Source organism: Mus caroli, unplaced genomic scaffold (genome assembly GCF_978045245.1).
Source record: "Mus caroli unplaced genomic scaffold, Mus_caroli_1 scaffold_11, whole genome shotgun sequence".
Lineage (NCBI taxonomy): Eukaryota > Metazoa > Chordata > Mammalia > Rodentia > Muridae > Mus > Mus caroli.
The window spans coordinates 87,901,409-88,010,336 of record NW_028227266.1 but is presented as its reverse complement, the minus strand read 5'-3'; the positions used below and the strand labels follow the sequence as shown (position 1 = coordinate 88,010,336).

General features: G+C 41.7%; 1 protein-coding gene across 7 annotated transcripts; it reads right to left on the bottom strand.

Moving 5' to 3' along the window:
- Window positions 1-12,302: 12,302 nt before the first annotated feature.
- LOC147002106 (5-formyltetrahydrofolate cyclo-ligase) lies at window positions 12,303-104,092 on the bottom strand. Of its 7 annotated transcripts, XM_085827872.1 has the most exons (5): window positions 103,932-104,092; window positions 99,866-100,127; window positions 23,469-23,525; window positions 21,901-22,024; window positions 12,470-12,551 (listed from the first exon to the last, which is right to left on the bottom strand). In XM_085827872.1, exons 1-4 carry the CDS (start codon window positions 104,046-104,048, stop codon window positions 21,942-21,944), a joined length of 519 nt encoding a protein of 172 aa, XP_085683998.1. In that variant the 5' UTR covers window positions 104,049-104,092; the 3' UTR covers window positions 12,470-12,551; window positions 21,901-21,941. The 7 variants fall into 7 exon arrangements, with proteins under 7 accessions (XP_085683997.1, XP_085683998.1, XP_085684001.1 ...); XM_085827871.1 differs by lacking the exon at window positions 21,901-22,024 and having other exon boundaries at window positions 12,303-12,551; XM_085827875.1 differs by lacking the exons at window positions 12,470-12,551; window positions 21,901-22,024; window positions 23,469-23,525 and adding exons at window positions 56,110-58,499; window positions 102,551-102,720 and having other exon boundaries at window positions 103,932-104,054.
- Between the last annotated feature and the right edge of the window lie 4,836 nt (window positions 104,093-108,928).

The following is a 108,928-nucleotide window of genomic DNA, read 5'->3' as shown; positions in this document are numbered from 1 at the left end:
TAATTTGGTTCTTTTTAAAATCTATGTGCTCAGGTACATACAGAGGATGAAGGGCAGCCTTAGGTGTTACCCTGAAGAGCTCCATTTATTCCTTTGAGATGGGGCCTCTTACTGATCTGGAGCTCAGGAATCAGGCTAGAGTGGCTGAGCCCAGTCTAGGAGATCCTTCTGTTTCTGCCTTCCAGCTCAGAAGTTATAAGCATGGGCCACAACTAACGTCATTTTTATGTGGTTCTGGGAATCAAACTCGAGTCCCTGGGCTTGCAAAGCCAATGCTTTGTTGAGCCATCTCCATAGCCACAGTATTAGCTTTTTAAGGTCATTAGATGAATGCTTTCTTTTCGTGTGTGTGTGTGTGTGTGTGTGTGTGTGTGTGTGTGTGTGTGTGTGTGTGTGTGTGAGGTGTGAGAAAAGGTCTTACCATGTAGCTCTAGTTGGCCTGTGTAGACCATGGAGTCTTTAACTCAGACAGGTCTGCCTGTCTCAGCCTCCAGAGTGCCCTTATCTTGTTTTCTTTGGCCCGAAGCTCAGGAATTAGGTACAGCTGGCTGGCCAGCAGGCCCTAGGGCTCATCACATCTCTGCCTCAGCAGTGCTGGGATTAAAAGCACATGCCACCACACCAGCTTTTGTGCACGGGTGTTTTTTTAAATTAAATTTATTTATTATATGTAAGTTCACTGTAGCTGTCTAAACAACACCCCAGAAGAGGGCATCAGATCTCATTACAGATGGTTGTGAGCCACTATGTGGTTGCTGGGATTTGAACTTAGGACCTTCAGAAGAGCAGTCTGTGCTCTTAATCGCTGAGCCATCTCTCCAGCCCAGAATGCTTTCTTCAAAATGATTTTTAGCATGTATTTTTGATCTTAAGTGTTAGCTTTCATCACAATAACAAGAGAATTCAGATCAGTGGTTCTCAACCTATGAGTTGAGACCCCATTAACAAACCTATAGCTACAAAATATTTATATTATGACGTATAACTAGCAAAATTATGAATTAGCAGTGAAGATAATTTTATGGTTGGAGGAGCCCTACAACCTGAGGAACTGTGTTAAAAAGCTGCAGAACTGGGAAGGGTGAGAACGACTGATTTAGATAATCAACTTTTGTCAGAGAAAAGAATCATTTTGGTTCATGGTTTGAAGGTTCTAGCCCATAACTGGACTCTCCGTTGCTTTGGGCCCATGGTAAGGCTGGAGGTTATTTTGGAAGTGCCTAGCAGAGCAAAAGCACTCACCTCATGGCCAGGAAATAAAACAAAGAGAAAGAAACCAGCACTCCAGAGTCTCCTTCAAGAGTGCACCTCCACTGACCTGATAGCTTGGTCAGCTGCTTCTTAAAGTTTCCACCACAGGGCTGGCAAATGTTCACTGTCAACTTGGTAGGATATGGAAGATATAGATAGAGGATATAGATATAGGTGTATGTGTGAGATACAGCGAGGGTGTTTCCAGAGAAGTTGAACAGGGAGAGATCACCCCAAATATGGATGGCATCATCCTCTGGGGCATGGGAGTCTTAGACAGAATAACACTGAAAACAAGGGAAAGTTAGCTGGGCATCAATGTTCACTCCTGACTGTGGAGGCGATGTGACCAATTGCTTCTCACTCCTGCTGCCACAAAGTGAGCTATGTTTTGCCATCACCCTTTCTCCTAATTGATAGATTATACCCTTAAAAACAGGAGCCAAAATAAATGCTTCCTTAAGTTGCTTTTCTTGGGTACTTTGTCATAGTAATTTCTTTTTCTTTCTTTCTTTTTTTTTTTAGAATTCATAAAGATTTTAATTAATTTATTATCTTTTAAAACTTCAAATTTCTCTGGATTTAGAATCAGTTTTTTTTTATTTTTCTTTTTTTTCCTTTTTCCAATTTTTTATTAGATATTTTCTTCATTTTCATTTCTTTCTTTTCTTTTTTGTTTTGTTTTCTGAAACAGGGTTTCTCTGTGTAGCCCTGGATGTCCTTGAACTCACTCTGTAGACCAGGCTGGCCTTGAAAGGCCCCTATGCCCTTCCCCACTCCCCGTCATAGTAATTTCATGGAGATCTGAGCTAATTAATGTCTCAAAATTACTGTGATTCCAGCCTCATAACCATGTCATCAAAGTGTGCTGTTGCTGACGTCATGGTAGGCAGTGATGATATACAGCAGGAACAGACAAGAGGACCCTGGCAGGAAAGAGAATGATGGCCCCAGTGACTCACAGAACTCTTGAGATCAAGAAAAAGAAGATGATGTAGTTTTGCTTGTGTTACACACACACACACACACACACATATATATATATATATTTGGAGGTGAACTGGTGTTTTGTTGACTGCTTGGTATGTCTGTGTGCCATGCACATGCAGTGTGACTGTGGAGGCCAGAAGAAGGTGTCAGAATCCCTTTGACTAGAGAGTGGTGGTTGTGAGCCACCATATGGGGGCTGGAAATTGAATCCAAGTCTTCTAGAAGAGCAATTAGTTGCTTTAAACTGCTGAGCAACCTTCCCTTTTGTTAAATTTTAGATACAACATTTGGCTACATTTGCCCAGTGGGCCATCAGAATTGTAAACTGAGGCAGCACAGGATTCCAGAATATTGTAGAGAGTGATTTTACTGTTGTGTGGTTTGTGCAGGAATCAGGTCAAAATGTGCATGCTGGTCTAGTTGTCTCAAGGTGTGACCTAGAAGTCTGCATTTCACACAAGATCCCAATTGCTGCTGTGTGTTTGGTTTGGAGCCAAGTAGTTAGATTCCAAGACATACTCTCCAATACAACCGTTCCAATCCCAAATGGTAGTTCAAATCTAAGGAAACTTAAATTTCAATTTAAAACCATCTTCCTTGGCCCCGTTAGCCACAGAATAGCTGTGACTATGGCCCACACTTGAATAGTCCAGGGATAGGACACTTACTCATGGAAGAAAGTTCTGCCCGGCAGCATGTTTTCCAAAACATGATTTTCAAGGAGCTCTCTGTAGACTGCACATTAAGGTAGAATGCAGAGGGATAAGATACTGGAAATACGCATTTTGACAACTCTCCCCTGGCATTCTTATACAAGTTAAAGTTAGAGGAACATTCTACAAACATCCAAGTTCTGCTCGCTAGATGTCAAACTAATACAGAGCTAATATGTGAGTTTCAGACAAGGATAGGAAGTGATCCAGCTAATCTACCATCAGGATATAAAGTGAATATAAGTAAAATAAATAAATAAATGAAAAATAAATAAAATTGACTTTGAACAAGGGGGAAAAAAAAGAAATCAAATAAACCCAGTCCCTAATTCTTCCAGCCATGAAAATCAAAGCAAGTTTTTTTGTTTGTTTGTTTGTTTGTTTGTTTGTTTTTTGGTTTTTCGAGACAGGGTTTCTCTGTGTAGCCCTGGCTGTCCTGGAACTCACTTTGTAGACCAGGCTGGCCTCGAACTCAGAAATCCGCCTGCCTCTGCCTCCCGAGTGCTGGGAATAAAGGCGTGCGCCACCACGCCTGGCAGCAAGTTATTTATATGTGTGGATATTTTGGTTAGTGGAGCTGGCCAATGACAAAACAGCTATGTAGGATGGAGGAGGGCTAAGCCATAAACCACCAGCATTCAGCAGGTGTGCAGTTGATCCCAGGTCTATTCTCTGATCCCGTCTACTTCTCTTCTCCAGGTGCCTCTGTGGCCTCACGTTAGGACTTTTGGCAATCCTGGAGGGTTCTCCAGGACTGAACTACAACATCCTGTTGTCTGCTTGCCTAGAGGACTGTTATGCAGCTGATAAATCATATTTGGTGTTTGCTACAGGAACAAACTGCTGCAAAGAAGATCAAGATCGTCCCCAAAGAACTATTGCTGACCTGGTCTGCTTCTCTTGTATCTTAATAACTTTTTTTTTCTACTACCTCTGCTGGGTGGAGGGCTAGAGGAGAGGTAGGATCTTATTAAAAGTAGGTTGCAAAAACATGTATACTCACAGCTTTGGTTTGTCACCAAAATCTTTGTGAGAAAGTAGACATGTGCTTGTTCTCAGGAAAAGTCTGTCACACAACAGTGTCTCACAGTGTCTGTCCTACCTAGCTGTTGTGATAGAAGACCCACATTGTATTGTGTAGTAGGCTAAAGGAAGTGGCACATTATGTAGCAACTGTTGAAATCCTTGTTGAAGTTTTCTCTGGAGCAGAACTGTTGAACCTTAGAACAAACAAATTGACAGGTTAAAACTTCAGGAACCAAATACAAGATGGCCGTGTGTACTTCTAGAAATGGAAGCAAGCAGGATGGTAACAACCAGACATTGGTTTTAAAGTCCCACCAACCCTCATTGTTATTCTTTGCTGGCTCACATCACTGGCATCTTTGTTTTTGATTTACTCATCTGGATTTGTTGATGTTAAAGTAACAGGTTCCTTCTTAGGTGCAAGTCAGCAGATGTAGGGCTTAATGGTGTTGAAATACAACTGCTCTAGGTACATTTCACTGTTTCTGTATTGTTGAACCTCTTGGCCTCCTAGAGTTATTGGGGATAGTCTTTTAGCAGTAAACATGGATTTCCTGTATCTATAGTGAGGGTGAGGGCAAGAACATGACAATAGATCCAGTGCAGTTCTTTTAGTTTGGGTCAGAGAGGAAATTATGGTAAGATTATAGAGTTCTGATGAAATGTGTTTGGAAGGGATAGGTGCTAATGTACCTGTTCCTGTCCAGATCTCAGCAAGGCACAGATAGACTCATGGTAATATGATAGTCTGGGTTAAAAAATGGAACTGTGTAAGGTTTCCAGAAGTGCCCATAATGCTGAAGACCATAGGTACTCAGGGAAGTATAATGGCATTAAGCTACCCTGTAGACAGGGAGTTACCTTAGGGTTTCTGTTGCTGTCATAGAACACCATGAGCAGAATGAAGTCGGGGAGGAAAGGATTAATTCAGGCTACATGCTGTAGCACATCATCCAGAGAAGTCAGGGAAGGAATTCAAGACAAGGACCTGGAGGCAGGAACTGGTGCACAGGCCAAGGAAGAATTCTGTCTACCTGCTTGCTTCTCATGACTTGATGAGCCTGCTTTCTTCTAATACCTAGGACCAGTAGCCCAGCACCACTGCCCAAATGGAGATGGGCCCTCCTTCATGAATCACTAATTGAGAAAATGAACCACAGACTTGCCCACTGGTTTGCCCACAGGCCAATCTGTTGGTGGAGGTCATTTTCCCAGTTGAGGTTCCCTCTTCCCAGTTTGATTCTAGGTTGTGTGAACTTGAAGAACAAAGCCTCATAGGAGTGTAGACGGGATATGAGATCAGGTAAGCATGTTTTCAGTGAGGGCCCTGCCTAGTTTTCCATTTAATAATGCAGTATACACAGTTTGAGCCCAAAAGTATATTAAAGACCATGAACTTTAGTGGACAAATTGAGCTCTCTGTGAGCCTTTGAGGAGTGATGGGCCTGTGTAGTTTCCAGGTTCAAGCAGCCTGGTTTGGTCATCTCTGATGCCTGCAGTGGAGGCTGGTTTAGAATAGGTTTAGGTGTAAGAGAGACGTGGAATGAAGAAGAGGATGTTATTTTAATTTTGGAGAGACCGTCTCTCTTTCTACAAGTTGTATACAGAAGGAAACTGGGCCTGAAAGTAGATTCCTTTAAAAACCTCTCCCAGGATGCACCAGAGGTAGTTGGGGAGGTTTTAGCGTTATTTATCTTTTTCACCTGTTGGCATGACTGAGTGTTCCTCAGACCTAGGGTGCCATTGTGAGAAGAAAGCAGGGGAGACTGGAAGCACCAAGGAGCCTCAATTAGTGTCACATGGGTGCAGATACAGCAGTTGGTGTGTAATGTGCTGGACAAGATAATGTCTGTCAGGGTCTAGTAAATGATCTGTCTGGGGCCTGGAGGAAGAAGTTAACTGTGGTTCTCCATTTTGCTTTGTTGGAGTTTGTCAAAAGACCCTCACTCACAAAAATCACAGAGACTGTTATTGCTGCAAACTTCAAGTGGATTTTTATTGATCCAACAAGTTGGGGACCCCCTCTAAGCACACAGACCAGAGGAGAGACTGAGAGCAAAGAAGCCCGAGGTAGGTCCCTCAAGCAGTTTCCCTGCTTTTTATACCTTGTAAGGGGCAGATTTAGGCAACAGGGTAGCTGGCCTATTCTCATTGGTGTAGCAAGTAACCCTTTCAGGCATTGGTTGGTTTGCATAGTGACTACCTTTGGCCTAGTGACTCACTTTGACTGCCCCCATGGTGGGTTATTATGATTTGGTCAACAAAGCAATAGTGCATTTTGAACTTATGGGTCTGCTATTAACGTCACAGCTATTAACATCACAGCTATCATCAAGGTCAGGGCGGTTTGTGATCTTTCTCAGAATTCAGTGTGGGGCAGGGTGGGGGAATTTCCCTAGGAACTGCTATCTTGTTATGGTTATTTTTCTGAGAACTGCTCATTTTGTTTTGGCAGCTGTAGATTTAGTCATTTTGACAGCTATGTTGCTGAGAGTCACTTCAGAGGGGAAGGTGCTAGGTGGTCTTCAACTTATTTTGGATATTACAGCTTCCCTTTGCTTTTGGGGGGATGTCAGAATGCCAGAATCTATTGGAACGTCAAAGAGTTGATAGTGGGAGGTGGGGACTGGGAGCAAGATCTTTAATGCTTAAGGTAGCCTGATTGAGGAGGAGCCACGGGTATATATTGTGGAGGCTGAAAAGTGGTCCTGGGCTGCCTGGGGTTGCACTCTGCAGCTGTTGGATAGTCCTCCATTGACAAATGGATTGGTTGACTGAGGCTGTAGGATTACTCTGTTTGAGGGGCCCGAGGTAGGTCCCTCAAGCAGTTTCCCTGGTTTGCTAATATTCCTGTATCACTAGAGATTACAGTAGCACCTGATGAGAGGTTAAGGTGCATTATATGCCTCACAAGGATGGATCCTGTTTTCACATCCATTCTATTAGCCTGTGTCTTTCTATTGGGGAATTGAGTCCATTGATAGGGAGAGATATTAATGACCAGTCATTGTTTTGTCCTGTTATTTTGATATTGATTGTGTTATTGTTTGTTTGTGTGTGTGTATGTGTGTGTGTGGGTGATTTTCTTGTTTTTGTTGATATGGAATTACATTTTGTGTTTTCTTGGATGTAGTTATACGTCATAGGTTGGAATTGTCCTTCTAGTTAGTATGTATGCTCTGTAGGCCTGGATTAGTGGATAGATATTGTCCAAATTTGGATTTGTCTTGAAATATTTAGTTCTCTCCATGTATGTTGATTGACTGTTTTGAGGGTATAGTCTAGGTTGACACCTGTGGTTTTATAAAGGTTGCAGGATTTCTGCCCAGACCTTTATAGTGTTTGGAGTCTCTTTTGAGAAGTCAGGTGCAGTTTTGATAGGTTTGCCTTCTATGCTATCTGGCCTTTTTCCCTTTCCACTTTTAATTTTTTTTTCATTTTTTATTAGATATTTTCTTTATTTACATTTCAAATGTTATCCCCTTTCCTGGCTTCCCCTCTGAAAAATCCCTATCCCACATCCCCTCCCCCTGCTCACCAACCCACCCACTCCCTCTTCCCTGTTCTGGCATTCTTTTACACTTGGGCATTGAGCCTTCACAGGACCAAGGGCCTCTTCTCCAATTTATGTCCGACAAGGCCATTCTCTGCTGCATATGCAGCTGGAGCCATGGGTTCCTCCATGTGTACTCTTTGTTTGGTGGTTTAGTCCCTGGGACCTCTGGAGGGTACTGGTTGGTTCATATTGTTGTTCTTCCTGTGGGGCTGCAAACCCTTTCAGGTCCTTTGGTCCTCCATTGGGGACCCTGTTCTCAATCCAATGGTTGGCTGAGAGTATCCACCTCTGTATCTGTCAGGCTCTGGCAGAGCTGCTCAGGAGACAGCTATATTAGGCTCCTGTCAGCAAGCACTTGATGGCATCCACAATAATATCTGGGTTTGGTGACTGTATATGGGGTGGATCCCCAGGTGGGGCAGACTCTGGATGGCCTTTCCTTCAGTCTCTGTTCCACACATTGTCTCTTTATCTCCTCCTGTGGGTATTTTGTCCCCCCTTCTAAGAAGGACTGAAGCATCCACACTTTGGTCTTCCTTCTTCGTGACCTTCATGTGCTCTGTGAATTGTATCTTGGGTATTCCAAGGTTCTGGGCTAATATCCACTTATCAGTGAGTGCATACCATGTGTGTTCTTTTGTGATTGGGTTACCTTACTCAGGATAATATTTTCTAGTTCCACCCATTTGTCGAAGAAGTTTATTGCCTAATGAATTCATTGTATTTAATAGCTTAGTAGTATTCCATTGTGTAAATATACCACATTTTCTGTATCCATTCCTCTGTTGAAGGACATCTGGGTTCTTTCCAGATTCTGGCTATTATAAATATAGCTGCTATGAACAGTGGAGCATTGTGGTATGGTGGGCCATCTTTTGGGTATATACCCAGGAGTGGTATAGCTGGATCTTCAGGTAGAACTATTTTCAATTTTCTGTTTAACGGCCAGATTGATTTCTAAAGTGATTTTATCAGCTAGAAATCCCACCAGTAATGGAAGAGTGTTCCTTTTTTTTTTTTTTTTTTTTTTGGTTTTTTGAGACAGGGTTTCTCTATATAGCCCTGGCTGTCCTGGAACTCACTTTGTAGACCAGGCTGGCCTCAAACTCAGAAATCAGCCTGCCTCTGTCTCCCAAGATCTGGTATTAAAGGCAAGAGCCACCACTGCCAGGCAGCCATTTTCTACTAGAAACCTGAGCACAAGGAGAAAAGATCCAAGAGGGGAAAATCAAATACTACACTGAAAACTAGGCCCCCCACTGAGATGCTATGAGAGTGGTACAGAAATAAATAAAAATCGAGAGAAATGGGGATGAAATTGATAAAATAAAATAATGGAGCTGAACTTTTAATTGTTATTTTTAAAGAAAATGAAACTCTTTTTTATTATTTATTTATTTTAGATCTGAAAGGGAAAGAATAATCAAAGAAGTAGTAGTGACTTAATTAGGGTTTCTATTGCTGTCCGAAGGCACCATGACGACAGTAACTCTCATAAAGGAAAAGATTTAACTAGGGGCTGACTTATAGTTCCATTATCATCATGGTGGGAAGCATGGTGATATTCACATAATATGGTGCTGGAGAAGATCTGAGAGTTCTACCTCTGGATCAGCAGGCAGCAGGAAGACAGAGAGATATGGATGTGGCTTGAGTAGCTGACACCTCAAAGCCCAACCCCAGTGACACACTTCCACCCAAAAGGATAGAACTACTCCAACAAGGCCATATCTTCTAATAGTGCCACTCCCTATAGGACTATGGGGGCATTTTTGTTTTGTTGTTGTTGTTGTTTTTAGATTTATATATTGTTATATGTAAGTACACAGTAGCTGTCTTCAGACACACCAGAAGTGGGCTTCAGATCTCATTACAGATGGTTGTGAGCCACCATGTGGTTGCTGGGATTTGAATTAAGGAAGTTTGGAAGAATAGTCAGTGCCCTTACCCACTCAGCCATCTCTCGAGCCCCAATGGGGGCATTTTCATTGAAGTTCATCCCAAAATAAGTCCCTGGGAAAGAAAAGAAGTGTCCAAAGTTTGTAGAAGAATGGACTTCTTAGTTGGTCCTTCCAGGAATGAAATTTATTCTCAAAACTGGATGTAAAATCTTATCCTCACACTGGCACCTAGAGGACCAGAGGTAGATGGGATCAGAGAATAGAAGGGGGACCAAATGCACACCTGCTGAATACTGGAGGCCGATGGCTTAGCTCTCCTCCATCCTACATAGTGCTCTTATCATAGGCTCCACCAACAGCTCCACCAACAATAGCATTTTCACCTCTAATCAACTTGCTTTGATTTTCATGGCTGGAAGAACTGGCGTCTGGGGTTTATTTGATTTCTTTCTTTTTCTTTTTTCATTTTTCCCCTTGTTCAAAGTCAATTTTATTTATTTTTCATTTATTTATTTATTTATTTTATATTTGCTTTATATCCTGATGGCAGATAAGCTGGATCACTTCCTATCCTTGTCTGAAACTCACCTAGCTCTGTATTAGTTTGACTTCTAGAGAGCAGATCTTGGATGTTTGTAGAATGTTCCTCTAACTTTAACTTGTATTAAAATGCCTGGGGAGAGTTGTCAAAATGCGTATTTCCAGTATCTTATCCCTCTGCACTCTACCTTAATGTGCAGTCTACAGAGAGCTGCTTGAAAACCATGTTTTGGAATACATGCTGCTGGGCAGAACTTTCTTCCATGAGTAAGTGTCCTATCCCTGGACTATTCAAGTGTGGGCCATAGTCACAGCTATTGTGTGGGCCAAGGAAGATGGTTTTAAATGTAAAATTTATGAAATTAATTTTTTTAAATTTAAACTACCATTTAGGATAGGAGCAACCATACTGGTGATTATGTCTTGGAATCTAGCTAGTCAACTGTAAACTAAATGTCTGAAGTGCAGACTTTGAGGTCATACCTTGAGACAACAATTAGACTAGCAATCACATTTTAACCTGATTCCCATACCAATAAAGTCACTATCTAGTTTCTGGAATGTTTTGCTGCCTCTTTGATATTTTTATTCTGTTATATTTCTATTCTATTGTAGTAACATGAGCTCTTACAGTTCTCTCTTTTTTTAAGATATATTTATTTTATGTGTATGAGTACACTGTTGCTGTCTTCAGACCCACCAGAAGAGGGCATCAGATCCCCATTACAGATGGTTGTGAGTCACCATGTGCTTGCTGGTAATTGAACTCAGGACCTCTGGAAGAGCAGGCTGAGGTAAGGCAGAGCTAGGGGGACAGCTCAATCTGTAAAGTGTGTGCTGCACAAGAGCAGCCTTCTTGCATTGGAGGATCTGGGAAGGTAGAGATAGGCAGAGGCCTGGCGCTTGAGGTTAATTAGCCTAGCCTTCTTGTGAGCTCCTGGCCAGTGAGAGACCCTATAAAAAATGTGGATGGGCCGGTCGTGGTGGAGGCACACGCCTTTAATCCCAGCACTTGGGAGGCAGAGGCAGGTGGATTTCTGAGTTTGAGGCCAGCCTGGTTTACAAAGTGAGTTCCAGTACAGCCAGGGCTATACAGAGAAACCCTTTCTTGAAAAAACAAAACAAACAAACAAAAAAAGAAAACCAAACCCAGTCTATCAAACAAACAAAAAAACCGTGGATGGTTCCTGAGGAACAACAAACATCTGAAGTTGACCTCTGATGTCTACACACATGTACACACACATGCAAGTGTCCCATATGATCAACACACACACACACACACACACACAGACACACACACACACACACAGATAAAATCGGTATATCTCAAAATACTGTAAAAGTTTCCAATCCCTGCTGGAGTGGCTTCTTTGACTGAACTCAGAGAGTGGCATTCATTCAATAAAGGACTAACATTTCCAGGGGAGAAATGCCGAATGAGGCAGGCTTCACTGATGTGCATTTTATAAAATCACATTTTAAAATAAGTAATATATTTACCTTTCTTTGTGATATGCTGAAAATTTTCTGACCTTTATGGACTATAATGGTAACTGGTCAATTGCTACTTAAGCAAACATTTTCCAAATATAAAGATATGCAATTTGACTCTTTCAGGAAAATATCCATGTTCCTTCAATGAAAACTACTTTCCAAAGAGGTTTTGTGACTGAGGTGTGGTTCTTGGAAGGAATGCTTGCCTTGCATGTACAAGGCCCTGAACCACAATGCTGTGGCAGGGCCATGGCCTTTATCACCTTTGTGTGAGGACTGCGCATCTGGAGTGCACTAGAGGGACCAAGCCAGCTTTTGAAGAAGCACCCCTGAAGTTGGCTGTCTTAGACTACTCAGGTACCCAGTGGACTTATGAAGAGGCTCCAGAGGAATGGGACCAAAGGTCAGCTTCCAGAATTCAGGCATACTACATGGGATGCACTACATAGGATTCTCAGGGATGATGTCCCCCTCTTGTAGACAGTTTTCCTCTTCTCTTTGGTGTTGGAGATAGTCTGTGAAAGTACATTTAAACCTGTCTGAATCTGTGGCCAGATCCTATCTAAATATCAAATGTGCCTCCAAGATGGAGATGTAGGTGCTGAAACAGTGGCTCAGTAGCTAAGTATGTTGGCTGCTCTGGCAGAGAACTGAGTTCAGTTCTAAGTCGTCACATTGGGGGGGGGGGGTCACAATTACCTATCAGAACAGCTATTTGATACTGTATTCTGGACTCCATAGGAATACTCAGACTTAAATAAAAAACAAAGGGACTCAATGTATAGACCTTTAATGAAGCTAAAAGCACATAGAAACACAAAGTTCTAAGCTATTAAAAGCACTTAGGAACTTTAAAAAGAATATATTATAAAGAGATGTTAATTTGCCTAAATAGGCAGGGCAAATGGGGACCTGAAGTTGATCGTGGAGATCTGCCTTGATCTATGCAGACAGCTGGTTGAAGTTACTCTGAGGCTGGTCCCATACATTGTTGTTCATAAACAGACCAGGTAGCAGCATGTGTCACAGGTGCCCAGAGCCGGGAAGTCTGGTGTCTTCTACACGATACTATTAATACTAGAAAGGAAGAGAGAAAGTAGAGCTCAGGAAGGGAAAGATGGTGTTAATTCTGCCTTGGAAGGTTCAGTAATTTGCATCTGTCCTGTGTCTCCCACTGTTTATTTCCTCACACCTTGTGTTCCTGTGTGCCTGTGTGCTATCATATGCATGTGTGTACATCACCAACCCTGTGCACTTGAGCGTAAGGTATTAAATTTCCCATAATTAAGTTTTCTTATTGAACAAGTGGATGTCAAAGCCCCAGATATACAGCATTCTTTGAGAACACAGGAGTTGGACTGTATTATTGAGTTCTTAGCCATGTAACCCTCCAAAGACACACACTTTGGAAATTATTCACAATCACCACAAACTTACCTGAAATGGGAATGTGGCCAGACTAGAAGGTACAGTCTCCCTGTATTATACTCATAGTCAAGACCAGAAGAGTGAACTTAGATCATCTGAGTACTTTGAGTTATCAGTTCCAAACTTGCCGAATTTACTATTTAACTAGCAGAGTTTTGTCTAGGAAGGTTAAATCTAATTTATTTTTATATGACATTTAACGACAATTATTAACAGGTTGTTGGACACTTACAACATCCAAAAATGCCAGGGCAATATGGTACCACTAGAGCCCAGATATCCTACTATAGCAAGCCCTGGATACCCTAACCTAGCTAAAGCACTAGAAGATGACCTTAATTACAATCATCTAAAGATAATAGAGCCTTTAAAGAGTAAATGAATGAACCCCTTAAAGAAATACAGGACAATATATTCAAAAGGTAAAGGAGATGAATAAAACTGTCTGAGAACAAAAATGGAAATAGAAGCAATAAAGAAAATAAAAACTGAGGCAATCGTGGAGATGGGAAACCTAGAAAATACAACAGGAACTGTAGACACAGCATCACCAACAGAATACAAGAGATAGAAGAGAGAATCTCAGGTGTAGAAAATAAAATGGAAGAAAATGATATTTCAAAGAAAATGCAAAATCTAAAACGTTCATGACACAACGCTCGCATCAAGGAATTTTGGAATGCTATGAAAAGACCAAGCCTAAGAATAATAGGAATAGAAGAAGGAGAAGATTCACAGCTCAAGGATTCAGAAAATATCTTCAACAAAATCTTAGAATAAAATTTCCCTAACCTAAAAGAGATTCATATAAATATAAAAGAAGGTTACAGAACACCAAATAGACTTGACCAGAAAAGAAATTCCTCCTGCCACATAATAATCAAAACACCAAATGTACAGAACAAAGAAAGAATATTAAAAGTTGCAAGGAAAAAGACCAAGTAACATATAAAAGCAGACATATAAGAAGCACACCTGATTTCTCAACAGAGACTCTAAAACCAGAAGCACCTGGGCAGATGTCTTGCAGACCCTAAGAGACTACAGATGTCAGTACAGACTAATATATCCAGCTAAACATTCAACCACCATAGATGGAGAAACCAAGAGATTGCATGTCAAAAGCATATTTAAACAATATTTTCCCATTAATAAAGCCCCACAGAAGACTTCCATCCTGATAAGGCTAACTACATCCAACAAAATACAAGAAATAATAATTTCATACCAGCAGAACCAAAAGTAAAGAATCCCACCACTCGTCTCTTTCTCTCTCTCTCTCTCTCTGTCCCTCGCCTGCCCTCCCTCTCTCCCCCTCTTCCCCCTTCTCTCTTTCACACACACACACAACCCACCACCAACATCAAAATAACAGGAATGAACAATTATTGGTTAGTAATATCTTCTAAAATCAATGCACTCAATTACCCAATAAAAAGAAATGGGCTAACAAAATGGATGTCAAGGGGCTGGTGAGATGGCTCAGTGGGTAAGAGCACCCGACTGCTCTTCCTAAGGTCCGGAGTTCAAATCCCAGCAACCACATGGTGGCTCACAACCATCCGTAACAAGATCTGGCGCCCTCTTCTGGAGTGTCTGAAGACAGCTACAGTGTACTTACATATAATCAATAAATAAATCTTTAAAAAAAAAAACAAAAAAACAAAAAAAACAAAATGGATGTCAAAAGAGGATCCATCATTCTGCTAACAGGAAACATACCTTAGTAAAAAATAGATATTACCTCAGAGTAAATGGCTAAAAAAGAATTTTTTCTAAGCAAACAGACCCAAGAAACAAGCTGTAGTAACCAAATATTATTTTAAAAAGACAGGGAAAGAGATCTTAAATTCATTAAAGGAAAAATCCACCAAAATGATGTCTCAAGTCTGAATATCTATGCCCCAAATGCAAGGGCACCCACAACTGTAAAAGTAACATTACTAAGGGTTAAATCATACTTTGAAATACACACATTAATAGTGAGAGACTTCAACACTCCATTCTCACCAGTGGACAGGTGACTGAGACTGAAACTAGACACAGAAATAATGGAACTACTAGACATTATGAATCAAATGAGTCTAACAGATATCTAAAGAACATTTCACACAAACACAAAAGAATATACCTTCTTCTCAGCAGCTCATGGAACCGTCCCCAAAACTGACCATACAACTAGCCAAAAGCAATCCTCAACAGATACAAGGGACTGGATAACTCAATCAGATCATGATGGATTTAGATGGATCAGATCAAACCTGGGACTTTAACAACAGAAACAGAAAGCATGCAAACTCATGGCAACTGAACAGCTCTCTATTCAATGACCACTGTGTCAAAACAGAAATAAAGAAATTAAAGACTTTTTAGAATTCAATGAAAATAAGGCACAATATACCAAACTTATGGAACATAATACAAGCCATGGTAAGAGGAAAGTTCATAGCACTAAGAGCCTTCATAAGGTGACCAGAGAGGTTTCATATTGGAACCTTAACAGCACATCTGACAGTTCTACAACCAAAAGAAGCCAACCCACTCAAGAGGAATAGACTGCAGGAAATAATCAAACTCAGGGATGAAAAAAATCTATAAATTAAAAACAAAGAGAATAATTTAAAAAATCAGTGACACAAAGAGCTGGTTCTTTGAAAAAAATGAGATAGACAATGCTACCTCCTCTCTAGTAGTGACTCATGTGACAGGCCTAGAAACCTGGAAGCAGTCCTAAAGCCAAGAGTTTCATGGAAACTTAGCCCCCTGGAACCTTGGCATTCCCATATCATGTATCCTCAGAACCTTTCCCCGCATTAGTCTGGTGTATGGATCTGTCTGCTCTCTTTCAGTATTGTTTTATTATAAGTGCCTTTTAGGATTGATTTTCACATATAGCTAAGTTAGATTAAACCTCCACAGTGTTCCAATGTCCTGGGACGCCCTTGAAGCCAACCCTGAGCTTGTAATTCAGTAAGAATGTTACCTATTGAGTAACATTCAAATTTACCTATAGTAGAGACAGTGAAAGTAATCAGGTATTACAATTTACTTGAATAAGAGCTAGAAAGCTCAGGGCTAGTCTACATAGTAATTACTTAGAACAATAGCCGAGTCAAACCCATACACAGGAATACACAATGGCCTAGGAAATAGGTGGGTTGTAGTAGTATTATTCCTGAAAGGCTTAGTAGAAAGAAAGTCCCCTGATGTGGGTTTTTTCACTAGGCCCAGAGGAATGGCATAATCAGGTATTTACTTTAGGACCCCTGGTGGTGGGTTTAACAATAGACTAGCATTGCATCAGAGCATTCACCTGGCTCCTGTGTTAGCTGATCTTAATTAAGGGTTGTTCCTATTCTCAGTGGTAAACACAGCCTGGCTCCCACCATCTTTTTATTTATGCATTTTCTTTGTTTTGTGTTGATGTACCTTGTCGATGTATCCATCTGTTTTTCTTGTTTTTCTTCTGTATTAAAAGTATGGTGTTTGCGTGGAAAAACTACATTCAAATAGACACACTCTTTGTGTCTGTGTCTGTTTGTCATCCACACCAACTCCTTGCTTGCCTGGAACTGGAACTCCTGATTTCTCCCACAGATTGAGGAAGGCCAACTGAGGCCAGTCCTAGGCAGACAAACCCTTAGCTAATCTAACTAAAAAGCTAAGAGACATTATTTAAATTAACAGAATCAGAAATGAAAAGAGGGACATAACAACAAAAAGTGAGGGAATCCAGAGAATCATTAGCTCTTACTTCAAAAGCCTGACTCTACAAAATTGGAATATATAAAGGAACTGGATTATTTTCTTAATAGATTCCACTTCTAAAAGTTAATAAATATTAGGTAAACAATCTAAACTACCATATAACTCCTAAGGACCTAAGGAAATAGAAGCAGCCATTAAAATTCTTCTGATAAAAAACAAAAAGAAAAAAAAAAAAAGGCCAGGACCCAATAATTTTAGAACAGAATTCCACCAGACTTTCAAAGAAGAGCTACTGCCAATACTCTTCAAACTATTCCACAAAAGGGAAATGGAAGGAACATTGCCAAACTCATTCTATGAGGCCATAGTCACACTGAAAGCTAAAACAAAAAGCCAACAAAGAGTATTTCCGACCAATTTCTCTTATGTAAATTGATGAAATGATAATCAATAAAATACTCTCAAACCAATGATAATCAATAAAATACTCTCAAACCAATGATAATCAATAAAATACTCTCAAACCAAATCCAAAAATACATCATGAACACCATCTACCCTGATCAAATAGGATTCATCACAGGGCTTAAGGGATAGTTTAATATATAAAAATCCAATCACATAATTCACCATATAAACAAACTGAAAGAAAACCCCTACATGATCATCTGATTAGATGTTGAAAATACCCTTGACAAAATCCAACACCCATTCATGTTAAAGCCTTGAAGAGATCCGGGATGCAACACACAGAGCTTAACACAATAAAGACAATAATATAGGAAGCCAATAGTCAACATCAGATTAAATGGAGAAAAACTTAAAATATTTACACTAAAATAAGGGACAAAGCAAGGCGGTTCATTCTTTCCATCTCTGTTCAATATAGCACTTGAAGTTCTAGCTACAGCAGTAAGACATCTGAATGAGATCAAGTGAATTCAAATTGGAAGAGAAGTAAAGTATTGTTAGTCACAGAGGATATGACAGTATATGTAAGTTACTCTAAGAATTCTACCAGAGAATGCCTACAAATGATAAATGTCTTCAAAAAAGAGGCAAGATACAAAGTTAACTAAAAAACAGTATCCCTCCTTTATACAAACAATAAATTGGCTGAGCAAGACAATGTAGAAACACACTTAACAATAGCCACAAATAATATAAAATACTTTGATGTAACTCTAACTAAACAATTGAAAGACATGTATGACAAGAACTTCAAGTCTCTGAAGAAAGAAACTGAAGACATCAGAAGATGGAAAGATCTCCCATGCTCATAGATCCATAGAATTAACAATAAAATGGTCATCTTTCCAAAAGCAGCCTACAAATTCAATGGAATTCCTATAAATATTCTAACAAAATTCTTTACAGACCTTGAAAAAAAATTAGCAACTTCATATGGAAAAAGGAAAAACCCAGTATACCTAAAACAATCCAGTATAATACAATATCATCCGGAGGTATCACCATCCCTGATTTCAAGCTGTACAACAAAGCAATAGAAATAAAAACTCCATGATATTTTGTATAGAAACTGACAGGCTAATCAAAAGAATCAACGTCCCTGAAATAAACCCTCACAATTACTGACATTTAATTTTTGAGAAAGAAGCCAAGACCATACAGTGGAGAAAAGGAAAGCATATTCAACAATTATTACTGGTCTACCTGGATGTCTGCATGTAGAAGAATGCAAATAGATCCATGTTTATTACTCTGAACAAAAATCAAGTCCAGGTGGATCAAAGACCTTAACATTAAATCAGATAAGATAAATCTAATAGAGGAAAGTGGACAATAGCTTTGGATACAGTGGTAGAAAAGACAGTTTCCTGAACAGAATACCAATGGCCCAGGCACTACAATCAACATTTCATAAATGGAACCTCATGAAATTGAAAAGTTTCACAATTGGAAAAATCTCACCAACTCTACATCTGAGAGTGGTAAAATATCCAAAATATCTATGGAACCTAGGAAGTTAGACACCAACCTAATAACCCAAATAAAAAAATGGAGTTCAGAGCTAAACAGAATTCTTAATAGAGGTATCTTGGGTGGCCAAGAAACACTTAAAGAAATGATTCATGACCTTCATCACCAGGGAAATGCAAATCAAAACAACTCTGAGATTCCATCTTATACCCATTAGAAAGGCTAAAATTCAAAACTCAAGAGACATCACATGCTAGCAATGATGTGGAGCAAGGGAAACACTCCTCCACTGCTAGTGGGAGTGCAAAAAGCTACTCTGGAAATCAATTTGGCAGTTCTCAGAGTAGTTCTAAATAAATATGCAGCTGTATCACTCCTGGGTAAATACTGAAAAGATGCTCCACCATCTGGCAAGGACACTTGCTGAACTGTATCCATAGCTGCTTTATTTGTTACAGTTAGAAACTAGAAACAACCCAGATGCGCTTCAACCAAAGAATGGAAAAAGAAAATGTGGTTTATGAACATAATGGAATACTACTCAGTTATTAAAAACAAGAACATCTTAAAATTTGCAAGCAGATGTGTGGAACTAGAAGATATCATGCTCTGTAAGGTAACCCAGACTCAAAGGGACATGCATGACATATACTCACTTATCAGTGGATACTAGCCATACAGTACAGGATACCCATACTATAATCCACAGACCCTAAGAAGCCAAGTAACAAGGTGGGCCTGAGAGAGGATGCTTCAATCTCACTCAGAAGGGGAGAAAATTTGTGATTGGGGATGGATGGATTGAGGAAGCAGGGTGGGAAAGAGGGCTGAGAGAGTGAACAGAAAACAGAGGTAGATGGGATAGCATGATGTGGGGCAGGGATCTCTAGGAGGTGCCAGAGACCAGGGGTGGAGGAGACTCCAGGAAGTACATGAGGGTGACTCTAGCTGAGACTCCTAGCATTGGGGCATATACAGCCTGAAGTGGCCATTTCATAGCTAGGCAGGACTCCTAGTGAAGAGATAAGAACACCAAACTACCCACAAATCATTTCACCTAAAATTTGTCTTGTGTACAAAAAGTTTAGGGATAAAGATGTCACAGAGACTGAGGGAATGACTGGCCCAAATTGAGAACCATCCCATGGGCAAGAGCTAATCCCTGACACTCTTAATGATACTCTGCTATACTTGGAGAGGCAGGAGCATAACATAAGTGTCCTCTGAGAAGCTCCACCCAAAGACTCACAGCCTAAGGATGCTGATAATGGAGATTCAAGACCAGCTCAGGATCTTGTGGAAGATTTGTGGGAAGGATTGAGGTACCTGTAGGGGATATGGACTTGAAATTAAGACCAGCAAAGTCAATTAACTTGGACCCTTGGTGGCTTCCAGAGACTGAACCACCAACCAAAGAGCATACAAGTACTGGGTCTAGCCTCCCTGCACAGATGTACTTAGTGGTCTTCATACAAATGCACCAACAACTGAAGTGGTGGCTTACCAGGACTCTGCTATCTACCTCTGGATCCTGCTCTCCTAACTAGGCTGTCCTGTCTGACCTCAGTGGAAGAATATATACCGAGTCCTGCAGTGACTTGAGGTGCCAGAATGGGTTGGTTCCTGTCGAGGGAACTCCCCCTTCTGAGAGGACAAGGGGAGTGGGGAGTGGGGAGTGGGGTAAGGGGCCATGTGAGCCAGCGAGGGAGGACTAGAAGGAGCTGAAGCTGAGATTGGGTTGTAAGGTGAATATATAAATTAGTGGAAAAAAAATAAAGGAAATGCTCTATGGGTGGATCTTATGCAATCATTTTCTCAATTGAGATTTCCACCTATCAGATAACTCTAGATTGTGATACAAGCTGACAAAATGAGCCAACACACCTCTGCATTTTTATAATTATGTTTGAAATGACAGAATAACCTCTGAAGCACAGTATCAGTAGGATTAGGGGTCTAAGGAGGCTGGCTAATAATGGAAATTCAAGAGTAAAGCAAGGACCTAGATCTTACCAGAGGTTTCACAGGTGACAAAGCCATTGTCCCTGGATTCAGAGACCTGGAAGAAGCTTTGTACTAAGGTTGTTCTGGCCATTGCTAGCACCTCTCTGATAACAGCTACCAACCCCCCCCCACCCATTCATAACTAGGCCTGGAGCTTATGAACAGAGAAATAAAGGGTTATATCAAAAGACACGAAACTCTGCAGTGGCTGGACAGTCCTTTCCTAGGCCTCCCATCTGTCATAGTTGAGAATATCCACTTTCCTATGTTCAAGATCTCTTTCCTGTCTGTTCCAACTCTCCATGCCTCCAGTAACTCATACCTAGAGAAAACCCTGGCAAGGTAGAGTTGTGGTTTCTAGCTGAATGGCACCACAGATCTTTGAGACATTGCTACCTTGAAGTGGAAAGAGCTCCTGAAAAATCTACTTTCTCATTCCATCAAATCTCTTCACCCCTGTACTGGGTGTTATTGAGTCTGGCCTGGCGAGGTTTGTCCACTCTCACCTCTCAGCCTTACTTCCCAACTCTGACACTTGATGCTATTTATACATTCTTTGACATGATTAGTACCACCAACCTTATGGTACTTCATGGCTTATGTATTTGCCTTTCATTCTTATGACCTTAGTCTTCGCTATTTTAACATCAACATGACACAAGCTAAAGTCATCTGAGAGGAGGGCACCTCAGTGGAGAAATTGCTTCTACAAGACCAGGCTGGAGGCAAGCTTACAGATCATTTTCTTAATTAGTGATTGATGTGATAGGCCTCAGCCTATTGTGTGTGGGACCATCTGTAGAGTCATGATCCTGTATTCTATAAGAAAGTGGGCTGTAAAGCCATTAAGGAGTAGTAAGCAGGAGTCCTCTATGGCCTCTGCATCGATGGTGCTCCCAGGTTCCATTACTGTTTGAGTTCCTTAATGAGCTTCTCTCAACGGTCTGTGATTAAGGATATGTAAGCCAAATAAACCCTATCCTTCCCAAGTTTTGTATGGTGTTTCATCACAGCAATAGTAACCCTAAGTAAGAAACCCTCCATGGGGACTTGATGGTTTCCTTCGATGTCAGATTCCTTCCCACCTTGGGATTTGTACCTCAGAGTACTGTTCTATCTTGTTAACATTGTCCTTCCAAACCCCAAACCCCTCACCATCAGCCCCCCTGCATCCATCATTCTTAATATCTCCTGAGAAATCTACAAGGTTTTGATATAAAATTTCTTTATCCTGGTAAACTGGAGGCTCAGAATGTCTGTCTCTGTTTCTGTTTCTCTGTGCCCTGCCCCTCAACCCCTTCAATGTTTTTTAAGTTCCTGAAGCCTTTGGGTGTGCTGTACTCACTGGAGCAATATGGAGGCTTTTAATTAGTAATTGCACCTCCTCTATTTCCTTCTCTTCTCCCTCTTTATCGGGACATAATCTTCATCTTCTGATGTATTTTCTGGTGGTAATAAAATGTTGACCACTGGAAATAGAGTAGAAATAGGTTCAAAATAATAAATGACTTGTGGCACAAAGCTCTGGGACCCGGTTGGGGATTTCTTGCAAGGATCAAGTTGACCTTACGAGGTGAGTGACTTCAAACACATACCCTACCTTTCTTATATCAACATTGTCTGGGAAAAAATTCTTTTGGTTGTTATTTTTTTGTTTGCAACTTTTGGACATTCCCTTTGGGTCTCCTCTTACATCAGAAACAAAGCTTTGCTTTCTGACTGTGCTGTGCTCAGCAACCCTGTCCCCCCTCTGTTCAGCTCCCCTGCTTTCCCCAGTGGGGCAAATACAACCCTTCCCCACTGTTCCACAAGGGAAGGCATGAACCAGATGATCCGGTAAGATTCAACTATGTCTTACTGAGCATGTTCCTAAGCAATGTCCAATTGTATACACTTCCCTTTTGTTTTTTTGGCTGTCCTATGAACTTTTTATGGGATTCAAGTGAGCCCAGATTTCAAGGGAAGAGTACAACTGAATAAACTTAGGCACAAAATATAAGGGAATGCAGGGAACCACATATTAGATGGTTAGGTCACATCCAGTGGCCAGTACAATCCAGTTAGCAGAATCAGTAACAGGGTAGAAGGGTTTTTATGGATTACTAGGCAAAAAGTATAGAGTCACCATTTTACTACAGGAAATAGGGAAGAAGCTGGGAAAGGCTGTGGATAAGAGACAGAATCATGGTCAGACAATGTGGCCTATGAGGTGGGCTCCTGCATCTCTGTGGACACATTGATCAGAAAGATGAGTCCTTGAGTTTACACAAGGCTGAATCAGTGCATCCAAAGTAGAATACAGGACAGTCAGATAGACAAACATATATACATACATACATACATACATATATACATACATACTTCCCAATAAAGTAAAACCTGACCCCACTGCATGGTATTCACAGAAGACTTTGGGGAATATACTCTCCATTGATTCATACTCTAGACGAGAGAAGACTGGTGAGAAATGTACTAAGCATGAAGTACACAAAAGCCCCAGAGAGCTCAGAGGAAAGTTGTGACACACAGGAAGACAAAGCAAGGAGATCTGATGAGACAAGGCAGGAAAATGAGGTTCAGACTCAGGCAGGAGGACAAAGCCAGAAAGGACACTGGAAATATAATACAAGTGGCCATGCCTTTTAAATCCTGGAAACGTATGTGCCCACTCTGAACTAGGAATGTCTGAAAAGGAGGTCATAGCTGGACCAGAGTTCTAGATTCACTGTCAATTACTAGGCCACAGTTTCCAATACAGGTGTCAACATGTTCTTTGACCCATTCACCCTACAGGTCAGTTCAGTGTGAAGAGAACAGGCTGGTAATGAGCTCACATATAGCCTTCCCTCTATGCTTTTCCCCTTCTGACACCTTCCCCATATGACAGTATAGATTGAGAATGCAGTTACCTACCAGGAGCAACAGTTTTTGATGTCTTTCTTATCTCCCACTGCTGTACTTCAATGGCATCTGCAAGAAAATAAACAGAGTGGCTCACTCATTTCTGGCTGCAGAAGATATAGCCACATTGGTTCACACCAGATTAGCTTCAGCTTTCCACTGGCTCATTGACTCCTCATGTTACAGAGGGTGCTGCAGTGAGGCCAGACCACTCACTCTGCCATCCACCCACAAAGTGCCCTTTATAGAGAGACTTAACAGGCAAGAGAGGACCATAGAGGTGCTGTGATAAATCCTGCAGGACCAGCTGGAAGAGGATATCCTTCTTTGGCATTATTGGGCCTGCACTTCATGACTTTTGTATTCAGGTTCATATCAGTGACTATAGAGAGTTGTACTCCACTGATAATTCTATCATAAATCAGCAATCAGAAGTGAATGCCAGATGTCAAACAAGCAGTGCACAAGGAGATCTCTGACTTACAATCAAAGGCATGGAGCTTTGGCATCGTCAGAGGCAGGGGGAATGCTTTTATTTCTGAGTTTATTTCAGCTGTATTGCCTGCACATGAGTACCTGTGTACCATATGCATGCAGTGCAAATCAACATCAGAGGAGGACATCAGATATGCTGGAACTGGCCTTTCAGATGGATGTAAGAAGCAATGTGGGGTGCTGAGATTAGAATCTCATTCCTGTGGTAGAGCAGTCAGTGCTCTTGCTTAAAAAGCCATTCCCCAACTCCCCTGCCTCATCTTTAATTGCCAGTGGGGTTTGCTGTGCTTCTATACATTATCATTACGGCTGGAAGGAGAATCAAACAAACCTATATCTCACTGATGCCCTTCCCACTGCCATGGCCTGGCAAGCAGAACCAACCCGACTGCTTCACGAGCCCTTTCCTGTTGATCTCCACACGAAAATTACTTACCAGGAAAATTCTCTTTACTATCTAGAGCTTTTTGTTGTCATTCAATATCTATGTCTTTCACCTCAGCTATATCTGTAAGAAAATCAGAACAGTGGGTGCTACATGAAGTCACACTGGCTTGCATGAAATTAACCCCAGTTCTTCTTGGGATTTTCTATGGAGCTTCTGTAAGCTGTAGGCCGGCCTCTGTGTCCTAAACCAGGGATCTGGAAACGGCGGGAAAACACTGAGGGATCGCTGTCTTATGTGTGGGGCCTCACAAGAAGGAAAGAAAAAGATGATTGCTTCGGGCACAGTGAGCAACAGGTATTTATGCCAGTGCTGGTTTTAAACTTCATTTTTTAAAGTGTTGCTGGAGGTGCAGTAGGATATGGACTTAGTTGGAACAATGCTGACCCGGCACTGATTCCACTTAGGGTTTGACAGAGGACTAGAAACTTCAAAACAGGTGGTTGTCTGCAGCTTTTAAGAGCTGCTTCAGGCGAGAGGAATAGGGTTTAAAATAATAAAACAGAAGGTTGTCCACAGTCAAGAACTGCATCAGGCTAGAGGAATAGGGTTTAAAATAATAAAATAAAATAAAATAAAATAAAATAAAGGAAAATGGATTTTGAAATTCTCCCAGAGATAGAGAGAAATAGGTGGATGCCCTGTGTTATTCTCTCTGGCCCCTACAGCAGAAGTTCTCTGCCCTCTTTGGGTTGTCTAATATCTGGTGCATCAATCCGTTTGTGTGTCAATTCAGGTGTGTTTTGTCTCATTGTCTGAATGACTGAATCTTCTGTGTTTCATGTTGGAAAATAAAAATGGCTAAAACTTTATCTGCTGGTTCAGCAAAGCCTGAGAGTGGCCCACACTTTAGCCAAGAATCAAGCACAGCAGGAGAGCGCCTGCTGAAAAAAACTGCTTTTAAAGAAAAGGAGTCTGCACCTTCTTAGTTTTAAGGTTAAACAAACAAACAAACCCCAAAACCAAACAAACAACAAAAAAACCCTGATAGTTGGGGTTTTTTCTAGAAAATTCTCTGCGATCATAATTTTGTGTTTAGCAAGTGGCAAAGTGCTTTTTATCTTATAGCTAGAAAAATTAAAATTCTTTGATTGGTCCAAATTTATAGGATTCCTGTAGCCACTTAATTTGTGTTTTTTACTGGTCTTAAAGGTATAATATGCTCTGTGTTGTCTTCATCACAGAATATTAGCTTATAAGTTATTGGGTATGATTTAAAAGGTGTAACATTGGTAGTAAGACAGCTTTAAATTGGTAACTCAGGTTTGGAGTCTTTCAAACATGTGGCATAAAGCAGGCCAAAAAACTAGGCCTCTAAGGATTCTTCTAGTTGAGATAATATTTAATGAGATTCTTATCCTAAAAGGTAGACTTAAAGATAAGATTTTAAACAATGTCTCTTTAATGAAGCATTAAAATTTGCACTGTTATGCATTCATAGGTATAAGTTGGCAGCTAAACTTCATAACACGATAGTGATGTTTCTAATATTGATTTTAAAGATGATAAATTGTTTTGAAATTGGGTTGTGCTTTCCCAAGGTTGTAGATATTATCCTGATGTTGCAAAAGAAACTTAAAAATTATGAGTAAAATTGCCAATGTTCCATTGACTGCAGCTTGCAGTTTGATCGCAAATTTAAGATTTTCTACTCACCCATATATTGTTAATTAAGATGAGTAGAAGAGTAATCATCTTATGAGAGCACTAATACAGCTCTCTGAGGCCATACAGCCATACAAAGCTCAGAGCAGCCTCAGTGAAGCTTGTGTGGCTTTCTTTTGTTTTGCAAACAGTGCCTAGGGGAAGTTCTTGCCTGCCTTCAGGGAAATTTCTTTTTAGCTAAAAGAACATTGTTGCAGATCTATCCAGATGTTGTTCTAAATAAAGTTCAAACTCAAAGTTTATAAAAGGTCAATCAGACTGTAGAACTTATAAAGACATTACAATCTGGCTTGCCTTCTTCATGTAAAAGTTATTATAGATTTAAAGGTTTGGTTTTTCCTTTGCATCCTGATAATTGTAAAGGGTTTGCTTCCAGTTATCTGGTGATCACTGGAAAAATTTTGCCTCTAGGTATGGCTAATATAGCTTTACATTATGTAAGCGAAATTTTTATTGTCTCTGCTTCAATACAAGAAGGTGAGATTTTGAATCTTTCAGAGTTTGAAATTTTCAGTGTATATTGTTTCCTAAGTGGAAAATATTTTATTAGCTAATGCCTCTAAAGGGAAGCTTACTTCAAATCTTTGCTCTCACACAATGAGCTTTAAAGTTCTGGGGGGTAGCTATTGCACCAGAAAAGATTCAGAGGCAATATCTTTACAATATTTAGGGTTTTAGTTATACTAGAAAATTATGGTACAGAAAATCTAAGAACAAAAAATTGATTTGCTTCAAAATTTTATTTTCAAAAGCTTCCAGGAAATGTTAATAGGCTAAGACCTCACCTTAAGGTCTTAAAGTATCTTAAACCTTTGTTGGATGTTATCAAGAGAGATACAAATTAATTGGTAAAGAACAAAAGGCTTTTCAGAAAATAAAGGAATCTTTTATAATTGTTATCAATTATAATCAATGGTAATTAAATATTAGCTGCTTATCTTATTTATGGATATTAAATGTGCCCACAGCAATTCTTTGGAAGGAGAAAACATTAATGTAAAATCATCTTTCTTCACCTCAAAGTAAAGTCTTAACATCCTATTAAGGGTGCTGTGGTGCTAATTAAGAATTGTAATGAAAGATCCAGACAGAATATAAAGGTCATAGAAGTCCTGAAATTGGCAAAATAGATTTCATTGTTAGCAGAACTAGCTTCACTGATTTAGAAAAATAGAGGTGCACAATGCTCTGGTCACTCCTTGAACCCTTGTGTCTCCCAATGTTTTGACCGTTTCTTGAACCCATGTGTGTGCCCACTGATGAAGCCCATTGCCAGGTGTTTGTGATATTGGTTGCTGGGGAAGAGTTGGAAAATCTCCCCAGCAACCACAGCTGGGCCAATTCTGTGTTGTTACACCTGCACCAGACTCTTTCCTTGTACCCCTCCCATACCCATTTCTTGAGAATAGACATTGTTTAGATCTGGAAATCCCCTACTCCCCCCCCTTCCCCTTTCCCCCATGAGGGCCTATAAAAACTGGGACCTCTTTCCCCTCGAGGTCGACTCCTCTATCCCTGCGTGGGATATGAGTCATCCCCAGAGCTCTGGCTTTCCCTAAAGAAGCCTCATGTGGTTTGCATTAAGCTTGGTCTCTCGTGAGTTCTTGGGTGTCTGCTATTGTCCTGAGGCCTGAGCAAGGGGTTCCTCCAAGAGTCTTTCATTTGGGGGCTCGTCCCGGGATTGGTGAGACCACCCACATCTCTGAAGACCCACCTGGATGTGAAATTTTTTTTGTCTAAAAATATTTCTGTGAGCCAGGGAGGTTCAGTGTTGAAATTTGCAGCCACTCCTTTCGTGAGAAATAGAGACCTCTGCCTCGGGATGAGGCACTGAGTGTGAACAGCAGACATGTTGGAATTACCAGCTGCTGCTCGCTCTGGGGGATGCCCTGAGCCAGGGGAAGGACTCCAGGAGTCCGTCTGGGGCAGGAAGTGAAGAGTTGGTAGTCTTCCTAGATTGGAAGACTTATGTACTTCCCCGACTTTTTTGCATTTCTGAATTGGTTTTGGTTGTCCATTAGAAGATGGGCATTGGTCAGTGTGTGTTTGTTTTTTGTGTCTGTTTCCAGGCATTCATCAGTGTGTGTGTGTTGTGTCTGTTTTGTGTTTTCCGTGATATTGGATGATAGTACAGACTGTAACGACCCCCCCCCCAAGTTTGACTTTAGACCACTGGACTGAAATTAGATCAAGGGCCTCCCGAGTGGCCAGAGTCCCCTCCCCCTCCGCCCTATCTTCTGCCTCTGCAGGTCCCTGTCCTCGGCTCTGGGATTGCTGGTGCTGGTGGTGCAATCAGATGACTGAGCGAAGCCAATGAGCCCAGACTCCCCCAGCAGATGGAGCTCCTGACACCACTTCTGCCTTTTCCTTTGCGAGCTGTGCGCAGCCAGCTCACAGACCCGCAGTCTCTGCAGACCCTCCAATATTGGCCTTTCTCATTGCCTGATCTATATAATTGGAATGCTGGGTTCCCTCTAGACCGGCCAAATTACAACTACAACATGGCTCAAGGTAAGGAGAGGTTGGCAGTTTACGCCGGGCTCTAGTCCAAGGGAGCAACAAGACATCCCACCTATTTGGCTAAGATAAGAGAGGGAGAATAAGAGAGAGACAGAAGGAAAAGGGATAGAAGACAGGAGAGGAACTTAAGCAAGATTTTGGCCGCAGTAGTAGGAGAGTGTAAAGGAAGGAACAGGCCAGAAAATAGACAGACAGGGTACCTGGGCAACAGGGAACCTAGACCTGAAAGAAGAAGACCAGTCCAGAAGACTTTAGAGAAGGACCAATGTGCCTATTGCAAAGAAAAAGGACTGTGACTCAAATACTGGCACCGGCTACTCCAAGACAGGTGAAAGAATTCTTGGGCACCACTGGGTTCTGCAGACTTTGGATACCTGGGTTTACAACACTGGCTGCCCCCTTGTACCCTCTGACCAAAGAAAGTGGAGAATTCAGATGGATATCAGAACATCAGAGAGCCTTTAAAGAGGCCCTGTTGACTGTGCCAGCCTTGGCATTGACAGATCTAACCAAACCATTCATCCTCTATGTTAATGAGTGGGCGGGGGTGGCCAGAGGAGTTCTTACTCAGGCTCTAGGGCCATAGAAGAGGCCTGTGACATATATGGTTAAGAAGCTAGAACCAGTGGCCAGCGGATAGCCCACATGTTTAAAGGCCATTGCTGCAGTAGCCTTACTTTTTAAGATGCCAACAAATTAACTTTGGGACAGCAAATAACTGTGGTAGCCCCCTCCCTCCCACTCTCTTGAAAATATTATCCACCAGTCCCTAGACCGATGGATGACAAATGCCCAGATGACTCACTACAAGAGTCTGTTGCTGACTGAATGGTCGTGTTTGCTCCTCCTGCTATCCTCAATCCTGCTATCTTCCTGCCTGAAACGGATGACTCCTTGCCTGTTTACTGCTGTGCAGACATCCTTGCGGAAGAAACTGGGATCCATAGTGATTTACACAACCAGCCATGGCCAGGCATCCCAAAATGGTACACAGAAGCAGCTTCCTAGAAGGCCGTTCAGATGGCTGAGGGGCGGCCCATCAACGTCTACACTGATAGCAGTTTTTATAGATACCTTTTCAAAGTGGGTAGAGGCCTACCAAATGAAAAAAGAAACTGTCAATGTTGTGGTTAAGAAGATCCTAGAAATTTTTCCATGGAATATCTAAGGTAATAGGGTCTCACAGCCTTTGTTGCCCAGGTAAGTCAGGGAATGGCCATCCAACTGGAGATTAATTAAATTTTACATTGTGTTTATAGACCCCAGAGTTCAGGATAGGTAGAAAGTATAAATAGAACTCTAAAAGAGACCTTGACTAAATTGACCTTAGAGACCGGCGAGAATGACTGTACAGCCCTCCTTCCCTTTGCCTTGTTCCGAGTCAGGAACACACTGAGATAATTTAATAAGCTCATTCCATATGAAATCCTGTATGGTGTGGGGGCTCCCCAGCTCACTGAAATGGGGAAAATGTTAGATCCTCTAGAATTTAACCCTGGTCCTTCATTGTTTACACACATGAAAGCCCTAGAAGTGGTCAGAAACACTGCCTGAGAGCAGCTCAAAGAGGCCTATGAACCAAGAGATTTAATGGTACCACACCAGTTCCAGGTGGGAGATGCAGTTCTCGTCCGATGATATTGAGCTGGGAATCTAAAACCTTCTTAAAAAGGCCCTTACATCATGCTGCTGACCACCCCCACTGCTGTCAAAGTAGAAGGCATCTCTGCTTAGATTCATGCCTCTCACGTAAAGTGAGCTCCTGAAGAATAAATCCCCTTAGTTGACCACCCTCATTTCTACTCTGATGGGCCCTCTAATAATTTTGCTCTTACTGCTGACATGTGGCCCGCTAATTCTTAATAAATTGATTAAGAATTTTAGACCTCATTGTTAGAAAAAAGATTGGTGCCATCCAGCTGTTGGTACAAAGACAAAACCAGTCTCTGCAGAACCTTGAAAAAGAAATTGCAGTTTAGTTCTAAGATTAGAACTAGTAACTAGAAGTAGGGAATGAAAGATCCTGACAGAATATAAAAGGTCACAGAAGCCCTGATATTGGCAAAATAGATTTCATTGTTAGCAGAACTAGCTTCACTAATTTAGAAAAATAGAGGTGCACAATGCTCTGGTCACTCCTTGAACCCGTGTGTCTGTCAATGTTTTGATCGTTCCTTGAACCCATGTGTGTGCCCACTGATAAAGCCCATTGCCAGGTGTTTGTGATATTGGTTGCTGGGCAAGAGTAGGAAAATCTCCCAGCAACCACATCCGGGCCAATCCTGTGTTGTTACACCTGCACCAGACTCTTTCCTTGTACCCCTCCCATACCCATTTCTTGAGAATAGACATTGTTTAGATCTGGAAATCCCCTACTCCCCCCTTACCCTTTCCCCCATGAGGGCCTATAAAAACTGGGACCTCTTTCCCCTCGAGGTCGACTCCTCTACCCCTGCGTGGGATATGAGTCGTCCCCAGAGCTCAGGCTTTCCCTGAATAAAGAAGCCTCATGTGGTTTGCATTAAGCTTGGTCTCTCGTGAGTTCTTGGGTGTCTGCTATTGTCCCGAGGCCTGAGCAAGGGGCTCCTCTCGGAGTCTTTCAGTAAGATAAATTCATATATTTTAGAAAAACTATAACAAAAACATTTGTCTTAAAAACCTGATAAAGTGTCTGTTCCTTGTTCCAAACAGCAATTAAATTGGTTATTGCAGAATATTGATATTATTTGGCCTATTGCATACCATCATTTTAAATAAAATTAATAATCACTAAAGATAAGTTAAAGATTGTTTTTATGCATGCTTTTCTATCTTCTATAAATTCATGCATGCATGCATCCCATTTACTGTGTTTAAAAACAATCCTTCTATGGGAGAAAAGTATATGTGAATTGGATCACATGCTTATTCTTTTGAGTTTCCTCCTGCTTCAGCACAGATAATTAAATTGTGTGCTGTAGATGGTGTTTTAAAATATTGAATAATCAAGCTTTGTTTTGTTATTTATCAATATATATCTCAGAGCCTACAATTACTTAAAATTGTTCATCCCTCAGATACTATACATTCTCTAATTTGCAATGGTTTATGCATATAAAACTCATAAGAAAAAATGCTGTCCTTTTTAGAAGACTGTTTTTGGACATTTAAAAATTTGTTCTAGATTGCCTGGAGAAGACCCCTTAAGGAAATGCCATGCTAGATTTATATCTCAGGCAGATTACAGGCCTTACATAAGAATAATCTCCTTCTTTATTTCTTTTTCTTTTTGGTTTTTTTGAGACATGGTTTCTCTGTATAGCTCTGGCTGTCCTGGAACTCACTGTGTAGATCAGGCTGGCCTCGAACTCAGAAATCTGCCTGCCTCTGCCTCCTGAGTGCTGGGATTGAAGGTGTGCACCACCATGCCTGGCTGAAAAAAATTGTTCTTAATGTCCTCAGTTCCTACCTGTTTCCACATAATGGTTTTAACCCTTGAGGACTTATACTTAATCAATTGCTGGCCTTACAAGTGGAAAGAGCTATTGAAGAATGATTTGTCACTTAAATAGATTACTCTTTGCCTTTACATCTGTTAATTTTTAATACTATTCATATGCCTACAGGATTGTTTTGGCAAAAGGCTCCTCTAATGTGGATACATTTGAGGATTTCTCCTAAATGTAATATCCTGCCATATTATGAAGCAGTATCTCAGATGATCATACTTGGAAGGAAACAGGCACTATCTTATTTTGGCAAAGAGCCAGATATCATTGTTCAGCCTTACAGCGCAGAACAAGATACTTGGCTGAAGCAGAACAGTATGGATTGTTTGATTGCTCAAATAGGATTTATAGGAACTATAGATAATTATTATCCTCAAGATAGGTTGATAAAAATGTTAAGTGTACATGAGGTGATATTTCCTAAAATGACTTCCTTACAGCCTTTATATAATGCTCTATTGATTTTTACTGACGGCTCCTCTAAAGGGTGAGCTGGATATCTTATGAATAATCAACAAATAGTCATAGAGACTCCTGGCCTCTCAGCTCAGTTATCAGAACTGACAGCAGTACTGAATGTCTTTGAGTTTGTAAGTGATGCTTTTAATATTTTTTTGATAGTTTATATGTTGCACAATCAATTCCCTTATTGGAGACGTGGTACGTTTAATATGCCAGTGGGATCTCTGTTTGCAAAATTGCAAAACATCATTCTAGCCTGAAAAAATCTGTTTTATATTGGTCATATACGAGCTCATTCTGGTCTTCCTGGACCTTTAGCTGCAGGCAATGATTACATCGACAGGCACTCACAAGGTGCATACACATAAACATAGGTAGGCAAATGATTAATACACATAAGAAAAATAAAGCTAAAATATGTTTAAGGTCCAGTGTCTGTGAGTCCATGTGTACATGAGCACGCAAGTATCCTCAGCTTGTGGTATATGCCTTTGAGTGAGTACATGTCTGTGCCCATATTCTTGGAGGCCACAAGAGAGTATCCACTAGTCTGCTCTGTTGTTCACTTCTCTGATTTCTTCCCTTCAGCAGGGTCTCTCACTGAAGCTCAAGTTAGGCTGGCAGAGATGTGCTCTTGTCCCTACCACAGGCAGTGCTATGGTATAAGCACAGACATAGTCTGGATTTTTCTATATGTGTCTTATTGAGTTAGACTCAGGTCCGATTGATTTCATATCAAAAGTTCTTTCAAGACATTATATGGCCATGCAGTGGTGATGCACTCCTTTAATCCTTGAACTTGAGAGGCAGAGACAGGTGGATTTCTGAGTCTGAGGCCAGCCTGTTCTACAAAGTGAGTTCCAGGACAGCCAGGATTATACAGAGAAACCCTGCCTCAAAAAAAAAAAAAAAAAAAAAAAGAAAGAAAGAAAAGAAAAAAGAAAGAAAGAAAGAAAGAAAGAAAGAAAGAAAGAAAGAAAGAAAAGATATTTCTGCATACAGAATGATGGTGTCATATATTTCTAATGTTAAACACCACATATCCAGGGTGTTTGTAAATAGAAAAATATTTTGATTTTTAATATTCTACATACTTATCCATTTTATTTATTTATAATAAACATGTTTCTGGTTGCTATAGTATTTCTAGGATATCCAGTATACTTTTGAGTTCTTTGGATTAGTTTTTGTTTTCCTTCTCTTTTTTTATTGTCCTTTTAAGGCAGGATTTCTCTGTGTAGCTGTCCTGGAATTCGGTCTGCAGTCCAGGCTGGCCTTGAACTCAGAGAAACACCTGCCTCTGCCTCCCAAGTGCTGGGATGAAAAGTTGAAAAGTGTGTGCCACTACACCAGGCCATTCTATTCTTTCTCTCTTCTGTCTTCTCTCTCTCTCTCTCTCTCTCTCTCTCTCTCTCTCTCTCTCTCTCTCTCTCTCTCTCTCTCTTTCTCTCTCTCTCTCTTCTGTCTCTGTTTCTGCCTCTCTTTCTCTCTGTCTCTCTCCAGATGCTAAGGAAGCCCAAGATCCCATGTATTGCCAGGCATAGTAGAGCTCAGAGTCAAGGTGGTATTGATCAGGAGGAAGATGTTGTAGAAGGACAAGAGAAAGAGCTTATAAGGTGTCAGGAGAGTGAAGAGCGTTGGCTGGAGGAGAGGCCTGGGTCTTTATGGAGCACACTGCTTAGAAGCAGGAGCCCCCGAGATTACAGTGAAGACAGAATCTATTCAAATTACACAGATGGCAAAAGCTAGCAGTACACAATGAGAATGCAGGAGAACCAGATATACCTCATTACACCTACTGAAGTCATTTGAAGAAAATGGACTTCTTATTTGAAGAGTGAAATATACAAGTACACTAAAGCATAGAGGATAGACAGGCAATGTCCAGATAGGTCCTAGGAGGGTTGAAATAATGTTGCTAAGCCCTAGCACATGGATACTAGTTCATGGGAACTATCAAGTCCACACTCTGCATCTTATAGATTGATCTCAGAATGCATGAAAAAAAATGCCCAAAGCTGGGCCAAAGTCAAGGTTCTTCCTCACTTACTAGATCAGTGGTTGTAAGACAGGGCCAGCTCTCTAATCTCCATTGACTTTGTCATGTCACATGCCAGTCAGTGCATGGTGAGAAAAGAGACTGCAAATGAGTTAAAAATCACACAATTGACATTTATTTCCCAGGCCAAACTCAAAAGTCTTTATGCCGGTTAAGCTGTGCCATTCTCTGGGTGCCCTTGAAACAGGTCTAAACATTGACCCGTGATTATAACATGACACCACTTTGGACTTCTCTCTCTTTATAGATACTCAGCATTCTCAAGCTAAGGGGCAAATTAATCCTTTCATCCCTAGGTTGTTTTTCTTAAAGTATTTTGTTAAAGGGGGTGGAAAATAATTTAGGTATCATTTTCATAGACAGCTACTGCTTATCCTTATGCCTCTGAAAGAGGAAAATCAAAGAAACTTTCTGTTTTCCTTGTCCTTATGATTTCTTTCCCACTCTCTCATTCTCCCAAACACAGAGTGTAACATGACCACTGCTGGGACCCTCTCCCACTCAATCTGACCAAGAAGGATTTTTATATAATTCACCTCTACTCTGGAGATTCTTCAGATCTAATCCACATGGATCACCCACATGTGGGGGCAATCAGTACCAAGAGTGGCTCACCTTGTCCTGCCTACATTAGGTGAAGCACACTGGCTTATCCAACATGTGATCCATCCAATAGCTGACTGTGAGCATCCACTTCTGTGTTTGCTAGGCCCCGGCATCGTCTCACAAGAGACAGGAATATCTGGGTCCTTTCAGCAAAATCTTGCTAGTGTATGCAATGGTGTCAGCGTTTGGAAGCTGATTATGGGATGGGTCCCTGGATATGGCAGTCTCTAGATGGTCCATCCTTTAATCACAGCTCCAAACTTTGTCTCTGTAACTCCTTCCATGGGTGTTTTGTTCCCAATTCTAAGAAGGGGCATAGTGTCCACACTTTGGTCTTCATTCTTCTTGAGTTTCATGCGTTTAGCAAATTGTATCTTATATCTTGGGTATCCTAAGTTTCTAGGCTAATATCCACTTATCAGTGAATACATATTGTGTGAGTTCCTTTGTGATTGGGTTACCTCACTCAGGATGATGCCCTCCAGGTCCATCCATTTGCCTAGGAATTTCATAAATTCATTCTTTTTAATAGCTGAGTAGTACTCCATTGTGTAAATGTACCACATTTTCTGTATCCATTCCTCTGTTGAGGGGCATCTGGGTTCTTTCCAGCTTCTGGCTATTATAAATAAGGCTGCTATGAACATAGTGGAACATGTGTCCTTCTTACCGGTTTGGACATCTTCTGGATATATGCACAGGAGAGGTATTGCTGGATCCTCCGGTAGTACTATGTCCAATTTTCTGAGGAACCGCCAGACTGATTTCCAGAGTGGTTGTACAAGCTTGCAATCCCACCAACAATGGAGGAGTGTTCCTCTTTCTCCACATCCTCGCCAGCATCTGCTGTCACCTGAATTTTTGATCTTAGCCATTCTGACTGGTGTGAGGTGGAATCTCAGGGTTGTTTTGATTTGCATTTCCCTGATGATTAAGGATGTTGAACATTTTTTCAGGTGCTTCTCTGCCATTCGGTATTCCTCAGATGAGAATTCTTTGTTCAGTTCTGAGCCCCATTTTTTAATGGGGTTATTTGATTTTCTGGAGTCCACCTTCTTGAGTTCTTTATATATATTGGATATTAGTCCCCTATCTGATTTAGGATAGGTAAAGATCCTTTCCCAATCTGTTGATGGTCTTTTTGTCTTATTGACGGTGTCTTTTGCCTTGCAGAAGCTTTGCAATTTTATGAGGTCCCATTTATCGATTCTCAATCTTACAGCACAAACCATTGCTGTTCTATTCAGGAATGTTTCCCCTGTATCCATATCTTCGAGTCTTTTCCCTACTTTCTCCTCTATAAGTTTCAGTGTCTCTGGTTTTATGTGAAGTTCCTTGATCCACTTAGACTTGACCTTAGTACAAGGAGATAGGAATGGATTGATTCACATTCTTCTACATGATAACAACCAGTTGTGCCAGCACCATTTGTTGAAAATGCTGTCTTTCTTCCACTGGATGGTTTTAGCTCCCTTGTCGAAGATCAAGTGACCATAGGTGTGTGGGTTCATTTCTGGGTCTTCAATTCTATTCCATTGGTCTACTTGTCTGTCACTATACCAGTACCACGCAGTTTTTATCACAATTGCTCTGTAGTAAAGCTTTAGGTCTGGCATGGTGATTCCACCAGAGGTTCTTTTATCCTTGAGAAGAGTTTTTGCTATCCTAGGTTTTTTGTTATTCCAGATGAATTTGCAGATTGCACTTTCTAATTCGTTGAAGAATTGATTTGGAATTTTGATGGGGATTGCATTGAATCTGTAGATTGCTTTTGGCAAGATAGCCATTTTTACAATGTTGATCCTGCCAATCCATGAGCATGGAGATCTTTCCATCTTCTGAGATCTTCTATAATTTCTTTCTTCAGAGACTTGAAGTTTTTATTATACAGATCTTTCACTTCCTTAGTTAGAGTCACGCCAAGATATTTTATATTATTTGTGACTATTGAGAAGGGTGTTGTTTCCCTAATTTCTTTCTCAGCCTGTTTATTCTTTGTGTAGAGAAAGGCCATTGATTTGTTTGAGTTAATTTTATATCCAGCTACTTCACCGAAGCTGTTTATCAGGTTTAGGAGTTCTCTGGTGAAATTTTTAGGGTCACTTATATATACTATCATATCATCTGCAAAAAGTGATATTTTGACTTCATCTTTTCCAATTTGTATCCCTTTGATCTCCTTTTGTTGTCGAATTGCTCTGGCTAGGACTTCATGTACAATGTTGAATAGGTATGGAGAATGTGGACAGCCTTGTCTAGTCCCTGATTTTAGAGGGATTGCTTTAAGCTTCTCACCATTTACTTTGATGATGGCTACTGGTTTGCTGTAGATTGCTTTTATCATGTTTACGTATGGGCCTCGAGTTCCTGATCTTTCCAAGACTTTTATCATGAATGGGTGTTGGATCTATATGAGACAAAATAATTATCAACCACTATACCCAATTAGAAATCCCACAGTACCTTTATCATTCTTTACTGCTGTTTTAGCTGAAGGAATGCTACTTGTGGTCCCTTGACCTCCGAAGGGCCCATACCCTACTTCTTTTTAATTCTTTTTAATAGCGCAGAAGCTAGGAATACATTTAAAGGAGGAAGTTGCATCAGCCTTTTGGTAGAAAACTCAAGCAAACTAACAACTACTGAGTATTTGTGCATTTGATCTGACAGCTTTTTCCAGGTGCAGTCATTAGAGTGAGACTGGTGCTTCAGGAGGATCACTGTATATTGTCTACAATGAGTCAGGCATTGAAAGGACTTCACAGGAATCTCAGATAAAGCCTAAACATAGATGGATATGAAAACACAGAGGGAAGAGTCAGATGACTGAGCATGCTGTGTGAGTGTGCTGCCCAATGGGCTTCACTCTAACCCTTCTTAGAGCCACAAGCACACAGCCACACCCATGCAATGCCTTCAGCCACCAACTCTTCACTATAACACAAAGACTTCCTTCTTAGTTGGTGGAGAAGGACTTCCCATGAGACTCACTAGACTAGAACAGATCAATCTCTTTAGTATATACTGTAGGAAAAGCACAGGCATTGCTGGAGTGCCCTGTGATGTCTGTGACATGCCAGAGGACCTCAGCTACATAGGAGTAACTGTACCTGGACTCAGGGATGCATTTATTTCAGAACATTGTAGAACACTTGTTTACTCTTCATTCTTACCAACTACATCTCAAGGGCAATGTATGGCATTGCCATAGTGGGATGTAGGGGAGGTAAGAAGCTGTGAGACCCTGTGACTTTTTACCCAAGGTTACAATGATAGCTGCATTCATGCATCAGTGGCCATCTTCCCTGACAGATCCAACTGAAGGTACACATACCTTTCTACCTTTCAGCCCAAAAGAAGTTGTGGGATTCCTGGATCAGTAAACAGGTCCTTCCTTCACCATCCTCACACTGTCAACTGGCTCTCAGTGACTGAATCTGGTCACTGAGGAACAGAATCGGGAGGTACCAAAGCCTGCAGATGTCCCACTGATGACTCAGACTCCAAGTTAGGGCAACCCCGTTCTCACATGAAGGTGTGCAAAAGGGAGTTTCTTGTTATCTGGTCACACCTAGATAAACCCTCAACTGGAGGAGACTGGAAAGGCAGCTTGGTGTCATTGTAGATTACAAACGTCACCACATGCAGTGTTGGGCTCCCATCGTCAGAATCTGTGGTCAGACTAGAAGTGTGTGGGATTTCTATCTCTCATGCTTGTGGATGTATGTCTGCAGGCAGATGGAGAGCAATGCCCTGGCTGTGCCCACTGTGGTAATCATGGCAGAGTCTGCACTCTCTGTGATTCTGACCTACTGAAGGAAGATGCTGGGAATATGGAATATAGGCATCACTAAGTCCTTGCTCCACAAAGTGTCTGTTGGTCTGCATGGAGAGCCTCCTCACTCACCTCTGTGCTCTGGTTTATTCCTCACTAGACTACCACCATAAAGAGAGAAATGTGATGAACTTTCAACTCATATTTTTTTGATAAAATGTGTATCCTATTATGGTAATTCAATAGCTTCTCACTAGAGATTGGAGTGGATAATCTGGATGACTATCTTGGAAAAAACAGGTTTAGATGCAACCTGGTAAAAAACCATTCCAAACTAATTACAGGGAGCATAGATGGATCCAGTGAGACTACACAAATGCCTTTAGCCTAATTTTTTTTTAACTTAGGAAACTACTATTTTTCAAAACAAAATCCAAATTCTTCTCAAGAGGTAACTTAGATTATAGTGTTGCATTCACATATAAGTTTACCCAATATTTTTTTTTTAAGATTTATTTATTATATGTAAGTACACTGTAGCTGTCTTCAGACACTCCAGAAGAGGGCGCCAGACCTCGTTACAGATGGTTGTGAGCCACCATGTGGTTGCTGGGATTTGAACTCTGGACCTTCGGAAGAACAGTCGGGTGCTCTTACCCACTGAGCCATCTCACCAGCCCAAGTTTACCCAATATTAATACAATTTGTTTCTAAAACGTGTCTTAAGAGACTTGGCAATACATACTGCATCTGCATTTTCTATCTTCCACCTGAAATTTAAAGGAGAGAAAAGGGTATGCAGTGCAGGTCACACTAGTTTTTGTTTGCATGGGTCTTTGAAAAATATATCAACATGTTCATAATGCCAATCAGCATAGGTAAGTATCTTTAAGTGACAGATTATGTATTAGTATATTCTGTGATGGTACCACAGAAGACTGGAACTTCTTAGTTGTGCCATTTCCCACTTTTCCTATTTCAAAGGCCACATTAACTACCACTATCTGTTTGTCCTCTGCTCAGTGTTCTGTAAGTCACACTGCAACATGCTTGAGCAGCTTTAGAAGTCAGCTGTGGAATTAATCCCTTCTGCAATATGGTCTCAATTACTTATAGTAATGCTTATGTGTTAAGTCTTACCACTTAGCATCCCCACCTGGACATATGAAGCTTCCTCCACACTGACCTTTGTGGGACATACTGCATGTACGTCAAGGGAACTTGACATGATTGTCAACTTGTAAATGAAATTTATACATTTTTCCAAAATAGGAACATTTTTCTCCTATAGGAATAAAAGGTCCTATCACACAGACTGTGACACTTGACACTGGGTGCTTTGGTGCTCTGTTCAGTCAGGACCAGGCTACTACAATCCCACTTTTCCCTTGCTTAAGCTAAGTCTCCCAAGACCTAAGATAACTCTGCTCAACATTGTTGTTAAAATGGGATTTTGACTGAAGAATAAGATCATTAAGTAACATTTCTATCTTAAAGAAAGGCCTTCTTACCGACTCCATACTCTCTCATGTGCTTTCTGGGGCATCTTGTGCAAGTGTGTTGTCAGTATTCTCCGGTATGTCTAAGAGGACAGAAAGTGACCGTCAGCTCATGGAACTGCTTACAACTTATGCAGCATTCTTGCTTGGTGTGGGGAAAAGTGTAGGCAAATGCATGTGATTAGACCTAATGAGCAAGTTGATTGGTTTGCTGCTAGCTTGTCTTCCCTTGAAGGCAAATTAAAGAAAGACCTAGAGAGATATGAGTAACAGAAATACTACATTTCAAGACAGGGGGAACCCAAAGTAACATAATAATCCATCTTTGATTGTGTATTATTCAATTACGTTTTCACACATATTTTGTTTGGTGGGACACTTTTGCATTTCAGAGAACAACTTGTAGATCTCATTCCCCTCTTTTTTCATATATGTTCTAGAGATTTCAATTTCAGGTCATTGTGCGTAGTGGCGTCATCCATTTTCCTGGAGAGGACAACTCTTCTTCATAAGTGTAACCTAGGATACTCACATTGCCCTGGGCAACTCTGCCCATCCATTCAGACCATGTAGATTCAGAGACAGGAGGAGTCTACAGTCTTGGGCTGTCCTGTTTGCTCTCATCTAGAACCCTTACCCCATCTCACTTCTCAGTTTCAGATCCACGTAGTAGCCAGATCCATTTGCTTTTAGGACTTGTCTGAAACAGGATTGTTACCACATATCTCTGTATCCACAAATTCCTCAAGAGCCAGGTAGAAGTTGGATCTGCTATTTCGCTTGGTAAATCTGACTCCATTTCCTCTGTCCCTGTTCCCTACTCCCAAACGCAGGTCAGGGATAGCAATGATATATGCATTCTGACTTACTGAAGTTAAACCAGAACCTTCACCCAAGTGTATAAAAATAGAAAAACTAAAATTATCCCTATTGTAAGTTGATGTTTTGTAAGTATAGATCTCAAAAACCCCAACAGATATAAGCAACATTTTCAGTAAAGTGTTAGAATACAAATTCAACTTTAAAAAATCAGAAACCTTTCTATATACCAATACAAAGAAGGTGAAAAAGAGATCAAGGAAACATTCGTATTCATGGTAGCCTCCAAAATTAAATATTTAGAAGTAAATTTAAAAAGGGAAGAGGAAAATATCTACAGTGAAAATTTTATATCCCTCAAGGAGACACAATAAAGAGGAAACACCATTATGCTCTTGGATTGGTAGAATTAACAATGATCATCCGACAAAAGAAATTCCAATAGTCAATGCAATGAAATTCAAACTCCATGTGACATTCTTCACAAAAATACAAAAGTCCTAAAAACTCGTGTGGAAGCACAAAATGATCAAGAATAGCCAAACGATCAAGGTTTGCCTGTGCAAGTGACCATGTTGGAGGAATTAACATCCCAGATATTCTGCTATATTGCAGTTTTAGTAAGAAAGATAGCATAGTCATGGCACAAAATAGATATGTATATCAATAACACACAAAACTCATGCACACAATTAAAACTTTTCATAGTTGGTCATTATTCCAAATAATCACAAGCCTACATCTTCAACGAATAGTGAGGGGAAAGCAGGGAAAGTGGGGAAAGCACATGTACAGTCATGAAATTAGAGCTTTGACTATCACCCCGCCCCAAATCAATTCTAAATGGATCAAAGGTATGTACTCACTGATAAGTGGATATTAGCCCAGAAACTTACAATACCCAAGATACAAGATACAAAGCACATGAAACTCAAGAAGAACGAAGACCGAAGTGTGGACACTTTGCCTCTTCTTAGAATTGGGAACGAAACACCCATGGAAGGAGTTACAGAGACAAAGTTTGGAGCTGAGACAAAAGGATGGACCATCTAGAGACTGCCATATCCGGGCATCCATCCCATAATCAGCCACCAAACGCAGACACCATTGCATACACTAGCAAGATTTTGCTGAAAGGACCCAGATATAGCTGTTTCTTGTGAGACTATGCCAGGGCCTAACAAACACAGAAGTGGATGCTCACAGTCAGCTATTGGATAGATCACAGGGTCCCCAATGGAGGAGCTAGAGAAACTATCCAAGGAGCTAAAGCGATCTGCAACCCTATAGGTGGAACAATAATATGAACTAACCAGTACCCCATGGAGCTCGTGTCTCTAGCTGCATATGTATCATAAGATGGCCTAGCTGGCCATCAGTGAAAAGAGAGGCCCATTGGTCGTGCAAACTTTATATGCCTCAGTTCAGGGGAATGCCAGAGCCAAGAAGTGAGAGTGGGTGGGTAGGGGAGTGCGGGGGAGGGTATGGGGGACTTTTGGGATAGCACTGGAAATGTAAATGAGGAAAGTACCCAATAAAAATATTAAAAAAAAAAAAAAGCTAAAACAGTAAAACAAACACAGAGGCAGCCCCCAAAGTCTTTCTGAATAGGACTTCATTTACTCAGTAATTAAGGCTGAAATGGACAATTTAACCCATAAAACAACAAAAAGGGCTGTATAACAACAACAAAAATCAACCCTGAAGATGAAAATAGAAGAGAAAGGGTATTTGCCAGCTGCATCTCGGATACAACATTCATAGCCAGAATATACAAAAAAAAACTATAAAAATAAAGTGATTAGTATACAAATGATCTAAGCAAAAGACATGACAAAGATGATAAGGCCATAAAATCTCAACCGTATAGTTGCTTAAACAGGACCAGTATCAAGACAACCTCTATTGATATGCCACTATATAACAAGAGCTACAGGTAATCAATGTGTAGAGAGAATTAGTTTTCTCCAGGAGTGGGCCCCCTCACAGATGATCTAATTCCAAACTAACAGCACTAAACACGCATATATACATAAGAGCAACATTAAATGGAGTAATCTTAATGTAACAATAGTTATAACAGAAGAGATAATATATTTGAAGGGAGAATATGGGATGAGTTGGATTGGGGAGAAGAAGGAATAGAGTGATGTAAAGTGGACCCAGCAAACTCAGCAGCAGCAAGTTCCACTGTGTCCCTTTTGAACTTTATTACCTGGACTATAGTTAGGACAAGGACTTAAGGAGCTGAAGGGGTTTGCAACTCCATAGGCAGAACAACAATATTAGCCAACCAGACCCCCCAAATCTCCCAGGGATTAAATCACCAACCAAAGAGTATATATGGAGAGACCCACGTCTCCAGCTGCACATGTAGCAGAGGACTGCCTTATCTGGCATCAATGTCAGAGGAGGCCTTTGGTCCTGTGGAAGTTTGATGCCCCAGCATACGGAAATGCTAGGCTGCTAGAATGAGGCAGGAGTGGGTGGATGGATGGGGGAGCAACCTCACAGAAGCATGGGGTAGGGCTAAATAAATTAAATAACCGAAAAATAAATAAAATTTTAAATTGATTTTATTCCTTTGTATTCACAACATGAATATTCACCTGAAATGGTTGTGTAAAGTTAGCTACAAGGTACACAGAGGCTCAGCATGTGGAAACACTTGCTGTACACACATTAGTAATTTGTTTTGGAACCCTAGGACACATCAAAATAAAAGGAATTGCCATGTGAGTGCATACCCCAGCATAGGCAGTTGCAGAGAAAGGAGAATGCGGGGACTGGTTGCCTCAAACCTTGGTCCAGCTTCAGTGAGCAGACCTTGATTAAAGGCTAAGAGCAAGAGAATCTAAAGAGCAAGAGTTGTTTTAATTTACTTTTTTAATACTTTGAGAATTGATTATGATTACCTTTTTCCCATTAATTTATTTATTCACTTCGCATCCTGATCACAGAAACCTTGATACCAGTCCTCCCTTCATACAGCTCCTCTCTTCAAAGGCCCCTTCTACTCTGAGAAAGGGGAGCTCCTGCACCCTTTGCTGTACCAACCCACCCTGGCACATCAAGTCACTGCAGGACTGGGTATATCCTCTCCCACTGTGGCCAAACAATGTAGGCCAGTTAGGAGAACAGGATCCACATCAGGCAACAGTGAGGGACAACCCTCAATCCAAATCTTGGGGTACTCACATGAAGACTAAGTTGCACATATGCTATATATGTGCAGGGTCCCTGAGCTTGCTCTTTGGTTGGTGGTTCAGTAGTGGGGAGCCCCCAAGTGTCCAGGTTAGTTGACTCTGTTGGTTTTCTTGTTGAGTCTGTATCCCCTCTGTTTCTCTCAATTCTTTCCCCAACTTTCCAAGATCGTTTCAACAAGATTCCTGAGCTCTGTCTAATATTTGGCTATGGGTCTCTACTTCAGTCAGCTGGTGAGTAGAGTCTCTCAGAGGACAGTTATGCTAGAGTCCTGTCTAAAAATATTGCAAAGTATCATTAATAGTATCAGGGATTGGTGTTTGCCTATGGGGAGAGTCTTAAGTTGATCCCGTTATTGGTTGGATATTAGTCCAGTCTCTGCTCCAACTTTGTCCCTGTATTTCTTGTTGGTAGGACAAATCTTGGGTTGAATATTTTGTTAATAGATTGGTGTCTTTATCCCATCACTGGGAATCCAACCTGGCTACAGGGGGTAGCCACTTCAGTCTCCCTATGCCCCACTGCTAGGAGTCTCAATTAGAGTCACCTTCATAGACTTCCTGTAGCCTCTCCCAAACCACATCCCAGGTCTCTGACACCTCCTAGAGATGTACTGTTGCACCTAATTTTAAAAATACACGCTTAATCCAGCAAGGGACTAGCAGACACTCCCCTGATACATAGTGAGCTCCCACAGTATCTAACACTTCTAGAGATCCTGGCTATCCTCTGAGAACAGTCACCTGTATTGGTGAAAGTGCTGCCCATTCCTCCTTGACTGGTGCCAGAAATGGCCATCTCACCCAGCTCCCACAGATACCTTCACCAAGCTGCTCCAGTCTTTCTTTGTTTCCTGCCTGGTGCCAGCAATGGCCATCTCACCCAGCTTCGTGGAAGGAAAACTGTAGGAAGCCAACTCTAAGATGGCGCCAGTTTCCGGTGTGCCATTGTAGTAAACAACACCACTGCGCAGGCAAAACCCCAAGTCTGGCACCAACCCCTCAGGAGCAGGTACATGCTAATTAGGTGACAGCGGTTCAACCTATCACAGGAGGACACAAAGCCTTTCCCTGTGCTGGGGTGCATATAAGCAAACCTCCCTGGGTGCCCAGGGGTCCCCATAGCAGCATTGAGGCGTTCCTGCAATAAAGGCTGTTGAGAAGAATCCGACCATGTTGTGTCTTCCTTGCTGGCCGAGGTGGGCACAACATCTGGTGGCCCATATGGGGACCCGAGGACGATCTCACAGATTCAGAACTCTTCAGCTACTGAACTTCAGCGCTGGTAAGTTCCCAGGATATTGGGACGATAAGGTTCCCTGAGTAAGAGAAGGGACTATGATAACCTCAGTGTAGCGATCAATAGATCCTCGCTGTGTAGTTATGTTTTTTTCTCCCATTCACCCTTTGTGGGTAGGTCTGATAGTTTTGGTCTTGTTTGTTCTGATATATGGACTCTGTTACTGTTTGAATTGTCAGACAGTCAAGACAGGTCAGAAAATCCTTACAGAGCAACAAGAGAGTATGTTGGAAGAGGAGAAGGGCTTAAAAGAAAAAAAAAGAAAAAGAAAGGAGACATAGTGTTATCAGGTAGACAGAAAGGACAAAACAAAAGAGCCAAGGAGGAGGGAGGAGGAAGGCAAATTAGCTACCGTCCTCCTCCCTATGCCTCCTCAGCAGCCGCCTATAGGCGGACCTTCTGTCCGAAGGTTTGGAGAGAGGTTAGATTCTCCTTGCTGGGATGTCCTATTTTCACCGACCAAGCAGGGCAGAGATATCATGAGTCTCTAGATTTCAAAGTAATCAGGAATTTGGCCGAGTCCGTGTGGACATACGGCCTAACTGCCTCTTATACTGTGGCTCAAGTAGAGGCCTTGAATAAACACTGCATGACGCTGTCTGATTAGGTAGTCTTGGTGAAGGCATGCCTTTCACCTGGGCAGTATTTAGATAGGAAAGCCTTCCTTATTGAATTTGCAAATGAACAGGCAGCAGCTAATGCTGCTGCAGGAAATCCAGCATGGGATAGGGATATGCTGCTTGGTCAAGGTCGCTTTGCACAACAACAGACAGGATATCCAGTGCAGGTGTTTGAGCAGGTGAGTCAGATTGCCATAAGGGCGTGGAAATCATTGCCCACTGGTGTTGACGTGGGCAAGAGGGTCTGTTTGTGTTTTTCCCCAGGAACAAGAAAATCCAATCTGCGAAAGCTGCCTACAACTTCTGTCCCCCCCTGAAGATGAAACTATGGATCCTGATGATGCTGGGAATGGTAACCCAGGTTGATTCGCTCAATTTATGGGCTATTGCCAGATCCTGAAAAGTATCTATGCCAGTTCATAGTAAATCCACTGTTTTGCCAACCTTCTTTTCTACTTCCTGTTTGCGAGATGTTCCCTGCCTAGTACCCAATGGGGAAGGGCCCCAACGTTATGCTGCCACTATTTTTTCCTTGTTGCATACTTTGTATTTCTCTGTTGTGAATTCCTCCCTGCCCTGTTTTTGGCTACACAGAGCCACAGTAGCTAATTGGCTTGATCCTATTTGGGATAAGCATTTGGCGTCTGGCATTCTGTTAGCCAATCAAAGGATAGACTTGGTTCAGGGACAGGTTGAGGATTTATATCATATGATCCAGCTATTTGTGTTTCCTCCCTTAGAGATTTGTGTATTACCCCTCTGCAAGCTAACTTTTCACAGTCTTCTTGACAGAGCTGAGAAATTTCAAATTACCTGAAGGGAAGCTGGTCCCTGGAAGCTGAACAACTATCACACCGACTGCTGTTGCAAATAGCTGCTCTTAATAGCACTAGAATGGACCCTGTCACCCTCGGAGACGTCACTGCTTGGATCACCAATGCCTTTTTCCTTTTTTAAGGAGTGGGCTGGCATGTTAGCCTGGGGATTGGTGGTCCTCCTGGGATGTGGTTTCTGCCTTTGACTCATATGTCGCCTTAAGAGAGATCATGCCAGATACAAGGCTGTGGTATATCAGGCCATGATTGTCATTGAAGATGGCACATCTCCCAATATTTGGCTGGCCTCTTTGAAAAATTAAGAGTTCACCCTAGGTCAATTGGCAGTAGTCACACAGATCCACGGTATCCAGAGACAGGCAACTTTCCTTGTGCACAGACCAACCTAAGACACGGGGCCTGGAGGCGATAGGGTAACCCTATGACGGGTAAGGCTGTGACACTAGAGGATTGACCTAAGACAGGAGCCGTGGCCTATGGACAGATTTGCCCAGACCTAGTCCAGCATCATATTATTAAACAAAAAAGGGGCAGATGTAGGAAGCCAACTCTAAGATGGCACCAGTTTCCCGTGTGCCATTGTCGTACACAACACCACTGCACAGGCATAACCCCGAGTCTGGCGCCAACCCCTCCCAATCAGGTACATGCTAATTAGGTGACAGCAGTTCGACCTATCCCAGGAGGACAGGAAGCCTTTCCCTGTGCTGGGGTGCATATAAGCTGACCTCCCTGGGTGCCCGGGGTCTCCATAGTAGCATCAAGACGTTCCTGCAATAAAGGCTGTTGAGAAGAATCTGACCGTGTTGTGTCTTCCTTGCCGGCCAAGGTGGGCACGACAGAAAACACTAGAGACTTTTATATTTTAAAACCACCAGATAACTCAAAGGCTGGGAAAAGAATATCCTGCCCCATCCCCTGGTGGCTGTAGAGGCTACAATCCATCAGTGCCTCCAGAGAACTACATGTCTGAAGCTTCCTATTCATCCAACTGCCTGGTGTCACTCCCAATCCTTTCACCCCCCTTCTCTTCCTGTCCAGCTCAGAAATTGCCTTATCCTTCACCCAGCAATTAGCTTCTGCCATCTTTAATGACCCAAGCAACAATTAGGCAACCCTCCTGTCTACTACCTATTTCTAGTCACTCTCTCAGCCCTCACTTCTTTGGCTCTGCCTATACTTTATCCTATACCCTGTTCCCCTCCTTATCCCCTCTCACACAGTTCCCACCCTCCCTCCACCTCCAGTGATTACTTTATCTACCTTCTGAATGAAATTCAAAGATTCCCCCCCATGCCCTTCTTGTTATTTAGCTTCTTAGGGTCTGCGTATTAGAACATCGCTATCCTGCAGTTTATGGCTAATATCTACTTCTAGCTGAGTACATACCATGTATGTCCTTTTGAGTCTGGGTTACCTCACTGAGCATGATAGTAATTCTATCCATTTGCATGAGAAGTTCAAGATACCTTTGTTTTTAATGGCTGAGTAGTATTCCATTGTGTAGATACACCCCATTTTCTGTATCCATTTTCAGGTGAGAAACATCTAGATTGTTTCCAGTTTCTGGTTATTACAAATAAAGCTGCGATGAACGTAGTTCAGCAAGTGCCCTTGTGGGATAGGGGAGTACCTTTTGAATATATTTCCAGGAGTTATGGTATAGCTGGGTCTTGAGGTAGAACTAATCCCAGTCTTCTGAGAAACTGCCAAATTGATTTCCAGAATGGTTGTATAAGTTTACACTCTACTAGCAATGGAAGAATATTTCCCTTGCAATGGAAGAATGTTTCCCTTGTTTCACATGCTCAACAGCATCTGCTATCAGTTGAGATTTTGATCTTAACCATTCTGATGGGTATAATGTGTAATCTCAGAGCTATTTTAATTTTCATTTCCCTGATGAATAGAAACATTGAACATTTCTTTAAATGTTTCATGGCCAGGAGAGGTTCCTCTGTTAAGTGTTCTCTGTTTAACTTTATACCTCATTTTTAATTGGGTTATTTGGTTTATTCATATATAACTTCTTGAGTTCTTTACATATTTTGGATATTAGCCCACTGTCAGATACAGAGTTAGTGAAACTCTTTTCCCATTCTGTATGCTGCTGTTTTGTCCTACTGACAGTGTCTTTTGCCTTTACAGAAGCTTTTCAGTTTCATGAAGTCCCGTTTATTAATTGTTGATCTTAGTGTGTGAGCTGTCGGTGTTCTGTTGAGGAAATTCTCTCCTGTGCCAATGCATTCAAGACTGTTCTCCTCTTTCTCTTATAGTAGATTTGGTGTATATTATTTTATGTTGAGGTCTTTGATCCACTTCAACTTGAGTTTTGTGCAGGGAGATAAATATGGATCTATTTGCTTTGTTCTACATGGAGATATCCAGGTAGACCAGCACCATTTGTTGAAGATGTCCTCTCTTTTCCACTGCATGGTCTTGGTTTCTTTGTCAAAATTGTTAGTAGGTGTTATAGGTTTATTTCAGGGTCTTACATTCCATTCCATTGACTAATTTGTCTGTTTCTATACCAATACCATGAAGTTTTTATTTTTACTGATCTCTAGTACAGCTTGAAATCAGGGATGGTGATACCTTCAGAAGTTCTTTTATTGTACAGGAGGGTTTAGCTATCCTGGAGTTCTGTTGCTCCATATGAAGGTGAGAGTTGTTTTTTCAAGGTCTGTAAAGAGTTGTGTTGTGCTTGGCAGTGGTGGCACATGCCTGTAATCTCAGCACTTGGGAGGCAGTGGCAGTTGGATTTCTGAGTTTGAGGCTAGCCTCGTCTACACAGTGAGTTCCAGGATAGCCAAGACTGCACAGAGAAACCCTGTCTCGAAAAACAAAAAACAAAACAAAACAAAACAGAAACAGAAAACAAAAAACCAACCAACCAAACAAACAAAAGAGTTGTGTTGGAATTTTAATGGGAATTGCATTGAATCTGTAGATTGTTTTGGTAAGATGGCTATTTCCACTATGTTAACCCTACTAATCCATGAGTATGGGAGATCTTTCTGTCCCTTGATATCTTCAATTGCTTTCTTCAGTGACTTGAAGTTCTTGTCATAAAGGTCTTTTACTTGGTTGGTTAGAGCTACACCAAATTATTTTATACCATTTGTGGCTATTAAAAAGTGTTGTTTCTTTGATTTTTTTTTCTAAACTTGTTTTTTTTTTTTTTTTTTAAATTTGTACAAAGGAGAGCTACTGAATTTTTTAGTTACATCCTGCCACTTTGCTCAAGGGGTTTATCATCTATAGGAGATCTCTGGTAGAATTTTTGGAGTCATTTATGTATACTATCATATCATCTACTATGAGCAATTCTTTGACTTCTTTTCCAATTTGTATTCCCTTGGTCTGTTTTAGTTGTCTTATTGCTCTAGCTGGGGCTTCAAAGACTATATTAAAGACATATTGGGAGAGCAAACAGCCTTTTCTTGTGCCTAATTTTAGTGGAATTGCTTTAAGTTTCTCTCCATTTGTTTTGATGTTAGCTGTGGCTTCTTGAATATTGCTTACTTAAATTTAAACTACCATTTGGGATTGCATCCAGCTACTCAGACGCAAACCAACTGTGCAGCAGCATTTGGGATCTTGTACAAGATGCAGACTTTCAGGTCACACCTGAGACAATTCACATTTTATCCTGATTCCCATATGACCCTCATACCAATAAAGTCACTATTCACTTTCTGGAATATTGAGGTGCCTCTTTGAATGTCTCTGTTTTGTTCAATTCCTATTCTATTATAGAGAATTGAGCTCTTAGAGTTCTTATCAAGCATACTAAATGTGAATGTAACTGGTCTTACTGGTCTTGAGTGGATGGTGTGATAATTGCAACCTGGTTGGAAAACACCCTTTGGGCCTTATTTTGTAATCAACAGAACTGCAGTAAAGGCTCTTAAGCAGGCAGGGGATGTTTTATGGGTGTAGTGCTCACAAGCACAGAAGAGAGCTTGAGGAGATAAGTAATAAGAAACAATAAAAAGCACTGATAAGTAATGTCTACATTCGACTGGCTCTAATTAGTATATATATTCCAATGTATACACATAAATATGTATTGGAAGCGAGGTTCATCTCATCTCATGCCAGATTTGAAGGACAGCAAATATTTAGGCAATACAGCAGTGCATTTATTCTGCAGTGAGCTTCCATGGGCACATCAACCCAGATCTTCAGAAAAATTCAGTAGTCATAATCTCTAGGCTTGAGGGGGAAAGACCACATCCTTGAATTATAATTCTAAAGAGGATTATTCTGTGATCAAACAAGTACTCCCCATTTACAGTATGGTCCTTGCATTTCCACTCACAACTGAAAGCTCTGAAAGTGTGCTTTTAAGTATATCACATTTATTTAAAAAGCATATCGCCGGCAAGTGAGCATATTTTGTCCAATTGCATTAGGGTAGTCTGTTGTCACAACAGACCAGAATGTTAAAACAGGAAGTACTTGTGACTGATGGTAGGAAAAAAGTGGGGAATTTCAAAGAAATTCCCGTTTCTATTACCCTACTCCTGAGAGTCCTTTGATGGAGTTCACAATTTAATTCAATTAAGTTTTCCTAGAAGTTAAATTAAGACCGACATCAGCCACTCACCCTGCGTTTTTGAAGGTTCCCTGTCTGGTGTAATTTAGGATTTGTGCTTCAAGGATACAGACATTGAAGGATTGTTTAGCCACTTTCAGCCCATTGAGACATAATGGTTTCTACATGGATTCCCAAGAACAAGGACTTACCCACTGTACTGTGTAGTCTCTACTAGATCAACCTTCCTAAAATAGACAAATGCCTTTAAAAGATTCCGATGAGACAACAGCAGACCAAACATCAGTCATCAATCACAAAGTCACAGAGAGCAGCAATTGCTGATGCCTCTGTTTCTGGAGTTCACAAGCAGTTCACAAGCTTCACAAGAAATAAACTTACGTTTTGCCAAGAAGTCAGCTCAAAAATTTGAAAGGATCACAATGATTTTTCCCAAGTGAGGGTTTGTGTATCTATGGTTCACGGAGGCTTTCACATCTAACACCCACAGTGAAAACTGTGACATCTACAACGCTGGAGAAGCTACAAGGGAAGACAATGAAGGCGAACTCACCTACTCAGCAGTGTACGGCATCCTGAGATGCCAATTTTAAAGGCTATGAAACATTGTTCACTAAATACAGTGGCAACTACTTATACATTTTAAAAGTGTTCTCCCTTAGAAGAAAAAGACAAAAATAGCATGCTGTTTAAATACTATAGATTCTTCATTTCAAAGAAATGTGAATGAAATAGAGACAAGACAATGGGGGAGAGACAGATGCATTCTTTGGTCAGTGAGCATCGCAGGAGGACACACAGAAAACACCGTTGACAGGCTGAAAACCTCAATGAAAGTATAAAGTGTCTAGGGTGGAAGGTTGAATGAAGGACAAACACTTCCTCTGGTGGGGTGGCTAGCAGGAAGATGTTATAGCTGAGGTAAGGCAGAGCTCGGGAGGTAACTCAGTCTGTACAGTGTGTGCTGCACAAGAGCAGCCTTCTTGCAATGGAGGATCTGGGAAGGTAGAGACAGGCAGATGCCTGGTGCTTGAGGTTAACCAGCCTAGTCTTCTGTGAACTCCTGGCCAGTGAGAGACCCTGTCTGAATACAAAACATGGATGGTTCCTGAGGAACAACAAACATTTGAAGTTGACCTCTGATGTCTACATACATGTACACACACATGCAAGTGTACCCATATGATTAACACACACACACACACACACACACACACACACAGAGAGAGAGAGAGAGAGAGAGAGAGAGAGAGAGAGAGAGAGAGAGAGAGAGAATCGGTATTTCTCAAAATACCTTAAAAGTTTCCAATCCCTGCTGGAGTGGCGTCTTTGATGTGACTCAGAGAGTGGCATTCATTCAATGAAGAACTAACATTTACATGGGAGAAATGCCCAAGTAAGGCAGGCTTCACTGATGTGCATTTTATAAAATCACATTTTAAAACAAGTAAAATATTCACAACTCTTTGTGATATCTTGAAAACTTTCTGACTTTTATAGACTATTGTGGTAACTGGCCAATTGCTACCTAAGCAAATGTTTTCAATATATTAAGAGATGCAATTTGAATCTTTCAGGTAAATGGCCATGTGTCATCAAAGACAGAGATGAAACCTACTTTTCGAAGAGGTGTTGTGACTGAAGGTGTGGTTCCTAGATAGAATCCTGGCCTGCATTCATGGAGCCTTGAGCTTGATCCATGACAGGTAGAAGAAGGAAAGGAGAGGAGGGAAGGGAGAAGAGGAGTGAGGTAAAGAAGTAAGGAAGAGAAAGGAAGAGAAGGAGGGAAGAAGGAAGGGAGGAGCAACAGGGTGTACTGAAAATGCCTTTTTGCCATGACTTTATATTGTGTAATTGAATTCTAAAACCCATGTGACGCACATACACTTTCATATTTACACAAGTACAATGGAAGCATGTTTTTTCTAACTTAGTTTAATACTTTTTAAATATTTTCAGTAATCTGTGATCTTAGTTATTAACAATGTGGATGGTTCACATTTAATTCCAGCAGGTAGAAGCATGTGGTTCTGTGAAAGTTCAAGGCCAGCCTGCTCTACACAGTGAGTTCTAGGCCAGCCTGGGCTCCATAGTGAGACCCTGCCAAAAAGGAGAAGGAAGAGGCAGAGAAGATGGAGAAGGAAGAGGAGGAGGAGATAGAGGAGGAAGAGGAGGAGAAGTAGTCATAGGTGTCCTGTGATATACAACATGGGCAAGCCTTGCCAGAAAAGGCTTGGATCCAAAAATACATTTGATTTTGAATCAACTTTCAGTCCTTGTACATTCAAAACACTTTAAACTTTGCTAATTTGTGTGTGTGTGTGTGTGTGTGTGTGTGTGCGTTTGTATGTATGTGTTGTGATCCCTAAACTCAGTTAACCAACTCCTATAGTTTAAAAAGCTTGTTGTGGTGAACATCTGCATAGATAGGAAGACCATAAGAAATGAGTGGCCATCTGGTCTGTTATGGAAAGTTTCTACACAGTAGAATGTAGTGTCTTAAAAATTCAAAGCCAGAGAGATGGTTTAACAATTTAGCAGCCTGTCATGCTCTTCCAGAGGAGCCAAGTTCAATGTGGCTCACAACTTCAAAACCACATATAAAGCCAACTCCAGGGGATGTGATGCCCTCTTTTGGGGTCTGGGTCTGCAGGCATATGTGCTCATGCATGCACACATCACACACACATATATGGTAAACAACACAGGCATGCACATACACACACATATGGTAAACACACACACATATGTATGGTACACCCCTCCCCCCCCCCGCGACCTCATCAGAGAAGTTGATGCAGTAGATGATGATTAATACAGTCAGTCACAACTACTCAAAATAGGGAGAATGAATGCCAATGGGTTGCTCAGCAAATTTTTATATCTCACCTCCTCCCAAGGCCCAGACACCACTGCAAAAGAGAAGAAAGATGTAAGAGCCAGATGCCGGAGGGGCCCAGAGCAAACAGTGCCTTCTGGATGACAGGACAGCTGCACTCATGTACTCAAAGCAGCTGTGGGCAACTTCACCAGATGAAGCCAGTCAGCATTCTAGCATGGAGAAGTGACTGGTGAGCCTCTACCCATCCTTGCGGAGCTATGGGCAGTTGGGGGCTCATGTGGGAAGGAGAGTCAGTTTTCTTTCTGACATAGTAATTTAACTTCAACATGCCTCCTTTCCCTTTCCCCTCTGTACCCTCCCAATGGACACGGGGCAGCATTGAAGCAGGTCCATTCCCTCATCAGGAATTATTATTTTCTGGTGGGGTCTGTACTGGGTCTTGAAATGATTGTGAGCTTCTCAGAGAATGTACTTTCAAGAGCTATAGGCTGGAGGAAGACTTAAACATATACTTATTATTAAATACAATGTAAGCAACTGGAACTCAGAAGTCTCTACAAGAAACACATACATGCCCTCATCCCCCACTCTACCCCCATATACATACAAATTTTTAAAATCTGGGGCCAGGAACTGTTTCTGCATGAAGCTACCCATGTCTCAGTATATTTAGCCAGTTCTTTAGGCAGGGGAACACTGAGATTAAATGTGAGTTATTCTTAACCACTGACTACAACTTCATATGGTTCTAGTTCAATTAAGCATAGTTCTATAAAATATGTATCATGCACCTCTTTGTGGTTCTCATGGTTTCCAGCACTGGTTCCTCTCTGGTTAGTGGGTTCGGCTAGTATTTAATTACTAGTTCTCCTCTATATAGGTGGCTCCTTCTGAGACTCTCTTCATTCTGAAAGTGTAAACTTGTTACTTTTGCATTGCTGTGACAGAATATCTGCCAAAAACAAAAGAAGAGAGGAATGTCTTGGTTGGGCTCACAGTTTCAGAGGGTTCCAGCTCATGAAGGCAAGGAAGACATGCTATAGAGGTGTCACTCACAGCAGGAGGGGGCTTCATCACAGCAGATTAGGAAGCAGAAAGTCAGAAAGGAACCAGGGCAGATCTACCTCCAATGGCCTACTTCTGCCAGCTAGGCTCTGCCGCCATAGGCAAACAATGCCATCCCTGGGGGAAACTATTCAGAACAGGAACCTGTGGGAGCACTGCAGATTCAAATCCTAATCCATGATGTCCTACCCTGTGCTGCTCACTCCCCGGGTCATAGATGTCCTAACCTACACACCTAATCTACCTACAGTGTCATTGTACCCTGTATCACCGGGGAGGGTGTGTAGACCTTCCATACCTTCGCAGGAATTCCTCGGTGCAAGCTTGGTCACACAGAAATGGCTGTCTTTTTAGGGGTGTGTGTCAGGTGATATGCTCATTATTACCAAAATATTTGATAAGAAAAAACTTAAGGAAGTATTTATTTTGGCAATATACAATCCATCAGAGCATCCAGAGGCACCCACCGTCGGGAAGCAGAGAGCAATGATCATTAGTACACAACTCATTTTTCCCTTCTCATTTGGTCCAGGATCCCACCCCATGAGACAGAGTTACCACATACTGGGTACGTCTTCACTGTTTGATTAAACCTTTCAGGAAGCACCCTCATAAACACACCCAGGGACATGTTTCTGTGGAAGTTCTGAATCCTGTCAGGTTTACAAGATTAACCACTACAGGGAGAGATCACATGGGTTTTGATTGTTCTGAATCTTGAGTGCCCAGCAATTTCTGGCAAGTCATTTGTCTATTCTAACTACACCTGGCTCTTACATGCTCTCTTTCAATACAAGAATAACATAGGTTGAGAAAGCAAAGCTTTCTCGACTGTCAAGAGCCCTGTAATGTTAGGATTTAACTATTTCACGCCAACAGTCATGCCAGTTATAGTAACATTTACCTCATCCCTGCTGCTGAAGTAACACTGAATAAGATTAACCAGTGTACTAATGGCATCATAGGTTGTAGTAATTCCATTTCTTTTTCATTTCTCTTTGCATATTCTAAATGGTACAGATCAACTCTTAGCCTTAATTGACATTTTAAAAATATATATATTTTTACCTTTGTGCACAAAATATCACTGTATATTATTATGTAAAAAAGTACATCTGTGTTTAAAGTGAAATAATTGTACATATATTCTCTTTACACTTTAAAAAATGTTATCAAACACTCTCTATCAGTCATCTACCGAAGACAAGAAGCTCTTTCGAACTTATAGCCTTGTGAAGGGACAAACATGGACATTAGTAACTGCTCCATAGGACAATGTGATAAATAGGCAATGGCCACAGAAAGAGAAGAAAGAGGATCAAGAGTTGGCAGGAGGGGAGACAAGGAAGACCTCCTGGAGAAAAAAAGCTAGGGCAGAGCCCTGAAGATACCCAGCAGTTCCCAGGACAAAAGAAGCCAGCAGTGAGATGCAGGAAAACAGGCTTGCACTGGGCAGAAGGCCTGCGGTGCTTGCAGCACATACAGAAAGACATACAGGGGAGAGGGAAGAGATGATAGAGGAAGGGGGGGCTTACAAGGGATTTCTCCCACATTGGAAGGCATCTACTTGTTAAAATGTCTCCGAAAGACTTCTATGCGGATTGTCCACACTAGATTTATGCCTTATCAGATCATCCCTGAAATAAATTGGAGGCAAAAGACACTAAGCACAAAACCTGCCTACTTGAGCTGAGAAATGCTGAGAGTTGAAGAAATTAGGAGCAGGAAGACAGGAAGGAGAGAGCAGATGTAGACTGCATCCCAGAGGCAATGCCAGCAGGAGCTAGTGACAGGCTACAGGTTGAAGCAAGCAAGCAGTCATGTCAAGGAAGACCCCTGAGTGTCCTGTGATAACCAAATCTTTCCCCTCAACAAAAGTACCTCTCCCTGGCTGTGAGGCCATCTGGCAATGTCCGGTCCATGGCAGCTTCCATTTCCAAATGGAGCCCACGAATTCACAGAAATACTTCCTTATATAAGTCCTCAGGGCCAGAGACCAATCAACTGGATCAAAGTATATAAACCACAAAAGATTCCCATCCATTCACCACATGAAGCTACAAAATGTCACGCACAAAACTTCAAGGTGAGTAAATGAAGCCATGATTAGGTGGCATAATAATATTCTTGGGGAATATTTTATCCATACCAAGTACTGCCAAACCAATTAATAACAGCTGAGTCTCCATATGCCAGAGCAATCAGGCCTATGACTGCATATTAAGACACAGTGCCCCCATTCACACCCAATTTCTGTTTCTCGAATACTCATAAATATTTCATTTAAACTAGAAGACAGAAAGGTCAACTTACCATCTTGACACCAGAAAGCTAAGCTGAAAACCTTGCGGTTTCCACCTCCATTTGCATTAATATTCTAATAATTTCTATTGATTTCTAAAGAGGATTTTATATCATTTTATTTTTACACTTAAAATCACAATCCATATTCACTTTAATGTGCCGTTTTGATTCATTTTGACAAGAGAAAAATAGACATCTGTTCATTACACCGGTACAGAGCAGTGAGTGTAGCCGTCGTGGTGCAACTTAGGATGCTGGGGAATCTTCATAAAGGACTTCATCTACCTTCATGTCATGCTCATCCACTGGGATCTGGGGACAGATCTGCTCTTTAAAAGCCAAGGCCATGGTGTAGGGCTTCACTTCCTGATGCTGTACACAGCGCTTCAGGTAGGTGTCATAGTACCCCTTACCCCGCCCCAGCCGGTTGCCATCTTTGTCAAACCCGAGGCCAGGAAGGAAGATGAGGTCAAGTCCACCTGTGGAAAACAGAAATGTACTTGGAGCATCAATGGTTACTTCATGACGGCTTCAGGATAGCATGTTATTTCTATTAACATCAATCATTTTCCCATTTTTAAAAAGAGTACATAATCCTTGTGAAATCATGAAAGAAAAAAAAAAACAAGTTAGACAAAGGAAATAATTCTTCAGCAACGTTGTTAGTCCTGCATCCATCCTTCTGCAGTCCTTTGGTGTGCCTCTATAGAAATGGCAGGTTCCTAGCCTTGTCCACATCAGTGAGAGGACTCTCTGTGGGCAGACCTCAGACCTTCCTTTAACTCTAGCATGTAGCTGATTCTCCACACCTGTCTGGTTTGGGAGCCAGTACCCTGGGATCATGACAGATGGAGGGATGTGAGAAGGCCAGGGAAGACAGAAAGGATGGAGCTATTCCACAGCTGTTAAGAGTATCATGCAGTCCACAAGGCTCACTCCTCTTCCATTCCCTCCCACTAACAGGCTAGGGTAGGCTCAGACTTAAAGCTTAGGTGTGGGGTGAGCACACTGACAGCACTGCTAGCATGGAAGACCACGGCTGGAAGCCAAAGACTCTCAGCTCAGGATGCTAGAAGTAGGATGTTCTGATAGAATAGTGCTGGCATCAAGCAGCTGATGACTTCCTATGAGGTGAACCCCATTTCCTGTTCCTGCCATGTACATGTCCGCCTTGCCTGCTGACATCCCACACTGAAGAGTTCAAGTGCAGTCAAAACCAACCCGCTAAGCCTGCCTGTCTATTCCAAGGCCTGCTTGCTTAAAAAAAATTAAGAAGGTGATGTCATTGATCTATCCTTTCTATCCCTGTCCCATTAATTTATCTCTATAGGATTGGACAGTGTCCTGTGCATTGGACCTTGCTGCCAAGGGTCTTCTTAACCTTTCCAGAGCAACTAACTTAAAGTTCCTGTCTTCTAAACTGTAACACACATATGTACTATGATTTCTGCCTCTCCACATGTGAATAGGTGTTTTGTAAAATCTTCAGAGAGGACACAGAGTCCTTGCCTTCAGGAGATGACAGCTCATTTAAAATAACATGTAACATGAGGCTAAGACGACATCTCTATCATTTGTCCCAAAGCTACAGAAGCAAAGGCTCTAGAGACTCTAGTAGAAAATAAGCAAATTTATCTGGGTGAGAAGTCCTGGTCATGGGGTATTTTGACTTGACATGGGATTTTTAAGAATGTGTCAAGAGTCAAGTTACATCCTGGAAGCCAAAAGAAGGATAGCAGGATGGTGTACAGGGAGGGGGCAAGTGGCAGTCTCATAGGGGGCAGAACGACCGGGGCAAGGAATAAGAGATGACAGGTGTGCACTTTTCTCCAACAGTAGAAGAACAAATGCCAGGACAATGGTACACGGAGTTCTCAAAAAATTAAAAGTAGAACTACCATAAGATCTAGAAACCTTACTCCTAGGTGTTTATCCAAAAACACTGAAATCAGGATCTCAGCAGATCTTTACACTTCCATCTTTATGTTGAAGTGTACCCAATAGCCCAAAGGTAGAACAGCCGAAATGTCCACCAGAGTAACAACTGATCAAAACAAACAAATAACCAAAACCATGCACATGCATGTGGTAATATATTAATCTGCCACAAAATTGAAGACAATTTTGTAATAGTGGACATGGATGAACCAAGAAAACACTGTGCTAGATAGAAAAAAAAATCCTATAAACACACACTGTATAACTTCACTTATATTAGGTATCTAGAAGAGTAAAACTTTTATAAACAGGAAGTAGAATGCCATTTGTCAGGGACCAGGCGAAGATACTATTTGATAAGCAAAGCATCTCATCCAAGCAAGATGGACAAGTTCCAGCGGTCTGTTAGGACCCTGTGTTTATGGCCAAAATAAGTATACTCTAGACCTAAAATTTTAAGAGGTAACATCTCATATGGGTTACTAGTTAACATAATAAAAAACAAACTATACAAGCAAAGCAACAAAAAGGTATGGCAATAGCCGGGATATTCACCAGCACCAACTCATATAGAAAAAAGGCAGAATTCTGGAGCCATCACATTCCTGCTGGTGGAGGAAGAGACCAGAGGAGAAAAACAGTCAAGGAAAGCCATTCTCAGCCCTCACGCTGGGATCAAGTTTGCTGCTGCTCCTACTCCTCCCTGGGCTTGTTCTGCTTCTCCCTAGAGTCTGTCTTACAGAGCTGAGTATATATGTCTCTGTCGACTTGGCTGGACAGCAATTTTCCTTGCAGGCCATAATTTTTTCCAAGCCATCCTTCATGCTTAGATTTTAATAGACTGCTACAGCACAAAGACCCTGAAAGATGAGTACATTATCTTCAGACAGATCAATCCTGGCATGGCACCTCTGACTTCAATAAGTTTAAGGTAAATATATTTGGATTAAAGAAGTGACATTATGAGTAAGTCTATCCTCGCATGGACACTAGTTAAACGTGAAACTCTATAGCTATTAAGCAGAGGTGAGAATGGCCTTTGGACCATTGAGTAACTCAGGGACCTGAAACTGCCCTGCAGAGGTCCTGGCATTCTACCTGGAACTCTGGCCTTTGAGTCCCTGCCCATAGAACTGCTACCGCAATTGCTAAAGGAAGGAAGGAAGGAAGGAAGGAAGGAAGGAAGGAAGGAAGGAAGAAAGGAAGGAAGGAAGAAGGGAAGGAAGGAAGGAAGGAAGGAAGGAAGGAAGGAAGGAAGGAAAGAAGGAAGGAAGGAAACAAGCAAAAGAAAAGAAAAAATCCAAAAAGTGCATTTAGTAAGTATATCACCTTTAATGATAACATCCAAGATGTCTTTACTTGTCTATGCAAAACCTACCCTAGTCTTCAGGTCATTACCCTCCACATCATTTCATTTCCCTTGTATTTCTGTGACATCAGTTATATCAATGAATCCATGTCTCACAAACCCACTTGTGACTGTCTGCCTGGGTATCTGTGTTACAATCCCAAGGCCACCTCATCTGATATAGCAATGAGCCTTACTTAAGCTGCCATGCAGTTCTTTTGTCAAATCACTATGCAGTTAGCAACTCTTGCCTTTGAGTCCAATAAGCAATGGGAATCCTTCCTTCCTTTCTTTTAGGATTCCTTATTGCTCAGCACTCCCGAAAATGGAAGGATGAGAGTGAAGGACCTAATGACAACCTGTGGCTCCTGACCATATCCATGTAGTTATCTGCTTTAATCACTACAGGAGACACCTGACACTGAACTACAGAGCAGGGTCAAGAAGAGCAGAGTTCAGGAGCCAACATTGGAGCAGTGTCCACCAATGCCCAGCACTCTCCTCTCCCCTAGGAATAAAAGGGGTGAGGAAAATTGCTACATCTATAGGCAGGCAGGAGGAAGGTGCAGCCTGCTCTTCACACAGGAAAAGCAATTCAGAGAGCTCAAAGGATTCTTTAGAGTCACTCAGTTCAAAGAGGGAGGTCAAGATTCAAGATCTAAGGGGTCTCCACTGCTAATGGGTTCAAGTGTGTCTGTGCAAAGGGATAGGAGAAACAGCCACGGGACAACTATGTTAGGGCCATGACGAATGCGAAAACACAGCTCTCTCCTCAAAGGGAATAAGGGATAAATTACTCCAAAGCCAAGTATCAGTGATCCTGAGCCAGGAATGTGGAGTCAAGCTATGCCAAACGCCATGTTCAGGGGTATGGAGGTAAGAGTTTTGTGGAGAATTTATTAATTACAGAACAAAAGAAGGTCATAAATCAAGGCATTTTCCAAATACATGGTGGGAGCATCAGATCGGCCAGTGACAGAAAAACTGGGGAATTAGGAATAGGCTTCAGGTGGTATCTGGTGGCACTCGTAGCCTTTGGGTTGGTGCAAGCTAGTAGTTTGTTAATACATTGTTACAAAAGGATTTCACTGGGCAATTATAATTTAGTTATAAATCTGCAGCATACCAACTCCCCGCAATCCCATAAACTCTAAGCTTTGTAGAATTCCTGATACAAGTGAGGCTCTTTGTAGAAGAACTTCACTCAGTCCCCACATTTTACTGAGAGATGGGCTGTGCAGGCTTCTAGACAGGCTACCAGGTTGAAATCTTAGCACTATCACATATCAACTATGAAACGTCAATCAAAACCACCTTCACCTAAAAACAAACACATTATGATGGAAAGTGTCTGTAGTGGCTATTCTTGGTTGTCAACTTGACTATATTTGGAATGAACTACAATCCAGAATTGGAAGGCTCACCAGTGACCCTTATCTGGAGGCTTGGAGATCCTTATCTGGATCTTGGTATGGAGATCTTGAGACATAGTGGCTATGGATTCCAGAAGATTAAATCTCCGAGTTTAAGGAGATTTAATCTGGGCTACACCTTTCATCTGGGATTAAAGGTGTGGTGGAACACACCTTTAATCTGGGCTACACCTTCTGCTGGAGACAATATAAGGACACTGGAAGAAGGGAGTCTAGCTCTTGCTCCTTCGCCTGCTGGCCGTGTGAGACTGAGTAACTGCTAGATCCTTGAACTTCCATTCACAGCTGCGACTGAACCATTGTTGGGAATTGGGCTGCCGACTGTAAGTCATCAATAAATTCTTTTACTATATAGAGACTATCCATAAGTTCTGTGACTCTAGAGAACCCTGACTAATACAGAATTTGGTACCAGGAGTGGTTCTAGAGTAACAGAAGTACAAGGATGAATCTTTTAAAATATTGGAATTGGCTTGTTGAGCCACCAGCACTTTCAACTACTGAAACCTCTCCAGATTCTCTCCCTCCTGGGAGCTCAGAGAATTTTGAAGACCCATGGTTGAAACTATATTTCAAACTTAAAGAAGCTAATGCCCTTGATTTTCTTAATGAATTAGGTGATTCAGTGCACAAAGCTTTCTACAAGATGGGGAAAAAATCAGAAAATGATTTTACTGGCTGGCTGCTCTTAGTATCTGGGGAAAAAATGATGAATGAAAGGAAGGAGTTGTGTGATAAAATCGAAAGGCTCCAGACACAAGTAAACGATCTAAAAGTTGCTAAGTGTGTCCTTGAAGAGAATCTTCTCTCTTGCAGCAATAGAGCTCAAGTTGCAGAAAATCAAACTGAAACCCTCATTGTAAGGTTGGCTGAACTACAGCGAAAATTTAAGTCTCAGCCTCAGAATGTGTCGACAGTTAAAGTAAGGGCACTAATTGGCAAAGAATGGGATCCTATAACTTGGGACGGGGATGTGTGGGAAGACCATGTTGAAGCTGAGAATTTTGAATCTTCAGATTCTCAAGGGTTTGCCCCACCTGAGGAAGTAGTACCCTCAGCCCCACCCCTTGAAATAATGCCTTCCCCACATGAGGAAATTAATTTTGCAGAGTCTGATAAACCAGCAATGACTTTCACTACTGATGTTTCTCAAGGCCCACCAATAGTTTCTTCTAGACCTGTAACAAGACTCAAAGCAAAACAGGCTCCTAGAGGGGAGGTAGAAAGTGTAGTCCATGAGGAAATTCGCTACACTACTAAGGAGCTTAATGAGTTTGCTAATTCATTCAAGCAGAAACCTGGTGAATATGTATGGGAATGGATTTTAAGGGTGTGGGATAAGGGTGGAAGGAACATAAAACTAGAGCAGGCTGAGTTTATTGACATGGGCCCTCTGAGTGGAGATTCTAGGTTTAATACGGAAGCTCGCATGGTTAAAAAAGGTGTCAAAAGTTTGTTTGAATGGTTGGCTGAGGTGTTTATCAAAAGATGGCCTACAGGAAATGACTTGGAGATGCCTGATATTCCGTGGCTTAGTGTTGATGAAGGGAAATCTTCACAGTGGGCAGAACTTCGGGCAGTACACATGGTATTACAGTTTGTTTGCAAGAAGAAATGGCCAGATGTACGATTATTCACTGACTCATGGGCTGTAGCCAATGGATTGGCTGGATGGTCAGGGACTTGGAAAGATCACAATTGGAAAATTGGTGAAAAAGACATCTGGGGAAGAAGTATGTGGATAGATCTCTCCAAATGGGCAAAGGATGTGAAGATATTTGTGTCCCATGTAAATGCTCACCAAAAGGTGACTTCAGCCGAGGAGGAGTTCAATAATCAAGTGGATAAGATGACCCGTTCTGTGGACAGTCAGCCTCTCTCCCCAGCCACCCCTGTCATTGCTCAATGGGCACATGAACAAAGTGGCCATGGTGGTCGAGATGGAGGTTATGCTTGGGCTCAGCAACACGGGCTTCCACTCACCAAGGCTGACCTGGCTACAGCTGCTGCTGATTGCCAGATCTGCCAACAGCAGAAACCAACACTGAGCCCCAGATATGGCACCATTCCTCGAGGTGACCAGCCAGCAACCTGGTGGCAGGTTGACTACATTGGACCACTTCCTTCATGGAAAGGACAGCGTTTTGTTCTTACTGGAGTAGATACTTATTCTGGCTATGGATTTGCCTTTCCTGCACGTAAGGCCTCTGCTAAAACCACCATTCATGGACTGACAGAATGCCTTATCTATCGTCATGGTATTCCACACAGTATTGCTTCTGACCAAGGAACTCATTTCACAGCCAGAGAAGTACGACAGTGGGCCCACGATCATGGAATTCACTGGTCTTACCACGTTCCCCATCATCCTGAAGCAGCTGGCCTGATAGAAAGATGGAATGGCCTTTTGAAGACACAGTTACAGCGCCAATTAGGTGGTAACAGCTTGGAAGGCTGGGGTAGAGTTCTTCAGAAGGCAGTATATGCTTTGAATCAGCGCTCCATATATGGTACAGTTTCACCCATAGCCAGGATTCATGGGTCCAGGAATCAAGGGGTGGAAAAGGGAATAGTTCCACTTACTATCACTCCTAGTGACCCTCTAGGAAAATTTTTGCTTCCTGTCCCCATAACTCTAGGTTCTGCTGGCCTAGAAGTTTTGGCTCCAGAGAGGGGAGTGCTCCTACCAGGAGCTACAACAAACATTCCATTGAACTGGAAGCTCAGACTTCTCCCTGGTCATTTTGGGCTTCTAATGCCCTTAAACCAACAGGCTAAAAGAGGAATAACCGTGTTAGGAGGAGTGATAGATCCAGATTACCATGGGGAAATTGGATTACCTCTTCACAATGGAGGTAAGCAAGATTATGTCTGGAGTGTAGGAGATCCCTTAGGGCGTCTCCTAGTACTACCATGTCCTGTGATTAAAGTCAATGGGAAACTACAACAGCCTAATCCAAGCAGGATGACAAAGGACGCAGACCCATCAGGAATGAAGGTATGGGTCAATCCTCCAGGAAAAGAGCCAAGACCTGCTGAGGTGCTGGCCGAAGGTGAAGGAAATACAGAATGGGTAGTAGAGGAAGGTAGTTATAAATACCAATTAAGGCCACGTAACCAGTTGCAGAAACGAGGATTATAAAGTAATATGAATGCCCCATTGTAAATTTACAAATGCGTTTGCGATTGTACGAGGGATAGTTATATCATGTTAGGCGTATTCACAAACTTGTTATTGTTTCATGTGAACATGAGATATTATTTGTGTCAAGTTGACAAGGGGTGGATTGTAGTGGCTATTCTTGGTTGTCAACTTGACTATATTTGGAATGAACTACAATCCAGAATTGGAAGGCTCAGCAGTGACCCTTATCTGGAGGCTTGGAGATCCTTATCTGGATCTTGGTATGGAGATCTTGAGACATAGTGGCTATGGATTCCAGAAGATTAAATCTCCGAGTTTAAGGAGATTTAATCTGGGCTACACCTTTCATCTGGGATTAAAGGTGTGGTGGAACACACCTTTAATCTGGGCTACACCTTCTGCTGGAGACAATATAAGGACACTGGAAGAAGGGAGTCTAGCTCTTGCTCCTTCGCCTGCTGGCCGTGTGAGACTGAGTAACTGCTAGATCCTTGAACTTCCATTCACAGCTGCGACTGAACCATTGTTGGGAATTGGGCTGCCGACTGTAAGTCATCAATAAATTCTTTTACTATATAGAGACTATCCATAAGTTCTGTGACTCTAGAGAACCCTGACTAATACAGTATCCCTAACGTAGTAACATGAAATGTCACCTTAACGCCTGTATGCCTACTCTTGAAGTCATACAAGTGACTGCAGAGACTCAGACATGTCCATCAACCATGCTTTCAGGACACAAAGAGTTGGAAATCCCAAACAAGACACAGTGCCAGTACCTCATGACAGCTCTTGTGATGAACTCAGAAATCAATACTTTGAACTCATACTGGCTGTGCTAGAGCAGACTGACATAGGATGCTTGCTCCTCAAAGGGAAAACAATGAAACACACATGAGATAATAAACAAAACCAATTAAGGGTTGCAATAAGACACAGTCCACTTCTGATTTCAGGTATAAATGGTTTTGAAAAAAATTTTTCTGGTCTAGCAAGATGGTTTAGGTGCTTGCCATCAAGCCACATGGTAGAAAGGGAGAACTGACTCTCCCCAAAATTGTCCTCTGACTCCATACAACACACACACACAAATGTAATAAAAATTAAGAAAAAGGGAAACCCATAAACCCAGGAAGAACTAATCAACTAAATCACCTAATGAAAGCAGGTAATTAAAAATATGTACATCTCAAAGGCATTTTCTCTCTGTCTCAACATGTACCAGCCTTTGGAAATCTTAGTGTAGAATCATATACATCTGAAGACAGGATGGCCCCTGACTGCTCACTTTGACATTGTTAACTTAATATTCTTGCTTTGACACAGGCACCAAAGCTTGTATCAAAATACAGAATCCACATTCATCACCAGGGCACTAGGCCAACCATACAACACCAGGTACAATGTACTCCTGGGTATAAGAGGACATTCTGCTAATGTCATGTGGATCACAGCATGAGACAGTCTATCTATGCCTTCCATGAAAGCCTAAGTACATTATGAATGCAAGGCTTTATTTAATCCCATGAACATTGTGTTTAAACGAAGGAAGTAGTTACAGTCATGGACTGGGATCCAGAGGGAACCCACTGAGATTTTCAGGGTTTTGTATCCCTGAAGAAATAATTAGATCAGGGCCATATATGCATAGTGGTAGAAATGGAGACCATGACTTAAGGCCAGCGAGCACCTGTCTTCACCCACTTTTGTGCATTTGTCTGTTATATGTCCCTTACAAGGGAAGAATTTCTGTGTTTCTGCCAAATCACTTCTCTCATGTAAACCCTGATGTCTCTCTGTGCCCTAACCTTCTTCTACAGTCAATGGAGACAAGGATTTAGATTCTTCTGGGCAGAACTGAAACACAGAAGAAACTTGACGTGCATATGGTATAAGTGCTGAGTGTTTCTGCACAACAGCTTCTACCCTAGCATAGCAGCCTAAAAATTTCCAAGGGCAAAAGTCAAACTAAGATGGCCTGTGAAAACAGTCCCCTTCTCTCTGTAATGCCTGTGCCTTCCTGTGAGTCTGCCCCAGGAAGGATACATAGAAAAGTAACAGCCTCTGAGATGAAGAACTGGGGAAAAGAAGGGCCTGCGTGAAAAGGGGACCATACACCTTCACATCACTCCTTGTGAATTTTTATCGCATGGTACACAGAGCCAGAAATGTGAAATTCTCTTAAATATCAACCTTCTGTGTGAAGGCAAGAGCCTAGAAGACTAGCAACCAGTCAAGTGCCCTGGCCTCCACACAGATCACTGGGTGTAGACCCCACAACAACCAAGGGTTGTTAGAAACTTCTAAGTAACTGAAGCTCTCCTTGAAACCCAGCTTCTTCTTAAGATGGGACAAATACCAGCTTTACAGAGTGACTAAGTAAATACATAAGGAAAGAATGTCAAAACTTAATAATGTGTTCAAATAAATGAAGGCTTCTCTTATACTTATGGATATGAAAAAAATGCCTATTCTTTGTTGGCTCTTGAAATTTTTTTCTTAAAAGAATTATTTAGACTTTTGCACAAACCCAGCCAAGAGCAAACCTAGCTCTCTACCACCATCTGCTGTCCCCTAGAAATGTAGACAGGAGCCATCTACAAGAAATGCTCCAGCCAGGAGCAGAGCATGAGCCATGCAGGCTCTCTGAAATGGTGGCTCTAGAAAGATGTGATGGGAAAGCATTGTGGCTACAAAGCACCTTTCCTTATACAGAGGATCCTCTGAGAAGTGTCTATAAGAAAATCAGGACCAATGGCACTGATACTTGATGCTCACTGTTAAGTTATACTGCCCACTTCATAGACACATCCTTACATCACCTGCCCACACACCCCACAAGACACATTATCATCTGCTTTCTCCAAATGGGAAATTCAAGATTCAAAGACAGAATGTAAATTGACAAAGTCATATAGCCAGTGATGTGGAGACTCCAGGGATGGGAAGGATGAGAGCCTCTTGCTGGAGGATAAGGCAGACAAAGAATATATACTAAATCTTGCCATGGAAGCAAGCTCAGTCACATGGAATGCAGCATCTATACTAGTCAGGCTTGGGCCACAGTGTGCGCAGATGGCACACAAACTGAGAAAAGAAACTCAATGAAGGGGCCAGTAAAAGGACTGGCAACTTGTAAGTAGTAACTGGTAGGGAACACTGGCCATCTTAGGGTGTGGGAGTAGGGAGAGTATGTCTATGGTGCCAGGAGGATGGCAGCTGGAAGGGCTGCTGGGCAGGAGTGGGGGCACTGCACTAAAGTACAAAGGTTAACCCTCCAGCTCACCCTTTAGTCTATAATGTGTCACCCTTTATAAGCTTGTAGCAATTGTTAAGTGAAAAAGACTGAGTTCAGTAGTCGCTAACAAACACATCCAGCAATGTTTGAACATGGTGAGTATTAGTAGTTAGTTCTGGGCGTGGAGATGGGTTGTTTTTAGTTTTTTACTTTATGTCTCATCTTTATGATCAAAAAATACTGAGTTTTTGTTAGTTTTATCTGGACAAAAATGACTGTCCCAATGGTGTGATGGAATAGAGATGACTTTGGTCCATAGCCATGTTAGCAAAATAAGAACAAAAATATAATAAAAGCAAGTTTACAGTAATGGTAACAGAGCTATTCTCCCCCTTTCCTCATAGAAGGAGTAGAAGGAAGACTACAGGATCCTCATCTGGGATTCTGGCCATTACTCCTTCCCACAAATCGGTTGTGAGTGCTATTAGGAGATGCTGCAGTATATAACAAGAGAGGAGGTTAACTGAAAGTGGAACTCTGTGACAGAGTCTGCACACCATCATCTGTGATGGGGTAGGACTGCGCAGTGATGCAGCTGTTGCGTTTGGGGGCTACCCACTCTTCTGAAAGTAACCCCTTACCCACGTTCCTATAAACAAACTCATGGGTTTACCATGATGGTCGAGGGTAGATTTGTTGTTAGGGCTACATCTGGGTTAAGTTATTGCTGTTTCACACCTTCCCAAGGAAAGTTAACACAAAACAGAGCACAGCTATTTCCTTTTAGTAAATGTCTGTGTGTATGTATGTATGTATGTATGTATAGTGTGCATACATGTATTATATGTGTGTGTATGAATGCTCTAAAATTCTAGTCTTCAGGAGACAAACTTCAACGCATGTTATTTTCTTAAGCACTTAAAAATGTAATTATATCCTGGCTAACACGTTATCTGAAAATATGATATAGATATTAAGATAAAAAGTAACAATAATCCAACATTATTTTATTAGACAGTATGACCATCTCTGCTATGCCTATGAATAGCAATCGTAACTATGTATGAAAGATACAAAGCTGGTTGCCAAGAGACAAAGTGGGAAGAGGTGAACCAATTCTGTGTGAGTGTGGGGCAAAAACAGTGTACAGCTATTTTCTTTTAGTAAATGCATATATGTATGTATGTATGTATGTATGTATGTACATATGTGCATGCATTTTGTGAGCCTACTGGTATGCCCAAGAAGGACATCTAATGTTCTCTCACTCTCTGCTTGATTCTTCTGAGGTAGAGTCAAGCACGAGGGATCCTCTGGTCTCCACATTCCCACAGCACTCCAATGGCATGCCTGGCTTTTTGCTTGGGTGCTGGGAGGTTATACTTGGGACCTGAGGCTTGGGAAGCAAGCACTCTCTCCCACTGAGCCATCTCCCCAGCCATCTCCTCAGATTCTTCAACTACACCTGTTTGCAACCCACAGCCTCCCCACCAAATACGGCTATAAAGATTCACTGGAACCCAGCCACACTTTACTTTGGCCACTAAAATGGAACAGCCAGTCCCTGAACATGCATATCAGCCACTAAGGCCCAGATCCTTACTCCCTGCTCTTTCACAGTGAAGAGTGCCAGCCCTTGCCTGGGGCATCTCCCTTAGGGCTTAAGGACAGAGAAAAATCAATCCTTCAGTTCATCCTATCTTAGAAGATTTAAAAAGAATATTAAGGAAGGGGAGATCAAATTATTTTCACTACGAAAAAAAAGTTCAGAGATGGTATTATCTTAGTCCAAATGGCATTCCTTTGTGTTATTTTTGGCACTGAGTTTGGGGGAGACGCACAACAATTCAGAGTCAAATGAATGATATTCATGTATTTTATTGTCTAAACAGGAAAATATAAGTGGGAAGAGGTGAAAGATTTTCCTATGCTTTTTCTCTAACTTGAGTCTCCTCTGGTTATGTAACGTTCAAAAAAAAAAAAAAAAAAGGATAAAAAGAAGAAAGGGAGTTAGGGAAGCAGAAACTGGCCTGAGTAGGGCCACAGGCCTCATCCTGCCGGATCAGCACCGGGGTAGCTAGAGCGCAGGGTCGGATGACACCTGCCAGCTACCCACGACCCCCGCCACAGGATTTTGAGACTGCTGGTGAGTGGAACACAGCTTCTACTCCAGTCCAATCACGCGGGACCTGAGACTTCTTTGGTTGGGGAGGCAGAAATCCGGCCTACATAGGGCCACAAGCCTCTTCCGTTCAGAAAAGCACCGGGGTAGTTAGGGCGCAGGATCGGCTGACACTCGCCAGCTACCCACAACACCCGCCACAGGATCTTAAGACTTCTGGAGAGTGGAACACAGCTTCTGCTCCAATCCAATTGCTCGCGGGACCAGAGACTGCATTAGTCAGGGAAGCAGAAAACCGGCCTGAGTAGGACCACAGGCCTCTTCCGGCTGGACCAGCACCGGGGTACCTCAAGCTACCCACGACCCCCGCCACAAGATTTTGAGACTGCTGGTGAGTGGAACACAGCTTCTGCTCCAATCTTTAAACAGTGACAACAACAACAACTAACCCCAGAGATTACCAGATGGCGAAAGGTAAACGTAATAATCTTACTAACAGAAACCAAGACCACTCACCATCATCAGAACCCAGCACTCCCACTTCGCCCAGTCCAGGGCACCCCAACACAATGGAAAAGCTAGACACGGATCTAAAAGCATATCTCCTGATGATGGTAGAGGACTTCAAGAAGGACTTTAATAACACACTTAAAGAAATACAAAGGAACACTGGTAAACAGGTAGAAGACAGTAAAGAGGAAGCACAAAAATCCCTTAAAGAATTGCAGGAGAACACTGCTAAAGAGTTACAAATCCTTAAAGAAAAACAGGATAACCTAATCAAACAGGTAGAAGTCCTTAATGAAAAACATGAAAACACATCCAAACAGATGATGGAAATGAACAAAACCATACTAGACCTAAAAAGGGAAGTAGACACAATAAAGAAAACACAAAATGAGGCAACACTGGAGATAGAAACCCTAGGAAAGAAATCTGGAACCATAGATACCAGCATCAGCAACAGAATACAAGAGATGGAAGAGAGAATCTCAGGTGCAGAAGATTCCATAGAGAACATCGGCACAACAATCAAGGAAAATGTAAAATGCAAAAAGATCCTAACTCAAAACATCCAAGAAATACAGGACACAATGAGAAGACCAAACCTACGGATAATAGGAGTGGATGAGAATGAAGATTTTCAACTCAAAGGACCAGCAAACATCTTCAACAAAATTATAGAAGAAAACTTCCCAAATCTAAAGAAAGAGATGCCCATGAACATACAAGAAGCCTACAGAACTCCAAATAGACTGGACCAGAAAAGAAATACCTCCCGACACATAATAATCAGAACAACAAATGCTCTAAATAAAGATAGAATACTAAAAGCAGTCAGAGAAACAGGCCAAGTAACATATAAAGGCAAGACTATCAGAATTACACCAGATTTTTCACCAGAGACTATGAAAGCCAGAAGATCCTGGACGGATGTTATACAGAAACTAAGAGAACACAAACTCCAGCCCAAGCTACTATACCCAGCCAAACTCTCAATTAATATAGATGGAGAAACCAAAGTATTCCACGACAAAACCAAATTCACACATTATCTCTCCACGAATCCAGCCCTTCAAAGGATAATAACAGAAAAAAAAAAACAATACAAGGACAGGAACCACGCCCTAGAAACAACAAGAAGATAATCCCTCAACAAACCTAAAAGAAGACAGCCACAAGAACAGAATGCCAACTTTAACAACAAAAATAACAGGAAACAACAATTACTTTTCCTTAATATCTTTTAATATCAATGGACTCAACTCCCCGATAAAAAGACATAGACTAACAAACTGGCTACACAAACAAGACCCAACATTTTGCTGCTTACAGGAAACTCATCTCAGAAAAAAAGATAGACACTACCTCAGAATGAAAGGCTGGAAAACAATTTTCCAAGCAAATGGTATGAATAAACAAGCTGGAGTAGCCATTCTAATATCTGATAAGATTGACTTCCAACCCAAAGTCATTAAAAAAGACAGGGAGAGCTCTTCCGGTCAGAAAAGCACCGGGGTAGCAAGGGCGCAGGGTCGGCTGACACTCGTCAGCTACCCACAACACCCGCCACAGGATCTTTTTTTTTTTTTTTTTTTTTTTTTTTTAAATATTTTTATTACATAATTTCCTCAATTACATTTCCAATACTATCCCAAAAGTCCCCCATAGCGCCCCCCACTTCCCTACCCACCCATTCCCATTCTTTTGGCCCTGGCATTCCCCTATATTGGGGCATATAAAGTTTGCAAGTCCAATGGGCCTCTCTTTCCATTGATGGCCGACTCGGCCATCTTTCGATACATATGCAGCTAGAGACAAGAGCTCCAGGGTTCCGGTTAGTACATCATGTTGTTCCAACAATAGGGTTGCAGATCCCTTTAGCTCCTTGGGTACTTTCTCTAGCTTCTCCATTGGGAGCCCTGTGATACATCCAATAGCTGACTGTGAACATCCACTCCTGTGTTTGCTAGGCCCCGGCATCGTCTCACAAGAGACAGCTATATTTGGGTCCTTTCAGCAAGATCTTGCTAGTGTATGCAATGGTGTCAGCATTTAGAAGCTGATTATGGGACGGATCCCTGGATACAGCAGTCTCTAAATGGACCATCCTTTCATCACAGCTACGAACTTTGTCTCTGTAGCTCCTTCCCTGGGTGTTTTGTTCCCAATTCTAAGAAGGTGCACAGTGTCCACACTTTGGTCTTCATTCTTCTTGAGTTTCATGCGTTTAGCAAATTGTATCTTATATCTTGGGTATCCTAAGTTTTGGGCTAATATCCACTTATCAATGAATACATATTGTGTGAGTTCTTTTGTGATTGTGTTACTTCACTCAAGATGATGCCCTCCAGGTCCATCCATTTGGCTAGGAATTTCATAAATTCATTCTTTTTAATAGCTGAGTAGTACTCCATTGTGTAAATGTACCATAATTTCTGTATCCATTCCTCTGTTGAGGGACATCTGGGTTCTTTCCAGCTTCTGGCTATTATAAATAGGGCTGCTATGAACATAGTGGAGCATGTGTCCTTCTTACCGGTTGGGACATCTTCTGGATATATGCCCAGGAGAGGTATTGCTGGATCCTCCGGTAGTACTATGTCCAATTTTCTGAGGAACCGCCAGACTGATTTCCAGAGTGGTTGTACAAGCTTGCAATCCCACCAACAATGGAGGAGTGTTCCTCTTTCTCCACATCCTCGCCAGCATCTGCTGTCACCTGAATTTTTGATCTTAGCCATTCTGACTGGTGTGAGGTGGAATCTCAGGGTTGTTTTGATTTGCATTTCCCTGATGATTAAGGATGTTGAACATTTTTTCAGGTGCTTCTCTGCCATTCGGTATTCCTCAGGTGAGAATTCTTTGTTCAGTTCTGAGCCCCATTTTTTAATGGGGTTATTTGACTTTCTGGAGTCCACCTTCTTGAGTTCTTTATATATATTGGATATTAGTCCCTTATCTGATTTAGGATAGGTGAAGATCCTTTCCCAATCTGTTGGTGGTTTTTTTGTCTTATTGATGGTGTCTTTAGCCTTGCAGAAGCTTTGTAGTTTCATGAGGTCCCACTTGTCAATTCTCGATCTTACAGCGCAAGCCATTACTGTTCTATTCAGGAATTTTTCCCCTGTGCCCATATCTTCAAGGCTTTTCCCCACTTTCTCCTCTATAAGTTTCAGTGTCTCTGGTTTTATGTGAAGTTCCTTGATCCACTTAGACTTGACCTTAGTACAAGGAGATAGGAATGGATCGATTCGCATTCTTCTACATGTTAACAACCAGTTGTGCCAGCACCATTTGTTGAAAATGCTGTCTTTCTTCCACTGGGTGTTTTTAGCTCCCTTGTCGAAGATCAAGTGACCATAGGTGTGTGGGTTCATTTCTGGGTCTTCAATTCTATTCCATTGGTCTATTTGTCTGTCACTATACCAGTACCATGCAGTTTTTATCACAATTGCTCTGTAGTAGAGCTTTAGGTCCGGCATGGTGATTCCACCAGAGGTTCTTTTATCCTTGAGAAGAGTTTTTGCTATCCTAGGTTTTTTGTTATTCCAGATGAATTTGCAGATTGCACTTTCTAATTCGTTGAAGAATTGATTTGGAATTTTGATGGGGATTGCATTGAATCTGTAGATTGCTTTTGGCAAGATAGCCATTTTTACAATGTTGATCCTGCCAATCCATGAGCATGGGAGATCTTTCCATCTTCTGAGATCTTCTATAATTTCTTTCTTCAAAGACTTGAAGTTTTTATTATACAGATCTTTCACTTCCTTAGTTAGAGTCACGCCAAGATATTTTATATTATTTGTGACTATTGAGAAGGGTGTTGTTTCCCTAATTTCTTTCTCAGCCTGTTTATTCTTTGTGTAGAGAAAGGCCATTGATTTGTTTGAGTTAATTTTATATCCAGCTACTTCACCGAAGCTGTTTATCAGGCTTAGGAGTTCTCTGGTGGAATTTTTAGGGTCACTTATATATACTATCATATCATCTGCAAAAAGTGATATTTTGACTTCCTCTTTTCCAATTTGTATCCCTTTGATCTCCTTTTGTTGTCGAATTGCTCTGGCTAGGACTTCAAGTACAATGTTGAATAGGTATGGAGAAAGTGGACAGCCTTGTCTAGTCCCTGATTTTAGAGGGATTGCTTCAAGCTTCTCACCATTTACTTTGATGTTGGCTACTGGTTTGCTGTAGATTGCTTTTATCATGTTTAGGTATGGGCCTTGAATTCCTGATCTTTCCAAGACTTTTATCATGAATGGGTGTTGGGTCTTGTCAAATGCTTTTTCCGCATCTAAGGAGATGACCATGTGGTTTTTATCTTTGAGTTTGTTTATATACTGGATTACGTTGATGGATTTCCGTATATTGAACCATCCCTGCATCCCTGGGATGAAACCTACTTGGTCAGGATGGATGATTGTTTTGATGTGTTCTTGGATTCGGTTAGCAAGAACTTTATTGAGGATTTTTGCATCAATATTCATAAGGGATATTGGTCTGAAGTTTTCTATCTTTGTTGGGTCTTTTTGTGGTTTAGGTATCAGAGTAATTGTGGCTTCATAGAATGAGTTGGGTAGAGTACCTTCTGTTTCTATTTTGTGGAATAGTTTGTGAAGAACTGGGATTAGATCTTCTTTGAAGGTCTGATAGAACTCTGCACTAAATCCATCTGGTCCTGGGCTTTTTTTAGTTGGGAGACTATTAATGACTGCTTCTATTTCTTTGGGGGATATAGGGCTGTTTAGATCATTAACCTGATCTTGATTCAACTTTGGTACCTGGTATCTGTCTAGGAACTTGTCCATTTCATCCAGGTTCTCCAGTTTTGTTGAGTATAGCCTTTGGTAGAAGGATCTGATGGTGTTTTGGATGTCTTCAGGATCTGTTGTTATGTCTCCTTTTTCATTTCTGATTTTGTTAATTAGGATGCTTTCCCTGTGCCCTCTAGTGAGTCTGGCTAAGGGTTTATCTATCTTGTTGATTTTCTCAAAGAACCAGCTCCTTGATTGGTTGATTCTTTGAATAGTTTTTCTTGTTTCTACTTGGTTGATTTCACCCCTGAGTTTGATTATTTCCTGCCGTCTACTCCTCTTGGGTGAATTTGCTTCCTTTTGTTCTAGTGCTTTTAGGTGTGTTGTCAAGCTGCTAATGTGTGCTCTCTCTAGTTTCCTTTTGGAGGCACTCAGAGCTATGAGTTTTCCTCTTAAAAATGCTTTCATTGCGTCCCATAAGTTTGGGTATGTTGTGGCTTCATTTTCATTGAACTCTAAAAAGTCCTTAATTTCTTTCTTTATTCCTTCCTTGACCAAGGTATCATTGAGAAGAGTGTTGTTCAGTTTCCACGTGAAGGTTGGCTTTCTATTATTTATTTTGTTATTGAAGATCAGCCTTAGTCCATGGTGATCTGATAGGATGCATGGGACAATTTCAATATTTTTATATCTGTTGAGGCCTGTTTTGTGACCAATTATGTGGTCAATTTTGGAGAAGGTACCATGAGGTGCTGAGAAGAAGGTATATCCTTTTGTTTTAGGATAGAATGTTCTGTAGATATCTGCCAGATCCATTTGATTCATAATTTCTCTTAGTTTCACTGTGTCCCTGTTTAGTTTCTGTTTCCATGATCTGTCCATTGGTGAAAGTGGTGTGTTGAAGTCTCCCACTATTATTGTATGAGGTGCAATGTGTGCTTTGAGATTTACTAAAGTTTCTTTAATGAATGTGGCTGCCTTTGTATTTGGAGCATAGATATTCAGGATTGATAGTTCCTCTTGGAGGATTTTACCTTTGATGAGTATGAAGTGTCCCTCCCTGTCTTTTTTAATGACTTTGGGTTGGAAGTCAATCTTATCAGATATTAGAATGGCTACTCCAGCTTGTTTCTTCATGCCATTTGCTTGGAGAATTGTTTTCCAGCCTTTCATTCTGAGGTAGTGTCTATCCTTTTCTCTGAGATGAGTTTCCTGTAAGCAGCAAAATGTTGGGTCTTGTTTGTGTAGCCAGTTTGTTAGTCTATGTCTTTTTATCGGGGAGTTGAGTCCATTGATATTAAGAGATATTAAGGAAAAGAAATTGGTGTTTCCTGTTATTTTTGATGTTAAAGTTGGCATTTTGTTCTTGTGGCTGTCTTCTTTTAGGTTTGTTGAGGGATTACCTTCTTGTTGTTTCTAGGGATGGTTCCTGTCCTTGTATTGGTTTTTTTCTGTTATTATCCTTTGAAGGGCTGGATTCGTGGAGAGATAATGTGTGAATTTGGTTTTGTCGTGGAATACTTTGGTTTCTCCATCTATGTTAATTGAGAGTTTGGCTGGGTATAGTAGCCTGGGCTGGAATTTGTGTTCTTTTAGTGTCTGTATAACATCTGTCCAGGATCTTCTGGCTTTCATAGTCTCTGGTGAAAAATCTGGTGTAATTCTGATAGGCTTGCCTTTATATGTTACTTGGCCTTTTTCTCTTACTGCTTTTAGTATTCTATCTTTATTTAGAGCATTTGTTGCTCTGATTATTATGTGTCGGGAGGTATTTCTTTTCTGATCCAGTCTATTTGGAGTTCTGTAGGCTTCTTGTATGTTCATGGGCATCTCTTTCTTTAGATTTGGGAAGTTTTCTTCTATAATTTTGTTGAAGATGTTTGCTGGTCCTTTGAGTTGAAAATCTTCATTCTCATCCACTCCTATTATCCGTAGGTTTGGTCTTCTCATTATGTCCTGTATTTCTTGGATGTTTTGAGTTAGGATCTTTTTGCATTTTCCATTTTCCTTGATTGTTGTGCCGATGTTCTCTATGGAATCTTCTGCACCTGAGATTCTCTCTTCCATCTCTTGTATTCTGTTGCTGATGCTTGCATCTATGGTTCCAGATTTCTTTCCGAGGGTTTCTATCTCCAGTGTTGCCTCATTTTGGGTTTTCTTTATTGTGTCTACTTCCCTTTTTAGGTCTAGTATGGTTTTGTTCATTTCCATCATCTGTTTGGATGTGTTTTCCTGTTTTTCTGTAAGGACTTCTACCTGTTTGATTATGTTATCATGTTTTTCTTTAAGGATTTGTAACTCTTTAGCAGTGTTCTCCTGCAATTCTTTAAGGGATTTTTGTGCTTCCTCTTTATTGTCTTCTTCCTTTTTAGCAGTGTTCTCCTGCATTTCTTTAAGTGTGTTATTAACGTCCTTCTTGAAGTCCTCTATCATCATCAGGAGATATGCTTTTAAATCCGTGTCTAGCTTTTCCGGTGTGTTGGGGTGCCCTGGACTGGGTGAAGTGGGGGTGCTGGGTTCTGATGATGGTGAGTGGTCTTGGTTTCTGTTAGTAAGATTATTACGTTTACCTTTCGCCATCTGGTAATCTCTGGGGTTAGTTGTTATCGTTGTCACTATTTAAAGATTGGAGCAGAAGCTGTGTTCCACTCACCAGCAGTCCCAAAATCCTGCGGCGGGGGTCGTGGGTAGCTGGCGGGTGTCAGGCAACCCTGCGCTCCCGCTACCCTGGCGCTGATCCGGCCGGGTGAGGCCTGTGGCCCTACTCAGGCTGGTTTCTGCTTCCCTAACTAATGCAGTCTCAGGTCCCGCGCAATTGGATTGGAGCAGAAGCTGTGCTCCCCTCACCAGAAGTCTTAAGATCCTGTGGCGGGTGTTGTGGGCAGTTGGCGAGTGTCAGCAGACCCTGCGCCCCAGCTGCTCAGGTGCTTTTCTGACCGGAAGAGGCTTGTGGCCCTGTGTGGGCCGGATTTCTCTCTCCCCAACCAGAGCAGTCTCAGGTCCCGCGTGATTGGACTGGAGCAGAAGCTGTGTTCCACTCACCAGCAGTCCCAATATCCTGCGGCGGGGGTCGTGGGTAGCTGGCGGGTGTCAGGCAACCCTGCGCTCCCGCTACCCTGGCGCTGATCCGGCCGGGTGAGGCCTGTGGCCCTACTCAGGCCGGTTTCTGCTTCCCTAACTAATGCAGTCTCAGGTCCCGCGCAATTGGATTGGAGCAGAAGCTGTGTTCCACTCACCAGCAGTCCCAAAATCCTGTGGCGGGGGTCGTGGGTAGCTGGCGGGTGTCAGGCAACCCTGCGCTCCCGCTACCCCGGCGCTGATCCAGCCGGATGAGGCCTGTGGTCCTACTCAGGCCGGTTTCTGCTTCCCTAACTAATGCAGTCTCAGGTCCCGCGCAATTGGATTGGAGCAGAAGCTGTGCTCCCCTCACCAGAAGTCTTAAGATCCTGTGGCGGGTGTTGTGGGCAGTTGGCGAGTGTCAGCAGACCCTGCGCCCCAGCTGCTCAGGTGCTTTTCTGACCGGAAGAGGCTTGTGGCCCTGTGTGGGCCGGATTTCTCTCTCCCCAACCAGAGCAGTCTCAGGTCCCGCGTGATTGGACTGGAGCAGAAGCTGTGTTCCACTCACCAGCAGTCCCAAAATCCTGCGGCGGGGGTCGTGGGTAGCTGGCGGGTGTCAGGCAACCCTGCGCTCCCGCTACCCTGGCGCTGATCCGGCCGGGTGAGGCCTGTGGCCCTACTCAGGCCGGTTTCTGCTTCCCTAACTAATGCAGTCTCAGGTCCCGCGCAATTGGATTGGAGCAGAAGCTGTGTTCCACTCACCAGCAGTCCCAAAATCCTGCGGCGGGGGTCGTGGGTAGCTGGCGGGTGTCAGGCAACCCTGCGCTCCCGCTACCCCCGCGCTGATCCAGCCGGATGAGGCCTGTGGTCCTACTCAGGCCGGTTTCTGCTTCCCTAACTAATGCAGTCTCAGGTCCCGCGCAATTGGATTGGAGCAGAAGCTGTGCTCCCCTCACCAGAAGTCTTAAGATCCTGTGGCGGGTGTTGTGGGCAGTTGGCGAGTGTCAGCAGACCCTGCGCCCCAGCTGCTCAGGTGCTTTTCTCCCGCCACAGGATCTTAAGACTTCTGGTGAGTGGAACACAGCTTCTGCTCCAATCCAATTGCGCGCGGGACCTGAGACTGCATTAGTTAGGGAAGCAGAAACCGGCCTGAGTAGGGCCACAGGCCTCATCCGGCTGGATCAGCACCGGGGTAGCTAGAGCTCAGGGTCGGCTGACTCCCGCCAGCTACCCACGGCCCCCGCCACAGGATTTTGAGACTTTGGTGAGTGGAACACAGCTTCTGCTCCAGTCCAATCACACGGGACCTGAGTCTGCTTTGGTTGGGGAGGGAGAAATTCGGCCTACATAGGGCCACAAACCTCTTCCGGTCAGAAAAGCACCGGGGTAGCGAGGGCGCAGGGTCGGCTGACACTCGACAGCTACCCACAACACCCGCCACAGGAACTTAAGACTTCTGGTGAGTGGAACACAGCTTCTGCTCCAATCCAATTGCGCGGGACCTGAGACTGCTCTGGTTGGGGAGAGAGAAATTCGGCCTACATAGGGCCACAAACCTCTTCCGGTCAGAAAAGCACCGGGGTAGCGAGGGCGCAGGGTCGGCTGACACTCGCCAGCTACCCACAACACCCGCCACAGGATCTTAAGACTTCTGGAGAGTGGAACACAGCTTCTGCTCCAATCCAATTGCTCGCGGGACCTGAGACTGCATTAGTCAGGGAAGCAGAAAACCGGCCTGAGTAGGACCACAGGCCTCTTCCAGCTGGACCAGCACCGGGGTACCTCCAGCTACCCACGACCCCCGCCACAGGATTTTGAGACTGCTGGTGAGTGGAACACAGCCTCTGCTCCAATCTTTAAACAGTGACAACAACAACAACTAACCCCAGAGATTACCAGATGGCGAAAGGTAAACGTAATAATCTTACTAACAGAAACCAAGACCACTCACCATCATCAGAACCCAGCACTCCCACTTCGCCCAGTCCAGGGCACCCCAACACACCGGAAAAGCTAGACACGGATCTAAAAGCATATCTCCTGATGATAGTAGAGGACTTCAAGAAGGACTTTAATAACACACTTAAAGAAATACAAAGGAACACTGGTAAACAGGTAGAAGACAGTAAAGAGGAAGCACAAAAATCCCTTAAAGAATTGCAGGAGAACACTGCTAAAGAGTTACAAATCCTTAAAGAAAAACAGGATAACCTAATCAAACAGGTAGAAGTCCTTAATGAAAAACATGAAAACACATCCAAACAGATGATGGAAATGATCAAAACCATACTAGACCTAAAACGGGAAGTAGACACAATAAAGAAAACACAAAATGAGGCAACACTGGAGATAGAAACCCTAGGAAAGAAATCTGGAACCATAGATACCAGCATCAGCAACAGAATACAAGAGATGGAAGAGAGAATCTCAGGTGCAGAAGATTCCATAGAGAACATCGGCACAACAATCAAGGAAAATGTAAAATGCAAAAAGATCCTAACTCAAAACATCCAAGAAATACAGGACACAATGAGAAGAACAAACCTAAGGATAATAGGAGTGGATGAGAATGAAGATTTTCAACTCAAAGGACCAGCAAACATCTTCAACAAAATTATAGAAGAAAACTTCCCAAATCTAAAGAAAGAGATGCCCATGAACATACAAGAAGCCTACAGAACTCCAAATAGACTGGACCAGAAAAGAAATACCTCCCGACACATAATAATCAGAACAACAAATGCTCTAAATAAAGATAGAATACTAAAAGCAGTCAGAGAAAAAGGCCAAGTAACATATAAAGGCAAGACTATCAGAATTACACCAGATTTTTCACCAGAGACTATGAAAGCCAGAAGATCCTGGATGGATGTTATACAGAAACTAAGAGAACACAAACTCCAGCCCAAGCTACTATACCCAGCCAAACTCTCAATTAACATAGATGGAGAAACCAAAGTATTCCACGACAAAACCAAATTCACACATTATCTCTCCACGAATCCAGCCCTTCAAAGGATAATAACAGAAAAAAAACAATACAAGGACAGGAACCACGCCCTAGAAACAACAAGAAGGTAATCCCTCAACAAGCCTAAAAGAAGACAGCCACAAGAACAGAATGCCAACTTTAACAACAAAAATAACAGGAAACAACAATTACTTTTCCTTAATATCTCTTAATATAAATGGACTCAACTCCCCGATAAAAAGACATAGACTAACAAACTGGCTACACAAACAAGACCCAACATTTTGCTGCTTACAGGAAACTCATCTCAGAGAAAAAGATAGACACTACCTCAGAATGAAAGGCTGGAAAACAATTTTCCAAGCAAATGGTATGAATAAACAAGCTGGAGTAGCCATTCTAATATCTGATAAGATTGACTTCCAACCCAAAGTCATTAAAAAAGACAGGGAGGGACACTTCATACTCATCAAAGGTAAAATCCTCCAAGAGGAACTATCAATCCTGAATATCTATGCTCCAAATACAAAGGCAGCCACATTCATTAAAGAAACTTTAGTAAATCTCAAAGCACACATTGCACCTCATACAATAATAGTGGGAGACTTCAACACACCACTTTCACCAATGGACAGATCATGGAAACAGAAACTAAACAGGGACACAGTGAAACTAAGAGAAATTATGAATCAAATGGATCTGGCAGATATCTACAGAACATTCTATCCTAAAACAAAAGGATATACCTTCTTCTCAGCACCTCATGGCACTTTCTCCAAAATTGACCACATAATTGGTCACAAAACAGGCCTCAACAGATACAAAAATATTGAAATTGTCCCATTCATCCTATCAGATCACCATGGACTAAGGCTGATCTTCAATAACAAAATAAATAATAGAAAGCCAACCTTCACGTGGAAACTGAACAACACTCTTCTCAATGATACCTTGGTCAAGGAAGGAATAAAGAAAGAAATTAAGGACTTTTTAGAGTTCAATGAAAATGAAGCCACAACATACCCAAACTTATGGGACGCAATGAAAGCATTTCTAAGAGGAAAACTCATAGCTCTGAGTGCCTCCAAAAGGAAACTAGAGAGAGCACACATTAGCAGCTTGACAACATACCTAAAAGCACTAGAACAAAAGGAAGCAAATTCACCCAAGAAGAGTAGACAGCAGGAAATAATCAAACTCAGGGGCGAAATCAACCAAGTGGAAACAAGAAAAACTATTCAAAGAATCAAACAATCAAGGAGCTGGTTCTTTGAGAAAATCAACAAGATAGATAAACCCTTAGCCAGACTCACTAGAGGGCACAGGGAAAGCATCCTAATTAACAAAATCAGAAATAAAAAAGGAGACATAACAACAGATCCTGAAGACATCCAAAACACCATCAGATCCTTCTACCAAAGCCTATACTCAACAAAACTGGAGGACCTGGATGAAATGGAGAAGTTCCTAGACAGATACCAGGTACCAAAGTTGAATCAAGATCAGGTTAATGATCTAAACAGCCCTATATCCCCCAAAGAAATAGAAGCAGTCATTAATAGTCTCCCAACTAAAAAAAGCCCAGGACCAGATGGGTTTAGTGCAGAGTTCTATCAGACTTTCAAAGAAGATCTAATCCCAGTTCTTCACAAACTATTCCACAAAATAGAAACAGAAGGTACTCTACCCAACTCATTCTATGAAGCCACAATTACTCTGATACCTAAACCACAAAAAGACCCAACAAAGATAGAAAACTTCAGACCAATATCCCTTATGAATATTGATGCAAAAATCCTCAATAAAGTTCTTGCTAACCGAATCCAAGAACACATCAAAACAATCATCCATCCTGACCAAGTAGGTTTCATCCCAGGGATGCAGGGATGGTTCAATATTCGGAAATCCATCAATGTAATCCAGTATATAAACAAACTCAAAGACAAAAACCACATGGTCATCTCGTTAGATGCGGAAAAAGCATTTGACAAGATCCAACACCCATTCATGATAAAAGTCTTGGAAAGATCAGGAATTCAAGGCCCATACCTAAACATGATAAAAGCAATCTACAGCAAACCAGTAGCCAACATCAAAGTAAATGGTGAGAAGCTTGAAGCAATCCCTCTAAAATCAGGGACTAGACAAGGCTGTCCACTTTCTCCATACCTATTCAACATTGTGCTTGAAGTCCTAGCCAGAGCAATTCGACAACAAAAGGAGATCAAAGGGATACAAATTGGAAAAGATGAAGTCAAAATATCACTCTTTGCAGATGATATGATAGTATATATAAGTGACCCTAAAAATTCCACCAGAGAACTCCTAAGCCTGATAAACAGCTTCGGTGAAGTAGCTGGATATAAAATTGACTCAAACAAATCAATGGCCTTTCTCTACACAAAGAATAAACTGGCTGAGAAAGAAATTAGGGAAACAACACCCTTCTCAATAGTCACAAATAATATTAAATATCTTGGCGTGACTCTAACTAAGGAAGTGAAAGATCTGTATAATAAAAACTTCAAGTCTCTGAAGAAAGAAATTATAGAAGATCTCAGAAGATGGAAAGATCTCCCATGCTCATGGATTGGCAGGATCAACATTGTAAAAATGGCTATCTTGCCAAAAGCAATCTACAGATTCAATGCAATCCCCATCAAAATTCCAAATCAAGTCGTCAATGAATTAGAAAGTGCAATCTGCAAATTCATCTGGAATAACAAAAAACCTAGGATAGCAAAAACTCTTCTCAAGGATAAAAGAATCTCTGGTGGAATCACCATGCCGAACCTAAAGCTCTACTACAGAGCAATTGTGATAAAAACTGCATGGTACTGGTATAGTGACAGACAAATAGACCAATGGAATAGAATTGAAGACCCAGAAATGAACCCACACACCTACGGTCACTTGATCTTCGACAAGGGAGCTAAAAACATCCAGTGGAAGAAAGACAGCATTTTCAACAAATGGTGCTGGCACAACTGGTTGTTAACATGTAGAAGAATGCGAATCGATCCATTCCTATCTCCTTGTACTAAGGTCAAGTCTAAGTGGATCAAGGAACTTCACATAAAACCAGAGACACTGAAACTTATAGAGGAGAAAGTGGGGAAAAGCCTTGAAGATATGGGCACAGGGGAAAAATTCCTGAATAGAACAGTAATGGCTTGTGCTGTAAGATCGAGAATTGACAAGTGGGACCTCATGAAACTACAAAGCTTCTGCAAGGCTAAAGACACCATCAATAAGACAAAAAAACCACCAACAGATTGGGAAAGGATCTTCACCTATCCTAAATCAGATAAGGGTCTAATATCCAATATATATAAAGAACTCAAGAAGGTGGACTCCAGAAAGTCAAATAACCCCATTAAAAAATGGGGCTCAGAACTGAACAAAGAATTCTCACCTGAGGAATACCGAATGGCAGAGAAGCACCTGAAAAAATGTTCAACATCCTTAATCATCAGGGAAATGCAAATCAAAACAACCCTGAGATTCCACCTCACACCAGTCAGAATGGCTAAGATCAAAAATTCAGGTGACAGCAGATGCTGGCGAGGATGTGGAGAAAGAGGAACACTCCTCCATTGTTGGTGGGATTGCAAGCTTGTACAACCACTCTGGAAATCAGTCTGGCGGTTCCTCAGAAAATTGGACATAGTACTACCGGAGGATCCAGCAATACCTCTCCTGGGCATATATCCAGAAGATGTCCCAACCGGTAAAAAGGACACATGCTCCACTATGTTCATAGCAGCCCTATTTATAATAGCCAGAAGCTGGAAAGAACCCAGATGTCCCTCAACAGAGGAATGGATACAGAAATTATGGTACATTTACACAATGGAGTACTACTCAGCTATTAAAAAGAATGAATTTATGAAATTCCTAGCCAAATGGATGGACCTGGAGGGCATCATCTTGAGTGAAGTAACACAATCACAAAAGAACTCACACAATATGTATTCACTGATAAGTGGATATTAGCCCAAAACTTAGGATACCCAAGATATAAGATACAATTTGCTAAACGCATGAAACTCAAGAAGAATGAAGACCAAAGTGTGGACACTGTGCCCCTTCTTAGAATTGGGAACAAAACACCCAGGGAAGGAGTTACAGAGACAAAGTTCGTAGCTGTGATGAAAGGATGGACCATTTAGAGACTGCCGTATCCAGGGATCCATCCCATAATCAGCTTCTAAACGCTGACACCATTGCATACACTAGCAAGATTTTGCTGAAAGGACCCAAATATAGCTGTCTCTTGTGAGACGATGCTGGGGCCTAGCAAACACAGGAGTGGATGTTCACAGTCAGCTATTGGATGTATCACAGGGCTCCCAATGGAGAAGCTAGAGAAAGTACCCAAGGAGCTAAAGGGATCTGCAACCCTATTGTTGGAACAACATGATGTACTAACCAGAACCCCGGAGCTCTTGTCTCTAGCTGCATATGTATCGAAAGATGGCCTAGTCGGCCATCAATGGAAAGAGAGGCCCATTGGACTTGCAAACTTTATATGCCCCAATATAGGGGAATGCCAGGGCCAAAAGAATGGGAATGGGTGGGTAGGGAAGTGGGGGGCGCTATGGGGGACTTTTGGGATAGCATTGGAAATGTAATTGAGGAAAATATGTAATAAAAATATTAAAAATTAAAAAAAAGAAGAAAGGAAGGGAGGGAGGGATAAAGGGAGGGAAGGAGTAAAGAACGGAGGGAGAGAGGGAAGAAGAGAAAGAGAGAAAGAGGGAAAGAAAGAGAAAGAAAAAGAGAGAAAAAGAGAGAGAAAAACTTCAATTTCTCAGATGTATTTCAAATCTAAGTTAAAGATTCTTAAAACTTTAAGGTTAACCTTTTCTGTGTGACATAATCAAGATATAAGCAGAGAATCACAGAAAGATAAGTTCTGCACAACCCAACTTACACATATGTAAAACAGTCAAATTCAGAAAGGAAAGATCACTTCTCAGCCCTTTGGCTAAGATCAAGTGCAGAAAGGAAAGAAGAACTGTGGTTGCCTTGGGGGTGAAGCAAGAGTGTCATCTCTCACTGCACAGTTTCAGGTCCCCACATGGAAATCTTAAGAGAGCTGTTGCACAACAGAATGTACTTAACACTGCTGGACTGGGTGTTTCAGAAAGGTAAATGTGGACTTTATACTACATGCTTCACTACAATAATAAAGAGAAACAACTACGATAGGAGAGGAAGAGAACTGGGGCTCTGGCAGAGTGAGTGGTTTCCTGGCATGTGTAAAACCACCAGCATCAGCCACAGGCATCAGGAATGAATCAATTAAAATGTGCCTTACTCTATAGCAGTGGTTATCAACCCATGGGTTGCAACCCATTGGGATGAATGGAATGTCCCTTTCGCAAGAGTTGCCTAGGGCCATTGGAAAACAGATATTCAAATTATGATTCATAACAGTAGCAAAACTGCAGTTTCAAAGGAGCAATGAAAATAATCTATGGTTGGTGTCAGCACAACATGAGGAACTGTATCAGAGGGACTCAGCATAGGATTGCTGAGAAGCTCTGCTGTAGAGTAATGAAGAGCATCTCTTGTAGGTGCAGGGGAAGTAAGGGTGGCTTTGCAGCTCTCTCTATCTATCTACGTTGTACACAAGGAGCTCACAAAGTCCTTATCCTAATCAGTTACAGTGCTGCCCAGTTCCCCAGCCTCAGAGTTAAGCAAGAAACTGCTAGCTGGCTTCCACCACTTCTTTTACCCAGATGTTTGACACTTGAAAGCTGAGCAGTCTCTCTAGGTAAGCCAATGCAACTAAACTCACAGTCTGTTTCTCCTGCTTGCCCTTCTCTTGCATGTATAAGAGGCCTCAGAGCTTACTGACTCGAGCTGTGTGCCATCAAAACTCCAACTGCTGTAAATCTAAGAAAAAGGAAGTCAGTGCTTTGACACAGTATCACCTCGGACTCTATCATCCTTTCCCATGATTCATGTGTGATATTTTCAATCCAGCTGGCCTTGCCATCTGTTTCAATATGCCTTTTTCTGGTGGGTAAAAAACCTTCATCTGGAAATCCTTAATGCACCATAAAAGCAGCTGAAAAGAAGGGAAGGAGAAAAAAAAATTCACAAAGCTTTTTTATTTATCAGAAGTTCAATACAATCAAGTCAATAACTAGCCATTATTAATAATTCTATGAATATGCTAGCCCCATCCAAGGAACTATAAGAACATGGGACAGGTTTGTGCCAACAAAGTACTAACAACTTGCTTAGCTAACACCACACCCAAGAAGTTGAGTGTAAGGAACTCCTAAACCATAATAGATGGAGTAGTACAAGTGCCAAGGCAATAACAGAAAGGAGATCATGGTACCCCACTGGCAAGGGCTTAAGTCCAGGAAAATGACATTAAGGAAGTGGGTGCTGGAATAACAGAACTTCCAGGGATCTCGAAGAGGGGCTGCAATGGCCTGTGCATCAAAATAAAATAAACAAAAGCACAGATTTGGGGAGATTGCCATATGTTTGGGGACAGTGATAACTGCCTCTCAAAAAGAAGAAAGAACTAAATAGTTTGTATGATTTTGCTCCAATGCACTGGATGAGGCTATGTGCAGGCAGAATGTGGGAATCATTCTAGTGTGACACAAGTACTGGCACTGGTGTCACATGAGCTCTATGGTCAAAGCAAGCACAAAATGGTTTTCAAAGGTCACTTTCACATGTAGCAACTCCTTCTCCAGCTAGCTGCTTTCAGATACTGCCAGCATCTTATTCATCATGATGAACTGCTGTCTGCACACCCAAACAAATGGAACAGCATCTGCCTCTTTTTCCTCCGTTAAGTGGGGCATCTACTCTGGATTATCCTTTTTTGTTCTCCATGATTTGGGTACCTATTTTTAATCAGTTCTGAAAATGGAGAGTCTTATTAACAAAAACACTTGGCTTAGCTTCACCGTTCACTGTGTGACGTTGATGAATCGTTTTCCACAGAGGCCCATTCCCTTACCTCCAGGTAAAAACCTGACTTGGGTGGTCTCCAGTTGACCCCACTTCAGTGATTAAATGACTACGGGACACACACATGTGGAGACTGTGGACAAAGGCACTGCTTTAGTCTGTACATCTGTGAAACACTGACATCTGCTGGGCTTGGAGAAAGGTATGCAATTCATCCAACACAGCCTCGAGAAATCCAGTTTGCACACCTCCTTTTGAAAACTGTTAATCAAGGATAAACATTTTTAATAAAACCAGAGCGTCAAGGTTTGTTTTCATGAAATTTAAGAAATAATGTGCAATTGTAATAATTCTGAAATTCTTTCAGAGATTCCTGATTCTATTTAAAAACTTGAGACTATGCTGGTATGTTTCTCTATACAATAGGGGAAATACACTTTATAATATAATGGAGTAATCAGCTATGGTGGCATGTGTTTAATCACAGCTCTGGGGAGCCTAAGGTAAAAAGAATGGTGACTTCCAAACTAATCAGAGCTATCTAGTAAAAAATAAACAAACAAACAAACAAACAAACCTAATATTCTCTCTGTCTCTCTCTGTTTCTCTCTCTCTCCCTGAATATATGTGTGTGTTTGAGTGTGTGTGTGTCTATACACTACATAAGAAGTATATACACACTATAAGAAGGAAAAGCCCACCTATAGTAATAACAAGTATAAGCTGGCTAAAATCACTCTACAATACACTAAAGGAAGTGTGCACAGTAAGGTGAGAGGCACATGGACACATTGAAGATACTATGCTAAGAATTCTATGATTCTTTGGACCTGTTTTTATCTTACTATCCAGTAATCCTATTCGATATACCATCTTTACAATAAAAATAAAAAAAAAGTTTCTGACAGAAGAACAAATATACCAAAACATTCTTACTAACTCTTTAAAACTCTTTAAAAATTGAAAATGTAAAAATTTATTTCATTATTTTTAGTTATGTGTAGGCATGTGCACATGAGCACAGATGCCCAGGTAGGCCAGAAGAGGGAGTCAGATCCTCTGGAGCCAGAGCTGTCGATGCAGGTACTGGAAACTGAGCTCAGAACTTCTACAATAATATTACCTTCTCTTAACTGCCAAGCCAGTTCTCCAGACCCAGAAAAATGTAAATTTCAAATCCACCAGAATGTTCACACAGCTATGCTGAGACATTTAGGGACAACTCTCCATTGGGATGCCCATGGCTACACTTGGGTATACACTGTCTTTGTCCTAAGCAGATCTGTCTCTGTCTCTCTCTCCCCTTCTCCAGCTCCACTCCACTCTTTCAATACTAGTGTTTAAATGTATATTAAATTTTTTCTTAATAAATTCCAACTCTGTTTCGAATTGTTCATCCTACCCCTATTTTCATTGATGAAGTCAAGCATCCTGACTTCAGTGGAGGAGAGATCCCTGAGAAGGAAGCCACAGACGGAGCCAGAACAGAGCTTTGTCTTCTTCCTCCTGTGGCTGTTCCCCGATGAGGTGATGTCATTTACAAGCCCAGGAAGGAAATTCATCTGAATATACAGCAACAGAGCTTGCTTTGTCCCTTAGACAACAAGCAAACAAACAAACAAAACAAAAAACAAAAAACAAAAAACCCACAGAGTATTTTGCAAGTCTACAGAACTCTAACAGGAATTGACCCACCCTACACTGGCCCAGCACCACCCTAGAATCTGCATAGTTATAAATAAGCAAAGGAAAATTCCAGATTTCCCTTATATATAGGTTTTGTTACCATTAAAGCCAATGAGAGGTAAGAATTTCCAGAAATTTCTTGCAGTAGGGGCAGCAAACATTCAACCACGGCCATCAGCTCCATTTCCCTTCTTGCTTACCTCAGATGTGATGGCAGGATCTGCAGAAGCCATTTCACAAGTAGAAAAGAAATACCAAGAAAATGGTAGCCCACACTCTCATGCATAAAAATAGGTAATAAATAAGCCCCCTCCTCCTTCAAACTGGATTTCACAGGATTTCTGTTCCTGTTAGAATGAAATGTCATTACCAACAAAACTGTAATAATCAAATATATTAACCGACAAAGAAAGCTTTAATAAATTCCAAAAGTTCTAAAGTATTTGTGTTCAACCTTCTTAATGTTGTGACCCTTTAATACATTTGCTCACGTTGTGATGACCCATAGTCATAAAATTATTTTTGTTGCAACTTCAAAACTGTAATTTTGCTACTGTTATGAATTATAATGTAAATATCTGTGTTTTCCAGTGGTCTTAGGTGGCCCCTGTGAAAGAGTCATTTAATCCCCAAAGAAGTAGCGACCCACAGATTGGGAACTGCTTTCCAAGGACAACAGATAAGAAAATGGTTAGGATGTTTAATAACTTTAAATATTGCTTGGACCAAAGAAGCATTTAATACCATTAAGATAAAACAGGTAACAATGAGTCCAAAACATTTTATATTAAAATATTAACTATTTTTATATTTGTACTAATATACAGGAAGGAATGAAAATAAAGGAATAAGGAATCAGAAAGATGTTACAGTCTAATAGCAAGCTAACCAAGGGCAACAATATTCACTGCTTGCATGATTAAAACAGAGTAGGAAGGGCATGGTGGAGCACGCCTTTAATCCCAGCACTCAGGAGGCAGAGGCAGGCTGATTTCTGAGTTCCAGGCCAGCCTGGTCTACAAAGTGAGTTCCAGGACAGCCAGGGCTATACAGAGAAACCCTGTCTTGAAAAACCAAGAAAAAAAAAAACAGAGTAGGAAAAGGGTAGACAATAAGGAGATGAAGGAAAAAGTTGGGGGAGACACGGGAAAGGCAGATAGTAGGAGAGAGGAATGGAAAGGGAAACGAAGGTCTCTGGGGAGGGGAAGAAGCACTGGAATTCCCTCTGTGCCCTTCTACATCTCTGTCCACAGGAGAAGTTTTTCGTAGCTCCCTGGCCCTAGCTCTGAGTGTTCAGAGCCTAAATATTTCATCCAGCAAGTCCTTGAGCAGCCCTTTCCTCCTCAACCAATCACCCTTGTCAACAACGATACTCCCCATCCCACCTACTCACTGGACCCCTGGCCCTCTGCATCCTTAGCCTGTCAGCACACTGACCACTGCAGGAAGTTTAGAAAATAAATCTACTGAACGAAGCACAGATGTTTCAAAGCTCTTTAGAGTTAGCATCACTGGACTAGGTTACTACTATAATATGTTAGGAATAAAACCTAACTGTGAATCTACCAGAAGAGATCATTCAATAAATATCATATATAGTTAGGACTTTATTACAAAAACTAATAGCCTTTTTTAAAAAAGTATTGAGCTGGGATCCAGTTAGACAAGGGTTTGCCTAGCATGCCTTGACCTGAGTTCGATCCCCAGTATAGCATAAACAAGGAATAGTTGTAGATACCTAAAATCAAAGTACTTCGTAGGATCAGAAATAATCAGGAGCTCACAAGGTCAAGGCCATCTTTAGCTACTTGGTAATTCCAGGCCAGCATGGAGTATAAGAGACTCCATCTTAAAAACAAAACAACCCACTAAAGTAAATAAAATGAAAAAAAAGAAACTGAAAAGTATCTAAAACTTAGAAAAATATAAACATGAAATCCTTCTAGATATGTCCACCTTAGCCTTTCTTTTTCTTCATCTATGTATTCAAAAAAAGAATTTGTGTGTGTGTGTGTGTGTGTGTGTGTGTGTGTGTGTGTGTGTGTGTGTGTTTTGTTTCAGAGGAGACATACAGTCTCACTATGTAACTCAGGCTGGCCACAAACTCACAAGGATCCTCCTGCCGTAGTTTCCAGAATGCTAGAAAAGCAGGCAGTTGCAGGCATGTCCCATCAACCCAGCTTCCTTTCCTCTCTTAACTCTTTCCTAAAACATATAAATATTTAAAGCAATAATCATACTGTACTGTTGGATGCATAGTATAGAGAGACATAATTTATATGATACAAAAGGGAGAGGGACTCATACAGAAGCAAACTCGCTGTATTTTATTGGAATTTAGCAAACACAGATCTGCAGGGTCAGGTCTCACCCCTGCACAGATACAAAACCACTTCTATTTAAATATTTTTTGGTTTTCTTTGAAATTAGTATCCTTATGGTCCATGAATTGCTTTTATTTTCAACCATGTATTTCACGTGTGACTATGTTGATATATATAAAAAGTCATGTGAGTTTCTGTTTGTGTGATTGTTTTGCTAGGTAGGTCTACATCAAAATTAGCAAATGTACCTGTTAGTGTTATTGCTTTATAAGGTCACCAGATAATGAATGCCCTTTTGAGAAAGACATCTAAGCTAATAGCTTTACAGTGTTTTAGAACTTACTGAAAGAAAAATATCAGATCCATTTCATGATCAGCACACCTAAATAAACATTTCTTCCCAATTTCTTTCTGGTTTGGTTTTTAGTGCTTCTTAAGGAAATTAAAGCCCACTGATGCCAGGTATAGAACTGCACATCCTGGTACCCAACCCTCCAAAGGCTGAGGATAAAGCATCATAAATGTAAGGACACTCTGGGCAACCTAGGAAGACTCTGTCTCAAAACTAACAAGTGTGGTGACTGACGAGGAAGCTGTTGGTATAATGCTTACCAAGCAAGCACAGTGCCCCGGTTTGATCTCCAGCACTAAATACATGGGGATAGTGGCATGCATTGTGGCCTCAGCATCGGAAAGGTGCAAGCAAGTTAAAAAGTTCAAAGTCATCACACTCAGTGATGTAGCAAGTAAGGCCAGACTGGGCTACATGAAATTCTGTCTCAAAATTAAACAGAGCCATTAATGAGTCATGGATTGAAGTTACAAAACTCTGCCCTATATAATACGATAAATGGCTTCATGCCAGAGTTTTGGTAAATGGTCCTGGCTAGCTGAGCCACTATACTCTGAGAATTCTAAATTTCACAAAGTGAACTTCACTGCTTAGCCCGAAATAATGAGACAGGTAATCACAAGATATATTTCACTTTCCACTGCATCTCATAGCTTGTTGCCCACTTCATTCAGTAATACCACAGTGGTCTATTGGCTGTGCTCTGTTCTTGGTTCGTATACTTTCTGTGAAATGGTAGCTTTCAGGCTGTACCTTATCTACCTCATACATACCTTTGACTCCTTTTAGAGTATGGTAAGCCCCAGTTCCACCTCCAGCACTGCATAAACTGGGTAAGGTGGCAGATACCACCATGTGTCTGGAGAGTAGCCACCAAAGTCATCCTCGGTTACACGTGAGCTCTAGGCCAGCCTGGGCTATGAGACCTCAAGACCAAGGGGCTGGAGATGGCACTAGAGTAGAAAACTAGAGAACAGGATGGCCTCCCACTCTCGTTAACTGCCTGTGTGTCTTCTAAAAAGTCACTTGACCTTTCTGGGCTACAGCTAACTCATTGGAATAAGGGTGAGACTGTATAAGGACAGTAAGAATTAGTTCTGCTTTCTGCAATGCCTATATGGAAGGAAATTTTCTCTATGATCCAAAGAAGGAAGCCACTCCAACAGCCATCACAATAGATAAATGTGCAAAAGCACATATGAAAATGACAACAGCTTTGATTTACTTTAAGCTAAAACAAGCCATTTCAAAACTTCAGTAAAATCAACAATGTTTCTGTTGTGTGAAGGAGATGTGGTTAAAGGTTTGCTAAAACACTTCCTGTAAGGGCAGTGCTGCTACAAATCACACTGAAAACACCAAATCATGACGGAAATTTAGCAACTTTCTTCTTTGCTTAGTATAAACTAAACCAAAACCAAGTGTTCTCTCCTGAGCATGTGACAGTCATCTGTGTGGCAGTGTCCCTGAGTCACTGCTTAGTATAAACTAAACCAAAACCAAGTGTTCTCTCCTGCACATGTGACAGTCATCGGTGTGGCAGTGTCCCTGAGTCACTGCTTAGTATAAACTAAACCAAAACCAAGAGTTCTCCTGAGTATACGGCAGTCATCTGTGTGGTGGTGTCCCTGAGTTTCTGCAAGTAGCTGAGACAGTATGGCCTGGCCCCCAGGACTATGGATATCCCTGGCTTCCAGTCTAATAATTAACACATTTGTTCAGCCTACAAGAGAGGAGATATAGCAGAAGTATTAACTTCATCTGATCTGAGGCATAACAACGATCTCAATATACCCGAGGGCACAGAAAGAACCATGGTGCAGTAGGTCAAGATCTGCCATCTGGCAAGAGTGACATAGTCTAAAGCGTGACAGTTGTGATCATCCAGTGGCTATTAGGATACAGAAGCACTTACTGAGAGGGAATTAGAATTTCCTAGTAATATCATGCTGCAAGGAGGAAAAGGTTAAAGCCTGGTGCCAGTCAGGGAGGAACCTCTTTTCTGCTTTTCACATGAAGGAACTGGGGATGGGGGGACGGGGCAAGCCTGGCTTGTTGTGCTTCTAGAAACCAAGCTTTTGATCCTAAATACTCCATTAACAAAATTGCAATTTCTGCTTCTTACCAACCTTTAACACAATACCCATCCCAAATACACAAGGCCTCCAAGCCAATCCTCAACCTCCAGTGCAAGTGTGGCAACATCAGCAGCCAGGCAGCATCCCATGATTCTCTTAACTCAATGACTTTCCCAAAACCAGCCCTAAGAGACGGAAAATTCCAGGAAGGCCCTGACCAAAGCCAAAGATAATGTTGACATTTTACATATGATATAAATAAATAAAAATCACAGCATCTATTAAATAATTCCCATGTATTGTTTGTAAGTTTTTAATTCAGGTTTTCTTCATGTATAAAGGACTGATCATCTATTCATCTATCTTAGTATTCTCTGAACTTATAATAAATTCAGATTTACTTTGAGAACATTCCAGTATGAATCAACATGTTGACAAAGTTATTAGGGTCAGAGCATAGACCCTGGCAAGCAAAACAAGCCAGGCTCAGCCACTGCCCTCAAAAGGTCAATTACACAGACAACAGTACAAAACAGAGAGAGGATATCAATCCAATGTGGCCACATTGGAAGGAGGAATCAATAAAGAGGTGCAATGAACGCCGCCCCAGCCAACCCTCTGCTGGTCTGGCCACGATGTTTACTCTTTGAGGATGCCTCTATTTACTCATTTGGTTGGGTATTCTGTAAGTTACTGGGCAAGGAATCACATGTTACCAAACATGTAGGAAATCACAAGTCAAGTTGCTGGAGTCCGTTTTCTCCTACCCGAGATATCTGGACTTCACAAGAACTCAGGAACAAAGGTCATGGTTAGAAAGGAGGAAAACTATAGAGATCAGTACTGAATCCCTCACCGACAATAGCAATGAAATGCTATCCTCCAGCCAGGCACTCTGGGAGACGGAGAGGAACCACACTGGGGAGAAGCAGAAAGCAAGGGGAAACAGTGGCTCATTCAGTGGCCTGGACTTTAGAGTTAGCCAAAGTCCCAGCTTTTGTCCACAACAGATCAGCAGGAAGTACTGTTGGCCAGAGACAGAGATCATTACAGTATCCAGGAAAAAAACTAACAGATGGGTGAGCTGTATAAAAAGGCTCTCCAATATGAAGCCAATATGATCAGGAAACAAGTTTGAAAGTCATTCTAGGGGAAGAGTCAGTGTGACCAGTCAACTGGGGATAAAAGGTCACTGGGATCAGAAGCAGGTGATAAAAATTGTACAAGGCTGGATTGGGGAAATATCTGAATGGCTATGAAGGCTTGCTGCTTAAGCATGAGGTTCAATCCAGGTGCAGTTGTGTCTGTAACCCAGCATTATAATGTGGAAGAAAGAGAAGGATACATTGGGGCTTTGTCACTGCCAGCCTAGCTCCGAACTCACTGAGAGACCCTTGTTCAAAGCCATAAGGTAGAGGGTGATAGAGCAGGGCACCCAAAACCCTCCTTTGGCTTCTACATGCATCTGTGCACACACATACATAGAGCACACACATGCACTGCACATAAATATATACCAAAGAAATATCCAGTAATACCTGATAATTGGATGGTTAAAAAAGAGACAAGGATAATTTTATGGGTACATGCTAGCTACAAACAGAAATATATAAAAAGAATAAATTTATGAATGTGAAATCAAGGAATGGTTGAACACCTTGATGTTTAACACAAAGCTTAAAGGGACAGCTCATAGGAGAGGGCCTGTGTCGTGCTAGCAGAAGCCCACCTCTATGAGAACCACAGCTAGTTAACTCTACCCCTGTGGGAAGCAGGTCTCCATCACTTCTCACAGACACTCAGTGACTTCCCCGTCCCTGTGAGGGCTGAATGACCCTTTTACATGGGTTCCCTTCAGATATCCTGCATATAACATATCATGCTATAATTCATGACAGTAGCCAAATTACAGTTATGAAGTAGTAGAAACAAAATAATTTTATGGCTCACCACAACATGAGGGACTGTATTAGAGGGTCACACAGCATTAGGAAGATTGAGAACCATTGAACTAAGTGCTTAATAAATATTTACCAGCCAGATGGCTATGTAGGTCTATAAGCCTTGGAGGCTGAGACATATGGATTGTGAGATCAAGACCAGCCTGGGCTTTGTACTGAGATCCCATCTCAACCAACCAACCAACAAACAAACAAACCACTTTCAAATTTGTGACACAATTAAATTTTCTTTGGCCTGTTCTCATGCATATCATGACGCTGTGGTATTTTTTTATTTGCAAGTTCTCTATAATAAAGTTTTCATTAAATATATATATAAAGACTTTGTGAGAGATGTTGATAAACCCATGTACTCTCCTCTATAATTCTACAGGAACCACACAGTCTTAGTAAAGCAACAGTGGTTGAGGAGGGCTGAAGAGGTGGCTACAGGTCCTTTTCCCCAGTCACAGAAAACAGTGAGGAATGGTTGTATACAACCCAGGCTCGAGCCAATAAACTAATTTCGTGTCTATCCCTAGTGATTAACTCAGGGATGACCACTTCAGGCAATAAGAGTTAGGACCAGAATTTTATTGGGACTATTAGTAAACCAGACTTGCTCCTCTGCTGGGAATTCTAGCTCAAAGGGTTATATAAGTCCAAGCTGCCATGAGCCACAGTGAACACAAAACCAACATAGACACAAAAAGAGTCTCAACAAAGACAGATTGACATCTAAGGACACTAATCAAGAGACACTGAAGCTTCCTTGCCTGTGTAGTCTTCAGTTTCTGGACCAATATTATCCCCTTGTGCTTATGCCAAGTTGATAGTGGTTGAACCAGATTACACACTCTCAATGGAAAAACTCCTGGCTAGTCAAATTGTCTAAGCAGCCCTCACTTTAAGGATAAATTCAGTAAAGAGACAGCCCCTATATTTTTCACTTACCAACTGGTTTAGTATCCTGTAAACCTAAGACAAGAATACCTTACAGGAAATTTTTGCTTAAGAACCTGTAACTGCAACTCTGGCTACAAGTTCACCCTTTTCTAAGCTGAGATAACAAAGGCAAACCAGGAAGATGAGTAGACAGCAAAGGTGAGATGATGAGATGATCTGCAGAGATGCAGAGACGCAGAGATGATCTGTGCTCCCACTGGCTCACCTCCAACACTGTGAGGCTTGATTTAGGCTTTAGCATTGAACTTGCCACTTTCTAAACTGCTGATGCAAGGAAAACTGCACACTGAGTGTGATGTGAAGAGATAACAGAAAGCTTACCTGCTCAGCAGACTTTCTGCAAACAACAGTGCAGGGTGAGGGCTTGAGGGGGCGGGGGGGAGGGGGGTTCGGTGCCTCATACCACAGCTGAAAGACTCTAAAGCCTCATACTCTACTCCACAGCAACTTGGGTTATATCACAGGAGCAAAAGCCACAACTGCTGCCACAAACATGATATGGATGGAAAGAAGAGGATGATGATGAAGAAACCCATGTTGGGGGTGCACATTTGCAAGACCAACTCCTGATCTGATTGAATGTCTTTTTTAATTTGACGCTTATATTTAATGTAGAGTACAAGTTGAGATACATTTATTAACATAAAATTTCTATCTTCCCAACTTCAGGGTGAGACCTTCCAGGCACTGGGCCTTAGCTTCCTAGGCATACAATAGATCTGACCAAGAAATAGATAAAGATATCTGGTAGAAGCCAGAGAGGTGGTGTATGCCCATGAGCGAAGCACTAGGGAGGTAGGACTTTGAGAGTTTGAAGCCAGCCTCACCTACATAGTGACACCCTGTCTCACAAAATACACAAAAGGGGTGAGGGAGAAAAGATTTTTATGAGAAGAAAAACAAATCCAGTGAAACCATCAAAACATACAAAGATATCAGTTCTCCCAAGCTAGCCAAGTATGACCATGCTAGCTTCTGAGATCAGAGGAAAGAGGATGCACCAAGGTAAGTGTTTGGATGTGAGAAAAGATGCCATACCAGTGGATAAGGCCTCCTCCCGAACATCTCCCTCACCAGGCTGATGAATATTCCAAGATGTCTTGGGAAGTAAAGCGATTTCTTCAGGTGACGTTAATCTCACCATGTCCATGTGATTGCTCTGGAATTGGTACCGAGGGATGAAGCAGATTTTGCCTTGTTTGAAAATGTCCTTGATGATTTCTTCCGTCTCAACTTCATCTTGCATGCTCAGAAAGATGGAAATTCTTTTGGAATTTTGATACTGACTGTGGGCAATCACCTAAGTGGGAAATGATGGCAATTTTAATTCTTCATAAACTAGTAACTTCTCTTACCAATTCCTCCCTTTTGTCTCGGCCTTCTTCAAGGATTGGCACGGTGAGCTGACACTGCATCCTGATACCTGGCTTTTATTTCAAGACTCAAGAATTGCATACTTGACTCCTTCCTCTCTCCACTATGCCTATGCTTGACCCTATAGAAATTCCTTAAGAAGTCATGGAATGAAAAGCTGTCTATCTTCAGATCCCAGATAAGAACCCAGTTTCCGGTTCCTGACAGTACACCTCAGGGACTTACTCGAGGATTTGGGGGGTATTTTTTTCTATGAAGTTGGGATCTCACAAAATTTCCAGTCCTTGGATCATTGGACATTTCTCCCACTGATTTTCCTCATTTAAGTCCCACTGAGACCTAACCTTACTGGGCTCTGCAGAACCTTTGCTACATCTGTAGGGATGCACATCAACACTTCAGTCTATATGGTGAGTCCCGGGTCAGTCAGTGCCTATGTATCCTAAAGGGCGGTTCTGAATCCGTCCACAAGCTCCCACAGAGAACACGCTGGTAACGGTTTCTTAGCTCAACCAGTGCCATTCCATTCAATTAGGTGCTCACAGAGTTCATTAAAATGGGGGCAAAGGGCTCCTGGTGCAAGAATCCACATTTAGTGGAATCGCTCATCTGACAGTGGGAGCTAAGCTGTGCTCATGAAGTCCTAAGCACTTACTCAGACTCACAAGTCGGCCCCTTACTCCCTTTCTGTGTCCACTCCTTTTCTGTTCCCCCCTGTCCTTCATGCTAAGGAAAGAAGGATAAAGCAAGGGCAGCTTACAAATATGGCTGACAAAGAGATTTAGGGAAAGAAAGCAAAGTTACATCTAAAGCAAGGGGAGAGGGAAGTTAAGCAAAGCATAGCAAAGCGAGGCCAGGGAAGGAAGTCCACCCTGCGAAGCTGTCAGAAGCTGTTGGCAGAAATGAAGCAAATGGAAACCCGGATTTGGAGCAGGCCTGAGGCTTTTGACACCGCTTACCATATAAGAAAGTATTTTTCTTAGTCTCTTTAGAGCAGAGTGTAGAAAACCAAGAGCTAAATAAGCAATAAGACACACAGGTAAAATCAGTGTGAGACTATGCACATGCATTTGCCTTTCCTCCTCAGCCCATTTACATGCTATCTGTTAGGAAGGGAGGATGAAGATAATAATTCCTATAAGACAGAGGGAAGATGAGCCAGTATTTATAGACACAGCCGCACTAAAACATGGACACAGGAGGTGGGCAGACTCCATTCTTCCCTTAGAATTCCAAACAGTATCTGCAAAAACAGAGGAAAGCTTGTAGCTAACACACTTTCATTCATAAATGCATATTTATGAATACCAAGGCCCAGGGGTTTCATCCACTATCATGTACAAGGTCCTCAGTTGAGGCTCACTACTCCCAAAAGACAGAAATATGCATGGCCGATCAATGATTTTCATCTATTTTGTAAAACCACACAAAATACAAAATAGAAGTTTTTTAAACATAAAAAAATAGAATGGAAAAATGATTTAGTGACAAACAGGTAATTCAAAAGATGGGGATGATTTTTAAATTCTAATTAGTCTTCACAGACAAACTGAAAACAATAACTGAATCTATAAAACATTAATAGACTGCTAGGGAAAGGAATCAGTAAGAGACCTAAGGAGTACTCATTAGACATTAAAACTGTGATTGGCCAAATGAAAACAATCTAGGAGGCCCTGTGAGGGAGAAAGATTAAGAAAAAAATAAGAAAAGTAGTTAAGAGACACAAAAGATTAATCTAGAGTTTTTATTATCTAATTAAAAAGAATTTCTGAAAGATACAAAGGAAGACCAGTAATCAAGATGTAACAGTTTCAATGACAATGAACATGATAGGTTCACACATTTGTTTCTTCAAAGGGAAAGATACATTACCTGTTTTACATCCAGAAGGCTGGGAATAAATTTAGTTAATAGCCTGGTGACCTCTGAACTGTCTGGATGGCCAAGCCACACATGCATGGCTCCTCCAGATTTATGTTTGTCTCAGTTATCCTCCCTAGACCTCTATCTTGAGCATTGTTTCTCAGTCAGTAGAGCCCATCTTTATGGGAGATGTCATGTGTACTTACAAATGAGAGCAGAGGTGGTTAATAACCTGGTGACCTTAGCACTATCTATATGACAGAGACTACACCGAGACCTTAACTTGTCACATGGAGTCAAGCTATAGAATTCATCTCTACGGGAGAAGACACATGTCCCTTGTATGGCTTAAGCCTATTATTTAGAAACTCTTATGAATTTGAATTAAGTTAATTATAATGAGATTTTCTCCCAAAATGTGCTATGTTTAAATATGCCTAAAATAAGTGTAAGACTCTAGAAGTTTGAACCAACACCACCTACCAAGTCATGTTGAGCCAGACTTCCTTTGCCCACAGCCTATGGCAGACCCAGGACTCTCACACCTCCATCTTGTGGATAAGATGTAAGTGCTCAGCACCATGCTGGCCCACCTGCCTGCCTGCTTCTCTGCTTCCCACCAAGATGATCACAGAGCAAGCAGCCTTCTGAACCTGTAAGCAAGCCCAAATGAAATGCTTCCTTTTATAACTTGCTATTGTTATGGTGTCTCTTCACAGCAATAGAACAATAACTAAACCACAAGATATAATGCATAAATGAAAACATTGGTCTCTAGATTGGAACCCATAGGTATTGAGCAGAATAACAATAAAATAATTAAACTTTGACTAATATGGACCAAATTGGAGTTGAAGAGATTTTAATATACATTATATTTAAAAGTTGTGACTAGAGAGATGGCTCAGCAGTTTAAGATCACCTGCTGCTCTTGCAGACAACCTGGGTTCAATTTCCAGCACCCACATGGGGACTTACAACCTTCCTGAACTCTGTCTAGTTCCAAAGGATCTGGCACCCACTTCTAACCTAAGACACCAGGCACACACACACAATCGGCTTACATACGTGCAAGCAAAACACGAATACATTTCATCTACAAATAGTGCCAATCGTATAGGTATTTTCTTTAAAATAATTCCGTTGAGGATATACTCTTAAGGAAGCTGAGGAAAACTAAGTAAGAAAAGAGATAAAACCAGAAAATAAGTACCAGAAACAACCCCAACTCAGAAGCAGCAACCCAAGGTGTGATGCTGTGCAGTGAACGCAGAAGTCACAGCATCAACAGTTATCTCCCCGTAGATAAAACTCCAGTCGAGTTTTGCCAAAATAAAGGTACAGGCGATTTAAAACTGCTAGAAAAACAGACCCAAATTCCATGTATGTTCTAAGTATGGACAAATAAAATACAGCGCATTTTTGAACAGTTGTATCACTGAGCCATATCCCCAGCCCTACAATGGTTCCATTTGTCTCCTTCCTCTGCTAGATCCTCTGATCCATTAGGGGCGACAATCATGTTTGTAATCTCTATTACCCAACACATTAAAAAAAAAAAAATGGTTTACTAGGTGTTCAACACATGCGAATGGATTTCAATTAAACCGGAGAGTGATCCCACAGTCTCTACAGCTCCTAATGGCTGCAATGCCTTTGCTAGCAATAACAAAATAGCTCTGTGAATGACCAAACCTGCCCGGAAGCTCAGCTCGGCTCCCTCAGAAGCTCCAGGGCCAGCCAGAGCCGCCCTTGCCGGCGGAGCGCGCGCCCCGACAACGCGCACGCGCCCCGGGGAGGTGCGCCTGCGCAGACTCGCGAGCCCACCCTTCCCGGAGTTTAACTCCGGGCAGTCTTCTCGCACCTTCTGCGTGAGGAGGTGAGACTGCCTCAGCCGTTCCTCCGCGCTCAAGGCCCTCAAGCGCTGCTTCAGCTCGGCCCGCAGGCCCCTCTTGGCACTGTTTACCGCGACCGCCGCCATTCCTGGCAAGCACCGCCCTGGCCACGCCCATCACCCTCGGAGCTTATGGGGCGGGACTCCAAATCCCCTGCCTCAGTTAACCTGCAGAGGTGCACAGGCCACTTAGGCATCTGAGCAGACTACCATACTGTGGCGTCCTTGACCCTTCGTGCTTGGTAGCTGGGGATTGTGCACGCAGCCCAGTATGCTTGCCCTCTCTCACAGACCACAGAAGGTCGCCATGCTTCTGCAGAGGGTCTAACAAAGGCTGTCAACTATAGTCCAGGACTCCATATTCATCTAATTGTGGAGTACAGGGCTTGAGAAGCTTCAGAAGGGCAAAGCAAGCCAGACATGCGAATACATCATACCGGAAGACTCTTGGTTCCTCCTGGTCAATGGATCAAACATTCTCCTTTACCACCAAGTGCCTTCCTCTCCTTTTCAGTCAGTTGGCTCCTTACTGATAGATTTGGGGGCCGCTTTTATAACATATGGCCCCAAAAGATGGATGTTCCCTCTCTGGAGAGCTCAGGACTCAGTCAGCCTGGTCGTTGTTATAGAACTATTTAACCGCTGTTGGAATCTGCTGTTTAGAGACAGATAATGCCTTTCTCTAACAGGATGTTTGACTGAGCATGGAGCAGAGAATAAAGTAAGTAGATTTGAGAAGCACTGACTCAGATTTATAACACCACCCCATGTCACCGTGCAATACCCGAGGACTGATTTTTGAGAGTTAATTTTTCAGAGCTGCGGAGAGTTTAGTTGGTAAAAAGACCAAGTACACCAGCACGAGAGAGCTGAGTTCGGATCTCTGGCACCCGTGTTAAGGGATATGTAGTTCAGTTCCGTAAGATCTAAGTGCCTGGAGACAAAGCAAGGTGGGAGAGAGAGAACATAGATGAATAGAATCTTATCATGAACAGTAAACAAACACTGGATTCACTTACATCTGGGATTGTGTCCTTATGCTTACAGACCATGTCAGTGTGCCAATGTAATATCCACTCACCAATAGTTGAACATGAGTGTGGTGTATGAATCAGTTTCGACTGAAAACATGTGAGACATGGAGAATCCTGAGCCATCCTCAGACCTAGGGAGTCCAAATGGTTATCTTAACATCGTCTTCAGGTGATCCCTACCCATAATAATGTTTGAGAATCACCACCATAAATCAATGTATTCATCAACTATCAATTAGCAGGAATAAATAGAACTTAGCATGGATATAGTCCTGGGCTTTATCACCAGCACTACCAAAAAAAAAAATAATAATAATAATTGTACATGTTAAATTGTTGTTAAATTCTGAAGGCAGTGCTTTTCTGGATATTCATGACAATTATATGTGGCTCCCTACATAGACACATCCCTTCAACAATAAATAGGTAGTCTAGCAGCATAACCCAGGGGTAAAGTATGTGCAAGGCTCTTGGTTTGATCACCAGGGCTGCAAAAATGATAGCTTTGATAAAAATGTATGTTATATACGTACATTTTCTTCGAGGATATATTTGTACCTATATCTGCATGCAATCTTAGCATGTAAAGCTCTCTAGGATCATAAATCTGCACGTTCTATCACAATAATGATATATTTTGTAAAATGCAGTGTAGTGCCCATGCTGAGACACCCCCTCCAGATACCACACATGAGACGGATCTAATATAAAATGAAGCTTTTGGGAATGGAAAGAAGGGTTGAGAAGTGAAGAGAGAACTAGAGAACAAGAGCGAGAGTGAGAGAGTGAGAGAGCAAGCAAGAGAGGGAGGGGGAGGGAGATGGAGAGGGAAAGAGAAGAGAAGAAGCTGGTCATGAATGCATGGAGGGGGGGGGGGGGCAGAGGCAAGGTCCTCAGAGAGAAAGCAGAAAGGATCAGAGGGAGCCCCTAGAGGCCAAACAGCCCTTTTATAGCAAGCCAGGCTCCTGACTTGAGACCCTGACTCAAAACAAAAGCAAAGAAACCTTGCATAAAATATCTTGACCTTGGTGGCACACACCTCTCCTCTCAGCACTCAGAAGACTGAGGCAGGAAGACTGTGCTGATAGGATCCTGCTGAGCTACACCGTGAGAAGTGTGTCTTGAAACACACAGTTTCAAGGTTTGAAGGTGAAATTCCCCCAACCACAGTCTCATGTCTGAACACTTGGTCCCCTATCTGGTGGCACTGTTTCGGGGGGGTTGTGGAACATTTCTAACAAGTGACTGACTCACTGTGGGCATCAGAGCTCTAAAGTGATTACTGGGTCTGACTTACCTCTGTAAGATTCTAATTAACTTCCTACCTGGTCTTCTTGCTTATTCCTTCCCACTTCTCCAATTTAAAGGTGGCAATAAAATAGAAGACCATGCTGTTTATGATATGGTGGCATTGCTATGCACAAAGCCTGGAGGCTCAACCTCCAGCACCACACAAACTGAATGTGGCAATAACATGTCTGTAATCCTAGCCCTCACGATGTGGAGACAGAAAGATCAGAACTTAAATAAGTTCATTACTGACTTGCACAGTGTCTTCATCTCTTCAGTGAGGAATCACCTCCAAGGTACTGTTCATAATTGAGATTCCTTGTAAAGATATACCTTGCCTTGGAAAGAGGGGATCTTTCTTCACAGGAGCTACCAATAGCCTCAAGGGAAACATAATGAAAGTGATCTAGTCCAAAATAGAGGATTTCTATATATTGCCATCAAATTTGATCTAAAAATTGGAGCAGGATCTGAACAAACGATAGTTTTCTCTGTGTGTCTTTTTCTGTCTCTGTCTCTCTGTCTCTCTGTCTCTCTGTCTGTCTGTCTGTCTCTCTCTCTCTCTCTCTTGAACACACACACATAACACACACACACACACACAAATCCAGTTTAATAATGACTTGATATTCCTTCATTTAGCTGCTTTTGTTCAAACCTCTCCAGTTTCTTGCTATAGGAGTAGAAAGAACAGTGATCCCTTCTTAACTATTAGAAAGTCAGACTGATGACATATAACCTGATTGTTGACTATAACTTGACTTGGGTAAAATGAATTCCACTTTTTGTGTCTTGCCATGGGAGAAAATGTGGGTTGGAGAGAGAAAGAAGGCGTGAGAAGGTCAGAGAGGACTATGACTTGAGGCCTTCCTTTTAGCCCCAACATTGCTTATCTGACTGTCCTATCCATGAACCCCAAATTAAAGGCCAAAGAGTAAAGATTCAGGAGAGGGCATCATTAATAAATTGTAAAAATCCAGGAAAAGGTAGGAAGAAGATTTTAGCCTCTGTAAGGTTTAGCTTAGTAACTCAACCTTTTAGATCATGAGCACACCCTTATGGAAAAGTCTCTACCTCATGCTAGAGGTACAAAAAGGACCCTTCCAGGTCATCATCTATCCTTACTTCAATACCTGTCCCTTGTATTGAATGACAGACTCACAACTGAAATCATGAAACATGTACAAAAACAAATGTTATTAATTTATTCATTAAAGTTGAAACAAAATATCGGCAACTCTGGAAAGACAAGTTTCATGTCTGTAAATGGAAATGCCAAGTGCTGATAACCATTCTCTTGGGAGCCAAGGTTCTCTCTGGTCAGTAGTGTTACTTGAGGAGAAAGAGCATTTCCCAGATCTCTCCTGTCATCTGCAGAAAAGTCAGCCAGCCAGATTTGGGTTCAAACTTCTTTATGAAGCCATCTTCCTATGAGAACAAATTGAACATTTAAAAATCGGTGGGATAATCTCTCTGCTTTCACTACCTGTAATCGTTACATTGTCAACATGTTCTCTACTCCAAGGCTACACTCCTTGAGAAACCTTTAGAAACACTGCCCAAGAGAAATATAGTTTCACCTACATATGCTAACTTTACTTCTTTTGATTTGTAGCCACATATTGATAAATGTCTTAGTCAATCTTCTTTTGCTGTAAAGAGACATCATGACTAAGGCAGCTCTTATGAAAGGAAGCAATTAATTGGGGGCTTGCTTTTGGTCCCAGAGGTTAGTCCATCATCATCATGTCAAGAAGAACAGTGGCACACAGGCTGCTAAGACCTATATCCTGATCTGATCCATAGGCAGAGACAGACAAACAGACAGACAGACAGACAGACAGACAGACACAGATTTTGGAATTGGCCTGGGATTTTGGGAAACCTCAAAGCCCAACCCTTACTGACACACTTCCTCCAACAAGGCCACAATCTTAATCCTTCTAATCCTTTTGAATGCTGCCACTTTCTGATATCTAAGCATTCAAATATGAGCCTATGGGGACCATTCTGATTCAAACCAACAGAAGAGAAAAAGAAAAGAATTAATAATTTGAAAACAATATGAAACTGAATGTATATTAAGTATTTGAATATTCTTTCAATGTGTAGACAGTATGAAATCATGTTTGAGATGTTATATTCTGTTTTGCCTATCAGTTATTCAAAATCCAAAGAGTAATATTTCCTCTTCACTCAAAGTAGCTTTGTTTTTGGTGCTCATTGGCTATAAGTTCTAGGGAATGGAATTTTCTCTTTTTCTTCTCTTTATATTTCAATTGCTTAGGACTGAAAAATATATTTATATTCATATTTATATCTATAAGCTGTATTCCCCTGAGAATTATACTGATTCATAGTAAATCCAAACTAAACCAATGTACTTGAGCCTTAAAAAATGTTGATTATTTCCACTATAATTACTTTTGAGACTTGCCTTTTTCTTTTAACTAGGAAAAACCAAGCTGGTAGAAATAATTCAAGCCTTTGAACACACACACATACACACATACACACATACACACATACACACACACACACACACACAAACACACACACACACAAACACACAATATACATACCGATAAATTGTAGCACACTGTAAAAACATTTTTAGAACTTAAAAACTATAATTCTATGTTA

What these genes read in the sequence shown, in the direction of transcription:
- LOC147002106 (XM_085827869.1), bottom strand. Translation starts at nt 104,048, where the DNA reads ATGGCGGCGGTCGCGGTAAACAGTGCCAAGAGGGGCCTGCGGGCCGAG. An exon ending in CTCACCTCCTCACGCAGAAG is followed by an intron (nt 100,128 to 103,931) that starts GTGCGAGAAGAC and finishes TTTCCCACTTAG; the next exon opens with GTGATTGCCCACAGTCAGTA. An exon ending in GGAGGAGGCCTTATCCACTG is followed by an intron (nt 58,500 to 99,865) that starts GTATGGCATCTT and finishes TGTTTTCCACAG; the next exon opens with GTGGACTTGACCTCATCTTC.